At 35.7% G+C, this 119,113-nt stretch overlaps 3 protein-coding genes across 12 annotated transcripts; 2 read left to right on the plus strand and 1 right to left on the minus strand.

Moving 5' to 3' along the window:
* The first annotated feature begins 21,854 nt into the window (after nt 1-21,854).
* LOC120636233 (voltage-gated potassium channel subunit beta-2) lies at nt 21,855-62,749 on the plus strand. Of its 7 annotated transcripts, none has more exons than XM_039907603.1 (19): nt 21,855-21,938; nt 22,659-22,753; nt 25,631-25,732; nt 26,550-26,681; nt 28,075-28,186; nt 33,612-33,750; nt 50,395-50,468; nt 50,807-51,046; nt 51,604-51,697; nt 54,277-54,428; nt 54,792-54,871; nt 56,701-56,833; nt 59,053-59,219; nt 59,449-59,545; nt 59,690-59,805; nt 59,884-60,020; nt 60,201-60,357; nt 60,440-60,506; nt 60,582-62,749. In XM_039907603.1, the coding sequence occupies exons 2-17, from the start codon at nt 22,745-22,747 to the stop codon at nt 60,304-60,306; spliced, it is 1,890 nt and encodes a 629-aa protein (XP_039763537.1). In that variant the 5' UTR covers nt 21,855-21,938; nt 22,659-22,744; the 3' UTR covers nt 60,307-60,357; nt 60,440-60,506; nt 60,582-62,749. The 7 variants fall into 7 exon arrangements, with proteins under 7 accessions (XP_039763537.1, XP_039763538.1, XP_039763539.1 ...); XM_039907604.1 differs by having other exon boundaries at nt 59,074-59,219; XM_039907605.1 differs by having other exon boundaries at nt 54,301-54,428.
* Nucleotides 62,750-68,146: 5,397 nt separating this feature from the next.
* Nucleotides 68,147-88,639, plus strand: LOC120636166 (sodium-coupled monocarboxylate transporter 1-like). Its single transcript, XM_039907502.1, has 13 exons — nt 68,147-68,376; nt 73,767-73,926; nt 74,488-74,605; nt 74,742-74,809; nt 77,369-77,523; nt 78,474-78,614; nt 80,673-80,891; nt 81,505-81,632; nt 82,659-82,801; nt 85,284-85,465; nt 86,020-86,140; nt 87,387-87,530; nt 88,551-88,639. The coding sequence occupies exons 1-13, from the start codon at nt 68,189-68,191 to the stop codon at nt 88,608-88,610; spliced, it is 1,827 nt and encodes a 608-aa protein (XP_039763436.1). The 5' UTR covers nt 68,147-68,188; the 3' UTR covers nt 88,611-88,639.
* A 3,826-nt stretch (nt 88,640-92,465) lies between these two features.
* LOC120636126 (sodium/potassium/calcium exchanger 3) lies at nt 92,466-108,327 on the minus strand. 4 transcript variants are annotated; one of them, XM_039907428.1, is made up of 10 exons: nt 108,142-108,327; nt 95,084-95,263; nt 94,688-94,875; nt 94,416-94,602; nt 94,266-94,340; nt 93,853-94,187; nt 93,559-93,721; nt 93,365-93,466; nt 93,160-93,281; nt 92,466-92,811 (listed from the first exon to the last, which is right to left on the minus strand). In XM_039907428.1, the coding sequence occupies exons 1-10, from the start codon at nt 108,158-108,160 to the stop codon at nt 92,584-92,586; spliced, it is 1,599 nt and encodes a 532-aa protein (XP_039763362.1). In that variant the 5' UTR covers nt 108,161-108,327; the 3' UTR covers nt 92,466-92,583. The 4 variants fall into 4 exon arrangements, with proteins under 4 accessions (XP_039763362.1, XP_039763363.1, XP_039763360.1 ...); XM_039907429.1 differs by having other exon boundaries at nt 93,853-94,088; nt 95,084-95,266; XM_039907426.1 differs by having other exon boundaries at nt 95,084-95,266.
* Nucleotides 108,328-119,113: the final 10,786 nt, after the last annotated feature.

Here is a 119,113-nt window from a genome sequence, read left to right on the forward strand (position 1 = left end):
TTCATTCTTGATCTTCTTTACAAGTTGAAGTTTTTTGTAGTAGGAAATAATAACTTGTAAATTTCTATTTTAAATTGATGCAATAAATTGATAATAATATAATTTTCCTTCGGAAGTTTTAAACAAAATTGATCAGACAGGAATTGCAGCATGAGCAATGAAGGTAAGTCGAGGGAGCTGCTTAGATTATCTCCCTCTGTTACATGATGGGCCCGGCTGCCGCACGGTGAATCCATGGGTTAAATAAACAGCGCTTCTTTTGTGTCTTGAGGCTGCAATCGAGACTGCAATAACTGCAATGTATTACACAACAACTGTAGTAGCACAACAAAAGTAATAGTAAGCTGTAGTGTCATTCGTTTAAATCTATTTTAAGGGTATGTTTATAGGAACCAATGGTTTAATATCTACTTTCATATGAGATATTTTCTAAAAATATTTCAGTACTTTCGTGAACCCGTTTGTTGTACTTACACTTTATGTTATCACGCTCGATTATGAACTTTAAGCTTCTAGTCATAAGTTACTTTCTATTATTCACTTTACTAATGCACGTAGCATTTGACGAAATTAGAGATTCAACTAACCATAGAGCATTTGTGATCACGCGAGTGTTTTAATTCTATGAGTAAACAGAGAATACTGTTTATTCATTTAAATGAACTTTAACGTTAATTTGTTCTACTTCCGCAAATCGATTAGTAACATGATTTATTAATTTCATACAAAAATCTATTGATTGATCGACATTGTCTGAGCGAAACTAGATTTGTTTTTCTTTCTTCTTTTACGTAGGTAAAAGGCAAAGATATATAACCGTACAGCCAAACCGATTATTATATACAATTTATTTTTTAGCTTATGCTTAATACATATTTTTTTATCGGTTCCTGACCTTTATTATACTATAGTATGTAAAGGCCAGTGTTTCTAAAATTGGTTCCCTTTATTGGTAAAGGCGGGAAAAGTTTGATTCATAAACAATAAATGGCAAAATAAGCCAAAGACATTTGAAGCCTTATTCATTTTCTTTATGTGTGCACTGTGCTCCAATGAGAATACTAGCGCTACAATATAAGAGCTCGTCTCTTTAGTTTTAGTTAAATGTATTTACTTATTATATCTAGGTAAATTTTTCCTATATTGTTCTGACATTGTTAAATCGGAACTCAATATGTCCGTGTATGTTAATTGCTTGCCTAAGATACAATATCAATTACAGTTCCTAGTATAAAAATAAAAAGATTTAAATAAATCATCTCAATGAATAATAGGTATAATATTTAGTTACAAACTATGATTTATTCATTAAACCGAATTCGGAAGAATAAAGGTTTTTGAAAGCTTCGTTGCCTATGAAGCCAGTTAGTATCTAATTAACTTAGTCTTCAGTTGCTTTGGAACCATATTGTGCCATCGCACATTATCTACCTACTTCTTCAAATGTGAAGACAGACTTTCAATTTTGACTCTGGCATATTTTCCGCAACTGATCGCCTGCCCCTTACCTGACTGCCTTGGGAATAGTTTTGTTAGTTAAATAACCGCCACCTTTCAGTTCTAAGGTTGTTAATCCTGTTGCAGTATCATTGGGCGTCTGCTTGTTCATTCCGGCCCAACACAGTTTGGCCCGGACGATTCTTTGGGAAATCGTGTATCAAAAGCGGACGCATCAGCAGCTAGGCGGAAGAAATGGAGAGCTCCAAACCTCCTTGGAGAGGGTCTCATGATGATGGCACGGAAGAATGTTGACGTTTTAGACTTATAATTCTCGTGGTGGTGGCAATTTTTTCCGTCACGCTACTGAGACAGTTCCTAATTCCAAGCAGACTCCCAGTTCCCATAAAGGACGGCAAAAGACTGGCTGAATCAACCAGGTGCCAGAAGTCCAACGCAAGCATTGCTCGTCCTCCGGTGGTTTAAATGGGGATATCTCGGCGCACAAAATGTTTCAAAGATCTATGCCGGGGTCTTCTTATTCATACGTATAACCAAACTACTCGTCTGGGATACAATGTAACTGAATTTATGGAAAGTCTTAACAATAATTGGAAAACAACAAACGATAGGCATATACGATATGATGTTTAAAAACTAGATTCCTAACTAGAAACCTAGTATCGTACTTTTTTAACATCATAAACTACGAATCTACCTACCTAATATATATCAGTAAAACACATCAGTGTCAGTATCAGTGAATATAAATTTTACGAAGGTTTTGTAGTAACTATGTATACATAAATTAATATATTTAATATATTTCTTTATATTTATATTTATAATTATATTTTTAGAATTAAATAAATAATAAATATACTACGACAATATACACATCGCCATCTAGTCTCAAAGTAAGCGTAGCTTGTGTTATGGGTGATAAGATTGAATGAAAATAAAAATAAAAATATTTCGCCGAATAGGTACATTGGGAGCGGGACCTAGAACTCGATGAATTTCAATAATTGCAAAATGCTAACATTTCACAAACCCACATTTTTATTTTAATAATAGGTATTATTAGTTGTATCAGTAACTTTTTTATCACCATGTTTATTATTCAGATAAAAGGAAAACGCCTTTGACCAAAACAAAATTGCGGAGCAAAAAACATTCTCTACTTGACAAATAGAGAAAAAAGTCAGCGTTAATAGCAAACAAATATACAAATTAAAAATGGAGTAGTTATTTAAAAATAGCATCACTAGGTAACTTCTTATATCAAGATGATTTTGGAAACCTGTACTATGTTGATCGGAGGTATGAAGATACTAATTGCAAAATAATACTTATCTTAAATCTGTAGAAAAAAAGCGTCTGGCAGACAATATTTAAAATTTTAATAATTATTTTAGTGAGACGTCAGACGTCTCTCTTTATGTTAACCATGTTAACAACAAAAATAGCTGCTCAAGCAATATGATTGTAAATGTTGATGTCGGAAAAGAGCAACTACTGAGTTTCTTGTCGGCTCTTCTCGGTAGAATCTGCTTTCCGAACCGGTCGTAGTCACTAAATACATATTTGACGTTTCAAAAGTGCTTATAAAGAAGGCGTACTTGAAATAAATGAATTTGAATTTGAATGATTTAACTAAAGAGATCCTGAACAGCTGTACCTACATTTTATTATTACAAGATTCTCCAGTTGAATTCTGTAAAGATCACTTTGTCTTAAAAAGTGTCTTGAAATTGTCGAATCACCGACGCGACGCCGGGTGCAAATGGAAGTGTCTGACTTCTACACAGAGAGAGGGCCAGGTCCGGGTCCTAGTCTGGAGGATAGGAATGAATGAACTCAACGAATCAAAAGGGTTTTTGTTTTTCCACCTCTTTTTTGTATTTGTGGGTGATGTAAACGGCGTTGTCAACCTGCTAAAGTACCGTCCTTGGGTTGCCTAGGGTGATGCTGTTGCACGACGCCTCTAACAGCTGAGTGCTTGACGTCACTACGGCTTATATCAATTAGCGAAGTCTTATTAATATTTGTGAAAGCATTATCGTGGCTCCGCCGTGAGACGGTGAGCAAGAACACCGCGGGGTTTAGCCTGTAGGTCCACTGCATTTCACTGTGGCTTTGTGGAATCCATCCATGGGGATTCTACGCGTAAAAGACAGTTGCGTCCTTTTTATAATAGCACAACAGAACTCCTTTTATACAACTGAAATATAAAAAACCCCGACTTTCAATATAGTGTACATTATTCTACTAGTCAACCCCTTTTATATGATACCCATAATGAGGGATATGTGAAGAAAATATGTAATTCGTACATTTAGTGGCGGCGGTCATCTTGGACTTGTTTTCATCAAATATTGCTAAGAACAAACCCGACTAATCAACCTTTCAAACATAAAAAAGAAATCAAAGTCAGTTCATTCCTACGGGAGCTACGATGCCTCGGACACACACAAACATACACACGCACACACGCAGACACGTCAAACTGATAGCACCCCGTGGTTTTTCGTCGGGGGTTAAAAAAAACAAACTGAAAAAGTAACTACTTGTTTGTTATCTCCGATTCTAAATTATTGAAAACTTATTTAATTTAACCATTGAAATAAAACTATGATTTTAAATATGTAGGTAGGTACATAACCTTTATCGGCTCTCATTTTATTTGCAAAGAAGCCTTTAGGTTATGGTAGAAAATTGATTACTTTAACACTGATACATCCCACGACAAGGTACTAAAGTTATGGTGGCCTTTACAAACCTTTAATGCAAAATAACCCATCGCATCATCGCGTCATCATCGCACCGGAAAATAAAACATTAACCCTTACTCAGATTAGAAGTGTTTAAGCTATTCTTAGTATTGGAAGAATTCTATACATTCGTAGGCACCCTACCCATTTGCTCCGTTCTTAGGTTTGTAGGATCGTAGGCTCGTAGGTACGCTTTGTAGGCTTCATTTGGGAGCATCGTTTCGAGTTTCAGGCTTCGTTCTTTATTGTAAGACTAGCAGTTCCTAGTTATTTTAATATAACGAAATGGTTTATTGAAGTTGGTCGAACGGGTAGGTAAATTGCTCATAGACGTAAGCTCCCATACGTATATATTTTTTTTTATTTAAAATTTTCTTGATCTCCTAAACTATACATACGAATGCCTTGAAAATATTACTTTTTTGTAACAATTAATATTTCATCATCAACCTATCATTGACCCTCTACAGAGCACGGGTCTGCTCCCAAAATGAGAAGGGGTCAAGGCCGTAGTCCACCACGCTGGCCCAGTGCGGATTGGTGGACTCCACACACCTTTGAGAACATTATGAAGAACTCTCAGGCATGCAGTTTTCCTCAAGATTTTTTCTTTCACCGTTGAAGCAAGTGATACTTTTATTACTTAAAAAGCACATAACTTAGAAAAAGAAAACTATTATTACCCAAATCATTGTAATTAATTTGATTAAATAATTATATTTTTGGTTCATCTATTATGTATCGCTTAGTTTAATTTTAGTAATTTCACGTTGTTGTAATGTACACATTTTTCTATAAAAAAAAAAAGTTAGAGGTGCGTGCTTGGATTTGAACTCGGCCCCGTGAAGTTGAAGTCGAGCTGTTACCCAATGCATTTTCACCGCTTCACATTAATATTTAGTTTCTTTTAATAGCTACTGAAATTCACCTTCTGTTTTTTAAATTATTCTGGACACAAAATCCGTTCAGTACTTAGACAGACAGACAGACAGACAAAAAATAAATGTTCTGGGTTTTCTTTTGATATTAAATCTTCCTGATTAAAATTTTCAAAAAATATTAAATGTAGCACGTACAGTTTTATTTTAAGTTTTCAACCCCCCATTTCTCTCTCACCCTTAAGGGTGGGATTTCAAAATATCCTTTCTTAGTGGATAACCACACTTTATAAAAAAAATACCCTCGAAAATGCATGTCTTTTGGACCAGCGGTTTAGGCTGTGCGTTGATTTTTCAGTCGGTCTGAACTTTGAGGTACCTAGTTTTTCAGTTAAATTAAATTTATCCAGAGCCAAAGTATTCATTTTAATATATATTGCTTGAAAAATTACATAGTTTCATACAAACTTGCTGTTACGTCGTAAAAAAAACCTACTGTCAAAATTTCAGGTTTACATCCGAAGCGCTTTAGGTTGTGCGTTGATATCTCAGTCAGACTTAATTTCAAATATAATATATAGATAGATACTAGGTAATTCTTACTTGGTAAATCTACGATGTTACTAGTAGCTTTTTAAGCTACAAGTTAGCCTTTGGCTGAGATCTCACCTGGTGGCAGTGGCATGCACAAAAGCACTGCCTACTCTAAAATTGATAGATATTTATGCAATTTTCCTGCTCTGTGCATACCCTGTGCGTAGGAAATCCAGTGCACGCTACTGCCTGGTGGAAAGCGATAGTGTCATATAAGATGGTAAACCGTTAGAAGTGTAGAAGTTATTATTACCATTATTAAAAACCTATACCTACCCCTAATAAGCTTTTATCCTCTAATTGCTGAAAGGCGTGATTGTCGTAATCGTAATTACAGGCATAAAGGCTTAACACATACGCCTCAGCTTAGTGTACACAGGGCCGCAATTTGCGGGCGCGTTTCTTGCCTGCCATGCGCCTGTAAAAAGAGCAACTCTTCTTTTTATAGGCGATCGGTTGCCCCTTACCATCAGGTGAGCCATCTACTGGCCGGCCAGTTATTTCTATAAAAAATACTACTATGTACAACTATAAAAACTGGGCATCGTACCGGAATGATAAATACCTTGGCAGCAATACCAAGTTGCAGGTTTATAAGAATAAAAACCAGTGGTACAGCACAAGAGAAATATGTATTTAAAAAAATTTTCTGAAAATTATGGTTGTGTATTAAATTATATTAATTAGTTTAATTAGTATTCTCAAAGCAAGTAGGTGACAACGTTGGCTTTCTTAATTTCCAGTCGTTAAACATACATAGGGAAATATGTTGAAACTTAATTAAATAAATAGAGACCACAAAAAATAGAGAAGAAATAAATTTTATCATAAATTAGTTAAAATTAAAAATAAATAACACATTACTAATAAATATTCAATTTTGTTTACAATATCAAAACTAGCTCAAACGTTCTTTTACTACTTTAGCATTTAAATCATTAAATTATAGATCAGTATAACGTTCTATATTTTAATAGTTCAATTATACATCATTATATTATTCATCATTACACATCATATCCTAGTGTTTGATTTAATTATGCCAAATCAAAGCCAAATCCATTTAGGTGAAATTCAGAATAACACTCACTCATTTAAAGACACAAGTAGACGTATTTCAAAACAAACAAAATTAGACAAAATTGCCGTTTTGATCTTTTTATAGCTTCTCCCAAAAATAATGTTTAAAATATACTATTAATATTCTAATTATAAGGATACAATATAGACAGAAACAGATTATAGTATTAGGTAAATTTACATAATAGCAAATAATAGGTATTTTACGAATAACATATAATAGTGATATAATCACTGTCATTTTAAGCTAAGACCAGAGAACACGTGTCATTTATCCGATCTAATAGACCATTCCGTACCACCGTATCATCCATTATACCGTATGCTTCGGATTACATCGTAGTCGTTCTTCTGTTTACTCTGTATTATATCATAAAATTGTCCGGGTTTGTATCAGCTCTTCATGGATGGCCATGGAACAGGCCACCGCGCCGCGTTGTTTGGGTCGAAAACCGACTTCCCGTATGTGCCGTATCATGTCCGAGTGACAACTGCGCGTCATCCACAATTTAGATTTTGATACCCGTAATCTGATACGTATCAAAAGATGTTCGAAATTTAATGTGTCGAGGGTACACATAGCTATGCCTTCTGATTTAACATATTTCTTTCATATCGATTACATGTGGGGAAAGTAAGGTCTGAATATTGTTATGCTATATTCAACCCTTACTTTCTCCATATTTTTATTTATTCCATATTTATTGAAAAATATGAAAAAAGGTACAACAATAATTTCACCGGTAATAATCAATTGGAAGTGTTAGGTTCCTAATTCCAATTAATTACAATAATAAACAAGTTTTCAGATATAGCTATTTTTACGTACGATATTGGTGTTGATTTGAAATACCAACTTAGTTTGGATATTCAGTTAATTCCCCAATTAAACTTGGAAGAGATCGATTAAATAAAAAAATATTTTGGTACAGTACCGTACCTAATCCATTGAATATATAATAACAAAATGATATCTTTCCAGACTCACCTTTTGTCCCCTTTCAAATATAGGTTAACCTATATTTGAAAGAGTCGAATTGTTTTTGGGAGCTGTTTATTCCCTACGTACAAATGTACTGAACAATGTACCGAAGTTTTGGAGTCTTATCTGATCAGTGGTTTTTAAATTACATATTGTAAAAAGTGATTTCTTTGCAAATAAGTGCACATTTCAATCGATAGCCTTTAAGAGGCCACTGCTGGATTATAAGCCTCTCCCAACGGCAGGATTAGCCTATAATCACCACGATGGGCAGACGGGTTCGATCGCAGTAGATGGTTGTAGCACAAAGGACGCTTCTGCCCGGTCTCCTTAATATATTTGATATAAAACGATCAAAAACGATAAGTTAGTAATCTAATTCACACTTACCGATCCGACCCTTGGTCGCCGTCGACATTCATATTTATCATAAATAGGGATAACTCCTTTATATTCATATGGGCTAGGCGACCTGAAGTTAGACCCTATAGGTGGGCTAGGGCTCTTGTGTCTTGATTTCTAAAAAGAGAAGAAAAATACATTTTTAAAACAATATTACAATCATTTCATGGTAATACCTGTTATCTACTTTCTAGCTAAGGATTTTTTAATGGGAATCGATGTTAAGCGAAGGCTTTGTAAGGCACCAATACATCAAACCTGTGTCCTTGCTGGCGTGCATAACAAACGCGTTAAGACAAATTTCTAAGCTAGTTAAGTGGTTGTGTCTCCTTTCCCATAACCAGACTCTTCCAGTATACTTCGAGTTCTTCCAATAAGGTAGTCCGAAAACCATAATATTTTATAATAGCGCTTAGTTAATTTTTATTGCCACATTTGATTTAATCATAACTTTGCTGCTTCTATCACTTTAACGGAAATCCCCTGCTTCAATTTATTTTAGTTTATTTTTCTATATTATTTCATGTAACGTCACTCATCTGGAACGATCTTAGATGGAAATTAGCATCATGCATGTACTTATAATGCATGGCAAATTCAGAGCTGTACACCCTCTCTCTCGTGTTTCTATGTTAATATAAGATATACCGTTTGTAACAGTTATCGTTAATAAACGTTTTTTTCTTTATTTCTTTCAAACTTTCAAGGGATATATCTGACTATGGTAACTAAACGGTAATATTGAATAGCTAGATGGTCACTGGAAGCCTTATATATTATATTTATATTTATATATCATATTGAGAGTAGTTTCCGTGGATTTATTACCTTACTTTTTCGTACTTTTAAGACGTCACATCCGGATTTGTGGTGCCACCTGTCGGCGTCGCGCTTTAATAGTTTTCGTAAAAGGCGCGAATGTAGCTTAATTGTCGTTTTGGTTTTTGATTAGTAACTTGCAGTTGCAAAAGTCAATACGAAACGTTGCAATTACTTTTATTAAATTCAAAATATATTGTTTAATTGTGTCAAAAATATAATTAAGTTCCTTTTTCAAATAAATAGATATATAGTCATACCTTTAACATTTTAACCGTTCGGAGAGGTACTTATTTATAATACCTGATTGTTAAACTGTTGCGTACTTGTGGCACAAAATTGAATGAATATCAAATATTTCAAGTATTTAAAAACAACTACTTACTTACAATCACTTGTGCTCCGCGACATTGTTTGTTGCCGCTTTTAACATTCTACTAATTACAGTCATGGATAAAACAACTCGCAAACAAGACCGCTGCCGCTCAATAGCACAAGCTCCGGTAGCGGCTCGAGCTCTTCCTCAAGTATCAATGAAAGACGAACAATTCGCGAGAATCACAAATCATGGAAGTCAAGCCCGGCTCGCGACCCATTAGTGAAAGCGTCATTAAATAAAATACAGCCTTATGCTACCCATCCCCACAACTCAGAGATAATAACCTCAGCATTAGAAAAAGCTGATGTAGTACGCAAAGTAACGCGCCAACCCTGAGCCCCCCAGGGTAATAAAAATGCTAGGATTTCATCGCGTGGAACTACTAAGCATGTGCAATGGTCGCATACTTGCCAGCATGATCGCTATATTCTGGAAGACGTTTACATGACCTTACATTAAGTACTTAGAGTCGACGACAGGTACTGTGTGAGATCTGATGAATATTTTGGTCTAAATTTGGCTCACTCGTGTCATCATAGAATATCGGGCTGGAAATTAACTGCTAAATAGAAATAGCATTGACCTGATCCATTTTTGGACCGAAAAGTGTATTTTGTAAGATAGACCTTGTGCTTCAAAGTCTAGTAATCTATTTTTAAACCCGCCTCGTGTACCGTTAAAGCAGGCTGGATATAGACTTTCTTTAAAGAAGCTGGCATAACCGCGCTCCTAGTAGTGTTCGCTCAGCATTAGCGTCTAAGAGCTCGTGGGCATTCTCTTGGCGATCATCAAACATTTTTAAAAGTTTTAGAGATGTGAAGTTAAGGAGAGTAATGTTAATAATTCAAAAAATAAATTAATAAGTTTTGTTTTTTCTTATTATTTCATAATTGATTGATAAACAATTATTTTTGTTTGTGAAGAATAAGATATTATTATGTTTAAAATTAATTAAATATGGTAAATTATGTTATATGTCGTTTTACAATCACATTGACGTAGATATTTTATATTTTGTGTGGCGTCACCAGGCGTTAACAAACGTGTTTTTAATCGCCTGGTGTAGGCTTATTGTAATTCCGGCCTGGTGGTATTGAACCAATGAAGCAATGGTTGCTCTGAGCTATTTAAGAAAAGCATAATAGCGCGACACCGCTGCCAGATGGCACCAATAAATGTGACGTCTTAAAAGTACGAGAACTGGTAAGAAATTGACGGAGGCGGAAAAGCTATTCTCAATATAAAGCTTCCAGTGAGGTAAGTAATTTAATATGCGTTTTATTTTCAAGTAAAACGCTGTTATTAAATAACTAGACCGCCACTGGAAGCTTTATATTGAGACCCTGTTATTATCCGCGAGCGACATGATCCGCGTTTAGTTTTGGTTTTGTTTTAAATTCTAATGGAATTCTTCGTTTTTGAAGGATTAAAATTATCCATGCCCAGAGTTTTGTAAAGCCATGCACAGCCTTGCTAATAAAAAGGGCGAAAATTGATTACGACAAATCGACACCCTGGCATTTATAATATTATGTTTTATGGATGTTACGCGAAAGGAAAAGTGAGAGGTCCCAAGTTCGCTATAACAACTGTGTGTCCGTGATCGTACTTTTCGACATTAAGACACAAGAGGCAAGATGACCAATTTTGAAAAACTCTGTCAAACGGGTCAAATACTGTACATAGTTGATTGTGATTTGTTTTTTTGCGAGCACTCTATAACCGATACTGAATTTTTTTGAATCGTGTCTGACTTTCTGTATCTGGGCCGGGAATCAGGCTGAAACTACTAAATTAATTCAAATGAAATTTTGAGTTCATACTGCGAGGTAGGAGATGGATACTTTAGTACCAAAAATTAGCTCAATTCAGGAAATGGGGATAAAATTTATCACCATAACCGTCAAATGATAACCGATTAAATTTTTTTTGTAATCGATAGGTTATACTATCACATAAGTATTTCCCAAATTTCTCTCTGATCGGATGAGTATGATTAGAAAAAGAGGACAGCACTCCTCAGTCAAAGACGGGCACTCATCCATTTACTTACTTGGGTCAGTGTTGCTTACCCAGCGCTATCGACTAATATGTAGTGCTGCTGTTATGTCACACGTTATTTGCAGTCATTTGTGATAGGGAATTAAAAGTTTTTAAATAAGGCAAAAAGGAAATAGGTTCGCGGGCCGGTCATTTACGTTTAGCAATGTTTAAATGATTGAAGGTTTCAAATAGTGGGTGATTAAAGCTACAAGAGCAGAAAAAGATTAGTCGCCCACACCTCAGTCGTTTGTTTAAATACGTTGAAATACTCTCTGTACTTAATATCATAGGTTTGTATGGCTGGCACTACTAGTACGATTAAAAAAACTTTACGTTTAATTAACGTACCTTAATCAACGCGGGCGAAGTCGCAGGACACATATTTGAAATATAAAAGCAGTGTGCTGTTCCTTAGTGCGATAATACAGCAATTCAAACTCCAAGTAAGTTGTTTACGTTCCACACCGCAAAACAATGCGAAACGAGTGGCGTTGATAATTAATCTTACACAGCTATAGATAAGTCTGAATTCTATAATTGATTTCCGTGAAGATCACTTTGACGTAAGTTTTTACTTTACTTCGTAGATTTTAAGCAGGTAGGTGTGTTCACAATATTCAGTGTTACAAAATTACGTTTATACAAACGTGATTGATGTCATCTGTCCCCGACAAGGTGGACAGATGATATCAGACGTATCGCACAAGACTCTGGTATTTGAACCTCGCTACAAAAGCCCTATGTCCAACAGTGGACGTCAATTGATATGATGATGATGAGACGTGACGTCATTGGCTCTGATTGGTGTTCAACCTGTCATTGCTTTGCAGACGTTACGCAGCGTATTCAGTATTGGATAGAAGCAGGCGTTACTTTGCGGAAATCCATGATATATTATCAAAATTAAGCTTAATTTGCTATACTCCGCGAAAAGCAGGAGAATCTGTGTGGTGTAATTTATAATTTCTTCAATCCTTATACCCCACACCAAACAGATCTTCGGCAATATAACCTCTACGCACGTTTCGCTCCGAAACCGGAGCATCATCAGGAGATGTTGACTTTACAATGAATAATTGTTAAGTGAAAAATTCGCCAAATGTGTCGCCTTTTATACCTTTCTGACCCCCACCTAATCTATCTAAGCCCCTCCCACCTCATTAGTGCCTCTGAATATGTTCAATAGAGGTGAAGTTGATAAATTTATTTGTTCGTTTAATAATTCGAACCTCCCATTCCTATGTTTAATAATTTCTAATTGTTCCCTCAAATCAAGTCTCAACCCTTTGTCGCAAGCATGTAATATTTCGTATGAATGATTACTGGTTACGTTATGTCCACTGTCTAAAAGATGTTTTGCAAAATGAGATTTTTCAGGATGGTTATGATTGAAGGCTGCCATATGCTCTTTGTAACGTGTTTCAAATTTACGTCCGGTCTGACCCACATATGTGGCGTGGCATTCAGAACATTGGAGTTTATATACCCCTGATCTGTGCTTATTGTCCATTCTGTCCTTACCGTTACAAATAGCTCTCAGTCGGTTATTTGTTCTAAAAGCCACATGAACTCCATGTGATCTAAGTATCCTTGCTACACGCTCTGATATAGATCCGAAGTAAGTCAGACTGGTCTTATACCTATTCAGTTTGTCCATTGGTACGGCGTATAACTCCTTAGCAATCAGCCTCTGTTGTTTCTTTTTAATTATGCTATCAACCAAACCTGAATTGTAACCATTTGCATTTGCCATGTGATAAATGACATATAACTCTTTCCTATAATCCTCCTTAGTTAATGGAATAGATAATAATCTATGAACATAATTAAGAAATGCTGCATGTTTATGCTGCCAAGGATGACACGATGAAGCTGGTATGGTGTTATCTGTATATGTAGGCTTACGATAAATCTCTAATCGATGCTTATTGTTACTACGAGTTATTACCAAATCCAAGAAATTTAATGAATTGTTTTGTTCCATCTCTGATTTGAATTTAATTTTTGGATGAATTTTATTTAGCTTTTCCACAAAAACATCTAGCTGTCTATCTGTCCCCGTCCAGCATATAATTATATCATCTACGTATCTATAGTAATACAAAATATTATTATGAGTTACTATGTTCTTATTTTCAAAATAATCCATAAATATTTCAGCCATTAAGGGACTTAGTGGAGATCCCATAGCTAATCCCTCTCTTTGATGATAGAACATATCATTAAATCTAAAATAATTTTGCTGCATACATATCTGTGTTAATTCTATTAATTCTGATACTTCTCCTGGATGTAGACGTTTAATTTCTAATAATTCAGTCAAAATATGTAAAGTTTCATTAACTGGAACATTAGTAAACAGACTGTCCACATCCAATGACAGCAATTTGCAACGGATAGGTAGATTTATATCTTTGATTTTGTTTACTAATTCAATACTATTTTTGATTGCAAATTCTGGCTGAAAAGAAGTCTTCAATTTTAAAATATAATTTAAATATTTGGCTAAATTATATGCTGGGGCTCCAATGTATGAAACCACTGGACGTATAGGAATATTTCCTTTATGTATCTTTGGTAAGCCATACAATGCTGGGGCCCGAGGATTCATTTCAATGACTTTCTGCTTTAATGATGTTTTAGGGAATATGTATTCTGATTTATTTATAGCTAATCTAACTTTTGCTGCAAAATGTTTAGTTGGATCAGAAGATAGTTGCGAGAATTCATCCCCTGTGATTACATCTTTAACTTTGTTTACATACTCGTTGCGGTCCATAATTACACAATATTGAATTTGATTTATTAGACAGTAAAGCTAGAGATTTGGCATCTTTCGAAGTCCACAAGAAATTTCTTTCCCAAAAGAAAAAACTCCAAGTCTTAGTAAATAAATCCTCCCAATATTCTCCGATACACTATGATACGATGAATACTGCAACTATAGACGCTATGACAAATATGCCCAATCATGTTTTTCATCCCCGTGTTAAGAATCTTACGGATACTATTCTTTCAGAAGACGAGACAAAGCTTCTGGAGAATGGTTTAAAATATAATATTCCCAATAATATTTCTAAAAAATCATTGGAAACACTGGCAATTGACGCAGAATTAGCAGTGTCTCTTAGTAAAAAAGATGAAATAGTTAAGAATATAGTTGCGCATGAAATTAAAACTACGCCTTCAGCCCCATTATATAATCCAGACATCGGAGTATTAAGATCTTTAAAGAACACCATTGCAGATAATGATCTTATAATTTCAAAAGCAGATAAGGGGAATGCCGTTGTGATTAAGGACCGCAACGAGTATGTAAACAAAGTTAAAGATGTAATCACAGGGGATGAATTCTCGCAACTATCTTCTGATCCAACTAAACATTTTGCAGCAAAAGTTAGATTAGCTATAAATAAATCAGAATACATATTCCCTAAAACATCATTAAAGCAGAAAGTCATTGAAATGAATCCTCGGGCCCCAGCATTGTATGGCTTACCAAAGATACATAAAGGAAATATTCCTATACGTCCAGTGGTTTCATACATTGGAGCCCCAGCATATAATTTAGCCAAATATTTAAATTATATTTTAAAATTGAAGACTTCTTTTCAGCCAGAATTTGCAATCAAAAATAGTATTGAATTAGTAAACAAAATCAAAGATATAAATCTACCTATCCGTTGCAAATTGCTGTCATTGGATGTGGACAGTCTGTTTACTAATGTTCCAGTTAATGAAACTTTACATATTTTGACTGAATTATTAGAAATTAAACGTCTACATCCAGGAGAAGTATCAGAATTAATAGAATTAACACAGATATGTATGCAGCAAAATTATTTTAGATTTAATGATATGTTCTATCATCAAAGAGAGGGATTAGCTATGGGATCTCCACTAAGTCCCTTAATGGCTGAAATATTTATGGATTATTTTGAAAATAAGAACATAGTAACTCATAATAATATTTTGTATTACTATAGATACGTAGATGATATAATTATATGCTGGACGGGGACAGATAGACAGCTAGATGTTTTTGTGGAAAAGCTAAATAAAATTCATCCAAAAATTAAATTCAAATCAGAGATGGAACAAAACAATTCATTAAATTTCTTGGATTTGGTAATAACTCGTAGTAACAATAAGCATCGATTAGAGATTTATCGTAAGCCTACATATACAGATAACACCATACCAGCTTCATCGTGTCATCCTTGGCAGCATAAACATGCAGCATTTCTTAATTATGTTCATAGATTATTATCTATTCCATTAACTAAGGAGGATTATAGGAAAGAGTTATATGTCATTTATCACATGGCAAATGCAAATGGTTACAATTCAGGTTTGGTTGATAGCATAATTAAAAAGAAACAACAGAGGCTGATTGCTAAGGAGTTATACGCCGTACCAATGGACAAACTGAATAGGTATAAGACCAGTCTGACTTACTTCGGATCTATATCAGAGCGTGTAGCAAGGATACTTAGATCACATGGAGTTCATGTGGCTTTTAGAACAAATAACCGACTGAGAGCTATTTGTAACGGTAAGGACAGATTGGACAATAAGCACAGATCAGGGGTATATAAACTCCAATGTTCTGAATGCCACGCCACATATGTGGGTCAGACCGGACGTAAATTTGAAACACGTTACAAAGAGCATATGGCAGCCTTCAATCATAACCATCCTGAAAAATCTCATTTTGCAAAACATCTTTTAGACAGTGGACATAACGTAACCAGTAATCATTCATACGAAATATTACATGCTTGCGACAAAGGGTTGAGACTTGATTTGAGGGAACAATTAGAAATTATTAAACATAGGAATGGGAGGTTCGAATTACTAAACGAACAAATAAATTTATCAACTTCACCTCTATTGAACATATTCAGAGGCACTAATGAGGTGGGAGGGGCTTAGATAGATTAGGTGGGGGTCAGAAAGGTATAAAAGGCGACACATTTGGCGAATTTTTCACTTAACAATTATTCATTGTAAAGTCAACATCTCCTGATGATGCTCCGGTTTCGGAGCGAAACGTGCGTAGAGGTTATATTGCCGAAGATCTGTTTGGTGTGGGGTATAAGGATTGAAGAAATTATAAATTACACCACACAGATTCTCCTGCTTTTCGCGGAGTATAGCAAATTAAGCTTAATTTTGATAATATAGCGTATTCAGTAAGTATATCATTTTCTACCAAAGTTGATACTAGAAACATATTTTTTCGCCACTGAAAGCTTTTTGAAGCACTCAGTGTTTAAGCTCGATGTATACAAATTAAATTCTTTACTTTTTTAGTTCATATAAAATTTATTTGCAAAATCCATTTTGTTCGTTAAAATATTCATTATCTCGAATATTGAAAAAAAATACCGTTCTCGTTTGGAATATTACTACAATTTTGACGGGCGATTGGCGCAGTGGGCAGCGACCCTGCTTTCTGAGTCCAAGGCTGTAGATTCGATTTCAACAACTGGAAAATCTTTAAGTGATGAACATAAATGTTTATCAGTATCGGGGTGTTTATTAATAATAGTATAGCTATTGCCCGCGACTTCGTCTGCGTTTGATTTTGTTTTTTGATGTGGAATTCAATTTAGTTTTAGTTCTAAAAATAAATAAAGTATTCAGTGTCGCTAAGCCTTAAATGAGGGGTTTGCTCCTGTCCGCTAAGGAGTTCTGTCCTCTATCTCCAACCACATTCATAAGATCTACACAGTTTGTGCAAAATTAAACACATATTAAAACTTCTATAGTAGAAAAATAATTATTTAAATAGGTTATAATTTTTGTTTTGTTTTGTTGAGTTATTATGTAAAATCGTCAAACACTTTCATCCCCTCTCCCAAAGGAACCGAACTTAATGCCGGGATAAAAAGTATCTTTCAAGAATATCTACAAAGTTTCACGAGGATCGGTTAATTAGTTTTTGCGTGAAAGCGTAACAAACAAACTTACATTGACATTTATAATATTAGTAGGGATAGGGATAATAAGCATTTATGTATATTATTATATTAATTTTTTTATTATTATTTTAATATAAATAGAAACACGTTTTTTATGAGCTATGAATCTCATTAGATAATTAAATAACTTTTGTGATTCCTTGTTATTGTCATCATGCATATTGTAATAGCAGATTTGGAGTTGGCCCAAGACTCTTTGCACCCTTTTTTATTTATTCCACTACAAGTTAGCCCTTGACTGTAATCTTACCTGGTGGTAAGCAATGATGAAGTATAAGACGGTAGCGGGCTAACCTGTTAGGGAGTATGTAGTCATACCCCTAATCGGTTTCTACGCGACATCGCACCGGTACACTAAATCGCTTAGCGGCATGTCTTTGTTGGTAGTGTGGAAACTAGCCACGGGCAAAGCCTCCCAGAGAAAATTCTGAAATTATAAATTGCCAAATTGCCTCTGTCAGGAATCGAAACCGGGACCTCCTACTTAAATTCACAGCGCTCACCGCTGCGCCAGGGAGGTTGTCGAAACGTCGAAAGCTTCCGCAAACGTATCTCAGATTGCATTAACAATTAGTAGGTACCTATACAATCATTACGTTACAGCTCGTATCAGACGGTTCACTTGAGTTAATACTGACGCCCATGAACGTCCTTTTTTCATTCAATGCTTACGATAATATTTTTTTTATAATTAGGTATAAATTATACCACCAGTAATTTAACCGTCAATTATACCGTATAAATGATGGTCAAAACTGCTGACTGATGGTGGATGGTAAATGGAAAACCATCGCCTATAAGCAAAGCAACACTTGTAAGGCATTCAGGGAACACGTCCGACAAAATGCCGCCCTGTGTCGATTTCCCTGAGACCCACGCTGTTAAGCCTCATTTTCCTGTGATAAAACCGACATGCCCTTTAGACCGGAGTACACCATGCCGGACTCTATCACAAAAAGCTGTACTTCTACTAATCGGGTAAACCGCTTTTCTCCCAAAAAAAATGTGACCATCGTATGGTTTGTGATTGAGAAATTGAACAAAGAAAACCAACTAGCGACGACTTTTCTTTTATTTCTCTATGTCATGCTAGGAGAAAAATGTTAGGCTTTTTACATACTTCGCTAAAATAAATAATAAGCGGATGAAAATCGCAATTTTCGATGAGAACATATTATTATTACTACGCGCCACGAGTCCCCTTCATGACGCGAGACAAGATTATAAAACCGAGTGAACCTTTTGATGTCTTCAACCTTTTCATTTAGCGTTCCTTTGAGCGTGAGCGAATGACGCGAAATGCCCGAATCAAACGTTGGTTTGGTTCACTAATTAATACACTCGTTATATTTGAATCATTTTGTGTTCAGAAGTTTTAAATGCCCTAGTGTTTATAATGAATAAAAGAAGGGGGAACCGTCTCATACCAACAAATAGGAATTAATCTTTTGCGCAATATTTGACGCACTAAGAAGGTACCAACAAATGCATTGAATTTGATGTTTGTGTAATTTAGCTTCCGAAAACAGTGCCCCTAACCTGGTTGTAAGTTTTCAAATAAACAAAGAAATTTATGATTAAAATATTATAATTATAATTTAACGACTAGACTTTATGATTTGACGACTCAAACTAAATTTTAAATATTACCGTAACTACTGCGTTCATTTCATTAACGTTAAAACCAAGTTTGCAAATACAGATGCTCTTTGCAATGCAAGCAGCGTCTAACAGTATGTAATAATAGGTTGGGGAAAAAGTGTTTTCGCATTAGGTATAGTATGTATGCACTTGTAATAAAATCTCTGTGGTTATACTATTTGCATCTGGCTGGGTTTGGTGTAATTAAAAGTTTAAATTTTAAAGAAGATAATTCCAAATTCAAATTAGGAAAATGTGGGATTTTTATTTCTATTTCGTAATGTGAAAACGAGTGAATCAAATTAAAAAATTCTAAAAATTTTAAAATTTTACTACTAAAATGCAACGCAAGGTGCGAAAAAAATTTTCGATGTTTATAGACCTAATGCAGCGTCTGTGAGAGTAGTACAAATTTGGTTTAGACGTTTTCAATCCGGAAATTTTGATGTCAAAGATGCACCTCGCTCTGGTCGCCCTATTACGGATAATATGGATAACATTTTTGAAAAAGTGGAGCAAGATCAGAATATCAGTAGTTACAACGTAGCTGAAGAACTGGGAATTGACCACAAAATAGTTTTGGCTCATTCGAAAAAAACTGGGTACACAAAAGCTGGATATTTGGGTACCTAACGAGCTCACTGAAAGAAACCTATTGAACCGTGTACACATTTGTGATTCTTTATTATGACGTAATGAAATTTAACCATTTTTGAAGAAGCTGATAACTGGTGATGAGAAGTGGATAATAAACTAGTTGAGATGACTTCCTCCCCACGCAGGCTAATTCGGCCGTATTTTAATATCAGCTCTAGTAGCCTACAGAAAACTTTTTAATAAAAGTATAACTTTGGGATGGAAAAGCGGTGTTTTTAACGCTCTAAAACATGTTTGAAAAGTCAGTTGAAGTGACACAGAACCCTACATAATTATTACGACATGACATTACGCCATGTTTATTAATAAAGTTTGTAGACTTGCACCTCCGTTATTTTTGATGAAATATCTTGTCTGCTTGCATGTCGGTATTACTAATTTCATTAATGCACTGGGGACCTTCATAGGTTTGTAATATCATGGGTTTTACTAAAATGTTGCTTATAAACGTACGTTTTTTACCAACGAATGGATATAAAAAATGTATATATTAAACTAACTATTCCACCTTTAAGTTAAAATAATAAGTTAAGTCCTTTCTCTAAGTTACTTTTTGTCCACTTTTTGTAATTATTATTTAAATCATTCTAAACTAGTGAAATGCAATAGTCAATAAATTATTGTTAATAAATTGTCAATAAAAATTAAATGCTATCAAAATGATTGAATAAGTTACTTTTAAAGCTTAACTATTAAATTTACAGTGAGATTTTATTAATTCTAGACGGGATTTTTTGTGGATGATTTTTTAAACATACATATATGTATCTCGTTACTAATTTAACGTTAAGTAAGAGTTATTTGGTATTACGCTCATACCTTGGAGGCTTGGAAGGTCACTTCTGTGGGATGCAACTTGTGTTGATACCCTAACTGCATCACACATCCAGGCCACTTCGTCAATGGTGGGTGCGGCTGCTTCCAGTGCCGAGCAGGCCAAGAGGCGTAAATATGAAAACCTGGATAGCAGCTTCATTTTTGTGCCTTTTGGAGTAGAGACTTTGGGACCGTGGGGTCCGGAGGCAAGAGCCCTTTTCAAAGAATTATCGAAAAGGGTTATCGAGTCTACCGGTGATCCTAGAGCGGGCAGTTACCTTGGCCAACGAATTAGTTTGGCCATCCAAAGGGGCAATGCTGCCAGCATCTTAGGAACTGTGCCACGCTGCGGTGGTTTCGAGGACGTTTTAGATTTTATTTAGTTTTTAAATAGTTTATTTTAGGTTATAGTTATGTATTAATAAAAATTATATTAGACTAAATCAAAGTAACAATTAAAATACCTTTGAGTTAATATTTTTAATAATTTCATTCTACATGATTCAGGTTTGCATTCAAGCGAACTAACTTCACTGGTTTCCGTGGAAAATGTGGACTCCAAGGATAACAAAATCTCACTAGTAGTTTTTAAATTTAACACTAAGTACTATATATAGGTATGAAAATGAAAATAGAAAACAGACAAGAAAATACACACCTCGAATTCACTATTTACCTTTTAATTTCATTATTTACCATTTTATTCCATCGATAACCAATCGAGGCCTCTATTATTTTACTTCATAATAATAATAAGAATCACAAAATTATTACGCAAATGTAATTCATATTATGAAAACAATGGCGAAAGTTTTAGTAGAAAACAGTTTCATCTACCCACCTTTAACATTTTCACTTCTTATTTTATCGCGTGCAAGCTTAGGCAAAGCCGATTGAGATAAAAGTACTTCATGGAAATTAACAAGTGAGCCTTTATACATAATCCGATTTTATAGTTAGTAAGATTAATTAAATATGAATAAACGACAATGCAATAATATACCCACATTATGTCGTGTCTTGTAAAACGTCAAGTCTGTCTGTTTGTAGACTCTACCACCGATTTGGACACTTTGGACGTCGGCTTTGTACATATTTCCACACTCCAAGGTCTTATGCCTCCCTACGTCAAAAATACAGAGGCCTATGTCAATTGTATAGCCGTTAACGTCAATCGGTTAGGAAACATGATGTTCTCTCTCTTTTTAATAGTGCAGTACCTGCATCACATATGATCGAAACACGAAAGGGATATAGAGCTTTTGGAATTTTGCCAACATCTCACTAAACGCGATACCATGAAAATAAACATCTATGAATAAATTTTCACGGTTTACACATTCAGTCGGCTTCAACCTCGTACGCCGCGTAGCCTTGATCGTTACGAATTTTCTAATTTTTTTTTAAAACTGGCTCATCAATTTTGGATTTCTTACCATCCACCTACTGGTAAGTAAATAAAGTATTCCGTGATATAGTATCGTAAGATATTTTGTATTTTAATACCTATTTAATGTCATCCCGTAGCATAAATATTGAATTGCTTATTTAGGTGTATAAGAGTTTTCGTTGAATTTTTTCAGATCGTACAAATATTAAACAATTTGGTTTTGGAATTCAAAGTGTATATCTATTAATTAGTAAGCAAGATGATAGAAGATCAAAAAAAAGAATAATGATTATATTAGACTAGAAAATTATGAGATACTAAAATAATATGTATAGTTTAGGTATATAGAATTATATTGTTTATAACCCACCATCTCTCACCACTTAAACATTACAGATATTTACCAAATACGCGTGCACATTGCCATATAATGCGAAGTTTTGGTACGGTATAAAGGTATACCTTAAAATCCCACTAGGCAAAGACATGGTCCATTCTGGTTCCCTTTTTTAAAAATGGAATTTCAATTAATATTTGACATAATAATATAATAATTACATAATATTACTTATATATTATAATAACTACATGATTCGGAATGTTCAACATTGAGATGCATGAGAATAGGATGTTGATGATAGAAGAGTCTGATTTACAAACGAGATAATGTAATAATTGATTTGCTTACCCTTAATGAATTCATTGTTGCTTCTTTCTTTTCTTTCCTTGTCTGTTTGTTTTTGTTTCTGGTTTGTTTATTTACTCGTGGTCTGCTTTAGGAGCGAAACACACCTCCAGTGGAGATGAAACGCCGCCAATCCCTGAAGAAGAACTGGAACAACAGAAAATTGAACATGAAAGACAAATGCAAAAGGTTTGTACCAAAGTAGATTAGCTATATAATTATTATAAATAATCTAAACAAAATATTTTTTCAAAACATCGTGAGGAAACATTTTTTGTTTGGCGTTGTGGAAAAGCTTTAGCCTCTACCCTTCCTGGTTTGTTAAGATGACGTTGACGATGAAAACTAAATCATCAGATGATGGATTGTATTTATTAGCGCTATCCTTTTCTTACTCGTCGCTGTACATAAGGATGAAAGACTAAATTCTATCTGCCATCTGAAGTTTTGGATTAGATTGATTATTAACAAGGCGTTAACCGTTTGGTTAATAGTTGTGATTTGTAGAAGTATACTAAGAAATATTTCGGCCACCAGGCAAATCTACAAAATCTTCTTCGTTAAAATAAGAAGAAGAAGAAGAAACACTAAGGAACAAGGAAGGATAAGAAACAGTAAGGAGTATACAGCACAATGTGGGCATGCAAAGGCGGCCATATTGCTGCAAGCAATCTGTTACAGGCAACCTCTGTAGATAGGACTCGCAGCAAGAGAACGGGATAGTGCCAAGATTGTTGATACATAAATACCAAATTGTAAAGATACAAATACAAATATAATTTAAATAAATTTACGTAATATATAAATATAAAATATACATATTATATAAAAATATATAAAAAAACATAATATATATAAGTATTGCGTGGAAATTTATAATTTCTGAATTTCCTATTGTTGGGCCTCATGGTCCTCCGGCTAGTTACTGACAAAGACGTACTGCTAAGCTATTTAGCGGTCCGGTAAATGACGCGTGGAATTAGATTTTATATAATTAGCATTCCACTCACAGGTTAGCCCGCTACCAACTAAGACTGCATTATAACCTATAACCAGATGAGATTGCTTACGTAAGCTTGTAGTGAAATAAAGGATGGCAGAGCGTTTAAAGATCACACCTTAAATAATATGTTTAGTTTGATACCAGATGCCTAAATTTTGGCATAACTTTTTCTTCTTTAAATGTTCAGTTTTCTTATTCTTCTCTCGTTATTCTTCTCTTAAAAACTGTTCGAAATTTGGTAGCGAAGACAACAATGTTTTTTTTTTTTTAGTAAACCAACACAGTTTTAGGTACCGCAGCTCAAAAAAGGAATCCTTAAAGGATTACATTGTTTTTCTGTCTGTCTGTGAAAAACCGTTAAACCCAGAATGGGTTAAGTTAAAATGAAAACCTACTCAAAGCCGTTTTGGAATCTCTACAAATCTGAAAAATGAAATTGCTAAGTTAATAATCTAGGTATAAAAAGATAGTACATATAAAAATACGGAAGCTAATGCTGCAATAACCATATATTTCGACAATCTCACGGGAATAAAAATTAAAGGGTCTGGGTCATCTATTTATATCTTCTTCTACTACAAGAACAGGGACAATGTAAAAACTGCATTTGTAGTAAATAATAACAAATATTGAGTTTTCCTAATACCTGAACTGTTTATAGTATGTACACACTTTTCGGCCGATTGGCGCAGTTTGCAGCGACCCTGCTTTCTGAGTCCAAGGCCGTGGGTTCGATTCCCACAACTGGGAAATGTTTGTGTTGAGCATAATGTATATAATAAGTATTATATGTATATTATTCATAAAAATATTCATCAGTCATCTTAGTACCCATAACACAAGCTACGCTTACTTTGGGGCTAGATGGCGATGTGTGTATTGTCGTAGTATATTACTTTGTACCGTACCTTCAATGGGCGAGTCCGAATCTGACTTGAGAGCAACACTTCGGGTCTTTGACATTTTGTTATGATGCTGAGTATTCTTAAATGAAGTTCAAAAAACATCTACACTATTATCTTAGCGGTCAAAAATATGTAGTATGTATAAACCATAGATTTCTGACAAAATTTTCCCTTTGACATAAAGTCCACTAAAGCAATTTCGCAGTCGCTATTAAATGATATAAACATTCTGGGTTTACCGATTTGACATGAACTTCCCGATGTTTCGGAAAGCTCATCAGTATTAACATGTACAGAGGAAATAGTATTCGAGTTTATATTACGTTGACGAGTTAAATATTAGTAGAGAGCGCGGTGATCAAAGGGAGCGCCGCTTTCAATATTCCAAGGATTACTGATCACATCAATAATATTATTAATGCGACAGTGTGTTACGTGTGTTCGTTTATTTGTCCTTCCTTCACGCCCTAACTAAGCAATCAGACAACTTTTTTTTTTTCAGCAGCGCATTGGGCAGGAGCTCCCAGCCGAATTCCAGGCCGAATTTGAATCCCAGCACGCACCTCTAACTTTTCTAAGTTATGTGCGTTTTAAATAATTAAATTATTACTTGCTTCAACGGTGACGGAAAACATCGTAAGGAACTTACATGCCTGAGAGTTCTACTGTTTTCAAATGTGTGTGAAGTCCACCAATCCGCACTAGGCCAGCGTGGTGGACTACGTCCTTAACCCCTTCTCATTGTGGGATGAGGCCCGTACGCTGTAGTGGGCCGGTAATGGGTTGATATGATGAATAATTAAAACCTGTTTTGTAGCTGCGTGCTGGGTCTATTCTTTCAAGCTCTCTCTCTTACGCAGGTCTCCTCTCCGAAGGAGAAGGGTAAAGGCCTTAGTCCACCACGTTAGCCAAGTGCGGATTGGTGGACTTCACACCTTTTTGAGAACATTATAGAGAATGCCCAGACATGCTGGTTTCCTAACGATATTTTTTTCCTTCACCGTTAAAGCAAGTGATATTTAATTCCTAAGAAGTTACAGGAGCGTAGCTGGGTTCGAACTCGGCCCCCGAGAAACTATTGCCGTAGTTCCGCCGACTAGGCTATCATCGCTTCCACCCGTATACTAAAACTATCAATGATTATATTTTTCCTACTAGGAAAAGGAATGCCAAGCAAGAGAAGCAGAAGAAATTAGGAAGTTGGACATAAAACTCCTTCACCAGCGCGCCATTGAAGCCGAGGAAGAACATAGGCGAGAGGTAAGCGTATTAAATTACCTTTCGATACTCATTTTATTTTTTCAGAATCATATAAGTTACATAACAAGGGTTGATAGTACAATACAAAATCCCTGTAGGCGTAAGACCTTGCCTTCTTCTCCTATGGGTCCTACGTCAAGAACATTTGTAAATGCAAAAGCTGGAAATAGGTCTTGATCGGTTAAATAACATTTATAGGAAACTAGGTCGATGATATCTGAATCCAGTGAGGTAGGTACACATACAATAGCAAACGCATACACGTATTACTTTATTTAAAATAAACACTATTAATCATCCTGTATATAGAATTTTTTGAAGCGGTGATAACGGTTAAGTCTTCGGCTTCATTTTCGGGGCGCCGAGATCGAATCCCAGCACGTAAATATACGATATAACGTAAATATACGATATGTTCGTAAGTAATGTGCGTTTTAATGCTTCAACGGTGAAGGGAAACATCGTGAGTAACCTGAGAGTTCTCCATAATGTTCTCAAAGACGTGCCTCCACACGTCTTTGAGAACGTTATGGACCAATCCGATGGATACCAATCCGCACTGCGCCAGCGTGGTGGACTATGGCCTTCGTCCCTTAACATTGTGGGAGAAGACCCGTGCCCCGTAGTGGCCGGTAATGGGTTGGTATGATGATGATAATGATACTGAATTTTATTATGATGGTGTTGTCTATGATTTTAAAAATAAATGATTTGTTACTATCTTTGTTCAAGTCATTCCAACTAAAATATAAGTTGCCTATACGGTGCGCCCGCTTATATGTCCTAATGTATTAGTAAATACTAATTAATTCGATAGATCGCAGCAGTGGAAGAGCTTCGAGGCTTAAATACTTCTTGGTCGCATCACAGACTTTGCGATTTGCAACGCCAAGCTGGCAATAGATGGCGTTACAGTCGACCTTCAATACCAGATACGAGACACTACAGAGTGAGTACTCAGCAGAATAAGTATTTCAAATCGAATGTATAAATTAATACTAAGTAGGTATATATTAGCCTATATTTGGAAACAAAAATAACCTATGTACCAAAATGAAACTTAATAAGATCTAAATCGTCTTCGCAACCACCGCAAGGCATAGTGCCTAAGACGCTGGCTACCAGCTCTAGGATCACCGGTAGACTCCTTAACCCTTTTGGACAGCTGTTTAAAAAAGTTCAAGACCACCGCCCCACGGTCCCAAGGCTTCTTCTCCAAAAGGCACGAAAATGAAACTGAAAAGTTAGATAAATCGAAAAATCTTATATATATATTTCTTGTGTGCGTGTGTATGTCACTGAACTCCTCCTAGACGGCTGGACTGATTTGAATAAATTTTTGGTACACGTTTGGTTTAGATTCACAAATTAGCCCGACAGATGGCGATTGGTCCGCTAGTATAATATAAATCTAAATCAATTATATCGAAATAAAATATCAGGTAGTTATCGAAAAGATATCATATATTGGGATACTTCCACTCACCGGAACCACTGGAATTAGAATCTAGCTGGTAAAAAAAACCAAACATAAAAGAATTTCTTAACGTTTATTATATGTTAAAGGAAACATCTCTGATATATCCATGTTTTCTTTTTCTACACTTTTTGATACTTTCTGTATACTATAGTTACATATGAAATAGTAAATAATCTAAGTATTTGTGTCAGTGGTTTTTAAATAGAGTAAGCAAAAATACAGGCTGATATTAAATTGGACGTACTGCAAATGAAAATGAAAATGCCGTTCGCAAGGTCAGGGCTAGGCACGACTGTAAATGATTTAAAATGGGAGAGCCAATAATTGGTATCTGCATACAACGAGTAGTTAATTCATTTATGCACGCATAAAGAGCAACCTGTTGCGTGTAGTAGAGAGGCCCGCAGGTTTAAGCCAATTTAGTACAGATGATCTCTTTTTTGATAAACCAGAAATTTTACTTAGACAAATTTGACGTAGAACTAATAATTATTAATATAAATTAAATAATAAATATATAAATTGAACAAAATTATCACTAAGAATCTAGACTCGAACTTTTAGAATGAAGATAGATTCCAGAGCTACTGGTGGGATGTAACACGTTACAGCATTGCATGTATAGTCACATGGTCAGACCAGGGATAAGTTGACCAGCTGCCTAGTCTTTCACCCGCCACTAAGTTTGTTAAAGTTACTAGACAAGCATCGGGCAATGTGACTTAAGTAACTGACAATGTTTTTAACGCAAATTACAAACAGTATCATATTGTGCTGATACAAAATGTTCTAGGTTTGTTATATTTGTTTACAAAAAAAAAAGTGGTCATAATAAATGATTCCGGTATTCCGGGCAGTACAGAATGTTCTGAAGAAAGCCTGCAGCGCACAGCTGACAAAACCGCAATCGAGTCAAAGCATCAGCGATAATGAAGGCATTTTCATCAACCTCTCGCATTTGGGCTCTTGTAGAGGTAAGTAAACACTCGTGTGCACGGAACCAGGATGCATTACAAAACATAATATTCGTAAAATCCTCCTAATATTGTATTTAACGATAAATCTATACCAGAAGGAAACGCAACTTGACTGCAAAATCACCTCGCAACGTAAAGGCAAAGATAAGGCAGTCTCCGATGTGTGGTTGGCGGATGGTTCCTCAAAGAATCAAGTGCAAAATATTTATCAAAACCGACTTGCTGTTTCATAGTTAGAGCGCGTTGAAAGGAAAATCAAAGTCTCCAGCTTTAGTATTGAAATAGACGTATTACGTGCCTGCCACATAGACAGAGTATCTCACTTTCGAAAAAGCTTTTAACGCACCAAATAGATACATACATGGTAAACCTTTTAAAGATTCAAACAAAAGCCGAAATATAAAAGCTTGCCCGTAGGCAATAACTTTGTTAGGCGTGTACGTATTTGCATTGGCAGGTTTTGTTCATTTCGATATTACATGCGTTTTTAATAAACAGGTAATGGAAAAACCTCCTAGAAATCAGTCTATTGTAAAGCTTCAAAGACCGTTCCCTGTTTCTTTACCTTCAGGTTTTGCCCATTAATTCCGTCCATTTAATAATGTACGTATACTCGATATTTTCTCTTGCGACAGAGAGATGCGAGAAATCTTTTATTATTATTTTGATGGTGATAATTGAGCGCCTAGGCAGATGGGTTTTCAGCTTCCGGTCTGTTCCGGTTTAAATGGAAAACCATCGCCTATTTTTTTATTTTATTCCACTACAAGTTAGCCCTTGACTGCAATCTCCTGGCAGCAACTGTTATGTGGCAATATGTAACCCATGCATACTCCTAATCGGTATCTACGCGGGATCGTACTGGATCGCTACAGGGTTGTGACTTGTGACTAGCCACGGCCGAAGCCTCCCACCATACCGGACCAGAGAAAATGAAGGAATTATAAATTCCGGATCGACACGATCACGTCGAGAGAAGCATTTAGTCTGGTCTTCAATAAATAGGCTACTTACTTATTTATTTAGAAAACTTTGAAACAATACAAGTAACACACAAGAAAAAAAAAATATATTTCAGAATTAATTTCTTATATATATATATATATATATATATATGTATATATATAAGAAATGAATAATATATATATATATATAAGAAATGAATAATATATATATATATATATATATATATATATAAAATGAATTCTGGCATAGCGATCCGGCGAAGTGGTGATATCGCATAGGATAGGAGCTTCACTTTCGGGGGGTCGTGTTCGAATCCTAGCACCTGTAACTTTTCTAAGTTATGTACGTTTTAAGTAATCAAAATATCACTTGATTCTTGATTCTTGATTGAGGAAACCTGCACGCCTGAGAGTTCTTCATAATGTTTTCAAAGCTGTGTGGAGTCCACTAATCCACACTGGGCCAGCGTGGTGGACGGCCAAAAAGGTGAGTGGACTACGACCTTCACCCCTTCTTATTGTGGAAAGGGACCCGTGCTCTGTAGTGGGCTCAGCGGAGCGTGTATTTATTTACTAATTTTTCCGAATGGCAAAAGAACGTAATTAATTTAAAAAAAAACTTTTTTTATTCCATATTCATTTTACCGTTTTATCACCACAATAGAGTTCGAGCTGTGAATAATAAATGCATCACAAAGGGAACCATTAACTCAATATATACGTGTATGTCCTCATCGCCAACAGTCTACATTGGTTTCCCGCCGCTTGCATTACAGGGCCTTTGTTCGCATTCGGTTCGTGCATCCAAACAAAAACGAGCGTTTGGCTCGTGTGTAATTAATTTGTAATATATACGAAATTGGATAGGGTTGAAACGTACTTGATACCAGCCATAGCGATTTTGACCGCATACCTACAATTGCTTAAAAATAAACCTCTCCTCTATTAACAGTCGTACACTATTTTGTATTAAGTGTTCCTTTAGTAAAGAAATGTTGTTGGTAGTAATTTAATAGTTCTTACTGCAGCTTTTAACACTCGCAATTCAAAATCATGGTACCTTGAAACTTTTCCAATTAGGTGAATTGGGGTTCGAGGATTGTTTCTCTAAAAAAAACAGTTCGATGTTGATTTTCGAGAAATTTTGTTTGGATTGATTGAAACATGTGCTAATTTTCAATCCATCAAGGATATATTTTTAGAAAAGTAAACTTGGTTATTGTATACTTTAGTAAAAAGTATTCTTTGTTTGAAAGTTCCATGTATTTGAATTGCGAGTGTTTAATAATTCACTAATAAAGCTCCAGTCCACAGATTACATACAAATACTTAGTCTCCTTTTCTGCGTTACACCGTTTTACAAAGTTTTCTTTTAAAAGTCAATTGTTAAGAAGGTTAAATTAACGGATCAATTAACAAGAAACTACGGTTTACTGGCAAGAAATTGTTCAGCCAGCTGTTAGAAAATTTGCGATTTCCCAACACATGCCTTGGAGGGTACGTTAATCTGTCAATCTTGTTTGAAGAAAGTTATACCTCATAATAAACGTTTTACTTATAACTAGCGACCCGCCACGGCTTCGGACGGGTGCAATATGTGTAGGTGTGTAAGTAATTTGAATTTATTTTTCTGCAGTATGAATCACGCCCACCACCCGCCCTACCCTCGCTCTTTAAATATCTGATATACTCCAAGACATGGATTTTAACAATATGCATTGAGTATCATTTGCATTTAATTAGATAGGGAATCATACGTTGTTGTTTAAAATAGCTTTGTAAATTTTTATTTGTAAAATATAAAAGATAAAAATGTTTACAATGGGAGATAAACATACACATGGGACTGTGTAAACTCTTTTAACTTCGACCGACCTTTGCAATGTAAGCGAAAAAAAATGTGTTTATTTGTGTACGACATCAATTTAGAAACTTCTGCATGCATTCAAAGTGGGACACAGATTGAACGTGTTCGCCGGCGGGCTGAGGGTCCGATTTCTGTCGTTAACCGGACGTGGGTCTTATGCAAGTTTAAGGGGGCGTACAGACTAAATTTATCCTATAAAATATCTCAGCAGTCGCCCTTCGGGTTGTTGTCTTCCCTTCCCCACCCAGATTAGCTACAACTAGGATTCTGGATTTACGCAAATAGTACGATGCACTAGATTTGGCTTTAAAAATTGTGTGTTCACCTAATTTCAATAAATTTCTTCTTCAACTTCACCTAATTTCTAGAACCCGATGTATTCCCAGAAACGAATCCCTTTCAATAAAAACGTATGCCCGCAATTAAAGATTTTAAACTAAGATTCTCGTGATTAATCAACATTTATAATACGGCACTCACCCGTCGTGACCACGATCCATGAAACTGGGTCGAAATATCGACCATTCCAAAAATATTATCGTGGTATGTACCCGTTGAACTATATTTAAGAAATGTATGCCCGCAACTTAGTCTGTGTAGAGTTTCTGATATCTCGCGATATCCGGATAAGAAATTATCCGGATTTGCTTATGTCCACCTTCAGAAAGCAAGCTATAGGCGAAAAAAATCAACGTTAAAATGCCAATCTTTATTTTTATTTTACTTTTCAGATCCAATATTTGGGAATACAATTGTTAAAAACTTAGAAACGCTACTTTATTTTAAACCTAATACCAATTTTGTTATTTTTTTTTATTGGATCATTACACTGGTAACAATAAATGACGTCATCACGAGAATAACATAAATAAAAATAAATACAGGAGATTGAAACCTTCTAAAAATGACCACAGCATGCTTAATTAAAATAATCTAAGAGCTAATCAAATAACAAAGCAAAATTTAAAACCGAATAACTGCAATACTATACATAGAAAAGTGATGGTACAAAATTAAAACGGAAAATAAATTAATTTAATCTATGTAAGTAAATGTTTGACACGTTTTTTGAATAAGGTCAAAGAACAATTTGGATAAAAATATGTTGAAACTTGAAGAACTTTTATTTTAACTTTTTGCATTGAAAACTGTGAAACACATTTCCTTCAACTTTTAACCAAGAGCCTAAATAAAAAGTTTATATCCGTAACTTGAAAAATTTACATACTTTTTTACAAACTTTCTTCTCCTATTCAACCCATTTCTTAGTACTGTAGTAGTAGGATGTTTCTTGAATATTTTAATTCCTTTTTACCGACGTTTGGGATGTAGATTGTCTATCGGTTAGTCCGGATAAACCCTTTTATAGTTAAAAAACTAATTCTTTAAGAGCCGGCCTTCCGCTAGAGTAACGAGAGCAATTCAATTGTTAAAATTAATTATAAGTTATTTAACCATTATTGTTTAAGTTAAATTAATTGATGAAGTGGTTTTGAATCTATGTTAGTAGTTTCTGTTACTTACAAATAATAATAAGTGAAATATGTTTTCATCTCGTTTATCTTTCCGTTTTCATTCAATGCAAAAATAATGTTAAATTACAATTTGTCAGTATTGGAAAAGAAACTGCTGAGTTTCTTACAGGCTTCTTCTCGGTAGAATCTGCCTTTCGAATTGATGGAGTCATAACAAACAGACAGACATGACGTTTCAAAAGCGCTTATAGAGGATGGCAGCTTGAAATAATTTAATTTAGAATTTAGAATTTTTAGAATTAATAATTTAATTTAAAATTTAGAATTATTAGAATTATTAACTTAATTTAGAATTTTTAGTTATTTTTTTACATAGAACAGCAGCCCTAGGTACTACTGCCCTGCAGCTACGGGCAGTTGTCAGCTACACACCTTGCATTTATAGATACATACATTAATGGTCAGATGTCTGTCCCGACTGGAGTGTACGGATAATATATTTTATATAATAGTTACAAGGCACAAGTAACTTCCGTTTTTGTTACGGAACTGGTTCTCGCATTGAGTTTGAGTAGTTATCATTATCAACGACTCTCATAAAATAAATGGTTTCAGAGTATAAAGCCACCACGCTGGTCCAATCTGGTACGGTGGGCCGTAACACGTATAATTATAAAAGCTGGCTTAAAGTGCTCAATGGCACGGATTTGGAAAACTCCTGTACTAAGAATGTCAATATGCCATACTATGGTATCTCACCGTTTGAATATGTTCCTAAACCGATGGTAGAGTACCACCGGTTACTACAGTCAGACAGACTTGACTTGAACTTTTGAGTGTTTACATTATAAGACAAGAAAAAATAGCTGTCACGTAATAATAGAATTTTCTACTGACATAACCTTGTAACAATGCAGAATGAATACGAATTTTCTCTTAAATTCCAAAAACATCTGGATAAAAATAAAATTATTTAAACAATCGTCAATCATTCGTAATGCAAAGAAACAATAAAAATATTTTTCATCGAGATTCATCATTATCGTCATTACATCATTCTTTAACGGTCGAAGTGTTACTATATATGCGTAACTCTTTTAGTTTTTATTTTCTAGATGAATCATTAGACAGCGATGGCTGCTGCGAAACCCCTTGTAGCGTCAACGTAGAAGAAGCAAGAGCTTGGAGAGCATCTGCAAACGATGTCAGTCCTTCGATTAAAGAAGATCTCGTCAAAGTACCGTCCTGTCCTGGGTGAGTATCCAACTTTGTCTGGCTTCGGCCGTGGCTAGTTACTACTCTACCGACAAAGACGTGCCGCTAAGCGATTTAGTGTTCCGGTGCGATGTCGCGTAGAAACCGATTTGGGGTAAGACAATACTTCCTAACAGGTTAGCCCGATATCGTCTTATACTGCATCATCACTTACCACCAGGTGAGGTTGCAGTCAAGCGCTAATTTGTAGTAGTGTAAAAAAAAACTTAAGTGTAACTTTAGTGTAACAGGTCTCGCAAGAGATATTAGCAATTAGTTTGATAAGTCTCTCTATATGTGCACAACTAAATAAAATCTCAACTAAGATATTACAAACACATGCCCCGACGGCACGAAACGTAAAAAATAATAATAAGATTAACTTAATTCGAAAAAAATGTATGAAGACGTTAGCAGGCACCTACGAGCCACTAGCAAATTATATCCTTCTATTTTTACAATAACACAATTTATATATTCGTACCACCAACTTTGTATTTGGATGTACAGCGATAATGCTGACATCGCACATTGCATTGTTGCGGTGTCGGCTACAGATATTCATCAATTTACCAAAAACAGTGTAATTTGCTTTCAACTATGTATTAAAGTTAAGTTATATTAACTTACTCAAAAAACTCAGTTACTACTACAACCTACAATCAACTATAACGAACTATATACTTACTAACTTACTACTTTACTTTACTCCAGAGCACGTTATACCCAGTTATTATGACTAGTGCAGTGACGTGCATAGAGGGTATGCACAGGGTATGCATATGATATAAAATGTAGAAAATCTCCAGTACGACTTATAAGAACTTAAGGGTAGGCTTTTTATAACTCTTACAATGCCTGTCCTATATTAACCCGCATTGGAGCAGGACGGTAGAGTTATGCTGTAAAACCCTCTTTCTTAAGGCCTGTGTCCAGCATCATCATCTACATCCTATAGCAGTCCATTGCTAAACTAAAGACTAAAGGCCTCTTCCAGCGGGAGGGTTTGTCTATAAAAACCACGCTGGGCAGATGTGTTGGTGATCGCAGAAGAAGGTAGTAGTAGCACAGAGTACGCTGCTGCCCGATCTCCGTTATATTCCCTTAGTCGCCTCGTACGACCCTTAGAAACAGGGGGGGTGGTAACAACTGTTTAGCAATAATACGTCAAAAGGCAAATTATTTATAAACGGTGGAAAATAGCTTCCAACTACAATAAATAAACGGCACGCAGTTACACGTGTATCTGTAAATTACCATCAAAGGTCAAACCAGGCTTGCTGAATCGATCCATGCAACTTAGAGTGGGTAGCATCCCGTCCATAACAATTATTCAAATGGACAGAGGCGTTAGTTTGCAAAAGTCCATGATATATAATGCGCATAAAGTTTACTTAGCTATAATCCGTTAAGACTGGAAAAATCTGTGTTTTGCAATTTATTTTTCACACCACGCGCTCCGTTCATGCTAGAAATTCTTTAATATAAATCCTTTAACTAAACTTCAACCGAACCGAAATTCACTGGCAAATAAATATTACTAGCTGACCCGTGCAACTTCGTTGCACCAAATCGGTTATTACCGGAAAACACAAATAAAATGACATTTTCTTACTGAGACATTTTCTGAAAATGAATCCTCGCTAGATCGATTTATTGCCCCCGAAACCCCTTGTATACTAAATTTCATGAAAACCGTTGGAGCCGATACCGAGATTCCAGTTATATATATACAAGAAATACTCGTTTAAAGATATAAGATTTTGGACTACTACCTTCGATCGAAGATATAAATTTAGCCGAGAAGTATTAATCTGCTAAATTACAAAGCCCGCTTCCAACAATTACTTACGTATGGCGCTGAGTGTTGGTCCTAAGTAAAAAGACAACAAAAGCCTTTAGTAAAAAGGAAAACGGTTCGAGTCGAGTTAAGTGAAAAACCATCAACCACAGAGACTTCAAGAACACATCCTGCAACCGACCGCCTCATGACCATCAACCTGTGGTATAGGTGTTAAGCCTCATGAGCCATAAGGGTAAGCCATAAGGGGAGAGTCATAAGGCTTAACACCTATGGCTCAGGTGCTGTTCAGGATTATTGTTTATAGTTCATTCGGTACAATTACTAACTTTAAGAACTTATTAAAGATAATACGATAGGTTGAACATTGGAGTGTTGTATAGGCCGAGGAAGACCCAGGCGTCAGTGATGGAGTAGAAAGGGACATGAGGGTTTTGGGAGTTCTGAGGTGGAATGAATCTAATTCTTACCGCCTCTGATGAAGAAATTAGCTTGACGCCCACGGACGGCTGTATAGCATTGGTTTTTATATTCTTAACAATGCTTACAAAAATTAAAAAAAGCTATTAAAAATTTATAAGAAAAAAAAACACCCTCCGCTTGCGGGGCTTTTGAATGCCCAAGCAACCGGCGGTCAGGGCTCCAGAGTGAGGAACCTCCTCACAATACGCGCCGTTTCAAGGACTACTGCCTTCTTTATCCAACCCTTGATCCAACAACCAAGCGAAAGCTTCTTTAGATTTTGGTCGAAGCATTTCGCGAGAAGACCATTGACTGAATCGACGATCGGAACAATAACGGTCCTCATGGCGGTAATCTCGTGAGCAAGTTCCAAGTATTTAGATACTTTTTCCTTTTCAGCTTTCACTAGATTATCATTGGTGATTATTATGATCTTCCGTTTACGGCTTAAACATCAGCTAACAAACAATTATATAAAATCAGTGTAGGAAGTGGGTGATGGCTGGTTGTAAGATGGTTTATCATCTTCATCATCAACCTATTAACTTCCCAAAGAGTATGCATAGATCAAAAACATGAGTCAGTGTTTCGCACTCAGAATATTTAAAAGAAACATTTAATAAGATACAAAATAGAATGAAAATATAAAGAGAAAACCTCTCCTAAAATAGGTTAGGCTATTTATACCCGTTATTGAATATCAGATTTCAATGTAGATGGTTTTCTACTGAGAGATTGAGTGGGTGCTATTGTAAAGGCGTCTATTTCTATATTCTTAAATGGCCGGATCGATTTTCACGAGATTTTATAAGTAAATAGCTGATGCCGTGAATTCGACTACAACGATTTTCAAACCAGTGTTTTTAAGGATAAAAGAAGTCTCCAAAATGCAAGCTGTACGCAAAGCCGTGAATAAAATACTTTTTTTTTAGTTCCCGAAAATGATATACTGCACGACCGCCGCATGCTGCTTAGCATGAGCTGGATACCTTATTCTCCTCAGGGAATGGACAAAATTGTATATTCTCACACAGCTTTATATATGTGCTAACAATATCCAAATATTATACGTGTAATAATAAACGGAGGTAAACTTCTATATTCTCCTATTTTTTATTGCCGTGCTTTGGAATGTAGACACGTTCATTTTACCTTTGTCATGGTATATAATCGGAGGATATAATTTTTGACTTCTTCTTATGCTAGCCGTACTGGAGATGTTCCCAGTATAAAAAAGTAAAAACACTGTGACGATGACGCGAGCTTTAAACAACATGTAAAAGAAAACCAAAATAATACTTCACAGGCTGTAGAGGTACATTATGTACTGTCTCTGAGACTTATCTGTGAAACCCAAACGCTCATAGTTTTTGAGTAAACCACTGCCATAGTTTTAAATTAAAAAAAAGAAGATCCAGTCCTAATATCTCATGCAAAACTAAAATCAAGCGACTACTGTCACTTTATTAGGTACGCGTCGGCCGTCGCGTAGGGTAATAGGGTTGTCATAAGTACGCAGTTAGAATATATGGAATTCGTTTGTATGGATTAATAAATATGTTTCTTTTGATTAAATATTTTAACAGCATGATTCCTTATGGAATCTACATATGCACCCTCCAAAAATATTTCGTAATTCGGTTACATGTTTTTTATGCCAAATTATATCAATATCGTACATGCAGTTGAGCTGAATGAACAAACAAACTCAATTTAGCATTCATAACATTAGAATGTACTTTGTATTTATTTCAATAGTGTTATTAATCGCGTTCTGTAAATGTAAAGTTCTGAAATGTCGCCCGTTCGGGGCATTGCAATGGGGTTATTGAAATAATTTTAATGCCTCTGATGAGTTGGTTAGTACCTTATTTGTAACATAATTATTATAATGAATTCCCGAAATAATTAATTTATCCCTGAAAAGAATATCCCGGATATCCCCTTAAAAAAACTATTTTTTATTAGCTATCAACTTAAGCTTAGCAGCTATCCCGATCTAGATATCATTTTGCATAGTGATAGCTTACATCTTGGTGATAAACATTGGTCAATTTTTATCCCGGGAAATCAAACGGTTCCCGATGATTTATCAGAAACGCGAACGAAGCCGTGGCCAACATCTTGTAGGTACCTACAATATATGCAAGAGATTTAAGACTATTTCATCCCTAAGAGCTCACGAAGCCTCTGAGCTTAGGTCGACTAGCTGGAGTCTTAGTTCGTAGAAATCCCACATAAACCGATTATTCCTCAGGCTCTCAGTTCCTGTTCTTTCATTTCCTCAGATTAGGTATCCTTTTAAAAGATTTGCTTACCCCAGTTAAAAATAAAATGGGTGCCAATTTAATCCGACTCCTACGTAGTGAGCTTATGCTGGTCTACATTTATAAATCTTTAAACCTCTTTAAGTTGCCTAGAAAATGTACTTAAGTATTCAACGCGCTGAATCTGTGACTTTTGTCTATTTCTATACAAGTTTAACCCTTAAGTGTAATCTCACCTGATGGTGAAGCAGTCTAAGATGGTAACGGGCTAACCTGCCAGTTGTATGGCAGTTATAATAAAGTCATACCTTCGTATCGGTTTCAACGCAATATCGTGTTCATTCACACTTTAATAATTATAATAGCGAGTAGTTCGGTAGATCCTTTTCTACTTCCTAGTTTTATGTTATAAATGCGAAAGTTTGTTTGAATGAGTGTCTTGTTACAATAACTAAAGAACGGGTTTTGATAAGCAGTTACTTCAGAGTAGCGCTATAATTTAAATAAATAAATAAATATACTACGACAATACACACATCGCCATCTAGCCCCAAAGTAAGCATAGCTTGTGTTATGGGTACTAAGATGACTGATGAATAATTATATGAATAATATACATAAATACTTATAATATACTAGCTGTTGCCCGCGACTTCGTCTGCGTTTGATTTTGTTTTTAAAGTATTCAGTATCACTAATCCTTAAATGAGTATAGTAGTATATATATATATATATAACATGTGACTGTCAATTAATTATAGAAAAATAATTTGCAATAAAATAAAATCGCGACTATAATTAAAGATCTAAGCTATCCTATCTCTTAAGTTAGACCAGACTGCTCACGTTGTGCCAATTTAATTTAAAATCGGTTAAATAGTTTAGGAGTCCATCGCGGACAAACATCGTGACAGGAGATTTATATATATTAAGATATAGATAAACACCCAAACATACATAAATTTACCTATATTCTGGATATATTTACAGATAAGTTATAGCCTTTTTACCAAAACACCCTCTGCAGTTTTTGTAACAAGACACCCATCCATACCAACTTCGGATTTTTTAATACTAAAGCAGGAAGTAGAATAGGATCTAACGATGCTCTCTCTGGATGTGCAGAGATGTGTGATGACTGATACCTAGACCCATTTATATCTTAGCTTTTATTTAAAAAAACTTACATCATTAATTTAAAAAAAAAAAAGATTTAATTTACAGATAGGGGGTAAAAGTTGAACTACCAAATTCGAACCAAGCAGGGAATGCTAAACAAAACCGTCTACAAACTCGGATGAATCCAAAAATTTTGAGTTTTGTCGTCTAACTCAGTCCCTGCTAAAGTAAGGACGAACTACTAAGCTATGACCGCTTTCCTTAGTTTAAAATATTTTAATTAAAATAGACCATTAAATACTTGAGTAAAAAACGTTATCTGAAACAGTGAAGCTAAAGGAGCGTAAAATACTCGCCGACCTACAATAGAGGAAGATGTTAGTGAAGTGATTGAGAAAGGCCAGACTACAAAGAAAACTATCCTTTCCTTTAATGTTTCAAAAGCTTATTTAACTAAAATAGAATTTAATTAACTATTCAAGGCCCTGTAATAACTTGGCTCTTACATAACTTATATAGACTCTTTCAATGCCTAGGCATGCCTTTGATCGACATTTGATTGTAGAATATTTGTTTGAAGAGCATGAATGTTTTTCAGTGTCTGGGTGTTTATATGTATATTATAAATGTTTATGTATATTATTCATAAAAATATTCATCATTCATCTACCCATAACAAGCTACGCTTACTTTGGGGCTAGATGGCGATGTGTGCGTTATCGTAGTATTTAAAATATTTATTTATTTAAATTGTGTGTTGTCTCAAAACTCGCAAATATTTAATACCATAGATATTTCCGGTCTAGTGCGAGGCTTCGGTCGTGACTAGTTACAACCCTACTGACAAAGAAGTATCGCTAGGCGATTTAACGTTCCAGTAAGATGACGCGTAGAAACCAACTAGTAATATGGATTTAATATAACTGCCATAACACTGACAGGTAACCATCTTAGACTGCATTATCACTTACCAACAGGTGAGATTGCAGCAATGGGCTAACTCGTAAAGGAACGAAACAAAAAAGCAACCCTCCTTACTAAATCATAAGACCTAAATAAATCATGTTTCTTAAATGCTCCTCTGGAATATATAACGACTTTAAAAGAAGAGGTTCTCAATATTCTGTTAGGTACTTTTTTTTCTTTGTACTTCGGAACTCCGTCAAAGTCAAAGTCATTTATTATCTGTACAGAATTAAGAACATACAGAAACCGTGTACACGAATAATATTGAAGCATAAAAAACAGCTCCACTTTAGCAGTGTTTCTCGAACATGCGGTTAGTCACTTCATTTCATTAAGCATTTTATTAAGCAGTTATTTTACCTCTAAAATTCTAAGCATTTACCATAAAATGGGGAAAATGGGAAAACTTTGTGAGCTAGCAGCGCGTGCGCGGAGTGTTTTGGGCCAAACACCGCTGTTTTTTGACGCAATGCACTGCATGCAATAACGGCTGAATGAGGGTTCTGTTTGTTTTTAGTTCTGTGATTGTCTAACCGATTTAAGAAAACCTTCTTTTGTTTGAAACAGTATATTACAGTATACTGTGCAGTGTTCACATTTTTTTTAGGTTACGTTCTATCTTGTTGAAGTCGAGGGAACTCTTCGAATTTAGTTAGCACACCTATCGCGATATTTTTTAACGGCTGGTGTATTTTCAACTACCTACCATTTGGTCAAGTGAAACTGATGATGAAGTTCCGGATAGCCGCCGGAACTAGACAAGAAAAATTATTTCATGGTCAAGCATTTCTAAAGTATTTCATTAAATGGTAACCATTTAATTAAGTACTTTAGAAATGCTGCTGAGTAATTAACGCTAGTAACAATAAAGGGGCTGACGATGCAGTCCCAAGAGAACTTCTCAACGCTCGTGCATCGGGAAAAGCTATATTGCAACCCACTAAAAAGCGAGTTTTTTTTTAAATCTAATTAAATACAAACCCACTCATAATTTCTCTCATAGTATCAGGAGATATTGACTTGAAATATTTTTAATAAGTAAGTGCAATAATATCTTATCATCAATCTGAAGTTTCGGAGTTACGATACAATATTGTTTGGCGCGGAAAAAGGATTCCGTAAACGAACGATGCCAGCGGGCTCCTGTTGCCTCTGCTTTTCGTCATTCCGTCAGCCTGTCTGTCAACGAGCTGTATTTTATAAATTTAAAATGCATATAAAAAATTTCGGATCCGACAGGATTTGAACCTGCGACTCTCGGGCAATCGCAGCCTGAGCGCTTTCACCAATTAAGCTACGGCTCTTCTACCGTCGATGCCGAAATGATTATGTGCATTTCACATCAGTCTTATAGCGACTGTAGCGTCATCTAGTAGGAAACGTTGCAGTTTCGATCTACTTTTTCAAAGGTCCATATTACAATGAGACACGTTTGAAACGAGAGATGACACATTGCTTTTTTATATTTTCATAATCTTTTTTTTCTTTTTTTTTATCAGGCCGCGATTGCCCGAGAGTCGCAGGTTGAAATCCTGTCGGTTCCGAAATTTTTTAAATGCATTTTAAATTTATAAAATCGATATTTCCTCCAAGTGTAGGTAAAAACAATAACAAAAAAAAAAAAATTATTAAAACGAGCTGTATCTCAAGAACCGTTGTAGGTAAAGACTCAGTTGAAGTTTGCACGAAATGTATATTACCATTTTCGCTATTATATTATAGTAAAAATTCAACAAAATTTAAAATTTATTTTTTTTGCTATCTCAATGATGTAAATACTGCCTAGTGTTTCATATTGCACCTACAAACCTAGCTGCAATTTTAGGTATATTAGTACTATAAATACTAGCCTCGTTGTTAAAGCCAAAGTGGGGTAAAATTGAGATGACCTTTATGAGGCCACGGCTCGGATTAAAATCCCGTGTTTACACAAAACAAATAACACGAAAATAGCTGATTTTTGCTTCTATTTATATGCATGTATTGATAAACTAAGCTGAAGCGACGATCGCCGGCTTAAGACTTACATAGTAGTACTTAGCTTTAGAATTCGATCCCCGGCACGCTCTTCAAACTTTTTGAAGTAACACTCAATTTCAATTTGAGCAATTCACTTGCTTTAGCGGTGAAGGAAAACGTTGTGAGAAAACCTGCATACCTTAGAATACCACATAATGTTCTTTATCTCCAAGACCTGTGAAGTCTACCAATTCGCATTTGACATTCCGTAATGGACTACTGAACTAACCCTTTTCAGACTGGGCACGCCCTGAAGTGACTGGCTTGGGTTTATAATCATTTTAAGTAAGATTAACTTTACTTTTATGACCTGCTTTAATAACTTAACTACTGACGACAAATCCGCACACGTTTACTCTTAAAAAAAATTACCATTCTGTCTTGTATTACATTGCACAAAATATATCAAAACATATTTAATTTAAATAATATTTGTCTGAAAATATACATAGTATAACATATTCTGCCTATTTCCCGGATAAAAGCTATATGCAAAAATTGTTGATAATATCAGTTTAGCTGTTAAGCTGCGCATAACAACATATATTCGATTTAATCTAGCGGATGTTTTTTCGGGATAAAATGTATCTTAAATACATGTGCCAAAATTCGACAGGCTTTTACAGGCTCAGCTAAGCTTAAATTGCAAATAAACAAACGGACCTTTGAATGTGTAATATTAACATGGATTCACTATTCAGTTGAACTAGTTGCAATCTGCTTCTGCGATTAAGTTTGCGGCAAAGGACTCACAGAGTTTGGAACGGAATTATTGGAATTACTATGCAAGTTTCTGTACTAGGTATAAACCTAGTTAGATTTCCAGTAATATCCGTTCATCTATATAACATTATAATTACTATCGGTATATTGATATATGGCTACAATTATAACTGTAGACCATATACCGAACATGACAACTGATTTCGTCATCATCACTAAGAGCTTATAAATGTCCCATTACAGGGCACAATGCAAAGAAGAGTGGGAATTAGAACAATAACCCACCACGCTCCCCAATTCGGGTTGACGGACTTAATGGAAAGCTATGACCGGGACCGATAGCTTAACGTGTTCTAAGAGTTACGAGGGTCAATATCCTAACTACGGTTCGATATTGAAAAAAAATTCAAAGAAAAACGCAATGATTGTCTAAAACTACTGCCGGATGGGATCCCAAAAACCTCCTGAGTCGCAGTCGAACATGCCAACCACTACACCAACGAACCAGTTTTCAATATATATATATATATAAATGAATAGCTGTCGATAGTCTTACTTAATATAACCTTTATTATACAAAACATTAGTAATTATAAACAAAAAGTTGATATAATCAACCGACATACTAGAAACGGACGTAAATTATTTATATCTGCATATCGTCTGAGAAAAGTAAAAAATCCTATGTTCGAATGGGTATATGCTTTTATAACATTATACCTATGGGACCATTAGATCTACCTTTAACTAAGTTTAAAAAATATATTAAAACACAATTAATCAATCGTGGTTACAACGAGATTGATGAAATCCGTAACGACAAGGCTGCTTGGAAGCATGCCACTCTGCTCTCATAGAAAGATAGCAAAATTCTAAAGATTGTTAAACCATAAAATGATATCAGAAAAAAGCAATCTACTGACTTTCTTGCCGGCTCTTCTCGGTATAATCTGCCTTCCTTATGCCACTACATACTAGGCCTACTTGAAATAAAAAAAAATTGAATTTGAATTTGAATTTACTTAGACTCGGGAATGCCCGGATCAATTTACCTAATTTAGGTCTAAAAATATTCGTGGAAGTCCAGAGACGGTTAAAACGGTGAGAAAAAGTGTAAAAATATAACATATAACTATTGTTACATATAACTATTTTATAATAATTTCAAATATAAAAAATCTTTGAAAAAACCAAACCCGATCTAGTAGTAAGCTACCTAACTAAAAATGATACCTTTGTTAGTTATTGCAATTTAACACACTTTTGAGAAAATTATATTGAACTCTCAGGCATGTATGTTTCCTCAAGATATATTCCTTCACTGATAAAGCAAGCGATATTATTGCTTAAATTAAAAACGCACATAACTCAGAATAAGTCAATTGTTTATAGCAACGATAATATCTATCAAACAAATAAAATTAAAATTTTCTTTTGAAAAATGCAACCATTCCATCAGTATTTTCTTACGACGTTGTCACGTTCAACTATCGTCAGTAAGCCGACTTTATAGACAACCAATTTTTTTGACTGTTGATGACCTCCACGCATAGACATAGGCAAAGAAATCTAGATAAAGGCAATTCCTTTAAAAAAATATTCGAATCGGGTAAAATGTAACGTGAGAAAAGTAGTGAAACTTCTTCAGATTATAAGTTTGTTTAGTTATATCCTTAGGCGTTACTAACATCGCTTAAAACAGTATTATTTTAAAATGCAAGTTTATTCAGGACACGGGTCTCCTCCTAAAATGAGAAGGGGTTAAGGCCGTAGTCCACCACGCTGGCCCATAGCAGATTGGTGGACTCTACACACCTTAGTGACAAGGAGCGTGCTGGGGTTCGAACTCGCCCCCTGAAAGTGGGCGTGAAAGTCCTACCCACTGGGTTTTCACCGCTTTCAGGAATTATTACGAATTGCAACGATTCGGAGAAGCGGTGATAGCGCATTGAGTAGGAGCTACACTTCACTTTTTGGGGAGTTTGAATCGCACCTCGTCACTTTTCTAAGTTATTTGCGTTCTCAAAGGTGTGTGGAGTCCACCAATTCACACTGGGCCAGCATGGTGGACTACGGCCCTAAACTCTTCTCATTGTGGAAGGAGACCCGTGCTCAGTAGTGGGCCGGTAATGATGATGATGATGACAATGATTCTCAAACAAAAAGTCAACGATATCGAAATATAACTTAAGCGATGTACTCGTAAGTAAGCGCCTTGTTTATTCCAGGTTTCGTATGGATTTAATGCTTGACCTAGATTGGTTCATATAATCCTGGATTATAGCCGGGCCTGCCAAATTTTCTATGTAAAGTTGCTCAAACAAGACCTCCAAAAATTTACACGCACCGAATAAAACGCAGTCAAGAGTTGATATAATTATGATCATTTAAAAATAAAAATCCTTATGAGTAAAAGTTCGTGCAGTACTAAATTTATTTGCCTTTAAATCATAATATACAAAGCCAATTTAAAACATATACTTTAATAAAAACTTAAAAATGGTAATATTTAGCCACAGATTCTTAAATGCTAAACTTTTAAGATAGCCAGCACAAAAGTAGAAAAAAAAAGTTATATTAATATGCATAATTAACACCGTAGAAGTATCTATTATCAATAATCTAAGTCTAATTATCATGGCCCGAAAAAGATTTTCTGTACAAATTCAAATTTAAAATTTATTTGTTTCAAGTCTTACTTTACAAGCACTTCTGACAACAACTGCATCAACGGCTAAAATATCAATTTTATTTCGCAGTTGACGAAGTATTGGCAATTGAAAAATCGACCCTCAACTTAGCAAATCTCTTATAAATTTAAACAAAAAACAATAAGAACAAAGCACATTAAATAACTTATAAAAAAATATTATTGCACATTTGCAAAATAATAACTATAAAATCAGCCGAAACATTGAGAGTTAAAAGAAAAGCTAACAAAGCCAAATCTTATGTATTACAACAGATACGCACCAATTTATTCCTTAATTACACTCAATTAATTATTTTGCGACGACGAAATTTGCATACATATATTCGTAATAAAGTCTCAAAAGTTCGGCGATAATGCTAAACTTAATCCGACGTAACCCAAACGGGGCTCAACAAGTTTTCTTTTTAGACGCGCGAAATGATAATCTTGGTATAACTTTCAAATAAGTATTTACGAGAGTCCCAAAAAATCAAACACAAAAACAAATAACTTGATCTGCTTCCATAAACCAACTTTAATTTAAAAAACTCTAGTTTTAAATTAATTCATAAATTGTAACTCCGGAAGGCGCGCGATTTGTGCTCTTCGGCGCGCAGCTGCATACAGACTGCATATCGCCCAGATTTCAAATTGCTTTTAATTTAGGGCCGAACTACGTGTATTTAGTATAAATATTTTCAGGGTGTCTGTCGGCCGGAACTAGAGACAGATAGCATATTTTGTCTCATGAGTCATGTTACGTTTTGTTTTATCCTGAGTTTTTTTTTTTAACTGGAGTAACAGATAAATAATTTGAGAAATGAAGGAAAAATTTTTGACAGTTTGAAACATCATCCATCACCATCAATTATCAATTTTATAGACAGTTGACATAATTGAAACCTATCTGCTGCTAAGTCTAGAAATAGACCAGATCGGTAGAGCGTGGCACGCATGCGCGGGGTTGCGTCGCGCGCAGCCCTTTGTTCCAACCCCAACGCAGCGTTTTCCGCGTTACGAAACAGTATCCAGATTTCGCAGTCGAAACCTCCACGTCAGCGCCATCAATTTTAACCTTAGACACTACCACCGGCCTGGTGAGTGTAACACTCGCCATCCAACCACCGTTTTCTTCCGTCTATCGCGATAGTTCAGTGCTTAGATGTTTCTTTCGGTGTCGACCACCTAAAATAGCGGACTAGATGTTAGCATTTAGGGCATGCATGCTTTTCTATGTTTATGTCCTTGAGTGTTAAAACTTAACCCGCAATATCCTTTCCTTCGGCAGTGGAAGTGTACGTTTCATTACAGATAAGATATTTGTAGGGAGTTAAGATGCTGTTGCTAAGCGTAGGAGCAGAATGAGGCGGCTCGAGATGCAGGGACGGGAGGGCGGCGGCAAAGACGGCATCATGTCTCGAAGTGAATCTACGGTCAGCCGCTGCACGCCACACACGCCGCTCGGCCCGCCCGACTCCGTCAGCGTCGACTCCAATCCCATGCCCACCATATACCGGTAACTGGACCATTGGGGACCCTAGAGCCGCGCCGTCTGGGGAGAAGACGTACCCTCTGCCGAGGGTCGTTCCGCAATCGATTGATCGATTTACACTTTGACATTACCAATGCGGTCATATAGATTAATATTTAATGAAATCGATTGTGTAACGTGTCTCGAAGTTGCTGCGCAATTGCACGATACGGTATATCCACACATCACATGACCTTCATTAGACTGCAGTCTCGATGCGCCATATCTATGTCTTCCCCCAGCGGTGAGTAAAGCCGAGCACTTCGCTGCATCGCGCACAGGGTCTGACGCATGCGAGTAGGCACCATGAAGGCGATGAATCTTTAGCAACGTTGTTAAGTATTTTCAAATATCTAAGGCTTTGGTCCGATTATCAATAAAAAAAAAACAATAAAATCATCAAAATGCAATGCTACCCATTTATGTTGTCATAACAAAAGCTGAGGGACCGAAAACTTAAATAAATTTATACATAAAGGGATCCGACCATAGCCTTACATAAAATACAGCTTAAGATACCGCCGACATTTTGTACGACGCTTGGCTTGCCTTATGCTGACTGCGGGTACAACAATATGCCAGGTATGGTATCCCAAAAAATCATTGTCGCTTATCACAAGGCCTCATACATCTTGATACCCCTTTTCCTTGCTACTATCACTTTTATAATACACCAATATCGCTTCCTAGCAAGTAAAACTCATTTAGCAAGGAATACATGTACAAACAACGGATTGTTCTAATCCATATTGAGTATAGTAAAACCAGTAGTAACATATTACAGCAATTAGTAAACACAATAACGACGTGTCAAACTTACTTCTAATCTTTAAGGAAGGCGAGAAAGGTTTCTGTTGCAAAGAACTATGACATAACTATCTTTATTATAACTGAAGGCAAAGATAGACATAAACGGTATCTTTGCCAATTTCATGAACTGAATTAATCTAAAGCGGTTTGGCTAGACATTCATTTTTCACATTTTATTTCAAGCGTTGTTAAAAGAGAAATGCGTCAATTACTAACTCTAGTGTTGCTCTTTTCAAGCATCATTTTTCACCTTTATATTATTCCACATTTCGTGCCAATTAAAGCTTGCTACAATGGATCTTTTTCATCAAAAAAATATTTGTATCCTAGATGAGTAGATTAGTCACTATACTTAAATGTTTGTACTCGTTATTTATTATTAGATACCTAATCATCCATATTACCTGAGGTATATATTTAGATTTAGGAAACTAATGTAGTATGGATTAGATAGTTAGATTAGTTGAAATTGTAGTAACATTACTTAGATGGTAATAGTAGAATTATGACGTTATGACAATGATAAGGTATAGTCTTAGAATCATTATTTATTTTATAGACAAAGTTTATATTATATTTACCACAGCTAATGTCACTTTATATTTGAAACATATCAAGCAACAACCAATCCCTACGTAGATTTTTATAGACAGCACCATTAGAAATATAAAATTAGCAATAGAAGATTTTCAATAATCCGTTCTAAGGTACAAAACTAACAATTAAAAATAAAGTACCTTGGTATGCCAGAAGTAAATTTATTAACAGAGCAACAAGAACAAGCCCTGTGCGTTAAAAATTGTATAAGTACAAATAGCTCAGCTGCAATATCTGAAAAGCTAAATATGGCCGCGTTCTTCATATTCAACAGGACGCAACTTTTGCAACGATCAACGTAGGTATTAATATGATATATTGTTTTTCAAATTCAAATTCATTTATTTCAAGTAGGCCTACTTTATAAGCACTTTTGAAACGTCAAGTATGCATGTTTGTGTGACTCTACCACCGGTTCGGAAAGCAAATTCTACCGAGAAGAGCCGGCAAGAAACTCAGTAGTTGCTCTTTTCCAACATCAACATTTACAATCATTTTGCTATCTTGCGAGAGATGAGAGCGAGGCTGGCTGCTTCCATTCTACCTTGTCATTGGAATAGATATAAGTTTTAGCTTGTATGGGATTCTCCCTTAATTTTTTTTTATACGTGTGGGTATAGAAATTGAGCGTTCCCTCCCTTCGATTTTAATTAATTTTCTCCACACCATTTGGGCTTCTATAAAACGAATACCTATACATCAAAAAATACTAAGAGCATCGCGTTAACACTTTAATTCGAATAATAAAGATGCATTCAAATCGGTCCGTTCGTTTGGTAACTACAGTAGCAGTCAGTGACATGACAGTCAAATCAATCAAACCAACGAATTACGAATTAATGTTGTAGGATGCGTAAGTATATTTCATAAGGAATCACCCACTAAAAATATAAATCAAAAGAAGCATATCTATTTTTCCATACAAACTAATTCAAAAATTTCGAAACATAAACACTTAGCAAATGTTTACTTATGTCAACCAAAAAATATATGTTGAAGATAAAAGACAGGAGTCATATGATTTTAATTTTGCTTGTGATGTTATGGGCTGTATCTGATTTCTTTCAGAAGAAATTATTTCAGTGGTGTACTCAAAAACTATTAGGTTTTCACACATAAGTCTCAAAGACAGTATATAATGTACCCCTAAAGCCTGTAAAGTATTATTTCAGTTTTCATTTACACGTATATACGGGTAATATTCTTCAATAAATAGCAATATTTAGCATTATATATCTGTACAGATACTCTTTCCCTCGGAAAAATAAACGAGTCTCGAAGGACCTTATGAAACTTATACCAACGCAGATACAGTCGTAGCAGCAGCTAGTGACCTACGATAACATTAGGTACATTATATTAGTATAACTGCCATTTTGAAAAAACGATGCTGATGTTAACATAAACTTGATAAATATTATATTTATTTAGTTTTTAAATAGTTTATTTTAGGTTATAGTTATGTATTAATAAAAATTAAAAACAATATTTATTAAAAACTTGATAAAAAGTATTTCTATATTCTATTTGTGTACTACATTTTAAATCAATCAACTACATAAAAAAACATGAGACACTCTCCAAAAACATACTGTTACAAAAAGACTTGAACAAGTAAATATATGGTTTTTACTTTATATTACTGTTTGTTTCACAGATGTCGCGCCCCGATCGCATCGCTTGATTGTATGGACGAATTTAGCGCCAATTCGCAGCAGATGCTGGATCAAGGTAAGAGATTAATTACCAAAAGCTTACATAATGTTATAAATGTGAAAGACTATTGTTCCGTTGCGCCCTAAATAAGCAACGACCACGGAGGAGGGAGAGTTTTGGGGAGTTCCAAATACCACGGTCTTGTCTTGGGTCCAGTGGCTCCCTGCAAATCGTTTGACGTCATCTGTTCACTACGTCGGTGGTCTACCAAGGCTGCGTGTACCGGTGCGAGGTCGCCATTCCAGCAACTTGGGAAACCAACGTCCATCGGAACTCCGGGTTCTGTACCCCGCCCATTGCCAATTCAGCTAACTGGGAATTATCGATACTCATATATAAATCTATACTTGCAGCCGGCGACGTAAATATGACGTCCAAGCATAACATGTCGACGTACATGGGCAATCACGCAAGTATGCCTTCGTCAGTCACACCAGGTCTACGATACAAGAATTTGGGAAAGTCCGGACTCAGAGTTCCGAACATTGGTTTGGGATTGTGGACTATGTTAAACGAAGATTGTGCGGAGGATATAATTATGACTGCTTTGGAAAACGGCATCAACCTGTTTGACTTATCTGAGGCTCATTGTGGTAAGTTCAAAATTTTATATCGTTTTGATACGGAGGCTCCGTCACAATGGAGGTTAAAAACAATAGGTATATTCCTTTTTTTTCTTCTAAGTATTCAAACAGTATAGACATGCGAGCTTGTAGCATCTTAAGCAGCCGGTTTTCTGATGCCATTGGGCAAATTTGAAAATGAATATACCTACATATATAACTTTTGCATTTATCTTGATTTTTTTACTTTACCGTCAGATATTTTTCTTTAATTATCAAAACTTTACTACACTCACTTTATATACATTCTGCAACACGAATACAAATCTAAATCATAATTCATGTACTTTAATTCGAACATCTATATAAACGCTTCCAAAAAGTCATGTCTTTCTGTTTGTAGCGACTCCCTCAGCCAGATTTTCCTGAGAAACAGCCAAAAACTCAGCAGCTGCTCTTTTCCAACTTTCTGATTTATTAGTCTTATACCGCCGCGATATTAACGCGCAATTATGAAAGTACCTATACAAAATACAAAATGTGAAACATAGTTTGCATTAGTCACTAAACCATTTATCGCTTTATAGCCAGAGGGGAAGTGGAGCTAGGCCGCATACTAAAGAAAAGAAATGTGCGTCGGACCAGTATAATCATCACAACCAAAATATACTGGAGCACCAAGTACGTAAAGAAACATATCTTTATTCTTAATCTTAACACTAGTATTTTTATAACAGCAATACTTATAAAGTAATAGAATGAGCATGTACTTAACACAGTCATCTTATTATCGTATTCATTTTCATTTTACTACTGGTAAGAAGGTAATTCAGAATGCTTTATTTCCCTCAAAGAAGGGATGCAGGTTCTGAATTCAATATGAATTATCGGGTTGATTAACACGATATTGATCATGACATCATCAGAATTATTTTAACGCCACTTCAAACAGTATATTATAGTGTTCATGAACCGTCTATTTATTATTGAGTTTCCAGTAATTTTTGAATATCGGTTTACCCTGTAACACATAAACTGTCTTTAAATAATGTTAGCTGCGTGCAGATTAGTAAAAAATATATAGAGCACTTGACTCATACTTCTATAACAGAGAAACTGTTCTGGTTTTCATAAATATTTGTTTCTCAGCGACTATATGGAACTTATTTTAGACTCAAAATTATAGACTCCGTATACCTACAAAACATTTTATGATTGACAGTATTTTGCTCATCACGTATCTATAAATAAGGGGAGATTCTACACTTGTATGTACAGGTATATTTTAATAATGGAAAGTTTTTTCTTCGTCTTTGACCACCTAACACGATGTTTATTTTTTCTTTTGAATTTGTTTACCGGCTTCATAAATAGGCAAATAGAATCGATATCGTGAAAGCGCCTACGTCATATAACAAAGCAATTACGGCTATAATAAATAAAACTTTTGAGCTTATAAATTTTTGTTTACACCAAAAGAATAAACTCTTTATCTGATAAATACATTTACCCAAGTGGTACTTAAACCTGGCCACCAGAAAGGAAGTCATCAAGTTGCACAGTGTCCCATTTGTTTACCGGATCTTACCTTATAAACAAACTATTATTTCGATATCAAACAAACCTTCTGGAATACGAAACAGGTCACACCAAACATTATTTAGATGCTTCTGGCTTTTCAGTTATCAATTCATCAATCAATCCAGTCAAGAGAAATGTGAATGACATAAAAATTGTATAATACCAAGTTGTACAAACGCAAAATGAAAAAAGTCTTTAATCAAAGTCTTTAATCTTTAATCAAAGTCGCGTGTCTTTTGTTTAATTTTTAGAACTTCGTTGGATTTCATTTGCTACCTGTTATTTGTCAGTCCAAGTGATAGCAAATTTATGGAAAAGCATTTTTTTAATTATGTATAAACCTTACTCAAACTCTTGAAAGTTCAAGAACCTCATAGAGGACTTAGAGGTTCACATACTACCTTCGAGATTTTTATAGACGCTGTGGGCGATGAACTTATTGATATTGTAGGACATTCAAGTATCATTAGGTAAAAGGCTTTTAGTTGTGTGGCCTTAGCTCTTTCATGGGCACTGGTGCTGCAGATGTTATATATGAACAAAATGTAGTAAAGGGCATGCCCAGTTTAACCCAGTGATCGGTAACAGTTTAACCATTAAAACAATTGCCTGAATATTCATAAAATATTTTAACGCCATGTTATGCTTTTCCATTGTTTTCAGTAAAAATTTTCTGTCCACAGACGAAAAAAAATTGGCCTATACTCGCCATTATCTTTTCCTAAGTAATTATAATGTTTCCCCGCTAAATGCGTTTTTATATAAAGAACACGAGAAAAAATAACAAAAAAGTAGTTATTAGATCAAGCTGATAAATTGCGCCCTTTTGTTCTTGCAATCAATATAAAGACATTTGGGACATAGCTTAAAAATCACGCGGTGCATTTATTTTAATTAGTATTCAAGCCTTGCATTTAATAGAGTTACGACCATCTTGTTTTGTGCCAAGCAGTCCGTGGCAGGCACTGATGGAAAATCGTAACGAAGCCAAATAATTATTGCCCTTGTTCATATAAATATAATGTAACTAATGTAACTAATCTTTATGGAATTCATAACACAAAGCAAAAAAAACATTATCCATTATATACCTCCTTTATTCTAGGAGAACGGGGAAATGCATAAACCCACAAAGCTGCTCCAATAGGATGGTGGGCTTTAGCAGTTCTCATCAAATGTTAGTGATATCACTGATATATTCGCTAAGCCGTCGCTCCTAGTAATTACCAGGACCGACGGCTTATCGAAGTTCCCAAAGCACGGGTTTGGCCAACGCACATTTTCTAATAACTTCAGGCTGGTACTAAGAAATTCTTACCCGACCCGTGAATCAAACCCAGGATATCGTAATCTATAGTCAAACATGTACACCATTTGACAACCGACCTTATCATTCACATTTATTTCTTTCTAATCCCATGCGAATCTACAGTGTATAGTAAATCGCTATTACTGTACTCATTAGTTTTTATATTAACACCGGAAAGTAAATATATCATTTTACATTGTAATGTTCATATTTTTTGCTACAGCCACGCGTTATATAATATCTCGTGACTTTACGCTCGGCGAACTTGCATTTTCGCTTTTTGCTTTATACGATTGCTTTGGGACCCCACTAACGCTGAAAATAATGCTTCTGGCTTTTATAGAACCTAATTTTTATCTCCATTTACTAGGCTAACAGGCCCTCATGCTAACAGGTCAGATGAAAGGGGCTTATCTAGGAAACATGTCATAGAGAGTGTGAAGGCGTCACTGCAACGACTTCAAGTTGATTACATAGATGTTGTACTCTTGCACAAAATTGATCCCGTCTGCCCCATGGAAGGTATGTATTTCAGAATATTTTTTGTTAGGTCTTTGCCAATGAAATCGCCCTTTTGCCAAATTAGACACTTTAAACTACTTTTGTCTGTGGTTTGACTTTGAATTCTAATTACAAATAATTTTTTGGTGAAACATTGTTGGCGAGGCGACGAATAGTCGGCGTAAAATCAATTTTTAAATAAAGAACAGTATTTTTTTTTAAATCGGAATATCTTGACGCATTATTTTCGCATATGAATTAATGAAGCTACGCGACACAAATTTTACGCTATATTAAAAGCGGTTTTTTCATAAGAAAAGACCTGATATAATATTCATGATACTTCTGATAAAAGACACTTATAAATATTATTTGTTTTTGTAGAATTGGTGCGAGCCATGACATTTGTGATCAATCAAGGATGGGTTATGTATTGGGGAACAGCACGTTGGTCCCCTTCTGAGGTAAGCGTACCCATGATATCACAGAAACAGAACAGTATTCTGTCCGCTGGAAGGCTCCAGCATTGTTAGTAACTCTACCACAAAAGCGTGTCGCAATACAACGGTACGATGCTGCGTAGAAAACGATTAGTGGTATGGATTTAATATGCCAGTACTATTTTAGACTCCATCATCACTTACCAGGTAAGATAGATGAAGGGCTAACTTAATTTAAAAAAAACAGAAAGGGAACTGTTTCAACGGTTAGAACAAAAGCAGTTAATTAGTCTATTGTGGTATCCAGTCTTTACAATTTGGACGTGCGAGAGCAAAGCTATGTAGATATGCACTGCTCCAACTTAAATGTATACTCAATTTTAGTCAACGAAAGAAAACCCAAAAAAAATTAATTACTTTTTAATATTATTGAGCACTGCAATTGCAGGTGAGTTGCATTAAACCTCTAACGCTAGGCAATTTTCTTTAATAATATATACATAAAGACAAGTCTAATCAAGGGATTTTATATATTTTTTTTGCTAACCCAAAATTTCACATAAAATAGTTGACGTATACATATATTTTTCTAGTATCACACATCATTTCTAGTATCATAGTTACACACTCAGTAATGTCAGTTTTCAGAAAACCAATGGATTTTGCTTGTATTAAGTATTTTTATACGTGATTAGATAATAACTGATTTTTCAATTTCTTATAACTTGTGAGCATTGACGATTTTAACTTGAAATTGACTTTGGGTCCGCACGTCCTTTATTCAAAGATGTTATATGGTTTGTGACCTATAAAAGAAATAATCGAATTAGTAACTCCTCGCAATCGAGGAGTCGTTTTCGCATATTAAACTAAACTGTTAAAGTAAAAAGGGCCTATTGACACTAATTTTAGAGTCGTAAATCCTGTAATTCCAGTTCTTATTCAACATAATAGTGCTAAAAGCCCTAAACAAAATAAATAAGATTAATTTTACACTGATGTTCAAGTATTTCGATACTCGAATGAGAATCCTTGCGTGCGAGAAAATCGAATGTACGAAGCGTACTAAACAGCGCGAAGCGGACGGTTTCCGATTCACAGCAGTGATTGGCAGTTAAGGACATTTATCCGGACATATCCGCTCACCCATATACTCAACAATCCAATAGTTAAATAAGAAACATAGCTATAAGACAATAAACGATGTAACTGTGTACCTACAGTTAGTTTGGAAAAAAAAATACCAAAAATTAATGATTTCAATTCCCGTGTTGGATTATTTTAACATGCAATTTTATTTGGGAAATTTAAGTATCTTTGTTAGTGACACTAACCGGTACCAAATGCTTAATTTGCTTTGACACGGAAGTGGACAACGCCCAGTTCCTAACTCCTTACTGAAACTTAGAACTCGTTGTCAGAATAACCGGTTACAACTTTGGACCGACGTGGAGTCTAACCTTCGTGATCCATGAAACAAAAGAGAATATCATAGGTACCTACACATGGTACATGGAAGAAAATTTGAATGGAGTTTATTTTTTGTAAAGTAGTAGTTTTCTTTTAATATATTTTGTTCCTTCGCATAATCGAGTAGTAGTATAGTATAGTGTAGTATAGTGCATATATTTTCATATGTTTTTCCCTTCTCATGATCTTATTATGTTATGTATAAAGCTACTTAGTTTAAAACGGGCTAAAGTCTTTAATGAAATGGCTTGTTTTTTGCACATGTGGCATCTTATTATGTACTTGCATACAATTTTCTTATTCAAAAAAAGAAAAGCGATTGCAGTTTAAGGGCTACATAATAAATTCAAAGAATTTTCCAATATTTAAATAACCTTGTCTAGATAATGGACGCGTATTCGAACTGCAGGCAGTTCAACTGCATCACACCGATAGTTGAACAAACAGAATACCACATGTTCTGTAGAGAAAAACCAGAGTTATACATGCCTGAACTGTATCACAAAATTGGCGTTGGTAAGTACTGAATATGTAGTATTTATTATATGCAGCTTGTTTAATTATATATGACCCCAACAAAGACAAAGAGTTAACAATAAGAGTCAAAATTCTATTTATCATCTTTATTATCATCATTATATATCATCATTAATGAATCTCATTAATGTTTCAAAGCTGAGCATGACGACACGCAGGTTAGGCATACTATTCCCTATCTTAATTGTGGTATTAACCAATGGTTGTCCAACTCCACTGCTGTATTTATGTGTTTTCTGGGCATTCATCATCTTATAAAACCATGACCGGCCCGGCCCACTTCGAGTTTCCACTACAATGAGAAGGGGTTAAGGCCGTAGTCCACCACACTGGCCAAGTGCAGATTGGTCACATAAACATGTTCCTCAAAAACCAGCAACGTGTTCGCATCTCTGGTGCTGCTGATATTCAGGGTTAGTGGTAATCATTTAACATATACTGGTTACCCTAAACTGATCCTGCATTCTCATTTGCCCGCTATTCCTTAATAAATCCACGGTCATTTTTCGCTGGATAACAGCGACTCTCATGAGTCTCTTCTGATGTCGCCCTGTGGGAAAGTTGTAGGAGCGGGAGCTATTGTTATGTGCTCGACTGCAATAGGAAGATCTTCCTTCGAGCTGGTTTTGTGCTCGGGGACCGACGTCCAAGCATTCATCTTTGCAATGGCCTCTATAGCGTATTGTAGGATCTTGTGGCGCCATCTAGTTTGGTTACGTGGATACCGCCAAAGGTCTACCAATGCAGCACCTCCATCCATCCTGCGATTCCATCGATCCTGCGATCTATATGCTCCACCTATTGCGACTTCTATTGGGGCGGGATATTAAAGTTGTATCTATGGAAATTTATTTTTTATGTTTAATTCAATGATTTCATTTTAGTCCCCTTTTTTAAAGTAATAGGGTTTTTATTCTTATTGTTAACACATTGACCAAGTTGAGGCACGCTTTCACCTCCTGCCGAATTATTCGTGCTTTTTATTATTTTATCAAAAATGGCTCTAAATTATTTAATGGTGCACCTGTTTTTGTGATTATTCATAGCCTTGTTGTTGTTGTTCGTTTATTATCAGTTCTTTGTGTAGTAGGTGGCATGTGAAACGAACGCTGACAATCAACCTTAGCAGTGGGCTATTTATGCACATGCTAATGAGTGTTTAGATATTTCATGATCAATAATCCATAACAGTCCGCTGCTGGACTAAAGGCCTCTCCATCGAGAGGGTTTACCCATTATCGTCACGCTGGGCAGACGGGTTGGTGTGGCTGGGCAGACACAGTAGATAGTAGTAGTAGAACCGTGAACGCCTGTGTTCTCTTATATTTTCCTTTAGAGGCCTCTAAGGGAATATTATAGAGGGATTAAGTCACAATTGCATTCTGATCTACCGTCAGCACACGGTATATATTTCATATGAAACACAAAACGAAAATGACATTTAAAAAGTAAAAGTAAGATAGTAATGCACCTAACATACAAGCAACTATTCGAGCGGTTTAAATAAGTTTACATAAAAAAGTTGTAGAAAAAACATAAAAGGCACTTTTCGAGAGGTGGGGAGGAGGATACATAAATTGTACCTACCTACTTATTTAAATTGAATTGGAGATAACTCCAAGTAGTAATTTTGGAAAATGAGATCTAAAATATAAATAATACATAAAGCAGCACACTCATTCACATGTAATAATAAATATCGTCTAACGCGTAATATTGTCAGCGTTCATTTCACGGCACACAGTGTATAAAGTTTAGAAGTTCTGTCATGTAAACCTAGAAAGAAATAGTTCTTCCTTATAAACTAAACTTACTATTTGCAATAAGAACTACTATTTTCTCCAGCTTTTACTACATAAGTAGGCTTTTTATGTTGTTTAATGCCTAAACCAATTAATTTATTGATGTTAATTTTACTGTTGAATTTTCCAATATAGTTTCTATAGTAGTACTTACCTATGTGAACAGAACCACAAAGCTAGCTAAGAAGAGCGGGTAGTTATAGCTGGAAGCCAATGTTAATATATTTACGTCTACACCCGTAATTAAGCTTGTTCTTTAACGTATTTAATTGTGGAGTATGCAACAACTGAATCACAGAACAGTAGTCAAAAAAAGTACATAGACAAGCTCGAACATGACCTCTGGCAGGAGGTACGAGCGTGTAACCTATTATCTGTGATTCTACTTGTTCATAGGCGTCATGTGTCTGATCCCAGGGATGATGGCTTGGTCAGCGATTACAACGGACAAGGGCCTGGGTCGGGAGGAAATAACTGGTCTTTTTGCAAAGTCCAGGTTCAACCGAAAGTACAGTACTTTCAGCTGGTGTGAAGAGGACCTCGCAGTTCCGGATGTAAGCGAGGTAGGTACTGAAGATTTTCATAGAATATTCCCACCGAAATTCTGGCTGATTTTATCCGAACACGGTAGGTCACCGGTCGGATAGATATTAGATTCCATTAAGAGACTTGGAGAGGAAGGTTGATTGACACTTTGACGGACATACTTTTTACAATATATTTAATTAAACGCTTGAAAAATGCTTTAAATATATGAAATACAATTATTAAATCTCATGTTTTTTTTACCAGTTACGTATATCTGGCAGCAAAGACCAGGTAACAGGGGAAGAACCTCGTACTTACGGAGAAAAGTTACGTGATCTATCTAATCTTGCAAACACGATGAGTAAGCTTTTTGGAGTAATGTTTATGTTTCATTTTGCTTCAATGATTCGTTTGGTATATTTTGCATCGTTAGAATTTTGTTTATCAATTAGAATTTTCGATTTTAAATAAATGTACGTAATAAAAGAAATAAACTTTTTCTTAGATTGTACTATGAGTCAATTAGCTGTGGCGTGGTGCCTCAAGAATGAGTCAGTTAATTGCTTACTGCTAGGAGCTACTAGTGTTGAGCAATTCAAAGAAAATATTCATGCTTTACAGGTAAAAAATTCTTTATTAGTTACTTCAAAATAGACATGTGTCTGACGAATTAACTAATATTTTTTTTATTTTTAACAGATTGTTCCCCAGCTAACACATTCTGTGATGGCAGATATCGAGCGATTATTGTCAAATAAACCACAGCGTCCTCCAATGGTATCGACGCTTGCCATGCGCAATCAGCAAAACACTAACACTGTGCGAGTAGACATGACGTACGTAGAATTCCAACAAATAGTGTCTAATTCAAATGTTATTTTATCCATTCAAATTCCTAGCATGTTCTAGCCAATTCAAGAGTATAGGATAACTTTGACTAGTTAAAGAAAAAATTTTGTTTATGAATTATTTTTGTTGCACGAGATTTGAAAGTATTTTATGATGTTTACAAACAGCGGTGCTTCAACTTCTGGTGCCGGAACACCAAAGCCTGAGGCTGACGCCGAAGGTGATTCCTCACCCGCTAAAGAGTCCGGGCGGGGCTTTTGTCAGCTTCAGTGACTGTGGTGGCGTGGAAGCACTGACTCTGCTTCCAAATCTAGTAAATCAAAGGTGCTTCTCTTGATTATTATTATATTTGCTTGAAATATCCAGAAAAAACGCTATATTTCATAACTCAACTTTTCTTTTACAGGAATCAGTTAAGGATGGCAAGCCTAAGTTTTTCCTAAATAACGCCGGAGAAGTCATACGTCGTGTGGGTAAGTTACAAAATTCCTGAAGGTTCTTAGCCAATTTTAAAACTCAATATGTCAACAAATGTCTGCTCTTTTCAGAACATGATGGCGTATCAACTGATGTAGTAATATCCGTTTCATCGTTGAAAGGAAAACAACCAGCATCGGGCGGAAGTAAAGTGAAAAAATCCAAATCTGATAACTCCAGACCAAGATCATCCTCTTTACAGAGATCATCCTCAGGACAACTCTCCGTGTCTCGGGACAGGCGGCGATCTCGATTCGATCTCGCCTCTCCTGCAGACCTGTAAATTCAAGACACACAAAATGTCCTTAAGTAACGATAATGATTCTTTTGATTTTGAATGTATTGATATGTACGATATGAGAAATTCTTTATTTAGAGAATTTCGATAATCATCTTTCTTGATGATAATGATTAATGACAAAAGAGTTATGAATATCGATTATGGAATTCTTTTTTTAGATTCAATAAGAGGATTCAATAATCGTTTTGCTGACGATATCTTTCTAAGTACTTGTGATATGGACGCTAATGAATCGCATCCCACTTTCTGAGTTTAAAATGTCTGTGTTTGCGATGTGTAAAGTGATTATATCAAAAGTGTTAAACATTTTTAATATTATTGAAATGGAGGAGAATTAATCTCATGGTATAGCAGTAATGGAAGTTAAGAGATAGTGTTTGAAGACTTTAGTGTCAGGCACTTTGAAGACTAGCTTTAAGTTAGTTAAATATTTTCGTAGATGCATCTTTACGTGTAGTTATTTCTATGTTATTACTTATTAACACTTTTGAGGTACCTAACTTATAAATGATGACGATGATGTTGTTCTGAAAAATGTAATAAATCATACGATGGTATTGTTGAGTACTAAACATATTCACACAGTAAATAATTAAGTTTATGTTAGCAGCACATTTCTAGAAATGGACACCTATAATGAGTGTTATACCGTAGTATTGGTACAAAGAAAGATAGGAAAGTAATTTGTATATAAGTGGAATAGATGTATAGTCAGTGTATTATCTGTAGTTACTATCGTTACAGTGCATTTTAGCGTGTCTTAATTAGATGATATTATAGAAATGAATTAAAATGCCGCGTTCACCTTAATGCCTATAAACAGCATCAATTTTGCTGATTCACATATTTCGTAGTCTATATTTTTATATGTTTAGAAGTAACGATTATGTGAATATTAAGATAATAGGTGTAATACTAGATGCTTTGTACAATTTAGTATGTGGTAAGATTATAAAGTCCATAATATTAATGTTGTTTTGTAATTATTCATGTTTTTGCTTAAGTAACCTTTTAATATTAAGTTAAGTTGTTTGTTATAGATTCGCACATCTTATTTCGAAAAAAATCCTCTCCCAGACATATGCGAAATTCCGGCGCTTCGTAAATATGATATTTTAGATAACTGATACTGACGAGCGATGATAACTGTACAATCCTTGATTATGTATATTATTCTAAACATAACTCCGTTAAAACAACAATTCGTGGTAATAAAAAAGGTACAGTCCTCGATGAAGACGTATTGATTACGTCACAAATTAAGTCTGCAATCGAAATTTTAATGCAATAGGGCCTAGCTCATTTCCATAGAGCGTGCTTTTAATTTACTTAGCCAAAGCGCGTGTTAACACGAGACATCTTTATGTTGAACTTGTCTCGCTTTAACTATTTCTTAAGTCAAAGGTAAGGCCAAACACGCTATATGGATTTCGGTAAATCACTTTTGATTTGTGAACTCGAAAGGTACGGTATATTATATATTTCCTGAACTTATATCGCTATACTACATTGCGAAAATACCGGCAACTTATACGCGTATGTTTGAGTGAGTGGAGACAAGAGAAACGAAATCTATTAGTTATTTAAATGATTCGTTGAAAATTTCGATAAAATAATTTACAAGTTTCGTTTTAAGCCAGAATGCATTTTGAATAGATAGAAAACATATTGAGCGTGGATGCGGCATACAGCGTACCTACTAATAGCATTTAAAATACAGAGGAGGAGAACGTTTCTAATAAAGGTCTGTTTTAATTGATTCCTTTGAATACTAATTAAGGAAGCTAGTTTAAGGGAAATTGTAAAATTCAAAGATATCGCTTCCCACTGCTTGCATTAGTGGTTATTATCTGGCTTAAAATGCTCTTGAAAATGATAGACATTTTTACCTTTATCTAGCTTGTTGGTATTTATAAATCTATCTATGCTAATCTTTTCTTGTTTTAAAACACTAACTAAACTTATATTATTTAAAACTTAATGGCTTTTTGAATTTATTGTTGTCATTCGAAAGAAATGAAGCATTTATTCGATGTCAAAGAAAAACATTTTTGAATCTATGCTTATATTATTTCTAGCACATAATAATGTCGTGTTCTACTTGTATTATTATTTATAAGTGTAGTGTGTATTAATAAGTTATAAGAGTGTTTAAAATGTGAAGTACCTATAGTTAATGTAAAAATGATTGTTCACAACCTTTTTTATATGAAAAGTGTTAGAATATCTCGTGAGGGTAATTGTAGGTAGGTACATGTACAATTGTACAAATTGTAAAACAAAGTCATATTAAGGAAAGAAAAGGTTAATTGTGAATAATATTATGATGCCTAAGTAACTTATGTACATTTTAAGATTCTTTGTATTAGATATTTATATTAAATATAGAAACGCACATGATATGATTAAAATTGCAGAAATACCCTGACTTCGAAAACAACGTATTACATTTTCATTCATTTTTAATGTCAATTTAATATAAGATTCATATATAAAGTATATCTTCACTGTCAAAACTAATTGTGGCAGGCCCTCTGGAATTCGTTTAGGCATTTGCATGAATGCCAATAAATTAATTAATTAATCTTAAAAGCCAAGTTATCTAATAATTATAATCAATATATTAGAAACAGAAGAATTAATTAATAAAAAAAATAATAAATACTATCAAAACTATCAAAAATGCAAAAAGAATAACACAACAGTAAGTAAGGAGGAAAGAAAAATTGGCAGGCTTTAATTGAAGATAGTCGTGTCAAGACATTTCCTCCTTTAAAAAAAGGCCCCAACCAGCCGCATGTTTTACTTTTTGTATACAACATTTAGCCAGTGTCGCCTAAAAAGAAAATACATGTCATGTGATGAGCTCAAGAATTTTACTATGGTGTATCTGCAATTTAAATATTTGTCTACAAGTTTCAATTTAAAATATGTTAGGCTTAAAATGTATTGTTATGTTTTATATATTTTATTATTATTATAGTATTGTATCTCCCAAGTAGGAACAAAATTATTTTTAAGAGTTTGAATTAAGATTCTGTTAGGTCGGTAGCAATCCATTAAAGAGCAATATAGAAAATGTAAAAATATAACAGAAATAGCCATAGTGCATTAATAGGCAAGGATCAATATAGCAATATAGCAAGGATCTTCTTGATTAGTTTTGTACAACAAAATCTAGCTTCGTTGTCATTCCTAGAATTAAGATTTAAATGTAGCTACACGCTAGTCATAAAGTACGTTAAAAAATTAAAGTTCAATTTATTTTTAGTTAAGTGCCTTGAAGCAGCGTAAAGATTTATTGTCACACAATGCACTTGACACGTCTAGTCCATTGTACCACAAAACGTAGTCCAACAATTGCCTTTACGATGACGATCGAGTCTTGTAGATAACTACTATAATAATTATAACAGTACGACTACAATTTTGTAACTAAATGGGAGATGCATAAATGTGAGTTAAGCCCTAGCTACTTTTAAAGCTTGTATATGAGTAAGTAAGGTGGTAATTTCCGCCGATACAGAATCCCTTGTTTTCCAAACCGTAGACACATACTTTAAGGCGCTCCATAAACACAAACAATTACCAAATATAAGTCGCACATTTCCCTTAGTTATTTTAATCTACTTCTACATAAAATCTATTGTCCTAAATAATCTACTGAGACTACCGTTTTTCTTAACTGAACGCACTTGAATGTAGAAATTGTATAAGTAGAAGATTCTCTCAGTGCTGCTACTGTGCGTTTCCACTGACACGGAGTTGGGTGGAGTGAAGAGGAACGGTCCCTGAATTGGCCAATCACAGTGCTTATTTCTCCACTCGGCATCAGATAAAACTGTGGATGGAGCATAGCATACAATCGAAGCCTAGACCAAGATTAGAAGACTAGCAAAAATCTGGGGAATCCCAGTTTTTGGTTTAGTTTACTATAAAGATAATATTGTAAGTATAAAAAATAATAATAGACGAAAATATAGAATAATGACGCATGACGTATCGAAACACGGCTCAATGCAGCTCTGGTCAGCTCCGCTTCAATGGATACTCTTGCAATTTTTCACTGCTCTTCTTTGCTCTCCTTCGCCACGATCAATGGAAACTCACCCTTATTCATCAATTTTATGAATGTAAACTGGATTAAACCATACTTATTCTACTTTTACAACAAATGTAAACGCACTTGTAGCTTTGTACGTATAAATTTGAATGCGGTTGACGACTGTGCAGCAGCACTCAACTGTAATTATTAGTATTGAATACATTAGTATTGAAGAGCATAAATCATGTACAAATATATTTTAGACGATTGCTTAGGAGAGTTACCCCTTTATAAGTTTAATATTTTAATGTGTTATGCGTTATAATAATAATTAATTATTATGAACGTGACAATATACTCGTATGTAAGAATTATATTATTATATTGCACGCTTATGAAGTAATCACTAATCATTAAAACTTCATATCACTAGATAGATTTTAATCTTCTGCAAAATAGTTTATCACTATGCGTATCTTAGATGTCTGTATCAATGTTTGAACCAGGATATTATGTTAACACTAACAATAAAAGCACGACACATATGATTGTTATTGGTTTTATTTTTTTGATTTCTTATATTCTGATATTCCCTCCAGCACGGTTGGAATAGGCAGGAGACAATTATCTCCCCGGGGAAAGGGTAAAAATGTATCTTCTCCCACAGCTGTATCAACTCTTAGAGTTCTTGCGTACAAGTGGAAATATTATCCAAATGATATATGTGTAAATATAAACGGGCGTAAACTTCTCCTATTCCATGTTCCCGTGCTGGACACGTTAATGCTCCCGTGCCTTTTCAGGGGATATAATTAACGTTTCCACATGCTAAAGCACCGGAACATGGAATAGGAGAAGTTAAACCCCGTTTATTATTACACATATATTATTTGAATAATATGTGCGCCAGTGCTCTGAGAGTTGATAAAAGATGTGGGATATAAATGTCTCCTGCCCATGCTGACAATTATATCTCCGAGGAAAGGATACAAAAGTATCTTCTCCCACAGCTTTATCAAATCTCGGAGCACATACGCATAATTGGAAATAATATCCAAGTAATATAAGTGTAATAATAAACAGTAGTAAACTTTTCCTAGATTATATACCCGAATTATATCCTCTGGCAAGGGATAAAATTTGAAACTCTACCTGCCAAAGTATGGCAACAGGGAGTTGGAGGAGTTTACCTCTTTTTAATATTACACGTATTTTATTTCCATCCGTGCGCACATGGACGATGAGTGTACAGAAGTGTGGGCATTTTTCACCACGGGGAAATGACAAAATCTTATCTTATCTACATAAGTATTTTGTCATTTCCCCGAGATAAAAATTTATCCAGCCTATGATAGCCGTGCTGTGGTAGAAGATAAAATAATATAATAATAAGGGGGTTACGATAGATGTAATAGATGATATTGCGTCATGGGATATAGAAAACCTAAAAGTCTTTAGGTCTTAAAAAGTCACTGCGTATCTTTTATGTTTTTTACAAGTGAGCACTTGACTGCAATCTCACCTGGTGGTAAGTGATGATGCAACCTAAGATGGTGGTGGGCTCAGTTTAGCCGGTCAATGAAAATAAATAAACTACCGCACTCCCTAACAGGCTAGGGAGTGTGGCAGTTTTATTTAACCCATACCCGTACTCGGTTTCTACGCGACATCGTACCGGAACGCTAAATCGCTTAGCCGTACGTCTTTGTCCGTATCTTTAAAAGTTTAATATAATTTTAATATACTTAATAGATGATAGGGGGCCACTGCTGACCCACTGTCTCCTGGCCGTACCCCTGCTGATATGGTGGAGCGATACTACCAGGTAATACTTTGGTATCACTAGTTAAAATCACTTTTGACAACAAAACTGTACATATAAGATTCAAGTCGTACTTAGATATACCCATGTCTTAATTTAACACTGTGAAAAACATCTTAGTGAGTGAGCTGACCTATCTGTCACATCTTAACATTGGCGGTTTTATTAACACATGGCAAAGCTAAGAATGTTGTCTATTAAACGATAAGGCAGAGCTCTTGAAAATTTCTTAACTTTTTACATCTATACTAATCTATTTCTATACTAATATATAAATCTATAGACTTTTTTACGGTTGTTCCGTTAAAAATATTAAACTATACATCCGATTGAATTGAAATTTTGCATCCATGTAGAGGATACAGTGACTTAAATATTGAATTTTAACTCTTTTAGACATGAAATTTGGCCAGAATTTTTTTGGGCTATGTTACGAGCAAACAAGATTGTATTGAATGAAGTTTAAATCACAAAATCGGTTACGGGGGTGCTAATGAAAAAAAATGAAAACGTTATACTAAAATTCCCACAGACTTAAAATTTAATAAATGTTACATGTTTGTTAAATTAAGGTCACTTACTAACAGATTTCGAAAATGTTTAGCCCTAGAGGAGATTGTGGGGGCGTTAAAATTATTTATATATGATGGACCAAGCTGTGGAAACCCAATGGTTAGTGAAAAACCATAATTTGTTACATAAAGTGAGGAACACTTTGAATGCCATGCAAGGAACACATCCTATGAAATGACACCGTTCGGACTGGAACGCAGCTTAACAGCTTAAATAGGTATGGGGGTAGTAGGGACTTCCCTTGACAAGCTTGGCCACAAAATGTTTTAATAGGTGCTACTAAAACTTTAAGTGCGAAAGAGTCTATGTAAGATTTGTAGTCAATGATTGCAACTATCTTTAATTTCCAAATAACACTGGTTGCCTCTGAAAGTAGGAGGGACATCTTTAGTGCTAAAACACATATAACGTTTTATGTTGGTTTGTGTACGCTTCAAAAACTCAAAAAGTTCTGCAATGATCGGGCTGAAATTTTAGCATGATATATAATACGCATCAAGGATTGTTTTTATCTATTTTTCTCAACCATTCAATCACAATGTGCCACAGCGAAGCGTGGCAGGGTAATTTGATATTTTTAGAATATATTCTATTTTCATTAAATATTCTATACTCTGATTCTGTATGTCGTAATTTGATCAATCAAAGTAGACGTCATTAATTTTATGGTTTAAAAGTGTCAAGATTTGTATCAGTGCCTAGTTCGAACTAACCTACGAACTTTTGTTTAACGTATATATGTACGGTGACGAGTGCAAGACGCGGCGGACCGGTAAATAGTCAATTAATGATCCTCATCCCTCTAATGGGTCCGTCCGAGATCCTTCAGAGGATAAATATAGCACTACTGCTGATAGCTCCGGCTCCTCTCGCCACACGGTACTAGAGTCCGAGATGAAATTCTCGCGTGGTGGCTGTCGAACGCGCACGCCTCAACATGTCCGAATCCCAAGTATACTTCGATTGGTTGGATTATTTGGTATTCGGGGCAATGTTGCTTCTTTCAGCCTTAATCGGTGTCTACTTCGCATTCTTTGCCACGAAGAAGCAGAACACAACAGCGGAATATCTGATGGGAGGGAAAACCATGGGAATGTTCCCCATCTCAATGTCCTTGATAGCCAGGTATTTAGGTCATGTGATCCTGCATTTTTATAGTCTATGTGAATTGCGAACGTTTTAATTATATTTTAATAATTGTTTTTCAAAAAAAGAAGGATTTTTAGTCACTAATAGTTCAACAAGTGTATTATTCTATGGCGATTTAACTGAACCTATTTCGTAACCATTTTTTTTACTACAGTATATTTTGGTGGTCCTATTTAAATTTCATGAGAATCTGAAGGAAATCTATCTCGAGATAGGTGAGAACTCTCCCAAGGACATCCACCAATCAGTAGTGTATGTGTGTGCAATACTTAGTAAACAGTGTGATTACTTTCAAACACTCGATTTAAGTGTATCCATATATTATTAATACAACCATTTCATTTATTTACTTACCTGATTTCATTAATATATTCCATATTTTGCTTCCGTAATTGCATTTATTTTTTCTGTTAAAAAATAATATGAAATAAATGCAAAATAAATTATACGTAGGTGTTTGAATTTAATCGAAATATACATTATATAACTCTTTTGTTATTTGGCTACTCTTTTTACTAATATATATTTGTACGGATTTTTTACTCTTTATCTATTTGGTATTGGATCAAATTTAGCGATAATTTTTAAGATTATATTATTTTTATTACTTTTAGCCGTAAACTTTACGACAAAATATCAAATTATTAAATTATTTAATTATGTCTTATAAAATTTATTAAGTTTCTGTATATTTTTTTATTTTATTTTGACCGTTTGCATCTATATGTACTTGAAACAGAAAGTTGATACGAACTTGATACGGGATGTGCTCTATTCTCTATAAATCTATATGATAAGACTCAATACCAGCGATTATATGAAGCCATGTTAATCTTAAGAACTGTTATATATTTGTAATATAGGGCATTTTATTACGAAGCTACTCTAAATAAAAAAAATCTGGTATGGTGGTTGGTACCATCCTACCGAAAAATATATGCCGTCAAGGGCATTAGCCTTTGCACGATGCCTCATAGTTATTGTATACCATAACTACCATACCCCTAAATGGTAACTACCATCTTAGACTGCATCATCAAGTACCATTGAGTACCACGAGGGAAGCTTGTAATAAAATAAAATAAAAAGTATCATGCTCCAAATTTTGAATAAATTCAAGTCTAACTAGGGCAACGACCTCTGAACTAGAGTATAAAAGTGATAATATACTAGCGGACCCCCGCGACTTCGTCCGCGAATGAGTCATCTTCAAAAAATAGTCGTATATTTTCGTAGACTGTTTAATATAACTTTAAATAAACTATTCCGACAATTCCGATGTACATACGACATACTTCAGTCGTTTGGCGTAACTTTTAGCGTTCAAGCATCGCACTGTCTGAAAAAGGATACATTTTGCAGTTTTTGCAACATTTATTAATGATATGGTAGCTATAAGCCGTAACGATTTATTGTATAGCCTTTATTGATACTACCAATCCAAAAAAACTAAATCGAGATCATTTTCCGAGCGCTTTCAACTAAACTAACTCAAAAGCTTTATAATAGTACAACTATGCCTATATTAACTAAAACTCCGTTGCGCGGATTTTGAAAGACAAATTCCTGTAGAACCTGTTTGCTGTTCCGGCATAAAAAAGAAGCATATGAGCTATTCCAGACTATCAGATAGTGCCTCTGCCAAATTTCAGCCAAATCGGTTCATTCGTTGTGGCGTTAAAGCGTAACAAACACCCATCCATCCATCCATTCATACGTCCATCCATCCATCCTCACAAACTTTCGCATTTATAATATTAGTAGGATGGTACGCATGCATTCGATCGTTGTCCCATATGCCTTGCGACTTGCTGTTATCGACTTTATGTTATTTTATGGGAAGAGTTATCTCCGGCAATATTTATAAGATCTTTATTAAAATTAGACAGTACATGCTAGATAGTATACTATTACAAATAAAAAAAATATATTAATCGGTTCAAAATTAACGGAGCTATGAAGTAAAATTGATAAAAAATTTCCTACCATTTCCCGGATGAAACTTAATGTTTAGAAGTATCCTTACTATCAAAATATCAGCTAGCACTATTCCAAACTTTATTTAAATCCGTTCAGTAGTTTTTACGTGATGCCCGGATAGACAGACCAAAAATTAAATAAAAATTTGTTTTGGACTCAGTATCGATTATAAAGCATCCCACGGTCAAAATTTTCAAAATATATTAAATGTACAGAAATCTTCCAGTTACAGTTTTATTATAAGTATAGATACTGTTTTAGTTCTAGTAGAGATTTTTGTGCATTTGCCAAGCAGCATTACCCATTGAGTTCGGTTTTTAGATAAAATTTCGGGGTTTCAATGTTCTGTCATTAGAAATTTCATTATGGATGCATTACTCCGAGATAAAAAACCTATGCCAATAGCAGTCACAAACTATATCCGTGCATAATAATAATATCATGTCAATGCATCGTTCCGTTGCTGCGTGAAACGCAGAGGAACCACTTAACACACTTTTCTTTGATAAATATACCATCAATATACCATCAATATTTTTCATTAATAACTCATAATAGTCTACTGCTGGACTAAAGGCCTCCCCAAAGGGGGGTTGCCCATAATCACTGCGTTTTGCAGATGGATCGTTTATTTGTAAGGATAAATATTCGTCTGCAACGCAAAACAATGTTTGAGCATGGATTACAAACCAAGATGAACCAGAATCATATCGAGCGAGAGGTCGCAGTGTCTATTATAAAATTGCTTTAATGGGGACCTGAACGGATTCTGAGAACATTCTAACGGTGACAACTGACCGAGTACGGACCGGAAGGATCGTCTCTCGTTGTAGAATTATGTATACTATCTGACTTAGTAACACTACGTAGAGTTTCCAATTCATTGACATAAAGTTTAAATGTAAACAAATCAATTGTTATTTAGTTTTGTATTTTACAAGCTTTTTATTTAACGCCCAGGTTTATCTCTCTCTCTCTCTCTCTGTCTGTAAACTGAAGTCCATCGAGTTTGGGCTCGGTAGTTTCGTCTTGAAAAGTACTCTTTTAGTGGATTTAATTGGTCGACTAAGCACTTACATAACACAATTATATACAAGGCATTAAACTTTTAGGTTTTTTTGTCGGAAATCACAATGATACCTAACTAAAAAAATTACCATATTTTATTTGAACCATATATATATATATATATATATATATGGTTCGTCGTATCGTATGTAAAACTATATATATATATATATATATATATAGTTTTACATACGATACGACGGGTAGCAATTTTGAGGTTAGTAGATCACAGACAGTGATAATCTTAACTAATATAACTTTAACTTTCAGTTTCATATACTGTTATTGAAGCTGATTTGACTTAAACCCTAATATTTGTTGCCTATTGCTTATCCGTTGAACTGATCTTAAAAATATTGCCACATATGTAATATGCATACGTACGTGGTACGTTTTGATGGCTTGACACTTAACTTATCTTGGTCAATTTTGCATATAAATAGCTTGCATCAAAAATCGGAAAATAAAAGCTCGTGTGTATTATATTTGATCATCATGTCAACGTATTCTTTATTCAATCTAGATTAATGCTATAGGCAGGTAGGCAATTGTGAAGCGTATCTTTAATTTATAACCAAAGTTACGACGCCCTGAAGAAAACTATAACATAAAATAATAATATATATCTAGTAATATTATAAAACAGAAAGTTTAGATGCATGTTTGTTACTCGAACACATCAAACGGTTTAACTGGTCTGGATGAGAAACAAATGAGAGCCTGGTATAGCACATAGGCTATTTTTTATTCCTGAAAATTGTGAGACTTATTTTTGTTTTCCACGGAACAAGGGATCGAAATGCTTTCATAAATGTCATTTAATGTCAATGACATAAAAATCGTAGGTGACAACTAGTTTTGTAAAGTTTAAGGTATCTATTTCATCATTATCATCATCATCATCATCATCATCATCACATCAACTGATAGACGTCCACTGCTGGACATAGGTCTTTTGTAGGGAGTTCCAAATTCCACGGTTCCAGCGGCTACCGTCGACGCGCTTAATGTCGTCTGTCCACCTCGTAGGGAGACGACCAACGCTGCGCTTACAAGTTCTGGGCTGCTATCCCAGCACCTTGGGACCCCAACGTCCATCCTTTCTTTATCCTTTTCTCCGAACTATGTCCGGCCCATTGCCACTTCAGCTTCGCGACTCATTGAGCTATGTCGGTAACTCTGGTGCTTCTACGAACCTCCACATACTCCGAACAAAGCTCTCTTCATCGCCCGCTTAGTGACTCTGAGCCTTCTTATGAGGCCCATAGTTAACGACCATGTTTCAGACTGGCAACACGCACTGTTCGAAGACCTTCGTCTTTAGGCACTCAGGGTTGGTATCTATTTACATAACAATTATTATTATAACTATTTGGTGTGTCTCGGTAAACGCACTACAAAAGCATTTTAAAGCAAAAAAAAAATCTATGTCACACCACCTCTTTGTGTGAGCCTTTACGCAAGCTATCTAGTTATTCTTTCAAGGAAATTAGCAACAATAGGTATATAAATGAAGGCAGACACTTAAACATCGTTATAATTCCTGTGTTATTGAATAACCTGTTCCTTGTATGAAATATCACACGGCACGAGCAACCACGGCAATCATGTGTGGGACGTCTCGGGTTTGATTCTCTCCGTAATGCTATAGGAACTGCTATAAATCATTGAATGCGAAGTACTCATCATTGAAAGATCCTTAACGTGGAATGATGCGTTTGCCATAATATAAAAAAGTTGCTCTTACCGGCTTCGAACGAGTTATTTCGGTTTTTTATAATTCCGTGGGCACGGTTTTGCAATGGTAGTTTGTAAATAAATAAACAAACAAATTTAAAAAAAACACTCGCATTTATATTAATACCTAAAAATGAATTTTACCAGTTCATTCGTTAATTGTCAAATTAATTATATAAGTTAGAAATAGTTGAATTTTGTCCATCCGCAAAATGTAGAAAATCATATATTTATTTAACTCTGTTAGGTGGTTGGAGCTATAAAAGACTGTAAATATATAAAAATTATGTAGTAATATATGGGCTTAAGGGATAGATATTATATATTATCTATTATTTTATCTATTAAGTTAAGCTTCCTCTTTATGAATTTAAAATGCATATCGATTTCCATACACTTTTTTTAAAATTTTCATTTATATACATTTCCTTTAAGTCTAGATAAAAACATTTCAATTAAAATTATCACCTTTCTCAAGAAACCTCAAGAAGTACTCGTAGTTGATATATCGATTCTATTCTATTATAAAGTATACTAAAATAGCTAGTTGATAAAATTGTTTAAAAATATTTCTATTCCAGCTACGTTTCCGGAATTTCATTACTCGGTCTCCCGGCTGAAATGTACACCTACGGTACCCAACTTTGGACTATTGTTCTGTCAGAGTGGATCGTATCTCTGACCATAGCGATAGTCTATCTGCCTGTTTTTTACAATTTACAAATTACGTCTACTTATGAGGTAAAAAAATTATTATTTAATATGAGTTACTAATAATTATGTGAACCCAGATCTAAACACTCCCCGAGGCAAAGGGAGTCCATGTGAGTGAGTGAGAGCCCTCGCTTCGCCTGGCCAGTTCGCTACCATTCTTTGTGAGATTTTCCGCTGGAATCGAAGCTTGAAGCAAACAACTGAATTAATGGAGAATATGGGCAATACTCTTGCTTTTATTTGCCATAATTCGCTTTTCGTCTAAATCATTTTTTATTTAGGTTAAATAAAATATCAAAAAAATATGCTATTGCCAAGATCCCAAGTCTTTTGAATAATGTAGCATCCTTAGTTTGTACGATCAGTTAGTTACGTGTCGCGTAGTTATGACCTTAGATAATATGATTCATTCCGTATTTCCAGACTCCAAAATTACTTTAATCTAAAAATAAACTCACTTAACAGACAAATAGGCGTATCCTTAAACGTGGAGTTAATAAGAATTATATTACGTTAGCTTTGCCTGTGGTAGCCTTAAGTGAAGTCCTTAGGATTTTTTAATGTTTTAAATTTTCATTATGTTTTCAGTATTTGCGGTTAAGGTTCAACCAGAACGTTCGTCTCTTGGGATCTGTGATATTTATTATTAAAATGTTATTATACATACCGATCGTTATCTATGTTCCAGCTTTAGCTTTTAGCCAAGGTAATTATATTACAGTATTGTAAATCTCTTCTTATGGGTCGCTCGCGTTTAGGCACATTATCGTAATGTCAAATATTTTATAGTGTATAATATAAATTATTAACTTCATACTACAGTAATAACATCTATTTTCCAGTTACTGGGGTCAATCTTCACATGATAACACCAATTGTGTGCATCGTCTGTATTTTCTACACTACACTTGTAAGTATTCTACCCACTTCCAATGACATTATTTATGTGTTATAACGCGCACACGCACTGTCCTTAAATGTTTTTACCAGTAATATTTCTATTTTTCGACACCATTTCCGCAAAATTGCTGTACAGAGCACTGCACCTGTTTTAACATAATTAAAAAAAAAGTACTTTTAAAATTATATGATATAATTTAAAAACGTATTAAATTATACCTACATTTGAAATATTAGTAAAGTTTTGAAATACCAACAGTTTTTTCTTACGGTAGGAAATTACTACTGTCCTGAAGTAAAAGATTCCACCAACAAAACTTGTTCATTTACGTTTTACACAGGACCAACTGAGAAAATATGTATTTAATGATTTTTGAATATAGATATATCCAAAATTATACAATTCTAAATTCTCTCTGGCCTTGTCTTGGGGGGGGGATTCAGTCGTGGCTAAGTAATTATACAAACATGCCGCCTACCGAAAAGGGATAACCCTTATCGCCGTAGCCCACCTAAGGGGGCTGGCATTATTTTAATCTTCAACTAATTTCCAAATAACATGCGACAATATATTTTTGTTCAAAATGCAGACATCTGACACCTTTATTTTGATAGAAATATTGTGGAAATACTATTCAACACTTGTCTATTTTTATTTAAATCATTCTTCATTGATTTACTTCATAGTTCGTCATTTATTTCTTGTTGTTATTACTTTTTTTTATAATATTTTTCCATTTACAACATCTCTCCATTTTTATAAAAGTATTTCAGATATAGTGCTCGAGGTATGAGCACAACTATGAATTCAATCTCATAGAATCGTACCTTCCAAAATAAAAACAATGTTTGTTGACATAAATATCATACGAAGTCTTATATCTGTGTCTTATGAAATCATAACGTTTAGAATTACTTATATACATGAGTATATGAGTACAACACCGTATTTCCTGCGAATAGCCCCGCTGATACGTAGCCACTGGTCACCTTTAGAGACGAAATGGGGTCGGTTAAATAAATCCTATAATAGACATAGACCTATTGTGTCTGTGTAATAGCTTGAATGCCATTGGCATTGTGTATGTAGGTAAAAATCCTAAGTAACTTTGTGATTTGAAAATTCGAAATACTATAAGTGCGAAAGTGTGTCTTCGGGATTGTTTGGATGGTCGGCACATTAATAATGTGGAACTCTCAGGTGTGCAGGTTGCCTCACTATGTTTTCCTTCACCGTTGTAGCAAGTTATATTTAAATTACTTAAAGCGCATATAACTTGCAAAAGTTAGAGGTAGCTGGGATTCGAACTCGGCCCCGTAATATAAAGTCGAAATCCTTGCCACTGGCCTATCACTGGCCATTCCAACCAAACCTTTAAAATAAAAACTAAAAAAAACTCAATAGTTTAAATGGAATAGAATTAAAAGAAAGAGCCTTTTGAAGCGTGTTTCCATATGTATACCACACAACTCACACTGCAATCAAAACCTATATATCACGCTCTATATTCTTATCGTTGACCTACAATCTTGGCATGAATTTGGCACGAAAGTGAAGAGAAAAATCAAAAAATCATTGATTTCTATTCCCATATTGAAATATTGCACGAAATAAGAGATAAAAATTTAAAGTTGGTTTACTGGGTCAAGTGTTATTGCACGTAGAAGTGTTTCATTACTTTTATTTGCGCCTTCTAAAGAAGTTCTATTTTCTTGTGGGAACACATTTCAAAACTGTGTGGCTAACACAGCTTTTAAACGTGTTCCAACCCCATTTTTTTAATCCATCATATATAGTACTTGATATGTTATTATGTGCACGAATGTGGCTCGAAATTGACCGAAATTTCAATAATCTAATCAAATATAGAAGCGGTGATAGTATAGATAGTAGCCTAGTAGGTAAAGCATCAGTTTTCATTTCGTGGAGACTGTGTTTGAGCTCCGGCATGCACCACTGACTGTTTGAAGTTATGCGCATTTTTAATTTAAGAAATTTAAATATCACTTGCTCTAAACGGCGAAGTAAAACATCGTGAGGAAACCTGCGTGCCTGAGAGTTCATCATAATGTTCTGAACGGAGTGTGAAGTCTACCAATCCGCACTTGGCCAGCGTGGTAGACTACGGCCTTCTCTTTCTGAGAGGAGTACCGTTCTCCTCTCAAAAAGAGAACAGCCCGTAGTGGGCCGCTAATAGGTTGATGATGAATGAAATATAATAATTAAAAAATTGCTATCAATCTAATGATCAGTCAGATCAATCTTTGACGGCCGACTGGCGCAGTGGGCAGCGACCCTGCTTTCTGAGTCCAAGGCCGTGGGTTCGATTCCCACAACAGGAAAATGTTTGTGTGATGAGCATTAAGTGTTTTTCAGTGTCTGGGTGTTTATATATATTTTCTAAGTATTTATGTATATATAATTCATAAAAATATTCATCAGTCATCTTAGTACCCATAACACAAGCTACGCTTACTTTGGGGCTAGGTGGCGATGTGTGTATTGTCGTAGTATATTTATTTATTTATAAAAAAAAAAAAAAAAATGAAATCTTTTCTTAATTTTCAGGGTGGCTTGAAAGCTGTGGTATGGACGGATGCCTTACAAACAATACTTATGTATTTTGGAGTAATATTTGTACTTGCTTATGGTACTTGTCGTCTTGGAGGAATAGGCGAAGTTTTAAGAATAAACAAAGAAGGTGACAGGCTAGACTTCTTTATGTGAGTTATGAGAAGTTTTTAATACAGAACGAGCAAACCGAGCTCGCCAAAATAACTTAGGCTTTGCATTATAGCCGTTCGTCAATCAGTCACAAGGTCTTAGGTAAGCGAGGTTTAAAAGGCTGTATTCACATGTGCCGTTCGTCCGTCGGTCACATGGTCTAAGTAAAGCGAGCTCCCAGAGTTAGGTGCGCTAATCTTACATATTTTACGTCCATCTGTTTCAGAGGTTTAAGAAAAGCAATGTCCCTAACTTCAATAAGCTGTCTGATTTAACACTACACTTTCTCCGTAAGTCTGTCGAATCCCTCTAAATTAGGGAATATAATAACGAGAAGATAACATATAAAAAGTAAACAATATAGCATGTAGGTAATGGTATTATAACATATTTATTTATTCATATTAATAAGTATCTATTTTGTGTAGTTATATAAGTATATATAAAAACATATAAATACAAAAAATATATTTATTTATTTATTAATATATTTATATTATATGAGTATATGTATAATATTGGTTGCCTGGAAGAGATTGTATACGCTGTATTATGTTTTTTCTCTTATTTTCTGTAATTTTGCTTAGTGTGCAATAAATGTATTAATTCGTTCATTTATTCATAACTTGAGAAAAAGGCTGTTTGAGCACGAGCCTCCTCTCAAACAGGTGGGGGGGGGGGGGGTTTAAAGACCCACCAGGCTGCTTCATTTCAAGTTGGTATATTTTCACGCTTATTATTAAATGTTAGAGATAACATAACATGCATAAAAGCTAAATATCCGGGGCACGTTGTTGTATATCACCCATGTCTACTACTTCGGATGAATCCAATACCTTACAATTCCAGGCACATCCTGAGAATCGAAGACAGAACTGCAATTCGTAGTTGAACATGCTAACCATTCAACTAACAACCACTTATAATATAAATTTGATGTTATTTCCAGAATGGATATTGATCCCACCATTCGCCATACATTTTGGAGTACTGTATTTGGCAACTACTTCAGCTGGCTAGCCTCGTGCTCCGTAAACCAAGCGATGATCCAGCGGTGTCTTGCCCTTTCATCTCTCAAACGGGCTAGAATGTAAGTGCCTTCAATTTTTTTTGGATTTTTTACTTTTCTTTGACGACTGGACAATTTTGTGAGATAAAGGAATCTTTACCAAGGGACCTTAGCCCGTAGCTGGAGCCTTGAGGTTGAGCTTTTTCACTGAATGAGGAATATAATAATAATATCGTTTTTTTTTTTCAAAATTGCACATATAATGAGTTGACAAACTGGCTACCCTAGCTAGATTTTATCTGTGTTAAGTGGGTGTGTGCGTGTGTGTGCGCGTGTGTGTGTGTGTGTGTGTGTGTGTGTGTGTGTGTGTGAGATAGTATGAGTGCGTGTTTGTGTGTGTGTTGTGTTATTAATTTTTGGGGTAGGGTTTAAGTAACAATGACAATCAGGTAAATTAAATTGAAGTTTGTAAGAAATCTTCTGTTTCTTCGTAAAATTTACTAAGCAAAAAAGATGTTACTTTATTTTTACACTGAATGAGTGGTGGTAAGTTATGAATTAACGCTGCGTTCTGCGTTAAACTTATTATACAAGTAGGGGCCCAGAAAGTAGCAAAACCGTTTGAGGAAGGAAGGTAAGGACACTCAAGTAGATATGAGAAGTCTTTCACGATATACTTAGTTGTTTTAAAAGCTAAGCACTGCATCTTGGCTTGGAACCTTTATTTTTGTAAAAAGCGAGAGAGATTGGGTTATCTGGAGTTATACCACAATGTGTCGTAAGAAGATGCCTCCTGCTTTAAGTGTGTTCAAAGTTAGATTTATAAATTCCCACACCACCCAGGAACTTTCACTTATCATTACATCATTACATGCATTGCGCATTCGTCGTTCATATATTTTTCCACGCTACGTTTGTACCTATGTAATTAAAAGGAAAACCACAAATTAAAAAATAAATCATGCTAAACTCACAAATACATAAAAGAAATTACTCGGAAATTATAGTACCAATGAAGCGCAATATTTGTAAAAGCAATCGCACTATATGAAAATTAAATATTTACTTTCAACTATAGTCCGATTTTATTAAGTTTAAACAGCACTTTCCACAATATTGAGAATACTATCATTACTCTAAGAACTTGACCACTATTTTTTCATATTTTATGTATTTCTCGCTCATTTCCCCGAGCTTTATGTGTCTGTCTCCATGGGGCACAACGGGATACTGACGTTCTCCTATTTTTGTAACAAAACACATAACTTATAAAATATGAAAATACATATTCGACAATCCACAACGTAACTGGGAGATTTTAGCCGCTTTTGAGATACGTACCTAGCGTATCATTTAGCATTGTTAAAATAATAGGATATATAAAGTAAAAAAAAAACGTGTATGTTCTTATTTACACGCGTTAGAAGCTATACATCTTTGCCAAAACAAGATAAACAAAAATATTTTACGCCTACAAACGTAGAATCGTAGAATCGAAAATGAAAGTTTTCTTATAACGCATTATCGAGTTAAACAAAGATTATTTAAATATCACAAAAAAAATGTACATAATTAAAGAAATGGATATTATAAACATAATTAAATTTGGAATACTAATAGACTCATTATCGGACAGACAAGTTTCACTCAACATTAAAATTTGAAATTTTTTTTACAATTGAATCAATTATATCACCGACATGAACCCGCAGCCTTTGACGATTGAAAGTGTACGCTGTCAAACCTTAACTAACTTCAGGGTGTCGTTTTTTGTGTCGGTGTACGCGTATATCGTAAAAAATTCCTCTCATAATTTTTCCCTAACGCGCCAAAAGAAGTATAAATTAAAAAAAAGTTACAATATTTCATAAGATCTCAAACTATTAAGGCATTTATTATAAACCCGTTAAAGGACCTCTATAAGGAACGGATATTTTCTCTGAATGATCAGAACTGAGGCTGAGGCTGCACCTTTGAGAACTTTTTGGGGAATCAAAACCATGCACGTTTCCTCAAGATATCGAAGATACCACTAATAAGGCTTACTTTACTTAGGTCAATAACAGCGAACGAAGCATTAATTTCATCAGATTATCCAAAGTAAATTGCATTGTATTTATTTGTATTTATTTTTTCCAGAACAATTTTCATAATGGCTGCCGGGATTTTTATCATCGTATCACTATGTTGTTACACTGGGTTAGTGATATATGCAACTTTTGCGAGCTGCGATCCGCTCACCACAAAAGCAATCAGAAAAAGCGACCAACTCTTGCCGTACTTCGTAATGACTATCACTGGATCCATTCCTGCATTACCAGGCATATTCATGAGTGGAGTCTTTAGCGCTGCTTTGAGGTACAGTATTGATGAGGATGTTAAGTAAAGCATATCTTGCGTCTAGGACAATACGAACAAACCGTATGTAATGTATGAAGAGATCTCTGTCTCAACTGTACCGCTATATATTATTGAATGTCCCAGTTATCTCGGGTTCTGTGTTCACGATCATGCAAAAAAACCGATGTTACTTACTGTTGCTAACGGACTAAAAATAATACGCATCGGTACTTCGGTAAGACGGTTTACAACTTTAACCAACTTTTTTTACTCCGAGCTGGTACAGGGGAAAATCAAACCCAAGATATCGTTATCCGTAATGGACATTATAACTATAGGAACAACAAGGCAATTCGTGAAATTTCTACTGCCTTTAACCTACGTAATTTTAAGTCTATTAGAACGTTATTAAGGTAACTTCCAATTGCTGATCTAGCAAGAGTACTATCCACACTCTCAACTTTGTCAGCATGCGTTTCGCGTTTCGCTTGTTTTGATTCCGGCCATAAAACCGACACCGACCGAAGCGTCGCGTAGCCTCGGAGTCCCAATGCATCGTGTTTCTTGCTGAAGAGTTTGGATTTTATTTAAGTAAAAGACTTTATAATATGAAAATATATTTTTGTTTTAGTTCAATGTCTACTGGCTTAAATTCATTGTGCGGTGTAATATTCGAGGATCTGATTAGACCAGCGTACAATAAGCCTATTTCAGAGAAGACCGCCAGTTTCATCATGAAAGTCATTGTTGTAATTACTGGTACGCATAAAATATTATATTCCTTTAATACATTGGCCATTATACATTGAATAGACGGTCGTCTAATAGGTCGTAGATTCCACGCACCTTTAAGAGAATTATGGAGAACTCCCAGGCATGCAGGTTTCCACCGAATCGAAAGCTTTCTCAAACATTAAGCAAATTAGCCGATTGTACTTTTCCATTAGTATATTTATTATTTATATTGAGGTATTTGTTCCTCTAAATAAATAAATAATAAATAAATATACTAGGACAATACATACAATACGTAGCCCCAAAGCAAGCGTAGCTTGTGTTACGGGTACTAAGATTATTGATGAATATATATGAATATTGTGTATTATGTTCATCATACAAACATTTTCCAGTTGTGGGAATCGAACCTACGGCCTTGGACTCAGAAAGCAGGGTTGCGCTGCCCACTACGCCAATTGGCCGACAATCCCTGGGGTCGGCAGATCATATTTAATTCAAACTTGAAGTCAGACTTAATATAGGTCTGACGTGGGACAACCGTCACCTTTCGGTTCAAAAGTAGCAGTCCAAGTCAACAGTCAACCTTCGCTATACATTCGCGGACCCTTTCGGAAAAATTGCTCTTTACATTAAACTAAATGAATATTAAGGTCTCCTACTTATTTGCTAGGATAATTTGTGAGCGAGATATCCTCATTTTAGTTAAGTTAAATACGATTTGTATGGAATCGAAAAAGCGCTATCAAGTGTCGATGCTGTTTCCCAGTATTGCATCTAGGTGGCGCATTTTCAAAAATTTTATTTCTAGCTTATTTCATCTAGATTACACAATTTCACCCTAGGCACTCATCGCTCCAGGTCCGCTTTAATTTTTCAATTATGGTTTTCATTTTAAATTCCGTGGTAGAGGATGGCTATTATACTTCGTACAAACATTAATCCATTTGTCAAAAAGTGTAGAAATTAATAAAAATATAAGATATAAAACACAAAATTTTATGTATCAGGAATACTTTTGTCTTCCTAATATTTCACGCATTCCTAAAGGTGCAATTTGCGTCGCTCTTGTTTTTCTCGTGGAGCACATGGGGGCCTTGATACAGGCGGGTAAAAGCTTGGCTGGCATCACTGCTGGCAGTCTTCTGGGATTGTTTACAATGGGACTTTTTATGCCATGGATCAATGCGACAGTGAGTATTTTGTTTTTATTTTGTACAAAATTTTTACAGACTCCGCAATCTCCCCATAGTAGCAGCTATATTTCGTGTGATGCATATTTATATTTTATCAAAAAAAGGAGGAAGCTATGTTCGATTGTGTGTTTTGTTTATATACTTTCATTGATTTCCCTGTCTATTGTAGACCGATTCTTTTCATTTAATGTTTGAAAGTAACAATACATGTTACTAGTATATATACTCTCTTGTTGCTCTAATTCAGAAAAATCTCAAATTCTATTATTTTACATAATGTCTTAACAGAGAAACTCATTAGGCACCTATAATTTCTTGGCCCTACCCGGGAATCGATCCTAGGTCTTCGTGATCGGTAGTCGAATATGCAATCCACTAAATCAAGGAGCATCATCTTTAAGTATGGCAGTATTTTGAATATTAAGGCTTGCTATTAGAGCAAGCTTTCAGTCATAGTAGAGCATTTTGAGTCGAAGTAGACCTTTTGAGTTCTAGTAGAGATTCTTGTTAAAGAATAGCCTTGCCTACTTCAGCCTTTACGTAGCATTGCTGTGTTCCGGTCTGAAGGGTCTGATTGCTGGTTTAATTACAGACACATGAGGCAAAACCTAGCTAGCTCAGATTGGCCTACTCAGAGCAACACTGTGCGGACTTGTTCCTTGAATGCCTCGCCTCGTTTTATAGGCGATGGTTTTCCACTTACGTTGTTAGGTTGACCACCTGCTTGGTCCGTCAATTTTAACTATAAAATAGCACGCAGATGGCAGCCTCAGTAAAATTAAAAAATTGGTTGCCTGTAAAGTCGGTATACGGGCGAAAGTTTTACGTGACAACGACTTTGAGTGGTAAAATAATTTTAATGTGAATATTCATTCGTATAGTAGGAAGAAGGATGAAATAATAGTAACAATTTAAAACATTTATTTATACAAAGAATTATATTTAAAACATTAATTTATACAAAGAATCTCGCACTGAATTTCATATTAACAAAATTTTATTTTTACCTTTACACATACATACGTATTTATATACAAATATACATACAATAACTTGCAATACATTTGCGTACAATGAAACAGCGTTTACTACAAAGGGACGCGTGCCTTTCACTTTTTATGTCTGTCTCTCTCGCTCTTAGGCGGGCTAACCATGCCCGAGTGGAAGGGACGCGTGCCTCTCACTCGCTCTCATTGTGAGCGCATAACGTGAGCGGAGCGTAACGCAGTTTCTTGAAGTGTCACCCGGCAAACCAATTTATAAGACGTTGTCACGTCAATATTTGATTTTTCTTAAATATCTTCGCTCGTGGTAAACAATTACAGAGTTAATCACGAGTGAAATCGTTGAATTTGGAACGAGCCTTTTTGTTACAATCTGAATATTTTAGCTTACCTTGTCTTTCTTGATGATCTTGATGGCTCGTAAGATATGGAGTTATTTACAGACACATTTAACTCTTTTCATAATAGTATTTGTCGTTCATAAATGTTTCTTTTGTTGTGAGATAGGTATAAACGAAACTTCGAAGGTTCGAAGCACAGCATTTCTTAGCATTGTAGTACTTAAATATTTGTATAAAATGACATAATCTCATCGGTACTTTTTATAAGTACAATTTTGGGTTCTTTTTTTTACAAAAACAGTTGCAGATTTCTTACAAAAATAAGATTTGGACAGCGTATATTTATATTTCTTCTTGGTGGTAAATAAACAACAATCGACCATAATTATAAATTTATGTTATATATCATATTAACCCATTACCGGACCAGGGATCAAGGGTTTAGTGACTCCACACGCCTTTGAGAACATTATGGAGAACTTTCAGGCATGCGGTTTTCCTCACGATGTTTTTTGTTTTCATATTGTTCGTTTGTTTCAATTCCAAAGCTTCTAACAAATATCTTACTAACTATTTTATAAATTAAAATTGGCCAAACATATCCACTAATTAAGGCAAGCACCCTTTTGAGCACTTGGTGCATGAGTGTGTACCAACCCAGTGCTCTATTAAGGGATTTTCCCAGTTATTGCTTAAATATTTTAAAAGTACTGTTGGAGCTTCCGCGCATCCTGCTCATCATTGATGCACATCTTTATTTCATGATTGCGTTAAAGTCACCAACGTGATTCTCCGCAAATATTTTTGATGCACTACAGAAGCGCGGCAGCCCCATCAATACTCTGAAGTTATTATTGTACCGTATACGTAAAACACACACATCTAACTAATAAAAACGTTATAGATGCGTGATTCAAACTCGGCCCTGGAGTTAATTTATATAAAATTTAATTATTATTTATCAGAGATATACATGTGTTATTTTTTTATGTAACTACATATTATTATTTAGATATAGGTAATTAAATTTTATCACAGGTGATTGAATGTTAATTTCTCATTACGCAAAAATATTTTTTTATTTTAAGGTAAAAAAAAAATCTAGAGATAACTTGTTTTCTTTTTATTCTATAGGGAGCGTTGGTAGGCGGTATAACTTCGACACTTCTAGTGGGCTGGATCTCCTTGGGAACTCAGGCGGCCATGTTGAGAGGAGAAATCGTGGTGATGCCGAAACCCGTCAGCGTCGCAGGATGCGCGAACAACTTCACTCTCGCCACCACACCGACACCAGACGTCATTGTAGAGTTTGACAGGTCAGGATATGTTATATAATAAACCCGTATCCAGATACTTGTAGATTATCTATAATTTTTAAGAATGGTTTATGCTAGATTGTGCCGCGTGTAGACGGCAGATACAGTTGCATCCACCCGCCTCTTTCCACGGGTGTCGTACGAGGCGACTAAGGGAACATTACGGAGCCGGGGCAGCAGCGTCCTCTGTAATATTGCTGCGATCCTTATATAAATATGGGAAACCAGAAATGGACTGTTATGTGCCATGAATGTAGAGCCGTGCCCGTAAAAGATGTTGCCGATACATAGATCCTAAACATCACGAATGTTTTATATGATGCTGGTTATGGTAGACGGTGTGACGTGCCAGCTACAAACGAGGCCAGGTCGTACCCGGCGCCTTCAATAAAACGCCTTGGCGCTTTATATAAAATGTTTGTAAAGTTTCGGATCCGTGCCTCGTCGCGGCACGGCGCGTTCCCGCCACGGTCTAGCATACATCATCCTTGAACTTCTAGCCGACTGTATATGTGTTTCAACGATACTTTGTAACGTCCTTATATTCCTCACAGATCTGGGACGTTTTTCCTGTACAGAGTGAGTTACTTGTATTACACGCTCATTGGTATGTTGGTGTGCATTATGACTGGATCAATCATAACTTATTTTACACGCCCGAACGAACCTGCTATGGTAAGTAGCCTGATAAAATAAAAAAAATAATATTTTATTTAACTTCTATGTGCCAAATTTTTATAAGATACTACTAGTACCTAGTAGTACTAACTAGCTGTTGTCTGCAACTTAGTCCGTGTTATTGGAACCGTAGCAACAGTTTACTTACCCGGTCTTAAAATTACCATTGGATATTTTGTCAAGATCAGTTTTGCTGCAAAGCCGTTAAAATGTTATTTTTTAACTATGCGGGAACGGCACGCCTCTTCTTTTCTGGATACGATGACTGTCCCGGGGATCTTCTACAGTTTCACCTTACTTTTTATACTTTTCAAGACTGAGAAGATATATTGAATGTGACTCGAGATTTTAAATGTGACTTAAATATTATTTAATTATTGTTTAAGTACCCAAATTTGTGAATACAGACATAAATATATGAATTAAACGTGAACTTAGTAGTTGCACCAAAAAAAATGTTCTGGCATAGCAATGTTGACTAAAGCCAGGATGGTTGATCAAATATGGAGGTTAACACTGTTTGAATAGAGGAGAATTTGGCGTACGTCGTTTTCAGCTTCTATTACTAACAATGAATCATCAGCATATTATTTATTTGACTCGAATGCCTAGGGAAATCAAAAGATCCTGCTTTTTTATGTTGTAATGTCTTTCAGCCTCGGTTATATGAGGCATGTATGTTAAGTTTTAAGTGAGCTTATTACTGCTGTCTGCCGAGTAGATATTTCCTCAATATCTTATTAAAAAGTCTTCAAGATATTCGTGCTGAGCTACACTGAAAATAAAAAAGTTTCCAATTAAAAGAAGTTTTATTAAAATCGGTTTTGATATGATAGAATTATGGTCTCGCTAAAATCGAGAAATTGTATTATCCCGTATCCCAAATAAACCCAAAAATAAAATTATGGCAAAGTTCCTTTTTACCAGGTATATCGTCATTTCGTCTTCCACTGAGTGACGTCCACTACTGGACATAGGACTTATGTAAGGAGTTTAAAAATTCAAGGACTTCAACCGCGGCTCCCAGCGATTCGTTTGAGTTGGCTGTTCACCTCGATGGAGGCCAAAAAACGCAGCGTTTACCGGCGCGAGGTAGCCATTCCAGCACAATGAGATCCCAAAGTCTATCTGTTCTCCGCTATGTGCCTGGCCTATTTCTACTTCAGATTAGGGACTCGATGAGCTATTTCAGTAGCTCTAGTTCTTCTATGGAACTCCTCATTTCTGATTGAATGTTTAATAGGTACACCGCGACCTGTTAACACCAGTGATTCACCGCTGGCTCCCACCCCAAGACGTCCACTGCCGCCGACCAAGACTCACCCAGCATGACATCGAGCTCCATGCAAGGGAAATGGAACACTTGCGGGCCCGTTCTATACATCTAGTAAGCGTTGGACTATTGGCATATGCATAAAATATCTGTATAGAGAGTTTTATTATCAACCGATTACCAGCCCACTACAGGCCACGGATCTCTTCTCAGAGTGAAAATAGTTTTGGTCGTACCACGCTTGCCAAGTGCAGATTAAAGCCTTTACACAACTTTGAGGACATCTCTCATGCATAAAGGTTTCCTCACGATGATTCCTTCACCTTTAAAGCAAGTAATGCCTATTTAATTGAAATCATTAACAAAAGGAAGAAAGCATCATTAAATGTCTCTGTAGAGTTATTTGAGTGGTTACTAAATTCAACAGCGGATCCATTCTCGGATCGAGCCGAAAAGGTTGGTGCCGTACACCCACGTACCTCTGGGATAACTTTAAGTTTAACGGCCCGGTTATTATTACTGACATGTACATAAATCATATTAATCGTTGTGGCCTTTCCACATTGAAGGAAGGCCAAGTTATAGCCTTTTCTCCCATGAGGAAAGAGGCCCTTACCCACCAGTGTTAAATCAATAGACTGTGAATTATAGAGTACCACAGAAGGGTCTACGGGATCTGGATCAGTCTGATAACGTCACTTCATATTAATATTACATGTTCCTAAAAAGCAAGTAATAGAGAATAAAGTGAAAAAATAAATAAATGAATGATTTAAAGCGAGCCTTTATTCTGGAATAATGCACTGAGCTATCGGATAGATCGTAATATTCTGTTATTAGCAATTCCGGTCTAGGTATGTAATTAATCTATTACTGGAGACGAGGTCTACGACGTAGTCACTGTCTATAGTATTTTACGACTTACCTTACTTTTTTCAACAAACACGCTTTTTTTTCACACGGTTGTATGGCTAACCACTGAACCAATCTTGGCTAAGTACGTACAAAATTTCGGTAAGAGCATTTGGGGCTTTTGTATCACGTAGGATTGGGGCTTCTGCATCACAGTGTAAACATTGTAGCCAAGTCAAGAGTGATGTTAAAAATAATTCTTTTTCACTTATTTCTTAACAGAAAGAAGACACTGGCCGCGAGACTGAATATGTTACTCAAAGGACGAACAATTTTAGTTAGTATTTAGTAACTTTATTAAGTTTTGTTTATTTTTGTTTTATGTTCAATTAATATAATGGAAAATAAAATCTTTGATATATGTTTCCTTTTTTTTTATTATTACTAATACATGGGTTGTATAATAAGAACGGGAATGATACTTATTCCCGTCCCTCTTATACAACTTGTAAATGAAAACCGAAATGATATTTTACAGGCTTTTGAGGTACATTATGTACTGTCTCCGAGAATTATCTGGGAAACCGAAAACTTAATAGTTTTTGAGTAAACCACTGCCATAGTTTTTACTAACAGAAATCAGATACGGCCAGAACATCTCCTGTGACTCCTGTAACTTTAATAGGCACGCGTCACGTAGCGTAGGTACTATGTGCGTGTCGGTCTTTTATCTTCATTGGTAGTCATATGTAAACACCTAAACTATTCTGAAGTAGTTTGTATGGAAAATAATATTATTATATTTATATTTAATTATAATATTATATTTTTTTTTTTTTTTTTTAATTTTAAGAATCATTTTTATTAATACATACATATAAAAACTAAATAAAATCTAAAACGTCCTCGAAACCACCGCAGCGAGGCACAGTTCCTAAGAAGCTGGCAGCATTGCCCCTTTGGATGGCCAAACTAATTCGTTGGCCAAGGTAACTGCCCGCTCTAGGATCACCGGTAGACTCGATAACCCTTTTCGATAATTCTTTGAAAAGGGCTCTTGCCTCCGGACCCCACGGCCCCAATGTCTCTACTCCAAAAGGCACAAAAATGAAGCTGCTATCCAGGTTTTCATATTTACGCCTCTTGGCCTGCTCGGCACTGGAAGCAGCCGCACCTACCATTGACGAAGTGGCCTGGATGTGTGATGCAGCTAGGGTATCAACACATGTTGCATCCCACAGAAGTGACCTTCCAAGCCTCCAAGGTATGAGCGTCATACCATCAGGTCTCTTGCCATCGCTCCGCGCCAAACCAATAGGTTCTAATACAGCTGGTACGTGAGCGGTAGCTAGAGAACGTCGGATGATGTCGTTGATGGTGCTATGGCGAGGGAAGCAACCAGCGCTTCTTGAACAGGAGAGTCCATGGTGACCGTAGGTGTCAACGCTGTCACCGCAGTGGCATCGATGAGGCTGAATTATAGAGGCGCCAAGCCTAAGACCAATCACCACCGATAGAGTGGTGTGGTCTAACATAGTGCCCAGGTTAGCTGAAGGGAGAGCATGTAGCCAGTAGCCGGACTCCTTAGCAGAGAGAGCGAGAAGACGAGCACGGTCTCTTTTAGATGGCAATTGGTCTAAAAGTGTGTCAAAAGTTTTTTTGCAAATAATGTCGTCCCACTGTCTCTGTGAAGAAAAAGAAACCGGCAAAATACTGGGACTAAGAGCAGACCAACTATTTCTTGCCTCTGCCAAGTATGACACTTCTATGGAACCTAAAGAATTGGATATAATTTTTTGAAAAAGAGTGTGTGTACTGTACACAGAGGAAAGAAAAACTGGCAGCGAAACACTTGAAATTTTGCGAATTCCAAGACCGCCATACCCTATCGGAAGTGAGGCCTGGGTCCGTGCCTGATTACTTATGGGACAATTTAAAATATTAACAAGAATATCTTTTATAAAAGTATCCAATTTTTCCATTAAAAAATTAAATTTCCAAAGAAGTGAGCATCTAAGAAAATACGTAAATCTTGGAACAAATAAACAAAAGCGAATAATGGTTAGAGCCATATGTGGATTAATTTCGATAAGACGATCGGAAGTGTTGCTAAATTGGGAAATTAAATCGTCAATAAACTGTGGGACTGACGTTTCCAGTATAGGTGCCCCTAGGAGACGAAGTGATTTATCATTTAAAACTTTGATGCCGGGAGCCAAGTTATTAAATTGTTCTAAAATGTGCTGTTTCGATTCATCCGAAAATGAATTTGGAATAAATATTTCACATTTATCAAAGTTAAGCTGTAAGCCAATCAGTTCAAATTTTGATATGATACTCTTAAGATCGTCCAAAACTGTGTTCACTTTGCCACCTAAGGTCCCATCATCTAAATACCAGATATTAAATTTTGAACTTATAGTTGAAATTATAGGATGTATGCTGCTGCTTCACACCCCCCTTAACTCCGAAACCTAACTGTATTGGGTCAAAAGTTGATGAAATAGAAGGTAGAATTTTTTTACAGCAAATTTTGGAAACGATGCGACGGATTGTTGAACCTACTGCTATGGGACGGATACCACCATCTTTTTTACTTAAGGCACATAAATTTGCGGCATAAAGTGTATAGGTATAATATATGTTATTAAATGCTTCTTTCAATTTAATATTTTCACGGGATGATTTCCTATAAAATATACTTATGCATTCTTCAATATTATTTCGTAATTCTATTATACGTTGTATATAAATGGCACGTGTAAAGATGCCAAATGAATCCATCGACTACTTTTTGACATACGGAAGCTGAATTTTTATACATATTATTACGTATAGATAGAGCGGCAATCAACTGCAAAATGATTTTAACCGAAAGTTCGTTGCTTTCGGTTACAATGTCCACGTACGAAATATAGCGAAGTGCAGTCGCAATATTAGTACCGACTACAGTTGTTATGTGCTGTCGTCACAAAATGTAAAATTATTTTGTGGCATTAATAATGTTTAAACATACACTCTATTTTAATACAAGCTATGCTTTTCTATTCGGAAGATAGCACAATTGGTTTATGGCAATTGAAAAGAAAACACATTAAATAAAAATCTATATATATTTAAAATCTTAATAGCTGATACATTATGAAGTAAATGTAGTTATTTACAAAAAAATCTTGGAGTTAAGACAGTAGTACCATTATACATATCTACGCAACAAAATGTAAGCGAATAAGACAACGTTCATTCAAAAAAAATATTTCCATGTACTGGGAAACCAAACTCAATAATAACTTATTAATACAATCATTTGACATTACTAAATTCGAAGAGTGAGTTAGGCGTACTTTATACATAATATCGACATAAATCGGTACACTTGCGTATGATCAACCTGCTTGTACATACGTATGTTATTATGGTAGGTTATAAATGAATAGTAAACTGAATGGAAGTAATCAACTATCGACTTTTGCTGATCGGTTTTGGATCGTAGATACATTGCTTGCACGCCCAAAATACAATCCAAAAACTTAAAATCGTAGAGGAGGTACAATAAGTACCACTTGTAAACATTAAGACATGGATAGCACGATATATTTTATTTCGATTTTATCTGATTGAAGATTTTAGATAGAATCGCTAATAGATTTATAATTAACATCGTAAAAATTTAATCGGTTAAAAGTTTAGAGCAAACTTCCTATGGTTAATTACCGCCGCTTTTGGTTTTTTGACTATGTGGAAATCTTGGACGTTATCGTGCCAAAGTGATGAAGATTCCACGATTAAAGCCCGAAGCTCAGATATATAGATCAACATAAGCTGGACTTAAGTCATACTTATTTATCAAGTAATATTTTCGGATCAGTGTTGTAATTGCACAATAATAATGGATAAAATGGGATGACAAAAGGTTTGTATACAGCACCCCTTACAAACTAAAGATATTTGATTTAAAGTGCCACGACCAAAATAAACTCTATTAGAGAACAACAATTTGCACAATAAAAAGAGTAAAATATTAGTAAAATATTTTGTTTAAAACATAACAGAAAAGTTTCGAATCTATTCCACACCTAACCTAAAAACCTAAAAATTCTTTATTTAAATAATTAATTAATCAAGTTTTTTTTCTTTAAATATCAATCACATTAAAATAGATTTAAAATAAAATACTAACTTAAATTTTGTAATAAAAAAAACATAAGAAATGGCAACTAAGTAGTGAGGGAGATAATTCTGTAAAACAATTTTGAATTGTGATAATCATCACTGCAGATGGAGAAGATCCTGACCACAATGTACGTGTTAACCTTTAAGATTTAAGCTCGGTTCTCCTACAAGTACGCACATTCACCGGGAAGAAAACATTTAATTCAATGAGAGTAGCTAGCACCAAAAACATAGCGTACATCGCCAAGCACGCCCTTCCTACAGCTGCATCTAGCTTGAACTTGTTAAACCAGAAGGTAAGGTACAGCAACAGAAGAGTCGAAAGCAGCGATATAGCGGAATATTCCAGGCCCATTGAGTTTATCTTCACCTACAAAGAACAAAATATTACACACTAGTATATAGAAACATTACATGCAAAGCAATGCAATACACGGCACATCTAATTATGAAAATCTCTTAAATACCTGTTTATAATACTTACCTTTGCATAAATATATTGACATCAGCTTTTAATATAAATGTATCAACAAACGAGAATAATAAGTATTAGTAGGTATATTACAAGCATTGTATACTAATATAAATATTGTGAAAGATTATTCATAGCTAAACTTTGGGCCCAAATCGCACAGCAAGACAATATCACAAAATACATTCGCATTGTATGGTAAATGAGAAATCGCTTTAAAATTAAAGACTATAATAGTGATCTAACCCAATAGTTGCCAGGTTCTGCTGGAGTTAGTGAAGCTTTGATAAGCCAGGGCAATCCTAAACAGAGAAGAATGTCAAAAGTATTCGATCCAATTGAGTTGCTTATACCCATTGATCCGTGTCCTGTAAAATACCAATTTTTATAACAATTATAACATACCATCTCAGTGAATATTTTAGATAATAAATATAAAACAGTTTCGTACCTTGTTTGGCAACAATTACACTAGAAACAGCCTCAGGAACTGAAGTTCCAGCAGCTAGGAATGTAATCCCCATAACTGAATCTGGTATCATCAGAGTATCACCTGAACATGATCAAAGTTAAAGAAGGTAATCGTTTTCAACGAAAATCAAAGATTTTAAATATTTTATAGAAATCATAACCAATACATCTTACCTATAATAGTAATCATCCACGCGACAATGTAAGACAATGATCCGATCCAAACAATACACATTATAAAAGTCAATGGAAACCAATTTTTAAATCGAGGTTTCTCACAATCGGGAATCGTAAAGAGAAATACGAGGTGAATTGGCCAGGTTATTATCCACGTTATCTGCAAAATATTTTCATTATATATGTATCTGAGTGAGAGCAATATTCTAAATGGTTTATTCAAACAAACAGTTCTCTCCAGTTTGAATTTAGTGATCATTATAATGTGAAAATATTTTAAATCATTTCTACCTTTGTAAGTTTACTCCTTCCGGTAGGCCATTTCCACAATGAATGTTCATACTTGTCTAATGTTTCCTTGTTTCCTTCTTCTAAATTTCCTTCATTGACCTCTTGGGTCTCTTCTTGGCATGCGATTTCCATTGTACTGATCTTAGGTTCAGCTTGTGCATTTATATTTTCATCATCATTCTTATGTTTTTCAACCCGAAGAGAGGTATCTACTACTGCTTTCTTTTCATTTGCATCTGTGTAGAGAGATATACTTTTGACATTACCATTGTGTTGGTGATGATCTACTGTCAACTCAGTCTTAATCGTTGACGATGACTTAGCATCTTTATTTTCTGCAATTAAATGTTTAAGGAAAAATAAACCAATAAATGAATATGACAATTTGAAACAATAACTAAAACATTACAAACCATTGTCAATGGGCAAAGCACTTTCTTGTTTTTCGCTGTCCTTTTTTATCATGTCGGAAACACACTGCCAACTTCCTGTCATAAAAAATTCCATGTTTAAAATAAATTCAAAATTCAACGACCAATGGAAATAAACGAAAATAATCTTACCCTTAGCAAAGTTTTGAATAGATTTGTCATAATACATGATACAAATGTAAACTCCGTATAATAAGACCAAGAAGAAAGCTTCATACCACTGCACGTACTCATCATGCATGATACAGATAAGGATGGAGACAGTAATTCCGTAAGCGAGACAATCTCTCGTTAAAGGCCACCAATCTAAAGGCACGACCTAGAACAAGAACGTTTTAAGGTAAATTGTGAGAGCTACATTTAAACTTATTTTAATAATATTATTAAATTATACGTTAATATACCATTCCGGCTCCTATACCACAACATGCAGCAACAGCTAAGATATTGAAGACAGCCGAACCGACGATGGTGCCAACACCAATATCCCCTTCAGTAATGAAAGTGCCGATAACGTTAACAAATAGTTCTGGTGCCGACGTAGCTGCTGCCATGAACGTAGCACCAGCTACGTCATTTGTCATATTCAGTGCTGTAACAAGTTTTTTTTAAATTGAATAATATGATAATAACAATTTGTTAAATTTTTGTACCTAACGTAGTTCGTATAGCAAGAAAATTTTACAATTCTATCACAATTCTATTACACAGCATCGCACGGAAAATTTTCCTTGATTTATTTATTTACCAATAGTAATTATATATTACAATAAATATAATATTTTGTATCCTTAACTTACCCGTACATATCCTATCGACTGCAGGAACAAAAAACTTATCGCAGACGACGGCAAGAGCCAGAAAGAGGTAGATAGAAATAAATGCGTGCAAGACAATAGCTCCATGCTGTCTTTGCAGCTCAGTAAACAGCCCTGGTGGAAAGTCGTCGATCGCCGGTGGTGTACAGTTGCGAATGTAACCTTCTGAAACAATGAAAATATATTAACATAATTAAATAATACGACCGAGTAGAGATTTTCAGCACTACTATTATAAATTACATGCAGCACAGTGCAATAAATTGACGTGTGTTTTTCCATAGAGATGTATATCACGAGAAATAGATATATCGCAATTGTTACAACTCTTCATTCCAAAATGAAGTGAATGAATAAATAGCGGAACTACATTTGATGCAATTTTAGGAAAAGGATACTTTTTATCCCGAACAAACTAAGGAAAAACAGTTAAGAAACATATTGTTAATGCAGATTTTAATTATTTGTTTTCATGGCAGATAAAATAAAGATATAGTTTATTATAGTTTAGTGATATTTTGAGGAAAAATTAAATGATCTGTTACTATAACAATGTATTTAATCTCTAGTAGATAATAATTAGTGATAAATCATACATTATCTACTTGAGTAATCATTATATTGTGCGCTTTTAGGGGTCTTAGTGTTAAGGAGTATTAAATGATTATGCAAAGAATTCTTTAATAGCAATGACTTTTGAATGCACGTTATTCAAGGTCTGCAAACAAACAGCTAAAACACGGCTTGCACACTACAGAAGGATTTGAGATAACAATTCCAATGCGATAGGATCATTTCTTTTATTAATAAGATCATCGCAACTCTGTCGTAGTTCTTTTGGCCTGTATCAATACTATTAATGCTGTATATAGGAAGCGCTTTATGTATATATAATACTATACTTATATTATAAAGAGGAAAGACGATATGTTTTGTATTTTTTTAGTTAAGGGATAAACTCGAAGTTCTAAATTAAAAATGAGGTTAATCACATAAAAACAATCAACCATTTACAATCTATTGCAAGACCATTCCACGGCAAATGATTTTTATATTTTAATATGTAAGAAGATAATTCCCAGCTAGAATTTAATGTACTTATATTGGAAAAGCGTGATAGCCCTAGATGTTATTAAGTAATACATCACACGCACGGTATCGTGCGTGAGCGTCTACCGTTACACAACGCTGATTACCATATATCTTGTATTAGAAAAAGTTGGCTTCTCACTCAGGAACAGAAAAATCGTAGGTGCGCTAATCATGCAATCGCTTACTTTTACTGACATCTCACGATAACAATTATTGTTTGCGATTGGCCGACAAGCAATACGCGGAATAGCACAATGGAGTACGAAGCATATTTACAGCTAGTAGGATATTTACATATAGGTGTATACTTAGTTATCTTTTTAAAGTGGGAAAATTCAAATTATATTCCTTTATTCATTACTTTGTGCTTTTGGATACTTATAGGCGTATCATAGTTCGCCAAGTATTTTTTGTTGCCAAGAGGAATGCTATGAATATATATGGCAGTGCTTTCACTTTAAATAAGCGACAATATGGCGATAAATAGTTACAGCAACCGGCTACTCCAGGGTTTGCTGGTCATGCCAATTGCGGCAAGTTCTTTGAAATCCATTTAAACATTTCTTCACACAGTAATATTTAACAGTGGGCGCATGGCTATCGTAGATGACAGCAACAAAACGTCGGCGGTGCGGCTGCACTTACACATTACTCATACACTGAATCTGTTCCACAAGGACCAATTAAAATACGACTTAAAAAAACCTGTCTCGCGAAGTAATAGATCAGTATAATTTCACTTATTTTCATCCAGAATTTCATCATATCCTCTGGCATTTCAGGGACGGTTTCATCTAATCCTTGTAATTTATGATATTATAAAAAAGTTAAAATTTTAATGCAAAAATTATAGCTCTCTATTAACAGAACGAATAGACCTGTAGCTATTCATATAGACATACGTTTAATAAATCACAACAATTATTATAATTATTAGTTTCTTGTATTCATTAACCAGTGTAGGAAGTAAGGAATCGGTGTTACATATTTGACAATGAATTAATGTCCATTGCTGGTTAAAGGTATCTTGAAGAGAGATCCAACTCCGACGGTATAATCCCGATTGCGTCCAGCAACTCGCTGCCACTCGTTTCTCACGGCGATAAAGAATACACCTACAATTTTTCTATTCATCTAGCGACGCTGCGTTACCGGTGCGGGTACGCCACTTGAGCACCCTTGTACCTGGGTGAAGAATCCATGTTCTCCAAGCCTCGTCCTGTATCTCGTGATAGCTTTTAGTTCGTCTTATTGACCTTTGTTGGTAGCTCAGGTTCGTATAAAGATCTCCTCATTCCTGATTTGTTCACGTAGTGGCTTTAAGACTTCTTATGAGGTCCATAAATAGTTAGCGACCGACCACATTGCACTGTTCGAATAAAAAACGTATTCAACGTATTCGTGAATTTACCTAATACTTCATTAGACGTACCAATTATTTATGGTCATAAGAAAATCAATATCACCTAAATCATCAATTCAATAGAATCAGCTGACCTCCATAAATTACAGAGTCAATTAATTTAGCCTCTTATGTCTCGGCTACCTATAACCATTGAGTAATTTTAGGCAATGCCTTTTGGGCCGCGTGTAATCAGTTTTGAAGAGAGAAAAGGGACGCTGGAACTAAAAAACGTAGCCGTACAAAGTAGTTCCGTGAAGTTTCAGCGAGTTAAGAAGTAACTGAAAAAAATCTTATTAATTCTTTAGAGAAGTGCATTTAATATTATGTTTACCTATTAATAAGACACAAGCATTGGCATAACGTTAAAATACTTACATGCAACAAACTGTGCTTAACTATTGTGACATTATTCCTTTAATATTTCTTAACATAATGACCAATAAAAGTTTTAAACATAAAAGAGCTACGAGTTTTAAATTTTCTAGAAGTAGTAGTGGAGCTTTTTGTGACAAGCTCGTCCGGGGAAGTTCTACCACCATGCTTATTCCTGCCGCTAAGCAGCATAGATTCAATGCTGTGTTCTGGTCTAAAGGGCGTGGTTGCCGGTGAACAGGCACGTTAGGCTTAGCACCATTATACGCCTCAGGTTGATTATAGGACGTAATCCTTGCATGCCCTGCAAAGTGGTGCTCGGTTTATGGGCGACAGTTCTCTAGGCTCGATCAATTATAACTTTATTTTCTTGGTGAATTATTACTATTTTCTTGGTCACCCATAACAGTGAGTTAGAACAAGCGACCGGTTCACGCTGCAGTTTACCGATTCCGTTTCTCAATTTTTTTATCCACCCACATAGTGTAAAATCAAAATTTGTTCTTACTTTAAAACTATGTAACTACGCATAAGTATATGTGTGATTGTCGATAGTACAAGTTATAAGTATAGTATCATTTATTTGAATAAGTGTGAATAATGTGCTTGCGTTCGGAAGCAGCACGTCTATATAAGGTAAAAAATATGTTACGTTTATATTTGCGTAGGTGATAAGGTTAAGTTTTAGTTATTGTATTTTTATTTACTCATTATTCAAAAAGGTGTGTTAGCCTGAACAACAAAAAATATTAGTTTACTATAATATCTATAGTAACTTATAATATCTATTGTTTAACTATTGTTACATTTTATTGACAAAATAAAGAAATTGTCAAACAATTATAACTTTAAAACAAAAAAAAAGTAGTCATTAGTATTCTTACTACTGTCACAAAAATAATTAAAAATTAGTCATGTTTTTTATTTATTAAAATGATAATTATCGACCAACTAGGCATTTACTAGATTAACGAGGCAGTTACTCGACCAACGAGGCAGTTACTGGGCCAACGAGGCAGTTACTGGACAAACGAGGCAGTTACTCGATCAACTAGGCAGTTACTGGGCCAACGAGGTGGTGGGTATAATATATATCACATTGTGAAACGACTTTTATAATAGCAACCGGCTAAGTGTTTTGTGGTTGTAGATGGGCTAGAGTTTTTTTTCTTGCAAGGTTGCAATCGTAAACATTGTAGCTTTAGTTTTAAGTTATAAATTACATCAGTATCATAATTTTAAGTTTATCTTGCTTTAGCAATTCAAATTGTGTATCAAAAATTTGAATCATATCTCGATACATTGTAACAAATAGGTAATAGACAGCTACTTCCGTAAAATAACTTGAAGATAAGTACTGTCTAGGTTACCTACTTGCCTTCACATCGATAATAAGTCTATTGCGATGGTTATTGTCTATGTTATCTAAAGTACTTAGGCTTAACATGGACGGAACGACCTTGGTTATTATACTCTAAGTGCATTTTTGTTCATCGATGATTGCAATGCTTGTTGTCAGGGACCTATGCTTAAGGTTGCCAACCGTAAGTTTAAAGTGTAATAAAGTATTGTAGGCAATTTCGGTCAAAAATCAATATGTCATAGTTTATATGAACTATCTTCTATATATATATATAATAGAAAGTGTGTGGGTATGTTCCGTATAGCCTCCGAAACGGCTGGACCGATTTCAATGAAACTTTCAGAGAATCTCCGCATTGATCTGGCGAGTAATCCTGTAAAGTTTTGTGACGATCGGAGCTCTCCTATTTTTGAATTGTCAAATACAGCTTTTATTTACTATGATGATATTCTATTGTTGGGTGTACATGGGTGTAGATAATGATCTTCACCCGTTTGAGAAGAGAATACAAGAGAATGAATACGGAGAGAAATAAATGATTTTATATATTATGAGACTTAAATTGAAATTTAATTATGTAAGTTTATTGTTTAAATAAATAAATCAAAATCTAGCCCGGCGAAGCGGGCTGGGTATGCTAGTTAGATATAACAATGACGTAATATAAACTGTGACAAACTCATAAATGTTATATTATTTACAGATTTTTCTTTTTTTTCTATAATTATATGAGTAGGTACCTACATAAACAAACTGGCGATATTTGAAAATAGCATCTTAAATATTATAGTGAGCACTGACTTGGTTAATTATATTATTGTTTCTATTATGTACATTTTTACATGGCACTGCACTGCACATGCATAGGACTAAAAAAATATATGAATTTATGTGTCTTACCTGGTAAACGTGAATTTTTCGAACATTAATATTATCGCACTCACTCGCGGGTATTCCAAATTCGTTATCACACAGATATATGTCCCATTTAGTCAATTTAAAGTAGATATGAGTCTAATCAAATATTACACTCATATCACTGCAGTCAGTATGGCTTTACTAAATGTCGTAGCACAAAGGATGCGGGTGCTAAACTGTTAAAACATGTTTACGCTGACTGGGAACATTCATTTAATGCTATTAGTATCTTTTGTGATCTATCCAAAGCATTCGATTGAGTTGAACATAAAAGCTTATAACTTAAACTAAGCCATTATGGCATCAATAACTTTGCTCTTAATTTGATTGCCTCTTACCTCAGTGATAGAACCCAAATGTCTTACAGGGCTAAATTTTGAGTCCTTTTCTATATTTAGTGTATAAAAATGTTCTACCACACATTGTCACTTGTCAGTATCACTCATTTTTAAGACGGATGGAAGTAAAGACAACTCCTACGATGTAAGCCGAGCTGTGTCGCGTGTATCTCACTGGTTTACTGTCAATAACTTAATTTTAGGTGCTAAAAAAACTAAGCGTGTGGAACTTATCTAACCAAATGTAAGGAATATTCATAAAGTATAATAATCAACAAAGAATCGATAAAAAAGGAGAAGGCCACAGTTTTTCTAGGAGTGACCATAGATTTTAATCTTCAGTGGGCTATATAGAGACATAAGCGGGTAAACTTACAGACGTTGAAACTACTAGGCTTGTCTATTTTGCGTACCTTCATAGTGTTATGTCCTACGGGATCTTGCTATGAGGTAAAGCAGCTGATAAAGATACTATATTTATATTGAAAAAAAGAGCTTTTCGATTAATAAATGCAACTAAGATCTCGCGAATATCTCCGTGAAAAATTTAAAGAAATAGGTACACTTACAGTAGCTACGCAATACATTCATAACAATTTAATCTTTGTAAAACAAAATATTAATCAGTGAATATAAACAATCGAGTTACGAGAAACGGACATAAATTAGTAATATCAGCATATCGTCTTAGAAAAGTGCAGACAACCTTTGTGTAATTAATGAATTTTTAGAATTTATTTGGACTAAATATTTAATTAAATAATAACACAGCATATATAATTTTGCGGACATATCTCTACATAGGTTATAGTGATCAGACTTAAAAGCCATAGCTAAAGAAAAAAATAATGTATGCATATATTATATAAAATTATTTAATTACATAAATATAGGTACATATATTATATACAAATATACAAAATAAATACTGATTAACCAAAATAAATAAATAAATATGTCGCTATGAAATTATTTGGACTAAAAGATTTGGTGTGTTATTGCCACACAACGTATAGATTAATATGTGCAGCAGCTTAATCAAATTGTATTGAAAGTTTAAAAATGCTTGACGATATGGATCTTTAACGGCGATATAATGAAAAAGCATTCTCGTTTAAGATTTTAACTAAAGAACTAAGAAAGTTGGCTTTTTGCCACCATTCCACGTGGGCATGACCCAAGTGGAATGACCGATGTTACAGTTATCAGTTAAGTTATAAGCCTCAGTATAATATTAAAATAAAAAAAAAAACTAAATAAAAAAGTTTGCTTGACTAGTTAGTAATTTTTTTGTTTTTATACCCGGTCACGTTTAGTAAGTACATCTCTGAAAGAACAGACAAATATTATTTACTTACGCCAACAAAAGCCTATTTCGATCCATGAATATTATTACACAATCGCCACTGGTCCTGATCTGCTCTCGTATTGAGTAGATAACTTTCACTCCTCGCGAATTCGCAACATTTGCATTGGTTACTTTTCAAATATAGTTGCTAATTGGTCTTCGTATAAAACGCTCCGATAGAATTAAGACGCGTAGCCGGTTTGTCTCCGTACAAATATTGCGACAAATGTACAACGATATTTGGCAACCTATCAGTTATTAACTAAGTATGCAATAAAGCAGCTGATGGCGTTTACAGCACATTTAAAAACAATAATTATCACAATCACCTCACCACAAAAGAAATGAATAAGTATATAAATGTATTAAATGAAAAAAAATCCCAAGCAAGTATATTCGTACAAAGATTAGTTTGCGATTGAATTATTAACACGTGTTGAATTTATAATATAGTTCCACTTGCACGAACCCACTAAATATTGTGATAATTTAGCAATCTCAGAATATATTAAAAATAAACCGTATTAAAAAAATTAAAGCGAACCTGATTTAGCGTTTTCGCACAAGTGGCCCCTAATAAAGTGGTATAATTGAATATAGCGAATGATGTACGTACTGCTAAACGAAGGCATCGTTGATGAGAAACAAACAATGCGACTTCCTTTCTAAAAACGGTCCGACAAATAGCAAAGTCAACAAGTACAAATTGTCTCAAATGGCCCCTGCGTCAACTTGCCTAACCGGATTAACCGATTTTAGAGAATAACCTCTTATGAATAAATATACAAGTATGCTACGGACGAAGTTCACAAGGTTGGCAAAGTCAACTGTGCTCGGGCAGATAACATAATGATGTTAATACCCACCAAGCGCTCTGCGCTCGTAGTTTTATTGTTATGCATGTATTAAATTAAAAATAGTTTCATCTTCGTTTTTCAGAACATACTATACCCCCCTTGTATTAAACGTAAGCTTATAGAAAAGTCCTGTTATAGTATAAAGGACTACGTAATAGATAAAAAAAGCTTGGGTGTGAATTATTGCTCTAACCGGGTAGCTCTTCTAATAATTTTAAATGACAATGGTGACGATGGTGATAACAAAAAATAACCCCCGGCTAAGTTTGTTGTGGGCTTCTTCTTTGACCAGGACGCGTTTGGAACCCTCGTAGCTTTAGTTTTAAGTTTACGAATATGGTTAACCCATCATCTTACTACCGTGTAATTCTCATCAAAAGTGCCACCTATTGGCCTACTTCAATAAAGATATTTTTGACTTTGACTTTTTGACATTGACCTCAGTTTCCTTTTTGACAGATTTCTTAAATTGACTATCCTGGGCGGCTTTTTTCTGTGGCATCCTGCTACTCGCGTGATGTCGTCTGTCCACATTGTTAGGAGTCAACCAACGCCGTGCTTACTAGCGGGGTCACAATTACAGCCTCACCGACTGTTGTTTCTCCCACCAATGTGCCTCACCCATTGCCACTTCAGCTATAAGTTGAGCTATGGCAGTAACTCTCGTCCTTTTACGGGTCTCATTTCTGATTTTATCACATAGAGATACATTCGCATAATCATGATGCTTAACTCTCTCACTGTCCGATAAATAACTCTGAGTCTTCTTATTCTTATGAGGCAGTATTCAGACAATGTGGGATTTCGGACCCGCAAAGATGTGATGAAGATTCCTGAACGCTGCCCATACGAGCTATATTCGACTATTTACCTCTTGGATTCTCAAAGTTGGATCTACCCTCTTTCGAGTTGGGCCTCGAATACTATACTCGTATATTAATACTCATCTCCAGTGTCAAGTGTGAGAGCGCTGGGTGGAGCGTAACATGAGTGTTAGACATAATCTTGGACTAGCAGACTAAACTCTGTCGAGGTCATTGAGCATTGTATCAAGATCTCCCAGAGCATCTGCTATTATTACTAGGTACAAATTCGGCAAACAAAAGTAGAGTATTATACTCGCAGTAGTTATTGAAGCTTAGCTTGTTTACATCCAGAAACTTCAAAGATGCCTTGTAACACATCCCAGGATTCCACCTAATCAAATGCTTTCTCATTGTTCACGAACGCTATGAAAAGTGGCCGGTTATGCTCTTCGCTCTTTTGTATAACCTGTGTATGGATGTGGTTTATGGCATTGAAGCCCTTTCGGTATCCAGCTTGCTCGTCAAATTTAATAGCGAGACGATTTGTACTAACTGTCGAGAACAACTTATAGAAATGGCTCAGCAGCCAGTAGTTCCAGACAGTAGTTCTTCAGCATGCTCACCTTCTTAGAGGAACAGAGCCACCACGCTCCGATACCATGCCTTTGGCGTTGTGCCTTGGGGAATGAAAGAATTTAAAAATCGCAAGAGCAATTTAAATTTTGGTTCTCAACTGGCCTTTCGGAAATATTCTGTGATTCCTTCATAACCTTGCACCTTGCTCTTTTTAAGTTGTTTACGAGTCATATTTATCTCATACACGATGACATCCTCGATACATTCTATATAGGGTTGGCTTAGATTGGCTCTTTCGCTTAATTTTCTGCTTAGACTACCTAGGCGTCTGTAACCTAGTATGTGAATATCCGTAGAATTTTACAATTAATTCAAGACAAGTTTAGGGTAACCTAGACTACCACGATACCGCAACACATTAATTCATATTATTAGATCTAAATAGAACTTAAGTGTCAGTTTGTTATATCAAAATAACACATTACTAAATCCATACGAAAGTAAGGAACGACAGTGAAAAGTAGGTATGAAGAACGGTATAATCTTAACAGCCAATCTAAAACTAGTTAATCCAAAGAGTACACATTATCCAGTTAGATACTGTGACGTAGGTACGAGTCTGTACAGATCGCGTGCTAGTTCAAATTTACCTGTTAATAGGTAAAGTATCCCATAATTTTTTTGACATGATTATCTCATAGTGTCGAATGGTGCGTGACTCGTCTCATTGAGATACCGTCAAGTGCAGTAAGGAGGAAATTGACAAATGAAAGAAGACAGGAAGTCTGCATTAAGTCCTTCGATAGTATAATCTCTATTGGCCGCTAGTTTTCTAGAAAACGGGATCAAGGGTCTTTACGTGCTCGATAAATGGTGGGTAATGAATACTACCTACATGGCCCAGGCTAATTGGCCAGTAGTTAGGATCTTTATCAAACCCGTGGATCTTTTTGACAAGACATACACCGCTAGTATGTACTGTGTATGTAGTATGTGTGTGTACAACGATTTGTTTTAAAGTAGTTTTCAAATTAATTATCATATCAACAAAATCCTTTCAAGTTCGTTGCATAACATGAAGAAGACAAAACTAAAGAAATAAAAACTTAGCTAATACTGTACCCCATTCAACAAGAGTGGTTTTGTAGTGCTGAAAATATCATAATAAAATATCAAGATAAGTATAAATTTACATCAAAAGTTTTTTTAAAAGATGCAATTTTAATTTTCTTTAATTGCCTAAAACACAGTTTAACGTCAAAAAATGTACCGTAATATAGTCAAATATTCTAGAAACGTAACAGTTACATGCGTATTTTTTACAGAAAGCTATTGGGGCAATGGGTATTTTTATAAACAATGAGACCTTTTTCAGATACGAGATATATAGAGATACACTGTAAAGAGAGATCAAAGCATAAGAAAACTTTCCAAATCTGACTGGTAATTAGTGAGTTTAGCGCATTCTAACAAATAAACTGTCATGCCCCATATTCACCCAGTTAGGACTATCTGGGTCAATATTGCCTAAATTGGGAGATTGCTATCGAGGCGTAATTTTTTTTTTTATATCAACATAGATCCATTACTTTATATCGCAATAAAATACTAAAAAAAAATTTGTTATTATTATTTAAACTAGAAGGGATTGAGTCCTCTTTCTGTTCAACAGAAATGGACCATCCATATTAATTTATCAAGCGCAGAAGGCTGACAGCTTTGCCGGGCTCGCTTCAACTCAATTTCGTTTTTATTCCGCAAGATGGCATCCAAGCTATCTGTCAGCGCTTTGCAAACATGGTAGAAGCACTACTGGACTGTGGTAGCCGCTGCAGCACCCTGAACACATTATCCTCATATCCTTGTTTACTCTTTATTATATTCATGTTCTAACTATTAAAATGTTGTTTAAATGACTCTAAGATAGTGGCAGCCCTAGCAAATTGTCAATTGTTAGCCGGATGAGGCGCCGCTCCTGTACCTCCCCTACTTCTAACTTTAGGAACTGCCCGACGTCAGCGGCCCGTTAAACTCGGCCAAGACGTATTACAAGATCTTTTAATTAACCACTTATCAAACTGGGTCTGATGAAAAAACTTAAGAATAACTCAGCAGGAAATCTAAGAGCTATTCGCTTAGTAACTCGATCAAAACAGAATTAAGTTTATCTATTAACCAAACGCATGCGAAGCTGAGGCACCGAACCAGAAGACCTAAAATCATTATTCCAAGGTTACAAGGTGCATAAAACCCTGCATCATAAAACCAACATTAATAGTCACCCTACAAGGTGGACATGTGACAACAAACCACAGGTTTCAAATAGTTGATATTGCAGAAGCACCTGAATAAAGAGAAAGTAATAGCCTCATGTCCAAGAAGTAGATAAAGTACTTCATCGTTTCATTTTAGCATCGGAAGTAGAATTCTCTACACAATCAGTAAACTTTTTAAAACACTGCGTAACACCTGAACAAAACCTCTACAAATAATAGCACTTAATTTATGTGAAATGATAAAAGCTAAACACAAAAATTAACAGAAACAACAGACTTCATTGTAACAGTGAATATATATGTCAGGAAGATTGTTGGAAAGTATGATCGGAAAGATATAATACCATGCTGTGTGTTATGCTGATCACGTGCATACTGACATTGATGAAGGTCTAGTCTAACCTATCATAACATTCTATGAGTTAATACCGGCAGGACTAAGGACAAGATATCAGTTTCTTTCGATTGTACCTGCTAATAGAAAAAATAATGTTTGGAAAGAATATTTGTGAGTCTTTCTCATATTTGCATATCCAACCGGAAAATAAGATATCATGAATATTAACGCAATAACGAAAATAAACAATAAAATAACTCTGTTGAGTTAGAGTTTAGATTTACGATTACTAAATTCAATTAAACATGTAGGTGAACCTAAAAGACCTTTCTAGTCTACCTTGGTTTCCAAAAGAATCACACCAACATGTTTCTCATCACAAATACTAGGAGCATAATATTCTAAGAACTACATATGCACTCAAAATAAGTACACATTAAACTATAAGAAACAAAAAAATATTGATTTATTACACAATTCTAGATATATTGAAGGAACTTCAATTAAAATTAATTAATACGTCAATAAAACTATCACTCATGACCATTTAACATAACAAATTAGCCATAAAATGAGCGGTTAACATAAAATGTTAATTTTAAGAATATTCAAATCCATGACAGTACAATCAATGAAGCGAATCTAACGAGTATATTATATCGTGCCCATACGAAGCGACATACCTATTGGGCCTTAGCCGCAGTCAATTCAACGGATACACATCTAAAAATACCTATCAAGAATTGAGTCAATTAATTATTATCAACGACATCTGACTCTTTACCCGATGTTATTTAATTGAGAGTTTAGCTAACTACACTACATTAGTTTACTTTAATTTTCGTGCCTTCCAACGACCATGCGACAATACGCCAACGTTACGCCATAATCAGCATTAATTCGTGTACCAGTGACCATTGTCCACGCAGCCACACCCGTAATTTGTGAATTTATTGAGGATTGTGTCAATTTTCGGATTTTCAACAATAGAGCTCGAGACATGTATTTAAACGAATGCCATTTGGCAGTTAAATGGCTGCAGAAAAAGACTATCGCGACAGCACATACCTGTCGCATTGTAAGCCATGACGTGTCTTCACTCTTCCATACTTACGCGCCGCGAGCTGGTCTCACGGATGCCACAAGCCACTACATTCACTTTGAATTACAGGCACTCGGACCTCTGATATAATCTTCTCCCCTGCCAGTTAGCATCGCAATAGTGTGACCTAGCCATTCACAGAGAATAGGACGCACTTCCGACCTGTTTTGATGTATAACCTTGCGGGTACGCGGCGTGCACTTCACGGTCCCGGCTGGGGACGGGTACCCACAGTAAAATGTGAACGTACCTCGCTCGGAGGCATTCATCGTGGTGCCGGAGAAATCGCGCGGAGACGACCGGGAGCGTCGTCAGTGGCGTCCAAATGCCGCGGGCTGCGATAGTCGGCACATAATGGGCCGGGCGGAGATCTCGTCAAAAGAAGAATACGGGAGCCAATTATTTATTCTCATACAATACACGTACGTCGGGCGGCGCTCGGGCGCAGTGATGGAGTGACTACGAGCACGGCTCCTGCCCCAGCACACATTGTGTATGAATTGCCATTGATTGAATTGATTTTTATTATTAGACGGTTTAATTGGTGTGGCTCTATTATATTTGCAAGTACCAGTATCAATTGCTTATAAATTTAAAGCAACTCTTAAAATGAATTTTCGTAGCACGTCTACGATATATTTGTAAAAACATTTTTACAATTATCTATTTAAAATAAATAGGTCTGTGCTCTCTTCTAAGAGAGAAGTCTGTTCCAAAGTAGAAGATGGAACCCCTCAACAGCCATTTGAAATTTACTAGTAATCAGTAGATACGTGAGTTTTATGTAAATCAACAGTTTACTTTCCAGTTTACTGTTAGGTTTTCTTTGTCATTCTCATTTCTTGGTAGCATACCTAAATCCTAACTAACATTATAAATGCGAAAGTGTGTTTGTCCGTCCTCCCCTCACGCCCTAACTGAGCAACCAATCAACTTAATTATTGGCCTAGAGTTAGTTGAAAGGAGACGGAGAATACATGGCCAATATTTTATCCTAGGAAACAAACGGTTCCTAACATACTCGTATTTATAAAAAAAGCCGTTAAAAACGTTGACGAAGAATGCGCGCAACAGCTAGTCGTATATATTTTGTTCGTCGAGGAAACAGTGAATGAATAAGCTCTGTAACTAGATCTTAGCAATTGACACCGGCTGTGATTTCACTAATCTGCCGGGTTAAGAGTTCATCTACCTCCCCCCTACGCCCCTGGCGCGCGACACCAATTATGTTTAATTACTTCAGATTGGACCCTGTAGTAACGTACCTTTTGAATCATGTATCTAATAAACTGCTGTAATGCTGACAGACAGACTAAATACAGCAGATCTAAAATAATTTATTTTTTACTTTTACTTATTTGGAATAAGTAAAAATATTTTTGAAGACATTATGTGTAAATAAATGAATTACTGAGCTTTGAAAGCTTGAAATTTACTATTAAATTATATTTGACACCCTTGAGGGGTGTCAATGTCTAAATAGTTCATCATCGTCAACCCATTTATCGGCCCACTACAGGGCCCTGTTCCCCTCTGATAGTGAGATTGGTAGACTTCACACGCGGTTGAGAACATTATGGAGAACTCACAGGCATGCCGGTTTCCTCGCGATGTTTTCGTTCAACGTGTCAAGCAAGTGATATTCAAATAGCTTAAATTATAAACGCAGATTATTCCGAAAAGTCATTGGTGCTCGAACTCGGTCTCCACGAAAGGAAATCCGAAGCCTTATCCACCAGGCTATCATTGGGTTACTTTTGTCATAAGTTTATAAGGACAAGAAAATACATTATCTATACAGTTTAAGTGGAAATCATCATCATCATCATCATCTCAACCAATTGACGTCCACTGCTGGACATAGGTCTTTTGTAGGGAGTTCCACAATGCACGGTCCTGGGCCGCTTGCCTCCAACGGCTCCCAGCTACTGGCCTGATGTCATCTGTCCACCTCGTTTGGGGCCGACCTACGCTGCGTTTACCGGTGCGGGGTCGCCATTCCAGCACCTTAAGACCCCAACGTCCATCGGTTCTCCGAGCTATGTGCCCCGCCCATTGCCACTTCAGCTTCGCAACTCGCTGAGCTATGTCGGTAACTCTAGTTCTTCTACGGATCTCCTCATTTCTGATTTGATCACGTAGAGATACTCCTAACATAGCTCTCTCCATCGCCCGCTGAGTGACTCTGAGCCTTCTTATGAGGCCCATAGTTAGCGACCATGTCTCTGATCCGTAAGTCATCACTGGCAACACGCACTGTTCGAAGACTTTAGTCATCAGGCACTGGGGGATTTTGGACGAGAAGATGTCACGAAGTTTCCCGAACGCTGCCCATCCGAGTTGGATTCGGCGGTTTACCTCTTTCTCGAAATTGGACCTACCTAACTGGATCGTGTGTCCTAGGTATATATACTCGTCTACAATTTCGAGTGCAGAGCTCCCAACAATTATTGGGTGGAGCGGAACATGAGCGTTAGACATAATTTTCGTCTTGCTCATGTTCATACGAAGGCCCACCTGTTGAGAAACTCTGCTGAGGTCATTGAGCATCGCATTAAGGTCTTCCAGAGTCTCTGCCATTATGACTACATCGTCGGCAAACCGAAGTTGAGTGATGTACTCGCCGTTAATGTTGATGCCGAGCCCGTTCCAATCCAGAAGCTTAAAAACGTCCTCCAACGCAGCGGTAAACAGCTTCGGGGAGATAACATCTCCCTGTCGCACTCCTCGCTGCAGTTGGATCGGTTTCGTAGTCTGGTCCTGTATACGGACTGACATAGTGGCGTTTTTGTACAAACACTTCAAAACTTCGATGTACCGGTAGTCAATTCGGCATCTCTGCAGTGACCTTAACACAGCCCAGGTTTCCACCGAATCAAAGGCTTTCTCATAGTCCACAAACGCTAAGCAAAGTGGCCGGTTATACTCTTGAGTCTTCTGTATAACCTGCCGCAGCGTATGTATGTGGTCTATGGTACTAAAGCCCTTTCGGAAACCGGCTTGTTCAGGAGGCTGGAAGTCGTCGAACCTATTCGCGAGACGATTCGTAATGACTCTCGAGAACAACTTGTAGACATGGCTCAACAGCGAGATAGGTCTGTAGTTCTTCAGCAAGGTATTATCACCTTTTTTGAAGAACAGAACAACCACGCTCCTGTGCCATGCCTCTGGCGTTGTGCCTTGATGAATGACGGAATTGAACAACCGCTGAAGGACTTTAAGTATCGGTTTTTTTTTTTTATCGGAGTTCTGCTGTGATTCCGTCATCACCCGGTGCCTTGTTGTTCTTAAGTTGTTTGAGAGCCATACTAATCTCGTAAAGGCTGACGTCCGGGATATCTTCAGTGAAGTGTCGGGTCAATTTGGCTCTAGGGTCTTTAGCCAAACTTTCAACAGGCTTTTGTGTTGAGGTGTATAACTGTCCATAGAATTTCTCAACCTCACTCAGGATCTCTGGTTTAGAAGAAATGAGACTACCATTGTCAGTCTTCAGGCGAGTCAATAGGCTCTGTCCGATAGACAGATCTCTTGCGAACACTTTCGAGCCTTTGTTGCGCTCAATGGAGACTTTAATTTTCTCAGTGTTAAAGTGTCGCAAGTCTTTCGTCTGCAACTTCGAGATCTGTCTATTAATACGCCGATATTCAGACGCATCTTTTGAAGACTGTAGTCTCATTTCTTGTCTCTTCTCCATAAGCCCGAGTGTATGGGCTGAGAACTTTTTGGTTCTATGTTTACGGTGGGTCTTAAAGAACTTGGACCCAACCGTATGGACGGTTTCCACGAGCCTGTTGTTAAGATCGTCCACAGAATCGCAGTCCAGGCAATCAAACCGGTTTTGCAGCTCCAGTTGAAAGCTCTCGGGGTTTTGGATATGAGCACGAGTAGGCCGGAGCGTAGACTTTACCAGTCTGACCCTTTCCAGCTTTACATTTATATTCAATGTGCCTCTTATGAATCCGACACCACCTTGGGACTGTTGTTCGCCCTCCCGGTAGTAGAACAAGTTGCCGGATTTTAGGATTATCGTGTCCTCCCCCTCTCTACGGACTTCAGATAAACCCATGATACTCCAGCGCAACTTGCTCACTGCTTCTTCCAGCTCGACTAACTTCTCATCGGTCCTCAACGTGCGTGCGTTATACGTTGCCAGGTCCAGTCGTCGGGTTTGGCAGCGGAATCTCTTCCGGAGATTCTTGACACCCCTTGCCCCGCCGTTACCATAACCGCTGCCAGAGCCAGGAATAGCGGGGCTGCCGGGGACTAGGGGCTGTGGCTTTCTTTTCTCCATTCATACAAAGATTTGCCCGGTAATGACCACGCTGGGCAGGCGGGTTGGTCATCGCAGGGCTAGACTGTTCGCGTCTGTGCCATTTATTCAGTCTAGCCAATTTGAAGTCGTTATACCGCCACTTGTCGGTCGCCAGAGCCTCGTCGGTTAGACGGCAGGGTGCACCACGTGCAGGTGAGGTTGGCATTTTGGGAGGCTGACTGGTACTAGCCTCCCCCTTACACCCCTTAAGTGGAAATATCTTGGCTTTATCCATTATTTCTATGGGTGAAGTTTTCCAATGCTGAGCGGTATATAGCGATCCCGTATCAATGGTTTAGTGTAAAGAACTTGCTGCATGCGTGCTCTAAATGTGAAACTGTTTGCAGAACACATGTGACTAAGATCTAAGGAGTATCTAAAGAATCTCTATGTACCGAGGGAACCCTGACTATTAAAACGATACCGTTGAGGGACGCTGGCAGTAGGAAAGTGTAATTAGAGTAGATTATTGACGTATCTATTACAAATTGTACGCGGACGAAGTCGTACGCGACCGCCAGTTTATTCATCCCTATCCCTACTAATATTATAAATGTCAATGTAAGTTTGTTTGTTACGCTTTCACGCAAAAACTACTAAACCGATCCTCGTGAAATTTTGTACACATATTTTTGGAAGTGTTAGAAGTAATATGGGATACTTTTTATTCCGACAATAAGCTCGGTTCCTTTGGGAAAGGGGATGAGTGTTACGATTTTACACCATAACTCCGACAAAGTATAACCGATTTAAATAATTATTTTTGTGCTATAGAGGTTATAATATGTGTTTAATTTTGCCCAAACTGTGCTGTTGGAGATAGAGGACAGAACTCCACAGCGGACAGCAGCGAACCCCTCATTTAAGCTTAGCGATACTGAATGAATCGCAGACGAAGTCGCGGGCAACAGCTAGTCTAGAATATTGTACTATACTTTAACGTTTGTTTATAGTGATAATTGATGGACCGAGCAGTTGGCCTACCTGCCTATATCACCGGCTATGAACCATCAACAGTTGGCATTGCATGCTAGACACACGTCCTATACAGCCACCCTGTACTAAATCTCGTGTTCTTGTAATCACACCGGAACCCAAGTAACAGCACAGCAGCTTTGTGGCAGTAATAAGTATTGCGGTGGCGGTTATTGGTGGATTTATTGGCGGAGAACTGACGTGCTTAAATATGATTGGACGCCTTTAAAACTAAGTGGTTATGCCAGCCACTTGAGAGCCCATCAGTTGCGCTCATAATATAAATAAATTCCGGCGGATAAACAAATTCCTTAAAAGCCGGCACCGCATCGGTGGCTCCTCTGGTGCTGTGGATGTTTATAGGCGGCGGTGATCACTTATCATCTGGTGCACCCACTTGCTCGTTGCCCGTTATTAATATAAAAAAAAAATATAGTAGTAGTATAAAAGTAATAGTAGTAGTATGTAGTATTTATATAAGTATGGCGGTGGAATCATTCGGACAAGAACACCGTAATATTGTAAACATCAACGTAACAGTTTACTACGTATGGAGGGCCGCAGCCAGGTAAGACATCGTTGACAACTATGATGTAGGATGATGGGCATCGATGACCAAATTCACAATAACGCCATTCGGCACTTGCTATTAGGTCTAGCACGATTGTCGTAAACACTGATGCTGACAACGAATGCTATACTAACAACAACGGCGCGCATTCGAAAAATTGCTGACAATGTCTATCCCTAATTAGAAACCAGATACGGAAACTGGGCATTTATGTAAGCCCTGACGGATTTTAACTTTTCAATAGCGCGTACTAGTGGCGCCATCCATTATGGGATTGCGGCAACTTCTCCTGTTTTGATTTGATAATTCGCAACTTTAATTTTAACCGCATTTTGATTCAAGTTATTTATAAGTATTCATTATCATCATAAACCCATCACCGGCCCACTACAGAACTCGAGTCTCCTGTCAGAATGCAGTACCTAGACAAGTGCGGATTGGGAGATTTCACGCGACTTTCAGAACATTATGAAAAACTCTCAGCCTAAAATTTATTCAATTAATAAGGTGTTTTGTTATAAAAAAACTCATGTTCTTAAAACCGCATACATTAATTTTATGACTATGCCTAGTATGTCACATTTTACATAGTCATAAAATAAAAAAATAAAATATAAAAGTGCTAAAAGCTCCCAACATGATTTTTCACGCATAGATCACTAAAACTTAAGATCACTAAAATAAAATCTATCCGTCTATTCTAAGGCATGTAGGTTTCCTCACGTTGTTTTTATACACCGTGTTAGCTTGTGATTGCTCCAAAAAGTAAAAGGTGCATGCCGGCGATCGAACTAGATCCCCCAGAAAGCAGTGGCGTGCACTTCATACATGCGCAAAAGCACTGCTTACCCTAAAATTGATATATACCTCGTATAGGAGGAGGATTTTTGCCATTTTCCTGCCTTATGCATACCCTGGTTAGAAACCCAGTGCACGCCAATGCCAGAAAGGGAAGTTTTGTCCACTCTCATCGCTTATTATTATACAGGCTTATGATTATTTATTTTACGAACTTAGTGATTCGTTTCTTGCCAAATTTCGTTTATTCATTTAAACATACACCCCGACACCGAAGACATTACAGATGCCCAATTCGTCTTCCCGGGGCTACAAAAATCATGTTTCGGGCAACGGTATGTCAAAATATACAGCAAATAAGGCGGTTGCCTCAGAAGCTTCATTTTTGCATAGTTCATAGGATGTTCTAAGAAAGAGATAGTAACTCGGTCACTGAGTAACAAGTAAAAAATTACAGACTTTTTACACATGCAGCTTGTGGGTGACATAAACGCACAGAATAACAATAATTTCCGAGTACTGATGGGGCACAGCGCTACAGAAATGGGTCAAATGTTCCCGGACACTCCCATGCAAGACTTTGATGACGTAGGATTTCTCTAACGCCAGCACAACTGTTCCCGATGAAAATTATGTAATTTAATGTAAAGAAATCGTCCTAATAAAGTTTAAAAAGTAGATTAAATGAAGGTATACTTTAATGAAACAGATCATTGAAAAATTATGACTTAATAACCTTGAAGGTAAAATTATTATTTAGGGCTACATTAAGCCCACCGACCCGCAGTGGAGAGCGTGGTGGGTCTATGCTCTAAAACCGTCTCTTCTGAGAGAAGAGGTCTATGCCCAGACGTTGATCGTTTATACGCTGCTGAAGATAATGAAGGTAAGATTTTATACTAATTTGTAGCTATAATGAAAATTCCTAACACCAGTGTACCGGATGTCAATAATGACTTACCAAATAATCAAATTGAAATATGTATTTTATGGTTGAATTAAACCGAGAAATACTGTTGTTTGTGCAAAACGGCGTTGCGTGTTGATGCATATTGTATGCGAGACTTATAGATATAAACATCGAACCTGATATTAACAACGATATACAGATATCAACGCATTTTTTACACGTCTTATGTAAATAAGTCTACCACCATGTATTGTGACAATAATTATTTTCTTGCTGGTCGAAAATTATGAGTTATCAATAAATATTTTCCCTACCTAAAAACTTATTGACTACTGATAAGTTAGTCCTATCAGTAGTCAATAATGGTGCATTGATGACCGACAAATCGCAAATAATTCAGTCTGATAATATGTTTTATTTTAAAATATAGACATATTATCATTTAATAATAAGTTACCAATCAAAGTCAAAGTCAAAGTCAAAAATATCTTTATTCAATTAGGCCCTTAGTTGGCACTTATGATGCGTAAATCACATGAAAAATGTGTACACGGTAGTGAGATGATGGCGATAATCATATTCGTAAACTTTGATCTACGTCCAAGAAGAAGCCCACCACAACACCACAACTTAGCCGGGTGTTTAAAATTATTAGAAGAGCAACCTACTTAGAGCAAGAATTCTCACGCAAGCGTTTTTGTCGATTACGTAGTCCTTTATACTATAATAGGACTTTTATATAAGCTTACGTTTAATAAAAACTATGAAATTTTTAAAAGCCATCTCCGAGATGCAACTACGATTGTACTCTAAAACGAGCGACTGGCAACCAAATCAGGGTTCTCTGAATGCAGCAACGCGGAAAGTGCCGCGTTTGATTCCCGGCAAGGGAGATTTGCGAATTACAGGTTATTTCCGAGTTATATCTGGAATGGCCTGATGAAGGCTTCGGCCGCGGCTAATTACCTTCGTACCTAAAAAGTTGTGAGACCAAGCGTCTCGGTACGATGTTGCGTAGAATCCCTTTTGGAGGAATTCCCTTTTTCAAGCAACGGAGGCCCTACCAGACCTCAACCCAAAACAACAAAATTACTGCTACTAAAACGGGTTAAACTAAAAACAGTTGTAGGTATTATAGAAAGACACTACCCATTAAAATAAATAAAATAAATAATAAATATACTACGAAAATACACACATCGCCACCTAGCCCCAAAGTGAGCGAAGCTTGTGCTATGGGAACTAAGATGACTGATGAATAGTTTTTTTATGAATGATATACATAAATACTTATAATATACAGATAAACACCCAGACACTGAGAAAAATTCATGTTCATCACACAGACAAGTTCCAGTTGTGGGAATCGAACCCACTGCCATGGACTCAGAGAGCAGGGTCGCTGCCCACTGCGCCAGTCGGCCGGCAAACAGTACATTAAACAAACACCATTCCATTTTAGGTACAACCGACAGTCGTCTATGCAGAGCATGCATGAAGAGAGATAAAACACTGATGTACGTAATGCTCCATGGCAGTGGCAGAACAACGCGCAGCGCTCCTTGGCTCCTCAGCAACACTTCATAAAGCACTCGGTGACCTAGGCGGCTTGCTAAGCTCCTAGAGTGAGCCGGGCTGGTTGGAGTTATTCAGCGTCGGAGCCGGCCAGCAGCCACACGTACGACGTATGCTTCAGACCAACTAAGTACGGAGTCAGGCCCAGGAACAGAAGAAGAACAAGCCCGTAACCATCTTCGACTGCTTCACGAATTTCCAACAGGTTAGACTGTATTCTGCAGTCGAAGGTTAAATTTTGTGTAAAAACCTAATTCTGCCCGCTTCTTTGACAGCGTGGAATTCAGTCATAATTTATAAGCTATCACCGTTCCAAATTATAGCCCTTCATTGGAGGTAAAATATGTGAGGTATTAAATTAATAATCCAATTATATTTATCTTGTATCTTATTATTGTCAAGCATTAATGCCTATTTAGATAAAAACTAAGTAATCAGGACACGTGCCTCCAAATAAAACGGATTAAAACACGATATAAGTGGCGACTGAAGTAATCATATTATTTTAATAGGCTTACAGTCATAAACATTAACCTATTAACGGCCCACAACAGGGCACGGGTCTCCACAATGAGAAGGGTTTAGGCCGTAGTCCACCACGCTGGCCCAGTCCGGATTGGTGGACTTTAGACGACTATTATAAAATTATGGAGAACTCTCAGGCGTGCAGGTTTCTTCACGATGTTTTCCTTCACCGTTAAAGCAAGTGATATTTTATTATATAAATTAAAAACGCACGTAACTCTGAGTTACGCGAGCTAGAGATTGAACTCGGTCCCACCGAAAGGGAAGCCGAAGTCCGCAAACGGGTGTTACCACATTATCTTACAGTCATTATTTTCAAATTAATTATTAGGGTCGCTGGACACAGGTATTATCGCTCAAATTTTCGTTGCAAAAGGAGCAATAATAGTTGTCAAAACAAATAATGACCGACAATTGAGTACATTATCTCTTATCTTTTCGCACACTCACTCACTTACACACAAACCGCCCGCTCACACAACAACAATTATGTTTCTTGCATGGTGCACGTAATAAATGATTTTTTGATTTTTATTTTATTTTATCCTTGGCCACATGACCCCCTTTATTTTGGCCTAATCCAATAAACCCGTACACACGTAACTCTAAGTCATGGTCCAAGTGTCACAGCAGGTGCCCTAAGGATTCACATTTGTCCTCTCCTGTCTGTTTGCGATTTGAGCCCTTTACAATCCTGAAGGGAGTTACATTTTATTTTTGTTTATTTACTTTTTTACACAAACTACTAAAAAATAACATTCTTTCAAACCTTTGTTTGTTCACTGAACATTCCTCTAATATCTAAAATATCTAATTAGTTTAAAGTTAACAGACGGCCGAGTGGCGCAGTGGGCAGCGACCCGGCTTTCTGAGTCCAAGGTCGTGGGTTCGATTCCCACAACTGCAAAATGTTTATGTGATGAACATGAATGTTTTTCAGTGTCTGGGTGTTTATCTGTATATTATAAGTATTTATGTGTATTATATTCATAAAAAAATATTCATCAGCTATCTTAGAGCCCATAACACAAGCTACGCTTACTTTGGGGCTAGATGCCGATGTGTGTATTGTCGTAGTATATTTATATTTATATTTATTTATAGTTATAAATTTACGCACAATTAAAAATACCCTTTAACGTTATGGCAACAGCAGGTGTTACATTAATTAGCTATTATAAATCCCAAAGACAACAAAGAGTTTGGTATACATCATATCGAAATTAGCTACTACCATTAATATTTGTACTAGATATTTGTAAAGAGATTAGCTAGTTAATACTAAATAACTAGGTAGATACTACGGCTCAAGTGGTGGAATATCCCACATTATAAGATCCCTTAATCTTTGATAATCGAATGTTTCAATGGAATATTTCACCAGATAACCGTTTTACTACGATTTAATCCTAGTAATATCATATATCTAATACAGGCAACAAAGGGTAGCTACTGATTAAAAGATACTTAGTCGAAAGATACCTACTACGCGTTTATTCCTCTGCAAGTTAAGCCCTTGACCGCAATCTACCTCCTGATAAATGATGATGCAGTCT

Source organism: Pararge aegeria, chromosome Z (genome assembly GCF_905163445.1).
Source record: "Pararge aegeria chromosome Z, ilParAegt1.1, whole genome shotgun sequence".
Taxonomy (NCBI): Eukaryota; Metazoa; Arthropoda; class Insecta; order Lepidoptera; family Nymphalidae; genus Pararge; species Pararge aegeria.

Bases quoted from the DNA above. Each gene is read 5' to 3' on its own strand.
- LOC120636233 (XM_039907603.1), top strand. The intron at 26,682-28,074 runs GTGAGTACTCAG...CGGGCAGTACAG, and splicing joins CAGATACGAGACACTACAGA to AATGTTCTGAAGAAAGCCTG. The intron at 59,220-59,448 runs GTAGGTACTGAA...TTTTTTTACCAG, and splicing joins CAGTTCCGGATGTAAGCGAG to TTACGTATATCTGGCAGCAA.
- LOC120636166 (XM_039907502.1), top strand. From the start codon at position 68,189: ATGTCCGAATCCCAAGTATACTTCGATTGGTTGGATTATTTGGTATTC. The intron at 74,606-74,741 runs GTAATTATATTA...TCTATTTTCCAG, and splicing joins AGCTTTAGCTTTTAGCCAAG to TTACTGGGGTCAATCTTCAC. The intron at 85,466-86,019 runs GTCAGGATATGT...TATTCCTCACAG, and splicing joins GTCATTGTAGAGTTTGACAG to ATCTGGGACGTTTTTCCTGT.
- LOC120636126 (XM_039907426.1), bottom strand. The intron at 94,603-94,687 runs GTATATTAACGT...TTCTTGTTCTAG, and splicing joins GTGGTATAGGAGCCGGAATG to GTCGTGCCTTTAGATTGGTG. The intron at 93,467-93,558 runs GTAAGATGTATT...GATCATGTTCAG, and splicing joins GTGGATGATTACTATTATAG to GTGATACTCTGATGATACCA.